At 39.9% G+C, this 133,241-nt stretch overlaps 8 protein-coding genes and 1 long non-coding RNA gene across 9 annotated transcripts; 5 read left to right on the top strand and 4 right to left on the bottom strand.

Moving 5' to 3' along the window:
• Window positions 1–17,719: 17,719 nt before the first annotated feature.
• Window positions 17,720–19,509, bottom strand: LOC144712861 (uncharacterized). Its single transcript, XM_078587227.1, has one exon. It carries the CDS (start codon window positions 18,917–18,919, stop codon window positions 17,828–17,830), a length of 1,092 nt encoding a protein of 363 aa, XP_078443353.1. The 5' UTR covers window positions 18,920–19,509; the 3' UTR covers window positions 17,720–17,827.
• A 233-nt stretch (window positions 19,510–19,742) lies between these two features.
• On the top strand, window positions 19,743–22,097 carry LOC144712860 (receptor protein kinase-like protein ZAR1). The gene is made up of 2 exons (XM_078587226.1): window positions 19,743–21,177; window positions 21,251–22,097. The coding sequence occupies exons 1-2, from the start codon at window positions 19,881–19,883 to the stop codon at window positions 21,874–21,876; spliced, it is 1,923 nt and encodes a 640-aa protein (XP_078443352.1). The 5' UTR covers window positions 19,743–19,880; the 3' UTR covers window positions 21,877–22,097.
• Window positions 22,098–27,288: 5,191 nt separating this feature from the next.
• Window positions 27,289–35,478, top strand: LOC144712954 (uncharacterized). Its single transcript, XR_013583912.1, has 3 exons — window positions 27,289–28,312; window positions 35,043–35,132; window positions 35,211–35,478. It is a non-coding gene; the product is annotated as an uncharacterized LOC144712954 (long non-coding RNA).
• A 20,200-nt stretch (window positions 35,479–55,678) lies between these two features.
• On the top strand, window positions 55,679–58,870 carry LOC144712615 (Pectin lyase-like superfamily protein). Its single transcript, XM_078586865.1, has 4 exons — window positions 55,679–56,286; window positions 56,378–56,709; window positions 56,777–57,144; window positions 57,222–58,870. The coding sequence occupies exons 1-4, from the start codon at window positions 55,697–55,699 to the stop codon at window positions 57,444–57,446; spliced, it is 1,515 nt and encodes a 504-aa protein (XP_078442991.1). The 5' UTR covers window positions 55,679–55,696; the 3' UTR covers window positions 57,447–58,870.
• On the bottom strand, window positions 57,406–62,100 carry LOC144712614 (uncharacterized). The gene is made up of 12 exons (XM_078586864.1): window positions 61,452–62,100; window positions 60,068–60,270; window positions 59,790–59,987; window positions 59,641–59,712; window positions 59,470–59,565; window positions 59,305–59,384; window positions 59,165–59,240; window positions 58,885–59,095; window positions 58,603–58,796; window positions 58,433–58,538; window positions 58,243–58,332; window positions 57,406–58,139 (listed from the first exon to the last, which is right to left on the bottom strand). Exons 1-12 carry the CDS (start codon window positions 62,017–62,019, stop codon window positions 57,433–57,435), a joined length of 2,601 nt encoding a protein of 866 aa, XP_078442990.1. The 5' UTR covers window positions 62,020–62,100; the 3' UTR covers window positions 57,406–57,432.
• Window positions 62,101–86,006: 23,906 nt separating this feature from the next.
• Window positions 86,007–86,705, bottom strand: SAP5 (A20/AN1-like zinc finger family protein). The gene has a single exon (XM_078587599.1). It carries the CDS (start codon window positions 86,611–86,613, stop codon window positions 86,158–86,160), a length of 456 nt encoding a protein of 151 aa, XP_078443725.1. The 5' UTR covers window positions 86,614–86,705; the 3' UTR covers window positions 86,007–86,157.
• A 6,979-nt stretch (window positions 86,706–93,684) lies between these two features.
• Window positions 93,685–94,614, bottom strand: LOC144713106 (MSF1-like family protein). Its single transcript, XM_078587598.1, has one exon. The coding sequence runs from the start codon at window positions 94,502–94,504 to the stop codon at window positions 93,929–93,931; it is 576 nt and encodes a 191-aa protein (XP_078443724.1). The 5' UTR covers window positions 94,505–94,614; the 3' UTR covers window positions 93,685–93,928.
• A 974-nt stretch (window positions 94,615–95,588) lies between these two features.
• LOC144713105 (chaperone protein dnaJ 6-like) lies at window positions 95,589–98,086 on the top strand. The gene is made up of 8 exons (XM_078587597.1): window positions 95,589–95,867; window positions 96,680–96,778; window positions 96,856–96,957; window positions 97,095–97,154; window positions 97,225–97,331; window positions 97,406–97,488; window positions 97,564–97,654; window positions 97,746–98,086. The coding sequence occupies exons 1-8, from the start codon at window positions 95,751–95,753 to the stop codon at window positions 97,942–97,944; spliced, it is 858 nt and encodes a 285-aa protein (XP_078443723.1). The 5' UTR covers window positions 95,589–95,750; the 3' UTR covers window positions 97,945–98,086.
• Window positions 98,087–116,593: 18,507 nt separating this feature from the next.
• On the top strand, window positions 116,594–118,474 carry LOC144712933 (ras-related protein RABA4d-like). The gene is made up of 2 exons (XM_078587352.1): window positions 116,594–117,355; window positions 117,902–118,474. The coding sequence occupies exons 1-2, from the start codon at window positions 117,132–117,134 to the stop codon at window positions 118,350–118,352; spliced, it is 675 nt and encodes a 224-aa protein (XP_078443478.1). The 5' UTR covers window positions 116,594–117,131; the 3' UTR covers window positions 118,353–118,474.
• Window positions 118,475–133,241: the final 14,767 nt, after the last annotated feature.

The following is a 133,241-nucleotide window of genomic DNA, read 5'->3' as shown; positions in this document are numbered from 1 at the left end:
CTTGGAATATCTTTAAATTAACTTTAATTTTTACATATATCTGAAATTTATATTCATCTATATTATTCCACAAATTATTTCAGCTTCCATGTCACTTTATTGATCTGTTTGACAGCCTGAATTCATCTCAGTACTATTTGATTACTTTAGAAATAAAATAAATTTTAGTATCTTCTTTATTTGTTATTTATATTCTTTATACTATATAAATGTGTATACCACATAATATAAATAAGGTATTATTAAGTTAAATTATTTATATTATATAGGGTATGAAGTTATGTTATGCAGATATCATTATCCTTTGAATTAAAGACATTAAGTTAATGACACTTGCCTATGGATCATAAAAATTTCCCATTCCCCGTATACAGGACCTCTTCGACATGATGGGAGGATCCATTATCTTCTCGAAGATAGATCTACGTAGTGGATACTATCAGGTTTGGATTCATCCCAGAGATGAATGGAAGATCGCCTTTAAGATTAAAGATGGGTTGTATGAGCGGAGAGTCATGCCCTTCGGCCTCTCCAACGTGCCAAGTACCTTCCAGCGGCTCATGAACGAAGTACTCCACGTGTTCATCAGAAATTTTGTCGTAGTCTTACTTCAACGACATTCTCATATATAGCCGCACACGAGACGATCATCTCGAGCATCTTCAACAGGTCTGCATAGTTCTCAAACAGGAACAATTATACGCCCACCCGAAGAAATGTAGCTTCCTTACCCCGGAAGTTACATTCCTAGGATTTATCGTATCAGCCTAAGGCATCGTTGATGACCTAGAGAAGGTCCGAGCTATCACGTTACGGCCTCCAACAGCTAACGTCCATGATGTACGGAGCTTTATCGGCCTCGCCACGTTCCACCGGCGATTTATACAGAACTTTGGTTCTGTAATGGCTCCCATCACTGACTGCCTTAAGGTAGAGCCGTTCACATGGACACAGGCAGCAGATCGAGCTTTCTAGAGAGTGAAGCTCATGATGACTCAGGCACCCGTCCTTTGCCTACTTGACTTTGGGAAGGTCTTCGAGGTTACATGTGACGCATCTTGCGTTGGAATCAGTGGTGTGCTCAGCCATGAAGGGCACCCTATGGAGTTCTTCAACGAGAAGCTGAACGACGTGAGACTTCGCTACTCAACCTACGACAAAGAGTTCTACACTATCGTCCAGGCATTGAAGCATTGGAGAAACTATCTCCTCTCAAAGGAGTTTGTACTTTTCTCGCATCATGAAGCACTCATGTACCTTCACTCACAACAGAATTTGAACGACCGCCACGCGAGGTGGATCGAGTACTTACAGCATTTTACTTCGTCATCAAGCACAAGAAGGGAAAAGATAATGTCATCGCCGACGCACTCGGCTGACGAGCACACGTGCTTAATGTCATGAGGGTAAAGATCATAGGGTTTGAACAGATTCAAGAAGGGTACACTAGCTGCCCTGACTTTGAGTCTATCATCTCAGAGATCTAGCGAGGACCGTCCCACGAGCTCAGGGACTACGTCATCACCGACGGATACCTGTTCTATCGAAACAGGCTGTGTGTGCCACGCACGTCACTACGTGACTTCCTGACTTGGGAATGTCATGCTGGAGGTATTAGTGACCACTTTGGCCGTGGCAAGACCATAGCCACAGTAGAATATCAATTCTACTGGCTGAGCTTGAAGCATGACGTTGGCAATATCGTCGCCCAATGCCGCGTATGTGCCTTGGCCAAACAGGTCAAGAAGAGCCCCGGATTATATACCCCGCTACCGGTGCCTAAGCGACCGTGGGACAATATTAGTATGGACTTCATCCTAGGGTTGCCCCAGACCGTACAACAACATGACTCTATCATGGTCGTCGTTGATAGCTTTTCAAAGATGGCACACGTCATGTCTTGCACGAAGACATCCGATGCAACTCAGGTTGCACAATTATTCTTCTGAGAAATTGTGCATCTACATAGCTTGCCCACTTTGATCGTCTTCGACCGAGATGTCCACTTCATGAGTTACTTTTGGAAGACCTTGTGGAGTCTCCTCGGGACAAAACTTAAGTTTTTGACGGCTTACCGCCCTCAGACCGATGGTCAGACGGAGGTAGTCAATCAGAGCTTAGGTAACCTACTTCGGTCCCTTGTAGGCAAGTACTTTACAATGTGGGACTTGATCATTCGGGCTAGATTAGGTGAGAGAATATTGGAAAAAAAACTACGAGTTGAGCATCTTCCTAGATACGGACCGAGCCCGTCTGTTACATGCGAACCCCTACGGAATTATTCCGTTCGGTGTTGTAGTCACCGTCGTCGCTCCAACGATTGTCAGAAGGTCATGGTTATCATCACCGGCCGATCACCCGGAGCGCAGAACTCGGTGAAATCCCACTCGTTGGGCCTGTGCGTACTCTTCACCTAGGTCATTTACATCCATGTAGTTACATTCACTTAGTGATTTTACCCATCGGACGAAGTCATTGACAACGTCCGACATAAAAAATATATGACCAGAGCTCACTGAACTGCAATCTTTGATCACAAGAAATGATCTAGCTTTTAGCCAACCTGGTCTAAACCCCACATCACCACATACCAACTTTAAAGTGCAGCAATATAATCTTGACCATGCTATTTTTTTGAGAGGGGATTAAAAGCTATGAGTAAAATACCTAATCAGTTCATTCTTTTATTTGAAAGATCATGATTCGAAGACATCCACTAATGAGGGAAGCAGGGCACACATGAATGATGAATCATAGACGCCGGCTGCTGGAAATGAAAATGGCTGATGAGGCATGGGGAGAATCGCTTAAAATTGAGTCTATAGCTGAAATTTAACTAGATCCTTTGGCCCTTCTAATAGAGAGATCATATAACCAAGGGCAGAGGCATCAATCTCCACCCTTAACCATCATCTTACTCTGACCAAAAGGTAGTTTTTGGCAGAAAGGATGGCCACTATGATGTTACTACCAAGATCCATATCTGATTTTTGTTATCAGATATCACGATATCAGTTATGGGGAAAAGTCCGAAAGTCCTTTAACGATAACAGATAACGATTTAGGGTAGAAAACGGAGAACGGTAATGGATATCGTTAAGCAGATAACAATATTGGATACCGATATCATTAAGTTAGATTACGATATCAATTACGAAATGATAAATTTTTGGACAGCGGATAATGTTAAGCCTCTCTCTCTCTCTCTCGGTATCTCTCCCTCTCTCTTAGTCTCTCACTCTCCTTCCAGCTCTCTCACTCACCCTCCTGCTCTCATTCTCTTGTACTCTCTCACATTCTCTCTCTCGCTATCGATCTCTCTCACTCTCTCTCTCCTCTCTCTCCCTTCCTCCCTCTCTCGTTCACCTGGACCCTCTCTCGCCATTGCTCTCTCTCTCTTGTTCTCCCTGTCTCTTTCTCCCACTCTCCCTCTCTCTCTCTCGCTCTCCCCACTCTCCCTCTCTCTCTCTCTCATTCTCCCCACTCTCCTTCTCTGTCTCTCTCTCATTCTTCCCCCCCCCCCCTTTCCCTCCCTCTCCCTTGTTCTCACGCACTCTCCTCTCTTGGTCCCTATCTCTTCCTCCAGTTAATGCACTGACAGGCACATAACTCAATGTGGAATGTTGCCTCCCTGTACGGACGCTGCCAAGCATGACTCCCAGGAAAACATGCACCACATGTCACCACCGCCAGGACTCATCAACTTCCAAGAAGCCGTCAGGACTTCTCGGCCTCTGTGCTGTTGCCACCGACTCTCTGAGGACACGTGGTTCTGTGCCACAAACATACCATTCCATTACTCAAATTGCACTGTCCCAAGGAGGAGCTCAACCGTCGTCAGGTGGCACCACGCTAACCGATGCGTGTCATCATGCCATTTGGCATGGTGGCATTAAGGCAGTTGAATACTGCCATAAATGGCCCGACTCCCCTCAAACGTCTATAAATAGATGAGCATTCCCTTCGTGAGCTTAATTGGACTTTATTTTCCCGTCCCAGTTTCTTCATCTTCTACTTCTCTCTCCTTTGCCATTACTCCGTTTCCTTACATCTCCATGTCTCTGACTCTCTCCTTCTGGCTCTCGCTCCCTCTCTTTGATCTCTCTTGCTCCCCCACTCTTTCTCTTTCTCTCCCTCCAGCGCTCTCTCTCTCCCCTTCCCGCTCTCTTTGCCTCTCCCTGGATCTAATCCCCCAATCTCTCTCTCTCCCTCCCTCTCACTTGGCCTCTCTCTCTGGCTATACGCCCCCAATATCTCTCTCTCCCTCCCTCTCACTTGGCCTCTCTCTCTGGCTATACGCCCCCAATATCTCTCTCTACACCCCCAATCTCTCTCTCTGTTTCTCTCTCACTCTACTCCTCCAATCTCTCCCTCTTTCTATCTCGCTGTACTCCCCCAATCTCTCTCATTCTATCTCTCTCTACTCCCAAAATCTATCTCTCTCTCTCTCCCGTTTGTCTGTTTGTCTCCAATTGTCACTCGTTATCCTGATCTCTTTCTCTCTCGCGATAGAGAGACATATACTCTTATTCGATATGTGAATATGTGTATTCTATAATAATGAATATTATTATGTTATATAAGTAATATTATTTGATATCCGATATCCGTTCAAGATATCGGATATCGAAACATAAGAATCTCCAAAATTGAGAAACGATCCTGGTTATCATATACGAGAATGGGTAACGTATGAAAAAACTCCTGTTATCCGTTATCGTATCCAAAAACAGAACAATATCGAATACAAAATTATCAATAATGAACAACAGCGAGACGAAACAACTTCCGATGTCATTATTTGACGTCCAATTTTGGATTCTTTATCTGAATGGTAGCACCCTAATGGCCACATCCAATCAAACGGTACTCCATTAATAGTACATATAGGATCCTCCTTGTTTATTTGAATGTTTTTCCATCATTTTTAAGGCTATCTTTGATTTAGGACTCCAAAGTTTGGTAAAGGTCCCTTCCAGTGAGTTTTTTTGAACTCCTGAACAGCTATACAACAGCTTGGACAATTCAGGAAGGTGCCAAAGGAGCTCCAAGAATACCTTGATTGTGCCAACTCGGAGAAAAATGATCCAAAAAGCACGCCAAAGTCAGAGGATGAAGATCAGCATCCCAATCCTTTTCTCTTTGGAGTCAAGACAATCAGGTATCTTATGAAATTCAGATGGTTGAATTATAATCTTTAGTCTAGTTGAGAGTATTTTTTAACTTTTTTTAATCCAAGTTTAATTGGATTTCTTATAACAGCCTCATTGTGGCATTTTATAGAACTCTATGTTAATGTAGTTTTTTTATTATTTGTTATTTTTAAAAAAATGATACTCGATCATCATACATATAATCTACCCATAATCTCTCTCTCTCTCTCTCTCTCTCTCTCTCTCTCTCTCTCTCTCTCTCTCTCTCTCTCTCTCTCTCTCTCTCTCTCTCTCTCTCTTATGAAACAATACCCATCTTTCATTGGATTATACACATTAGAATTAATCTCCTATTACGAGTCCTCTCATCCCTAACTCTTTTCTTATCTTTATAGTTTCTCTTAATTATAATTTAAAATAAAATATCCATATATCTCACAAAATATTTATCATCATTAAAATAATATTAGTTCTTATTTTAAAAATATCACCGATCGGCCCTTTAATAATACATAATAATCCATCTCTCTTTATCCTACGTATTATCATTCATTATAAATTATCTTAAAATCTATTTTAACTTGATTGCTCTTAAAATCACTACCATAATTATCTTATTTATGCTAAGTTATTTAATTAATAGTTCTTATCCTCGCACATACCATCTACTTATCTTATTAGTGTTTTCAACTCCTAACTGGATCCATCTCTAACTACCAGTCCCTATAGAGACAACCTCACTTCCCCCAAGACATTTCTAGTGGATTAAATAACTACGACACTAAATTAAATAACTCAATTTGTTTCCTTCTGTCCTCGCACATAATATGACAAAAAATGAATATGAACGCAACAATGGATGTATGATGTCGCAATACATCACCGCATGCTGTGTCAACACTTTTTATGTCTGATGTGGAAATATTTGATTAAAACTAGAATCAATTTTTTTAAGGCTGCCATGCATGCCTCCTTCATTGCAGTCACATTAATTGTGATTTTAGTCCAGCCTTTTTTCTATCAGCCCACGTAACCCTATGGATTAAAAAGAGAAAAAGATGTCAACTAATGGTTGGCCATTATGGCATGATATTCAATGCCATGACAACATCTTTTCACAATGATTTGACGTGATAACCATTCCCAAAAATTTTGATTGGTTATAACTTAAGCAAATCTAATGTGCCATGTGGGGATTTGAATAATAACACCAAAGCCCTTAAATGATTCCCAAAAAATAATTTATGATTCATAAATATAAAAAATATATATTAAGTTAAAAAAATAATATGTCTATAAATTTTATGAACAAGAACAGTTGTTCCAAAAAGAACATAAGAGCGAAGCAACACTATAGGCCTTCAGGCTGAGGGCACCTGGAGTTACAGTTTCAGAAAATTACTTGCTCTCAACAGGTCGCTCCGATGGCCGATTTGGAGTTTCGGTACTATGGAGTCTCGGAGTTTTGGTGCTTTGGAGTTCTGGAGTTCTGGAGTTTGTAGTTCCAACAAGAACAGTTGTCCTATAACCAACAAGAACAGCTGTCCAACAAGAATATAAGAGCAAAGCGACACTCAATGTCTTTAGGCCGAGGGAACTTGGTGTTTTAAATTTAAGAAAAATGCATGAACTTGGGAGTTCTGGAGTTTTCAAGTTTTGGTGTTTACAAGTTTCGCATGCTACCAAGCGGATATCAAGGTTACTAACCAGAAGAAGGGCTTATTCTGTTTGCTTCTCAAGAAATTCTGGAGTTTTGGATTTCCAAGTGTGACTTGATCTTCATAAAATTACTTGAGGCTCAGAAAATTGAGGATGGGATTTGTGTTTCAACAAAAACTGTAATTTCAGTTTGAGGTTTAAGCGTGATCTTGGTAAACTCGATTTGCGATTTATGAATTTTCTTGGATTGGAAGCTGGAAAACGAGAATATTTGAAAATGCATGCGCTTTGGAGGCTTGGTGTGAGAGGTTTCCTTTTATTTTATTTTTTTTACAGGGGTTTCCTTGCGACCTGAGATAGTAAATGTTTGGGGGCGAGCGTATAATTGAGCTGAAGTCGAGGTAACTTTGGGTTTTAAAGGGGGAGTGAGCCAAGGTCCCAAGTATATGAATGACAAGTTCGTGATAGCAAAACCGGCGTTTAGCCAGGGTTCGTGATAGCTAGTAAATGTTTACTCGCGCGCGCATGCGTAACACACGCAATAGTGAAATCGGCATTAAAACTGGAGTTTTCAACCTCAAACGATGTTTGTATCATTAAAGCCTAAAACTCTGGTTCAAACGATGTTTGTCTAAACAAAATTTAATGATGGTGACCGGATGAGACCCCAATTGGGGGGTGGAGGAACTGTTTGCATACAAGCATACTCACACTCGTATCACACACGCTAGTGCATGACGCACGCACACACATGCACGCTTGCTATCTAACACATGCGAGCACGCGCGCTCATGTGCGTGCAGGCGTGCACGTTTTATTGTTAATTAAGATAATTTAAAATTATATTAATTTGTTATTATACTCACAAGAAAAGCAGAGCTTTTCTCTATAACTGTAGTATAATTTTTGTACATAAAAATTATATTATATGCTGACGAGAAAAACAGCACTTTTCTCTATACTGTACAGTAAACTTTATTGTTTAAAATTTAATTACACGTGCATGAAGATCTCAACTACCTCTTTAATAATAGGATTTTGAAAAATTCCATTTTAATTATAAAAATACATAAAAAATCATAGTATCGCTCTTTAAATATTGTAATCATTTAGTCTTGATAAAAATGGGAAAATAATAATATAAATACAAATACACATATAACTTTTTTAATATTAACCAATTAGTATGTTATTTTTCACCTTGCCACAAGTCAACATTAGATTTGATTGAGTGATGACCAATCAATTTTTCTGAGAATGATTATGACCTCTAATCATTGTAAGAATAGGTCATCATGGCATTGAAAATCATGCAATAATGGCCAACCATGAGTTGAAGTCTTCTTATTTTTTTAATCCATAGGACGACGTGGGCTAATAGCAAAAATGCTGTATTAAAATCAAAATAGGTATACTTTTAACCAAAAGTTTTATCACTCAGGCTTGATTAAATTTTATGTGATCATTTAAATTAAAATACTCATAAATTTTATAATATCTACCAATTTGTATGTTATGAGTTATTATATATGTTTTGTCCTTCATATCACAAGACTCCTAAATAACTTAGGATGTTGTTAACTGTCAAGCCTAGTCTATCATTCTATTTAGTACTAATACAACATGGAGATCATTAGAAAAGTTCTTCTCCAATATCTCTACTACCCTAGCGACAAAATCTAATGCATCTTCTGTATTCATTCAATCTCCTATCAAGGGTGCATCTCATATCAAGGGTGGACGGTTCCATCTGGATCACTCAATCACTTTCATGTACTTATTTTTACATCCCAGCTAATTCTAGTTTTGATCAGATGATGAGGGGCTCGTAAATGGGTATCATAACATAGCCACATATGCTCAATATTTTATTGGTGTCTCAAGTGTATCTACCATGCACACTATTATGGCATGAATCAACATGATTGATGTTTAGATATAATAATAATCGTGGTTTCATATATATAAATTATGCAAAATCTTTCCCTATAGAGCACCCATAATCTTTCCTTAGCATCTCTGCACTAATGTTCACATGATCAGCCATACCTATCATATAATTAAAATTATATAGCCCTGTGAAGGGGGACCATCGTGACGACACCGCCGCGGGACGCGCTCGACCTCTCTGAGCTGCTCGTGCCGACACCCGCGACCCCGGCTTTAAGTACTCTTCGTAAGTTCTATTATTTTTCCTGTTTTGTTGTTTGTGATAAACATTCGGATCTGCCAATGTGTTAGGCCTCGTCCGCTATTTTCGCGTCTTGTTCCATTTTGTTACTTGTAACAAGGGGGGGCCACGTCATGCGACGGACCCCTCCTCACCCATGGTCTCTTGGCACCCTTCCCCCCTATATAAGGGGAAGGCATGCCCAAGGACCCTTTAAAGAGTTTTGTGAACCAACCAGTTATGATGCATCGTTCTTTTTTTCTAGCCTTTTTCATTTGAGATCAAAAATAGAAGGGTCGTCACCCTCTACCTCACGATCAACCAGCAGGAGGCCGTTCAGCTTCCCCCTGCCTCTTCTTCCTCACGACCTTGGCACCGCCACCGCCTTGAGGATCTCTGGCTTCACCGTACTCGCCGACCACATCCTCATCGCCGCCCAGAGATCATCGGCTGCCGCCTGTGGACTCCTTCCCGAACGCCTGTCCCGACCGGAACTCTATTTGCAACTTTGTCGGCGCCGCCGCCTTGAGGATCTCTGGTCTTCCCCGTGCTCGCCAGCCACATCTTCTTCACCGCCCAGGAACTGTCGGCCGCCGCCCGTGAATTTCTTCCCGAACGCCAGCCCGATCGGCCCCTCTGCTCGCAACTGCGCGCGCAGCGACCCCTCCCGCCGTGTCCTCCTGGACGACCGGTCCTAGGAGGTACTGCCGTGACGTTCGTTGCCGGACGACTGCCTTGCCAGAACTCGCCGAAATCGCCGTCCCACCTCCTCCCTGCGCGGTCGCACGCGGTCGTCGCCTACGCCCTCGGTCAACGGGGCCGACGGCCCGCCGAAGTCCTATTCTGACCGCGGGAGCTCTGCGGACCGCCATCCGGACGCCACTGTCCGCAACGACTTCCTCTCCTGTTCGTGCGCCGTATCCACATCGCGCGCACTCGCCGGCCCGCGGCCACCCTCCGACGTGCAACCACGCACCCCGCGGCGCCTCAGTACTCGCCACCGGTCACCCCGCGATCTCCATCGCCTACAGCGTGCCAAGCTGGTGGATGCGTCGTTCTCCACCCCTCTCCTCTTTGGTCGCTGGGTTGTCGACTCTTGCGGCCTGCACCGACTGACATCGACTCAAGAACGTTACTCCCCGCAATTGCTTCGCCCTGCCCTGAACTTAGGAGCGCTAAGACCAGGTCCAATTCTACTTCTTTCCCCTTTGAAATTTCCAGCAATATTACTACTTTCAGTGCTGTCTCTCCCTATCGTATTCCGCTGCCGCTTAGTTTGACGTCTAAATAGGCTAGCCACCCTCGTCCAGTGGTAGGATTTCTTTGAGATAGACGAACAGATCGTCGCCGTCGAAGGTAAACTCCTCCGGGCCGTCGCACGCCCCTCTCGTCGTGCTAGATCGGTAGATCTCGCGGGTCATTCGGAGTCGATCCGGACCTAGTCGTTCCCCTTGGCTATACTGAACCATCGCCCCTCCTTCGGTCCGCCCTTGTCGCTCTACGAGGAACCTTGAACGTGCATTCATCTTCTTAATTGTCACTCATCGTGCATCGCTGTGACGTAATACGAGCCGTCGATCCCGGCCGTCCCGTAGTACATCACCCTGTTCTTTACAGATATTTTGATATTCATCTCCAGATTCCTTTTAAAAGGAATATCTAACATACATGTTTGAAGACTGTTAATTATTGTATTATGATCTCATAATAACTCCCTCATTTTGTTTATTCAAGGACTTCATTATAAACATCACACGGGAGTAATAATGACAAAAAAAAATTTGGTACATTAAAATATGACATAGAAGTTTTATTTTATTTAAGGCCACATAGTATAATTAAAAAGGAAAATTAAATAGGGGTAAAATTACAATATCAAACAGGTATTGTATAAATTGTAATATCTCATTAAATGTACTTTATGGACTAGATTAGATATCACCTCCTTTTAGTTCTTAAATACGTATCCTGTCCTTATATATTTTATCTGTAGGGCCCAAAAAGTATACCTACTGGTAAAGAACTACAAAAGGTGGTTATTATCAAAATGAATAAAATATCTTTATGAGATCTTAAATCAATGATGAAGTGGTACGGTTGTTCTCTATTTTTAATTTATATTTATTTATAATCACTCATTTTTATACAATATGGAAGAAACTTTACTAAACATAACTAGAAAAGTGAAATAAAAAACAGAGTTATCATTGTGGGAATGATATTTTTGAGAGACATCTAACTTATTTATTCACCAAATCGGATGAGCCAGAATTATCTCTCATTTGGATGTAGAATTTTTATCTTGTTTTGACATATATTGAATTTCAAAAAGTGATCATTCACAGCATGTCAAGAGATTGTAACTTGCAGACAGAGAGGGAAAGATGGGATTTCAAAAAGGGAATTTATATCTTATCTGACTGGCCTGTCATATATAATTTCATACTTATAAGGAAATGGTTGAACATTAAAATTAAAAAAATTGATAAGAATAAAATTATTGGATTGACAGTCCTTTATCAAAATTAATATTGAAAACTGAATGATCATCAGAACCTTCTTGATGAGCTCTATATTTTTATTATTTTAGTAATTTTTGTTTATGTCCATGAATGCAAACAGATTAACATTTTTTCATATTAACTGCTATTTTTATATTTATTTTGGAATACAATTTCTGACCATAAATCGTATAATTTTTAAAATTTAACACAACGGCTCTGGGTATTTGACCCGAACTTCTGAAAAGTAGACATGATTTTATTTGAATTATATGATGCCTAATTTTCATCGTCTATAAAATATTTAACTAACTTTGTTAATATTGTACGTAGGGACCATGTCAACTGCCTAGTAAAATAAATTCATATTCATCTAAAGCACTTAGTAAGAAAAGAGAAAGTACTGGCTTTATCTTCAAAGTTTTATCAGCAAACTCCCACGCTTGGCATCTTGACCTTGATCTTAAAATCATTTGTATTCATAAAATATTTATTGATTTAACTTTATTGATTTAACTTCAAGTTGATTTATTGTGTCACTACACGAAATGACAGAACATTATTGACTCGTAAAATATTTATCATTCAAAAGGGATTGACCAAGGTTTAAACATCGAATGTAGGATTTAGGAAATAAACCTCACCTGTGAACATTGCATATATTTTTAATATAAAAATTTTAACTCTATCATTATTCATCAAAATTTCAAAGGTTAATAGCTGTATGATCCCTGACCAACAAGTAAATATTTATATATACAGGGAGATAAAGTGTCCTATCCCTCATTAAGGGTAGGATGTCGAGCATTTTTCTAGTTGATATTTGATATTTTTGAATTGTGGGGTCATGCATTTGATAAGAATCATACAGAAGGGGTGATCATAAACTTTAGTCCCTTTTTAAAGTAACTAAAAGAGCAATGAGACCAACTCCTTTCTCATTTTGATTGTAATAATCACTCTTTCAAATGGGCATGATTCTAAATGAGCATGAGTATTTTGATGGGAAACTTGGAACTTAACTATGCCTATCATTAGAGTTAATAAAAGCTACAGGGTCATACACACATGTAAGAACCTCATCTTCTATCACGAGACCGGAAATCTCATGTGTAGATATAATATATTGTTTTAATTGGTTCTCTCAGATAAAGAAAGGAATTGTGTTTGGGTTTACAAGAGTTCAGTTGCTTCATTGCTAATGATGGCAAGGGAAGGAACAGAGAGGAAGGCATATACGTTTTCACTTTGTTTCCATTTAGAGGACCATGACAGATAACTAAAATGGGTGGCGGCTCATACAAACATCAATGATTTAATATTGTCATATGTATAAGGAAATGGTTGAACATTAAAATTAAAATATTGATAATAATAAAAAATATTGGATTGACAGTCCTTTATCAAAATTAATATTAAAAAATAAATGATCATCATAACCTTCAAAATGAGCACTATGTTTTTATTATTTTTGTAATTTTGGTTCATATACATGAAAGTGAACAGATGAAAATTTGTTAATATTTACTTCCCTTGTTTTTATTTATTTTGGAATACAATTTCTGACCATAAATATTATAAATTTTGAAAATTTAACACAACAGCTTTGGGTATTTGACCCTAATGTCTGAAAAGTAGACATGATTTTATTTGAATTATATCATGCCTAATTTCATCATATATAAATATTTAAATAATTTTGTTAATATTTAAGACGTAGGGACCATGTCAATTTGATGTAACACGAAGGGCGCCAGGACCAAACGGCTCGTGTTACACCACAAAGAGGGCGGGGGCACTCAAGGATGCAATGGTAATAAGTGATTCGAGCGTAGAAAATCAATGAAATCATACATCAGAATGCCGCTGACCAAAAGCAAAGGATCCAATAGTCGACACGAGTGGGGTCTGGGAATGCATACAGGCTCCCAATGACATGATAAAACAGCTCGAAGGCCAACGGAGTGGGGGACAGCCACTGTCCACGAGCGTCCAGAACCGTCGACGAGGACAAGCATCATCTAACACCTGAAATGAAAATTCCTCTCTCTCAATTTTGGTGGCTCAACCCAATTCCAAATCCCTCACAGCGGAGCAAGCGACAAATGCACTGAAGGAAATAATAATACTCAAAAGGGGTAAAGGAGTGTGACCTGCAGGCCAGGGCTGGAGAGATCATGGTGCGACGCGGGTTCTTGTCTATGGATGGATTCCTTGAGGCCTGATTGGTTGTGGTGGTGTGTGCGCGATGAGTCAACGACTTCTCCAAGGGACACTCTTGACATTCACGGTAGTTGTAGGCAGAAACAACAGGGCGCTCAAAGCATGCCATCTAGGTCCGCATGCATGGAAGCCGAAAGGTCGAGGGGTGATTGGCAGCAGTGGGACAAACTGGATCTGCCGCAGGCGATCACGCACACAGGCGGCGGTTGTGAATAAACGGCGGTTGTGAACGGCATCGGCCACGCACGGGCTGCAGGAGCCGATCAATGGCAACCTTGGGTGGTTACGGATGTGGCAATGCAGTGGCGGCGTTGGTCTTGGGGACGAGGGCAGTCAAACGGAAGACAAACGGTCAGCAGCATGGATGGCAGTGGGATGAAATTTGCTGTCGAAGGTCGTCGGGACGTCGTCCTGTCGAGACCGAATATGATGTTTCGGTGCCGATAAGGGATGATGGTATCGAACGTCGACGGTGTCATCGCCCGACGGATAACCCTAATGGGTCGATGTAACTACGATGCAAGTATGAATGTCCTACGTGTCGTACGTGTAGGCCCCGACTCGAGGGAGACAGAGAGCTCCAAACTTGGACAGGGTCACTAGGTGACGGTAACGGTGGCCTCTCAAACCTCGTCGGAGTGACGAAGGCGTCTACAGCCGAACGGAATCTATATGTAGGGCTCGCACGTAACGGACGTACTCGTCTGTATCGCTAAGACACTCAATTGACCGTAGTTCTCTCAATTCGTCCTCTCTCACCTACCTAGCCCGAGCGCGGTGGAGTCAAGACGAGGATAGACGGTAAGAGGTAAATAAATGAGCGACGGGAGAGGACGGCGTACCTCGTTGGCGATGGCTAGTAGTGCAGTGTCGTCGACGATCAGCGGTGATTCCAAGCGGGTTGGGCGGAGCGTTGCTGGAGAGATCACGGCGGACTCGACAGGCGAAGTAGCGCTGGAGCTGTTCGTAAAGGTCAGCGGAAGATTCGTTGAGGACGTCCTGTGCTCAGGGCGAAGACCTCTTCGGGGCGGCGAAGAATGGCGTCCCCAGGTGTCGTCCGTCAAGGCGTCGCTGGTCGGCGATGATCGGCGGGGACGCAGCGCGTGGTGGAGATGTCCAGCGACGGCGCCTAGAGAGGTGGCGGTGCAGGGGGGCAACGGCATTGCCCGGCAGTGGCATCTGGCGTCAACAGTTGTAGCCGCCCTAGAGGCGGCAACTGCTCCAGTGGCTGCGGAAGCGCTCGGCGCCTACGGTCAGCTGGGACGGCTGCAGCCGCTGGTCACGGCGGCACCCGCTGGTCGCGACGACGCCTACTATTGGCGGCGATGCCCGCTGCTGGTGGCGACGCCCGCTGTTGGCGGCGGCGCCCGCTGTTGGGGGCGGTGCCCGTTGTTGGACCCGCCCGCTGCTGGCGGCTGTGCCCTCTACTGGCAGTGGCGCCCGCTGTTGGCGGCGACGCCCGCGGCTTGCGGCGACGCCCACTGCTGGCGGCGGCGCCTGCGGCTTGCGGCAACACCCGCTGCAGGGGGCGGCGTTTGTTGTTGGGGCGGCGCCTGCTGGTCGCGGCAGCGTAGGCGCTGCTTCAAGCAGTGCCCGTTGGCCTTGGGCAACCAAGCGGCAGCGCGATAGTGGCGCGCCCATGGCGGCGGCCGCCTAGGGCTCCAAACGGAGCCCTAGAACGGGCGCACGGGCGGGACGGAACAGGCGCAAACCCGACCCCATTCCGTTCCACCCATTCTCTCTCCTATTTTCCTTTCTTTTTTCTTCCTATCCCCTTTTTTTGTATTTTCTAAACGGTGAGACCAAGATAGACTAAAAAATTCACTTTCTCTTCCTGGTCTGCTTCTCTAGGGCGCTCTCTCTTCCCTTATAAAGGGGAAGGGATGGGCCCTTAAGTGGGCTAACAAAGAAAGGGGAAAAGGGTCCATTAAGGGGGCCCTTATAGTTTGCCCCCCCCCCATTACAAAGACAAAGGGGAGATTGACAAAAAATATAAAAAGAAAAGGGGAAGGGAAAGGACTAGGGGCCCCTTCCCATGATGACGAAGACAGACATACGACAAGAACGGGATGCGACGAAAACAAAACGTCGAACACGAACAAACACTAACTACTAGGAAACGACAAAAATCAAAAGGTGATAACGAGCATCTTTCACCCGGCTTTCGATGACGGTGGCCGGCGGCGCGGACGACGTCGTCGACAATCTTCGATGGCGTGCGCCATCAAAATTAGGACCCTCTACTAGTGCATGAGGAGAGAGGATCGTTGTGACAGTTGTTCTTCCGGCGGTGGCAACCGTTTCAACGGCAGTGAACTTGACGACATCTTGTCATCCGGCGATAATCTTCCTCGGACTAATCCAGAACATGAAAGGATAAATCTCCATGGCAATGGAGGAAGGTGGGAATCCCAAAGACGAAGAGACACACTTCAAACTCAAATTTCACAAAATGGGATTCCAAAGGTCTGATGGGGCACTACTTCCCTTATATAGGGTAGTGAAGGTTGCCCTGATGGGCCAAATCAAGGGAAAATGTCCAAAGTGGCATGGGTATCCCCCTAATGGCCCAAATCCATCCTAACTACACGTAAAAAAATGGGGGCCCTTCCTAAATCCATAAAACACAATCACATAAAAGAAAATAAACCATTGAGGCCCTCTATCAAGCCTGATACTTGAAGTCCAGGTGCTTTGCATCGGCTTGGGCTCCACGGTGTGGCTGCTCACGAACTCGGGGTTAGCCTTCAGGATGGTCCTCCATCATAATTTGACTAGTAAAATAAGTTCATATTCATCTAAAACACTGGGCAAGAAAAGAAAAATTACTGGCTTTATCCTTGAAGTTTCATCAGGAAAGTCCCACACTTGGCATCTTGACCTTGATCTTAAAAATCATTTTGTATTCATAAAATTATACAAAAATGGGTAATAACTTCATTTATTTAAATTCAAGTTGATTTATTTTGTCACTACATGATATGGCAGAATATTATTGACACATAAAATATTTACCATTCAAAATGCATTGACCACGGTTTGAACATCCAATGTAGGATTTAGGAATTAAACCTCACCTTTGAACATTGCATTAAATTCTAATCGATGAATTTTAACTGAATCATCATTCATCAAAATCTCAAGGTTAATAGCTGTGTGATCCCTGACCAACAAGTAAATTTTATCTATATGGGGAGATATAATGTCATGTATCCCTCACTAAGAAAAGGATGTCGAGTATTTTTCTAGTTGATATTAGATATTTTTGAATTATGGGGACATGCATTTGATAAGAATCACACAGAAGGGGTAGTCGTAAACTTTAATCCCTTTTTAAAGTAATTAAAAGAGCAATGAGACCAACTCGTTTCTCATTTTATTGTAATATTAACTCTTTCAAATGGGTACGATTTCAAATATGCATGATTATTTTGATGGGAAAGGTGGGATTTCACTATGCATAGCATTCGAGGTAATAAAAGTTACAGGGTCATACACACATGTAAGAACCTCATTTGCTATCAAGAGACCGGAAATCTCGTGTGTAGACCTAATGTATTATTTTCATTGGTTCTCTCAGATAAAGAAAGAATTAGTGTTTGAGTTTACAAGAGTTCAGTTACTTTTTGCTAGATTGATATCCAGATCCTATGACGGAAGGAACAGAGAGGAAGGCATATACGCTTTCACTTTGTTTCCATTTAGAGGACCATGACGGATAACTAATGATGGCAAGGGAAAAAAACGGATGGCGGATCATACAGACATAAATGATTTAATATCCGTCATCAGTCCTTGAGCCTTACAAAAATTAAATGATTTAACAATATACGATATCTTCCCCTTCCAGATGTTTTTGCTCCACATGATAACAGGCTCTCCCATCATCCACGACTCAGGTACTCCCGATAAAGTCGGATACTTTAAAATCGGTGATTTTCGTGTCACACCGTTAAATTGCTTTAGCCCGCGGAGATAACGGGACTGCGCATGCGCCTATTAACACACGAGGGTACGTTTCAAAAGGAGATTCTTTTTACGCATGCGACTTCTTTTCATGCAAACTCGTGAGTTCACAACCAAGCAGAGCAAATCGGAAGGAGGGGGGTGAAGAGCAACTGTCAACTGCACTGAGGCAAAGGGCCGCCGCAGAGGCAGTCGTTGCCGGCGAAGGAAGCGGCGGCGAGGTCGTCAAACGGCGGCCCCCCCGGAATCTGCCCGCAGAGCTGGTTCTGGCTAACATCGAAGTGGCCGACGAACTTCGCCGCGTTGAGCGTCTTCGGAACTTCCCCCTTGAGCCTATTGTGAGACAAATCCACCATTGTGAAGTAAGAACTCTCGCCAAACGAGTCCGGAATCGTCCCTTCAAGCGCGTTGTGGCTGAGGTTAAGGACGTTGAGCCGGTGGCTACGGAGCAAGCTCGGCGGAATCTCGCCGGAGAGCGCGTTATCCTCCAAGTTCAACGTCGACAGCACGGGCATCTCCCCCAGCTCGCCGGGAATCTCGCCGGAGAGTCTGTTCCCGGCGAGATCAAGGTCCGCAAGTCGGCCCATCCGCGATATCGACCGCGGAATCTTCCCCGAGAGCAGATTCCCGCGCAGAAGCGCCCTGCTGAGCATGCCCAGCTCGCCAAAGTCTTCGGGGATGTCGCCGGAGATGCTGTTTCCGGTGAGGTCGAGGAGCTTCAGCGAGGAGAGCTTGGTCAGAGACAATGGCAGCCGGCCCGTGAGCTTGTTCCCGGCGAGGTGGAGAACAGCGAGCCCGGAGAGCCGTCCGATCTCGGGGGGGATCTCGCCGGATAGGCGATTACCGGTGAGATCGACGACGTGGAGAATTCTCAGAGAGGAGATGCAGGCGGGGATTGGGCCGGAGATGTCGCGCCAGTCGGCGACGACGAGAGTGTTGAGATTGACGAGGCGGCAGAGAGCGGGAGATATCTCGCCGGCCATTATCCCCGGCGGATTATCGTCCTTGGAGCTTGGCGAGTCGCCGCGTAGAACGATATCGGTGACGTGACCGGAGTCCGGGTCGCAGCTTACACCGGCCCAGCCGTAGCAGCAGTCAGCGCCGGTCCACGAAGCGAGCGCCGCCGTGTTCAGTTCTCTGAGCGAGGACTTCACCGCCAGCAGCGCCGCCCGGTCCGCCGGCGCGCAGCCTTCTCCGGCGGCCGCGGCCGCGGAGAGAGTTACGACGAAGATCAAGGAGAGAAACATCCCTGGCTCACCTGCTGAGAGATTCAGAGAACGGGATTAGGATTTAGGATACGTAGAGAAGAGCTCTGGCATTTAAGGATGGCATGGGATGGTACTGTTAGAAGATGACAGTTGACAGCCGGCTGCTTTCTCTCTGTCTTTTTTTACCCTTTACACGGAAACCGACCAGTCCACCTACCAGACTCCAGGTTAAAGGGGATGGGCCGAGGAGTGATGTGGGTCCGTTTGAGAGATGGGCCTGGGCGTGAATTGATAGGCCCAATTGTGTCTGCCGTCCTCGGAGCCTAGCAGCAGTCGTAGCCTTTTTACTATCTTTGAAGTTTGAAGGGGTTTGGGGTGTAAGCTGAAGGTACAGGATGGGGTTTTGTAATCTGCTATTCCCAATAAGTCGCCGGCTTCCAGTTGTCCGGGACTGGCAGCTGCTCCTGCTATCGTCAGACTGTCTCAATCTCAGGCAAAAGAATACCCCTGACCGTCTTGTGGAATGACTCATGTACCCAAATAAACTTGAGAGCTGGTAGTGACTGACTCGATGGAATGAACGGCCATCTGAGTACTTGTTCTTCGTTAGTGAGATAAGATGGTTTTTAGTGTTTAAAGCCGTCGTCTTGGGCGGGTCTGCGAGTGGTTTATGAGAGTTTTTTTGTCTGGGATACAGCCGAGTGACCGTCGTCAGAGGTTAGAGACTGTCAGGCGAGGCAGAATCCAGATTCAAAATTAGGGTTCTTACAGTAACGACGGGAAGGAGCTCTCCACCGTCCGATCCGGTCGCTTTGATCTTTACCGCAGAACAAGGCCGATTTCACCCAGGACAGTAACCCTTCTTCCTGCTCGCCCCGCGTTTCTTCAGTTCAGACTTCATTGTTGCTCGCCTCCTACTCCGCCCATCTCTTTCGACAACTGGTCGATGCTCCGATGTTGTCTCGCTAGGTAGAAGGAGAAGAAGAAGTAGAAGAAGATAATGGCGGGGGCGCGTAGGCGATCTCTTCTCTTCCTGTCAGCTCTCTTCGTCTGCTTAGCCGCTCCGCTTCCGTCGTCCGGCCTCACCACCGACGGCCTCTCTCTCCTAGCGCTGAAGACCGCCATCTCAGCGGACCCAACGCAGTCTCTCTCCTCCTGGGCTGGCTCGGACCGCACCCCTTGCTACTGGGCCGGCGTGACCTGTCGGCGCGGCCGCGTCGTCGCCGTCTCCCTCTCCGGCCTTAGCCTCAGCGGCTATCTCCCCTCCGAGCTCGCCCTTCTCACTTCTCTCCAGAACCTCTCTCTCTCTCACAACAACCTCTCCGGCTTCATCCCAGCTCAGATCGGCGCGTTGACGGCTCTCGTCTCCCTCGACCTCTCCTTCAACAGCCTCTCCGGCGCCATCCCGTCGGAAGTCGGCTCTCTCCAAGAGCTCGTCCACCTCGACCTCTCCTCCAACTATCTCTCCGGCTCTCTCCCGCCGTCCATCGGCAATCTCCCCAACCTCGCCGGGGTACTTAACCTCTCCTGCAACCGCATCTCCGGCGGCATTCCGGCGGCCTACGGCAGCCTCCCCGTCGCCGTCAGCCTCGACCTCCAGCAGAACAATCTCTCCGGCGGGATCCCCCAAACTGGCTCTTTGCTGAACCAAGGCCCGACCGCCTTCTCCGGGAACCCTTTGCTCTGCGGCTTCCCGCTGAAGAACCCATGTCAAGTTTCCGACGGAACTCTCTCGGGCCCCGTTCAAAATCCGATATTGACGCCGTTTTCAGCCGAAACGGAGACGAAGAAGAAGTGGAGCCCCGCCGCGGTGCCGGTACTCGTGGGGGTGATCGCGGCGGCGGTGGTGTTTGTTGTTTTGCTTCACTGGCTCTGCCGCCGGCGGCGCGGCGGCGGGAAGGAGAAGCCGAGCAAAGAGAAGAAGGTAGAGGAGAAGCGGGAGGGGCAGAGCGGAGAGCTGTTCGTGCCCGTGGACGAGGGGTTCGGGCTCGAGTTGGAGGAGCTTCTGAGGGCGTCGGCGTACGTGGTGGGAAAGAGCCGGACCGGGATTGTGTACAAGGTGGTGGTGGGCCGCGGCTCCGTCGTGGCGGTGCGGAGGTTGAGCGAGGGCGACGACGGCGCCGCCGGGGGAGACGGCGGCTGGCGGCGGCGGCGCGATTTCGAGGCCGAAGTCGCCGGCATATCCCGCGTTAAGCACCCGAACGTGGTCGGCCTGCGCGCCTACTACTACGCTCCCGACGAGAAGCTCCTCGTCTACGACTACATCCCCAACGGGTCCCTCCACGGCGCCTTGCACGGTGAGAACTCTCGAAACTTGCGTATTCTCTGGAGATAGTTTTGCCGCGAGGACTTAGCTGGGTCTGCGCGCAGGCGGAGCGGCGAGCGCGCCGCTGCCGTGGGCGGCGCGGCTGAAGATCGTGCAGGGCGCGGCGCGGGGGCTGGCCTTCATCCACGAGTGCAGCAGCCCTCGGAGATTCGTCCACGGCAATATCAAGTCCTCGAAGATTCTTCTCGACGAAGATCTGAACGCGTTCGTCTCCGGGTTCGGGCTCGCCCGGCTGGCCTCCTCTCAGACTCGGAAGCTCAGCTCGAGCTCCGTCCAACTCGTCTCCTCCGGCGTCGCCCAGAAGCTGCCCGGCTCGCCGTCGTCGAGCTACCTCGCGCCGGAGGCGCGGGCCGGGGGGGGCGGGTCGACCCAGAAGGGCGACGTGTACGCCTTCGGCGTGGTTCTGATGGAAGCGCTGACCGGGCGGCCGCCGGGCGCGGCGGCGGAGCTCGACGGCGAGGAATTGGAGGTGTTCGTTCGGAGGGCGTTCAAGGAAGAGCGGGCGCTGTCCGAGATCGTTGACTCTGCCTTGCTTCACGAGGTGCACGCCAAGAAGCAGGTCCTTGCGGTCTTCCACGTCGCGCTTGGCTGCACCGAGCCGGACCCGGATTCGCGGCCCCGGATGCGGGCCGTCTCGCAGAGCCTCGATCGCCTCGGCGGACCTCCCTGAACCGGATTCTTCTACTTGGGCTAGTGTTGTTGTGCTTGTTGTTTGAGTGCGTCGGCGTGGGAGGGCAAGTTCCACGTAGATATTGCACCGCTTATCTGATGGATTAGAAAGCCGCCAACCAGGTCAGCGGAGTAACTCGTTCTGGTGCTGTTGATGTTTGTCGTATTGACCTCAATGCCTCTCTTTAGAAGATCTGATCTTTCGCTTGTCGTTCATTCATAGAGCGCACGTTATCAAGTTCCCCATTTACTGCCGAGTGGGGTTCTCTTTGGGAGTTTTTTTTTACTGGGTTTGGAGGTCCCGGTCCCTCTACTTCAGATCTGTTTTGAAGGTTGCTGCTCTCTTTCCCCCTAACCAACCATCCTCCCTCTCGCATAGACACACACACAGCTAACGTGCATCTTATCATGAACTGATACTAAATGTATCATCTTTTCATGCACTGAACCAAAATAAGCTATGGGTGCTAGCATGTAATTTCTACCAACTCAGGCAGAACCATACCGTCGTTCAGGACTCAGGGGCTTACTGAAAGTTCAGTACCGATTTCAGCACAAAGGCCAACCTGGACCTAAAACTGAACTGATGTATGAAGTTGGAAAAATAAAATTTTAATTATTTGTATCTGTCGATAATAAAACCTGGGATGGTTAAAAAGAAGAGAAAGTTCATTCCACTTCACATTTTTTTAAGAATAAGCAGACAATTTTACAGCTAGTGAAATAAATTTAAATACAATTAAAAAGTGAATCATAAGTATAAATGGAACTATGAACATGAATACCAATAGGAGTAGGAATAGGAATACGAATACGAATACAAATACAAATATGGATATGGATATGCATATATATCATCTTAAAAGCTACATACAAATATAATTGGAAATACAAATATAAACATGAAAACTTTAGAAAAGACTGCATCTTTATTTTGTTGTGAACCCATGATAAAAATAGTAACTTCACCTTCTAAATACTTTCTAAAATAATCTTTTGACCTAAATTTTGAAGTTTTATTTTCTCACTTTGAAAAGTTATAGGTTTTACCCAACTGAAACTGGTATTTCACGGACCCAAGACCATACCAAAGTTTAGGTGTAGATTTAAAGTTTTGCCAAAAATTGACACCGAGATTGAAATGGACACTCCATATATTTTTTCATATGATTTTGAAGATGATAATAATTCTGGGGAAACTATGCATGGATTAGAGTAAATAATATTTATAAATTTTCTATGGCTTCTCCTAATTTCAATAATTTATGACAGTTCTCCATAATTCTTTATACATGAATGAACGGGGAAAAATAAAATGCTTGCATTGGAACACCCCAAGTGCCATCACTTATGTTGCCTTTGAAAAAACCTACTGGGTCTCTACTCGATACACTTATATGTTTATATGTGCATCACAAGCCCACTGACCACAAACCAATATCCTGTCGATAGATATTACTGCCATCAAGCAAATGACATCTATCTCATGCTTATTTTCATTAAAATCAATTTTAATTCATTATTATTCTTGTGTGATATTTATAATGAAGTCCTTGAATACATGAAACGTCTTAGTTAATTATGATTAGAAAATAATAATGATTATTAGTACTCAAACACAAACCTTAAAAGTTCATATTCAAAGGATACTCAAGACAGACATTAAACTATTTGGAAATAAATGTATCATATGATCTTACTTACATGTATGCACACCTAAACATGAGGCCATTAGTGTAGAGACACTATGGATAGATGATGGCTGCTCTTTAGGATAAGAGTTCATTGAGCTCATGATATTATACGTAAAAATTAATCAGGTGGATTCATGGCTCTACCGTCTAAGTGGTCCTGAGACTTGAGACACCAAATATATCTTGGGCACGGATGGTTATGTCTTGAATTCGACTTATGGGTCCCTACTCAAGAAACTCATATTAGTCTTCTCTCAGATATAGTAAGAATTATATGAATATGATTGAATGATCAAGATGTGATTGCCTACCTCAATATAAGAGGAGATTGGCCCAAGGAAGAAGATACACGTAATCCCAAGAGAGTTAGTGAAGATATTGGAGAATATGATCTTTCTTCATAGTCATTATGTATGAGTACTAACTAAAATGATGGATCAGGGTTGGAATATTAACAATGCCATAAGTCATTCAAGAGTCTCACACGGAAGAAGGATTATACAACTATCGTTACTGATGATGGTAAAGGTTCCATTAGAGAGTTCATTTAACTTTATATATATTCTGGATCATGAGCTTTAGCGTGGCATCCCACTGGCTCAATTGGATTAAGTTGATATTATATTATTTAATCTATACGTTGATATACTTAATTAATAAGACTGGCAAATAAATTCTATTGGGCCCTAAAGTTATTAACTTGACTAATACATGAGCCTAGAGGGTCACATACACTATATATATTGATGTTGGTGGATGTACTTAAACTATAAGAACTTTTAACAAAATATCCAAAACGTCTATAGGCAGGACAAGCACCCATTTTAGGTGCCCATGACAACCAGATCTAGGGCCCCCTGTTGTTTCTCCCCTTCTCAAAAACTTCCTTCTCTAGTGTGACCTGATGGTGAGAATATCAACAAGATCTTCAAGGAGAGTTGAAGAAGCCCAAGAAGAGACCCATCGTCTCATCCACCTCATGGATATGTCTAGAGATTGGGTACATGAATGGCTTGAAGGAACTCCTCTGAAGAGCATAGTGAGAGTGGAATCAGTAGCACACAAGGTAATGAAATCATATTGGGTTTCAGAAAGAAATCCTGAATTTATTTCTTCGTCTCACTGCGTTAAACGTGATTTTACATAGTCAATCAAAACCCTAAAACCCAACACATGTGAAGTGCACAAAGGAAAACACTTCATAAATCTAATAACTCTTTCGTCCTTCCGAAATTGTTGGAATATTTTCTTTCTCCAATATGGGGTTAATGATTTTTTCATAAATTTGAGAATTGGTCAGATGGGCTGAGAAGGGTGATCTAGGTTAGCATATCAAGTGAGGTTGAGTTCATTGTATCTAGGGTTTGCCCAAGTAGCATGTCTAACTAGAGTCATCACAAAGTATAACAAACATGTTAGGCCTAAACTTTATAAAATTTTAATTAACTATAAATAACTATGTTCCTTTTTAATATTTAATTTGATTCATGATGATGAAAGAGAATCTTAGTTTTACTGGTACACAATTGGATTTTAAGAAATTTTCTGTATTTAAGTCTCTTTCTTAATGACACAACATAAAAATCCCAGATGGCATATTTTTTTGAAATAATATCCTCAGTAATGAGACATAAAAATCCGTTTATACTTTTATTTTATTTAAATTTCATTTAAAATACTGGGCACAACCTGAATGGAGTTAAGCGCAAAGGTGGAATTTAATAAAGAAATACATCATTCATGGATGGTTGATATGTATCAGGAAAATAATCCCTCCTTAAAATATCTTTAATTTTATGTTCCAAAGTTTTCTCCACATTCAGACAACTAATCTACATAAACTTGTGGTTTTAAGTCATGGGAAAGATGATTCATAAACATTTTGAGTCAATTTATAATCACATGAATCAGTATGTAGAAAATGGATTAATCATAGCTCGAATTATGGGTTGTGTGATTTTTAAAAATCATATAAATCCATTGTTCATTTGAATCATTTTCTATGAAATGCATGTTAGTGTGTCTATATCGTTTGCAATAAATTTTTAATGATAAATTTTGGAAAAAATGGTTTGAGAAGTGAAAATTATCTCATTTCTCTGTTTATGTTGTTTTTCCTTCCTGTTTTAGGTAATAAAAAGGCCATTAAATGCCAAAATTCTTCATTCATTTTTCCTCAATCATCACTTGAGATCATAAAATCCATTCTAAACACTATGTATTTTGGAAATGAATGAAAGAGCCCTACCCCTATGTGTACACCATGAAAACCAGTTTGGAGAAAATTCAAAGTTTTTTGGTTATTTTGGGTAAAGTAACTTACTTTCATCGATTTTTTGGAATTGAAATAATAATCCTAACCTGAAAATGATCTCTAAGGCAACAGACTTATTAGCTTTTAATATCATTGTTCTATTCAGTGAATATAGTTATATGAGATATGTACTCTTATTGACATGGGTATAGTTTAGTTTAGGTAGGGTCATCTTCTCTGGGATTTGTCTTAGATTAGGACCATAAAGAGAAAACTTAATAAATCTAGGTACAGATTTTTGGACGGACAAAGATCAAAATATAGGAATGAATATACATCTAAGGATAATATTGTATTTATATGAATATAATTAGGACATCCATTGATAGATAACTCACAAAAATGAGATAAATTAGACGTAAGACTTAAAAAAATTCATGCCATTCTTTCTATTTCGGATAATATTTTTCTCAAATAGTTTAATTCTCCCTCTTTAGGATGCCTATAATTTTTAATTTTGATTTTTGTTAAAAGGTGCGAACAAAGGATAGTTATGTATAAACATAGGAAATTTTGAAAAGCAAATTTGTATCTTCTAGTGATATGCGTGTGTGTGTCGACAAGTTACCATGAGATAGTTGACATGCTCCTTTGTATCTTATGATGGAAATATATGTGGCTGGCAAGCCAATCATACATTTCATATCTCATTCCATGTTCATAACTAAATCATACGCATTATAATGCACGTGTGATTCTTATATAATGAAGTCAATGAATACATGATCAGACTTAGTGAATTATGATGAGATCTTAATATGGAGATCACTAGTCTTTAAGCATATGTTCTAGATATTCCTATTCAAAGTTTACTTGAGAAGGACTTCGAAGCATTTGAATAGAATAGCACTATCTAGCCTCACTCATATGATGAGTATGGTCGGTCCCATAGCCATTAGTGAGGAGATAATTAGGATCGATATTGGGTGCTCTTTAGTGGAAAGAGTTCACTGAATTGATCCTAATGAATCGCTAAATGATATTATATCGAACACTCAATCAGGATGTGATGGAGGACCATCCAGTCGACGGCACCCCGACCTGTCGCCAGCCCCGTTGCGGAACTCGTGCCGACGTGAAGAATCCAGAATTCCATTATCAGGGTTGAGAAACGGCGTCGTCGTCTCGCTACATGTCAAATGTCCGTGTGTAATTTCCTGTTTTTTTCTGTTTTCATCATTGTTGGATTGTTGGGAGGCACCTTTTGCGCGAGTACCGGCCTCCTGAATTTTTTTGTTTATTTAATTTCTGACCAAGTGTCCTCTTTAGTGGAAGAAAACCTTGATGGGTTTCTCCTCTCCTAAAGAGTCCTCTTAAGGGAAGCCCAATTGGCTCTCCCTTAAGAGGGGGGCCCAATAGGGCCACCCCACCGCTCCACAACTGCCACTTCCCCATCATAAGAAGGGGAATAGTGGACGTGGAGAGGAGGTCATTACTGTTCAGAATCCAGATCTCGTTTTTTTTTCATCAATAACAGTTATTTCATGGTTTGATGGTTCTATCTTGTTTCCGAGAAAGAAGAGAGGAAACTTGCGTTGAAGTTACATTACTCCTTGTTGTACCTCCGATGGTTGATTGAGAAGCAAACAAGGCTTGAAGTCGAATCAACAGACCACCTGCCGTCAGAGTTTGTAACAGTGGAGTAGCGTGGTTCATTTGCCTCATTCCTCCGCTTTGTTGATTCAGCATTCGTTGGAATCACCGTAGCAGAAGGAGTCATTGTTGAAGAATACAGAATCCCCCGTTCATTGTTTGGCAGTTGTTTTCTTTCTCTTGTTCATCATTCTATCTTGTGGCATAAGGAGAAGAAGAAACTCGCCATAGAAGAAGGGGAAATTTTTTATTGTCCTCAAGAAGAAGATCGCGTAGAGAGAGGAGGTACCCTATTGTTGATTTCGCAGTTGAATTTCATCTTCATCACCGTCCTGGGCGATTCTTCAAGTTACGATCAATGAAGGGTGGTCGGTTAGAGATACATAGATCGTTATATCCATTGAGGAACTGAATCCGCCGCACTCTTCTCTCCAACTTCATCTACTTCGGTTGAGAAATTCGCACGACCGGTGTCGGTTTGTTCTTCCATTCTGTCTCGGTCACTGCCCGTGTTGACGGACGATGCCCAAAAATTTGGTACAAAATCATTGATGCCAGCTCGCCCATCAGATTCATTGATTTTGGGAACATTTCCACTTCGATCGTCAGTTCGATTGTCATTGGTGCTAACTCCCGCGGTTGATGAAATCATGTACCGTCGTCAGATATCTAGTTGCCACCACTTTCAGCTGAATCAACGTCAACGTCACCTTGCTTGCCAATTCTAGGCTGCAACGCATAGTGGCAATATTCCGTTTGGAGCTCATTCTTCAGCCGTCAGAACTTATCTCCTCTGGCCGACGATTCTCTTTGCCAGTCTCCACATTGAAACAGAGGTCAACTGTTCTTTATCGATTTCCCTCCCTTTTATTGTAGTTGATTACCTCTTTCAGTGTCGGTATATATTTTGCTCCTCTGCCTGATGAGGGTTGAATGTGAAATTTAGGTGATGTAATACGATGGCGTGCCGGGATCGGGCGGCTCGTATTACGTCACAGGATATAGTTGATTAGATTCGTCATTAAGTTGATATGAATGCACGTTGAGAAATTCCCACAATGAAACAAATAAGATGATTCCGAGAGAGGGATGATGATCAACGTCGTCCACTAAGAGGAGATATTGGTCTGATTAGAATCCCAATGACCCTTGGGACCAACTACGACGTCTAAGGAATGAGGGGCGTTTCACGGCCCTAAGATGTTCAACGGCCAACCTCTACCGCAAGAAAGCCCTATCTCTCGACAAAGGTGGCTATCCTATAGACGAGATCGTATGAAACCGACAGAGGAAGTGATAGTGGAGGATGGCACTGCAGTAAGTAATAATACTGGTAATTATGGAGAGGAGACGAATAGGTACCTGAGTGTCGGTAGCCCACGGCGCGGGAAGATGCTAGCTGGCCAATTGACAAAGGCTGATTCGTTGGCGGGGGGAAGTCGTGGAGCAGGGCATGCGCGACAGGATCAACGTGGGCAGCAATCAGACGGGCGGACCCGAGGCATGGGCCGAGCGCCGGGAGTGCCGGAGGGCAGGGGTGTGCGTGGGCGGGGCTTGTGCACGCGTCTGCGGGCGGGGGCTTGGCGTGCGTCTGCGGGCGGGCAGGCGGGCCAGGCACGGGCAGGGCTCGATGCACCGGCGGGGTCTGTGCGCAGGTAGGGGTGGCTGGGGCGGAGACAGCCCGGGCAGGGCTGACGCGCACCGGTAGGGGCCGGGGCGCGCGCGTGGCGGTGATTGGCGCATGCGGCCGTAGGCGGGCGGGTAGGACGCTCGAGCGCCCAGATGGCGGGGCGTGCAGGCGATGTCTGGCGTGCGGGGGCGAGGCCGTGTGCGCGTAGTCGAGAGCCGACGCACGACGGGGACGGGCTGGTGCACGCGGCAGATCTGGATGTGGCAGGGCGGGCGATGGAGACGACCGGGTGGAGGCGGGCAGGGGCGGCGGGCTGAGCGCGCGGGCTGGGGTGCCTATGCGCAGCCTGTGTAGGGCGATCGCCGATGGTGGCGATGGTCCAGACGGGGGCAATCCTCCAAGAAAGGAATTCTTGGAGAACAACCACTCTAGAATCCAGGGGGATGGCGAATTCTTGATTGATCGGAGGGTTCTTGATAGCGGTGAAGGGACCGTGATGGAGGATGATGGTGGCGCGTCTTGAACCTTTGAACACCTTCGGAGTAATCTCAACAAAGGAGTCTTCAGGCGTCAAGAGATGACGGTTTCTTGAATCTTTAGGCGTCCTCGGAGTGATCTTGACGGGGACGTTGAGACACATCATCATGGAGTGATCTCGACGTGATGGAGCGGGCTCTAACCACGGAGTGATCTTGACATGGGCGAGGCTAGCCACTCCTCTCTACACTCTAGCTCCTATCTACGATGAGGTGGAGACAAAGTTGGAAATTTTCTTCAACAAATGACTCAACCTTCACTTGGGCATGCTATCCCCTTATATAATGAGGATAGGTGCCAAGTGAGATCGTGGAGAGGACGAACCGTCGTGAGACTTGGTTCGGCCTCTCTTTAACGGTTACAATAAAAGGAAAACATAATGCGGACGAGGCCCAAAACACCGGCTCAGTCCGTAAAATCCAAGAACGAAAACAAAACAAAGACAAAACAAATAAAAGAAAAGATAAGATGATTACGCGGAGTACTTAAACCCCGGGTGGCGAGCATCGGCGTGAGCAGCTCGGCGTGGCTGGAGTCGTCCCATCTTGGCATCAGCTGGATGGTCCCCCATCATTAGGGTAGCCACCAACTTCCATGTTAGTTAATTTTCGTTGTGGTACTTGATTGGTTCCTAGTCGATGACGATGTGGACGTTCTCGGACAGCAACGTTTCCTACCTCGAATTGGTTATACAGATCATTGGGAGCGTGATCATGACAGGACCCGTCACGTGTCTCCCAATTGAGTTGCTACTTGCGTCACCTAACGATTGACGTACTTCTCGTTATTATTTTCACAAAAAATCCTCTTAATAATTTCACATCATTGAGATTGCATTTTGTGTTTATCATCTTGACGTAACACGAGGAATCAATTCCAATCGTCATGTTACATCAAATTGGTATCAGAGTCGATCGTGCTAACCTCCATGCTTAGCACCGTCAATCCTATATATATGTATATATCATTCTTGTACATCTTGCATGCATTCATTTCTCAAAATTCATTGCACGTGCATTCATACATCGCATATTACTCGTCATTGCATCATCGTAGATAGGAACCCTAGAGAACGAGATATCTGGTCATAGAATGGTTCAAACACGCGGCCAACTATGGTTCACCATGGATGGTGCATCACACGACGAGGATCCATTGTTCCATCCTGAATTCCCTAATCTTCTTACGGAAGACCCCATTTTAGCACTTCCTCAAGCTGCTTCACAGGACGTCATCGAGGCCGAGTCCTCTACTTGTGCCTGCAGGGAGTCTTCACCTAGGCACCCTACTCACACCAGCAAGCCGCCAATGACGACGGCTCCACCACGGTTTGGAGACCTCGGGCAAACGACAGTGCCCATGGCACCAACACCAGAGCCGAACCCTCACTACTTGCCATCACAATCTGGCGATGTCGTCCAGTGACCCAAGAGAGCTCAGAGTCCCAGCTGCCTTCCAACGTGCCACCTCAACCGTACGAGCCATCGACGCGCCCCTACCAGCCACGACAGACTCCACGGGGACAGTAGCAGCGATGACAACCTTTGACCGACCGATATCGTCCTCCGCGACGCAACGAGGACCGATACTACTACCAAGAGAGACCACATAACTATTTGGAGCGGCAATTCCCACCCCGACAAGAGGCATCCACCGCGACTGGATATCGTCTTGAAGGACAAGATCAGGATTATCAGGGCCCACCATACGAGCTGGCCCAGGCTCAGTACTTGACGCATGGACATCCTCCAGCACAAGAGGAACCATATTACTCGCCAGTGTCCCATGATTACCCCGTACTCTATGGATCCATGCCAACCCATGCGTCTACGTATGGCTCCCACAGTCACTACAAGGCACCTAGTGTGCCTGCGATGACGATATAGCCGAATTATGCCATGGCGCCGACCCACGCGCTGGCATCGACTTATGCCCCAGCATTGATTTATGCGCCGGCACCGACCTACATGCTGGTGCAAACCTACGCGCCCGTGTCAACCTATGCGCCGTCGCCAACCTATGTGCTGCGGGAGCACTTTGCTACCTCGGCACCACCGGCTGCACCGTTGGTTACTCCCGCAGCCTACGTATCGTACATGGCCCTCCCACACCTTGGCCAATATACGCAGCAGGCGCCACTGGCCCTAGGGACAGTCGACGCACCATCGAGACCTCCTGCACTGCAGGATTATCGTCCGGCCTATCATGCCTCGGCCCCTGCCCCAGAACCCTTAGATCGGTACAGACCACAGGACGTCCGACGACATCAGCCAGCCCATCGTCATCATGACGATGATGTTAGATATCATAGACGGGAGGCCCACTGAGCCATGATTCAGAAGAGTGTCCGAATCAAAGTTCCCGTCTATGAGGGCACGCGAAATCCAAAGGATTATACAGACTGGGAGTCCAATCTAGAGAGTTACTTCCAGTGGTATGATATGGATGAAGACCTTTGCGTCGCATATGTCGAGGCCAAACTTAGAGGCCAGGCCAAGATATTCTGGAAGAATGAGAAGGATGTCGCGAGATGACGAGGAGATCCACCTATCACTTGGGAAGTCATGTCAAGAAAGCTTAAGGATAAGTATGTCCCTAAGCTTTATATGACATGTCTCCTTCTCAAGTGGATGGATCTCAAGCATGGCAGGCAAAAGGTTAGTGACTACATCGAGGACTTCGAGGAGTACCGTATGCACTGTCGCTTCGTTGATAGCCCACATGTTCAAATTGCGCTCTTTGTGCACGGACTACGTCCCAAGCTAGGAGCTAAGGTGTTGGAACAGAACCCAACATGAGTAGATCAGGCGTATAGTATAGTGAAGAGCAGCGAGTTCTCCATCGACGCTACATCCACGGTGACGACTCATTGTACTCGCGCTCCGTCCACCGCCATAGCTCAGACTGCGAGGTCCACCTCGACTACCGGATTACCAAGAGGAGCTCCCCCTCTCGCTAGGAGCACTGCTCCTCCACCGACGACGGTTATTGCAGTCCCAGCTGCATCGTCCGTCGTCTCGACTGCTCATGCTCCGACAGCGAACCGCGAGCAATTACAATGCTTCAAGTGCAAAGGATTTGGGCATCGACGGACTGATTGTCCATCCCTACTTTTTATGGACGTCAGTGGGAACCCTATCGACCCACCACTTGAGGATGACATAGAGGTAGATGTCTATCCAGACGAGTGCCCCGAAGACGAGGCCTATGAGGAACCATTAGGGCATATCCAGATTACTCCCGCAATTTCAATGCCCGTTTCCCCGGTAGTCAACTTTGGAATTCAGCATAACACTACACGTCGTGACGTCTCTAGTTCACCAAGGGCTACTCCAGTCGAACTGGCCGCACCACCAGCTAGGACTCCGTCGATGTCCGCACCAACACAACGAGTATCCCAGACTCGGACCCCGACTCTGGCGGTCATCTTACCGCTTTTGTGTACACAATCAGCACCCAATCCTGGGGAACTTGTGCAGCGCACGTCAATCTTTTACATCTACGTACGGATCAATGGATGCCCATGCAAGTTGATTATAGATAGTGGGAGCTGCATCAATGCAGTTTCCGAAGATACCACGACCAAGCTAGGCCTTACTTTGACACCACACCCTACTCCTTATAGCGTATCATGGATTGATGCTTCAACCCTTCCGGTACGACCGCAGTGCTATGTGCCATTGAAGATGAGCACCTATGACGAAAGGGTGCTATCTGACGTCCTGCCTATGAAGATCGGCAGTATCATATTCGGACGTCCCTGGTTGTTCGACAACGATGTCCAACTATCGGGACAAGCGAACACATGTGCATTTATGTATGGTGGACGTAGACTATTATGGTACCCAACAGTACACGCACCTACTCAGCTAGCGCCAACCGTTGATCACCAACGGGTGTATATTCCGACGAGAGCTTGAACAGGAACGAGAAGACTTACCCGTATGTTTTGCTCTCGCACGAGATGTTCCTTCGGAGGATCCATCACGTACGCTTGACGTACCTGACGCGCTTGAGCTAACTGAGCTCATGGACGACTACGGGGATGTTTTTTCCCAAAGAACTCCCTGACGAGCTCCCACCTATGTGTAGCATACAACATGCTATCGATCTCATTCGTGGAGCTCCACTCCCGAACTTGGCGCATTATCGGATGGATACGGTAAAATACGAGGGATTGTATCACCAGGTAAAGGAACTCCTGGCTAAAGGTCTCATATGTGAAAGCCTCAGTCCGTGCACCGTTCCCACACTACTTGCGCCTAAGAAGGACGGGACTTGGCGTATGTGTAGCAATTCCCGCGCCATCAACAAGATGACAGTAAAGTACCATTTTCCAATTCCTCGAGTGCAGGATTTATTCGATCAGATGGCCAGAGTGACCATCTTTTCGAAAATCGATTTACGTAGTGGATATCACCAAGTCCGCATTCGACCAGGAGACGAATGGAAGACGGCCTTCAAGGTCAAAGATGGCCTTTTCAGGTGGAATGTTATGCCTTTTGGGCTCTCCAACGCCCCGAGTAGGTTCCAATGTTTGATGAACGAGATCTTACGTCCGTTCATTGATAGGTTTGTAGGCGTATATTTTGATGATATATTGATTTTTAGTGGGACCCGTGAGGACCACCTTTGACACCTCCACGAGGTGTGTACCGCGCTTCAGAAAGAGAAGCTCTATGCCCACTCGGAGAAATGTAGTTTCCTCATGGCCGAAGGTTTCCTTCCTTGGCTTCCTCATATCAGCTCACAGAGTTTCTGCAGATCCGGCCAAGATCGAGGCCATAACAACATGGCCCAAGCCCAAGGACGTTCATGACGTGCGCAGTTTCATGGGCTTAGCGACTTTATGCCAACGTTTTGTCCCAGGGATTAGCGGCATCACCGCCCCTATCACTGACCTTATCAGACGATAAGTTCGAATGGACGAAGGCGGCCGACAAGGCCTTCGAAATGATCAAGCGCCGCATGACCCACGCTTCCATCTTATGACTGCGTGACTTCAACAAGGTGTTTGAAGTTGCTTGCGATGCTTCAGGCGTAGGTATCGGTGGCGTTCTTAGCCAGGACGGACATTGGATTGAGTACTTCAGCAAAAAATTGAACAAAATGAAACGTCATTATGATAACTACGATCGGGAATTTTATGCCTTAGCCCAGTCGCTTTGACACTGGCGCCATTATCTTCTTCCAAACGAATTTGTGCTCTACTCGGACCATAGTCCCTCTAGCACTTGCATGACCAGAAGAAGGTCACTGATCGACACGCCCGGTGGCACTTTCATGATACGTCATATGATAATTTTTAAAAATTATCATATAATGATAAACATATGTTTATTATTATATAAATGTTTATTCTTTAAAAGCTTATTAAATTGTTTACTCGGTGGCCTCAGCAATTTCTTCTCTCCCTCGGCGACGCGGCGATTTGCTCTCTCCCTCGACGGCTCGATAGTTTCTTCTCTTCCTCAGTTCCTCCGTCCTCGGTGATTTCCTCTCTATCCCAGTTTCCTTGGCAATTTCCTCTCTCCCTTGGTGGCTCAGCAATTTCCTCTCTTCCTCAGTTCCTTGGAAATTTCCTCTCTCCCTCAGCGGCTCGGCGATTTCCTCTCTTCATTTTTCAAGAATCATCAGACCAAATTCCTTCAAGAATCACAGTAAGATATGAATCTTATTTAATTTATTTTTCAAAATTAAAAATAGATTACTCTTTATTTCTTATTCTTTTCTACCGATTCATTACCGTCGCTGTAATTTGTGCAAATTTGTAGCAGTTTGTGCAAATTATACAAATTGTGACAATTTTGTTTGAATTGTGCGAATTCTGTTTGAATTGTTCTAATTGTGCGAAAAGCTGTTCCAAATTTTGCACTAAAAAAGAACAGAACAAAGATTAAGGTCCTCTGTGCAGTTCTTTTGTGCAAATTTTTTGTTCGTTTCAAAAGAACCGAAGAGAAAAACCATGTCTACACACTAATGACTATAAGATCAGTCATACTTATCTTATAAGTAGGATCAGAGAGTGTTATTCTATCCCGATAATTCAATATCCCTCTTGATTATCTATTGAGTATGAATATCTATAACCGATGTTTAAAGACTAGTGATCAATGCATTATGATCTCATTATCATTCACTAGGTAATTACACATATTCAAGGACTTCATTATAAAATCAATCGGAAATAATAATGAACACGGTGTTGTGATTGGCTTGCAGCCACATAATATTCAATAGTTTTTTTTACATGTTTTGATGTGAATAAATCTTTTGCATTAATTTAAATTTTTAAAAATTATCATATGCTATGATATATGGTGCGTTAAACTTAAAAGAACATATATGAATCTAGTGTAGTTTCTCCTAAGTCTAAATGCCTACTAATATTGGATCTTGAGGTCTACTTTGTGAAGTGTATACGCTACAAATTTGTGATTATTTTGATGATCATATGTTAGGGTATGGTCACTATAATCTACATGTAAATTAGAAGCCAAAAAAATACTCTTTAAATCAGACTCTGAGTTGTAGCGTGAAGGTTCAAAACTCATAAGTGGTCCTTTTTTGTTATTGTGGTAGGATCTCAATTCCTTTTATTTGGGTTGGTGAAACAAACTCTAGGCCCACCTATTTGGATGAGGGACTAGGACCTAGTGTATGACATGGGGCCATGGTAAAGGAACCTTGAAGTTTGGTGAAGCAAACTCTAGGCCCACCTATTTGGGATGAGGGACTAGGAACTAGTGTATGACATGGGGCCATAGTAAAGGAACATTGGAGTTTGGTGAAGCAAACTTTAGGGCACATATATAACCATAAAAGTAATGAACATACCGCTCAAACCAAACTTTGTGGTTGGTGGAGCAAACTCCAGATTTCATGAATGTTGGGGATCAACGTACACTCAGATTTTATGAGAAGCTACATGTCCATTAAGATGGGTGACAAAAAATATAAAGGGACATTCTGACCCCCGTTAGAAGTATGTCAGTTTCTCCCTTTTCATGCATTTGAGGGTTTTTTAGAATGATCCATATTAATGGGAGAAAAGTTCTTGAATGAATAAAAATCATGTTAAATTTGTGATTAGTGATAAGCTTGAAAATGTGTGTGTATATGTCGTTATTCAGGGGCTTTTTCAGACGTAATCACTAAATTTATATATCCCTTAATGCTTTAGTAACGGGTCGAACCCTAGGGAGGAGATAGTGAAATTCAATTTTCCTTTATTTAGGGATTAGCACTCTGGATTCTGCCAACTTTATGCTTTGTTAGTAATTCTTTATAAGAATTACTAACTAATTTACTAACTAAGCTATTAGTGAGCGAATTTGATCTAGGACTTTTTGGGATGTGAGTGTGATCCAAATCTAATTTAGTAGTTTCTCATTAATCTTGCTCTGCTTGTTTATTTAACCCAAAAACCTAGTTCAGCCTGAATATTTTTTTTACTTTTTAGTAAATCAGAAATGACTTCAAGAAGAAAATTGATCTTAATTGTCACTACCAAACTTCTTATAGAGATTGATCAAAATTACTTATGACTAGAAACTACTAACTAAGAAACCCTCAGGTCATACTTTCTAATATATTTAATTTTCTTTCATTATATACATATATATTATTTATTCCTCACGTATTTAAAATGATAAGAGTATTTTTATTATATTTCTATTTTTTCCGAATTAGCTCGAAATTTTAAAATGTCCTGCGATAGCAAATCGTGACTGTGATTCATGATTTGCTGGTTTTCAGAAGCACGAGACTAAGTTTTTATGATTTTAAGGAATAAATATGATTCAAAATAGGAGATTGATAATTGATCTAGGCTAATTGATTTGAAAACAAACTAAAATTTACGAGTTAAGATTAGTGTTTGCCCGTCCCGATACCGGTACTGGATGCTGTACCGGATACCGGAAAGGCAATTTCCGGTATCTGGTTTTTTTGATATCCGGATATCGGATATCGGCTGCTACAATGTCGATATCCGATACCGATATCCATCCCGATTCGGCATCCATCTCCGTCTCAAGGGGACAGATGCCGGTAGCGGGTATCGGATGCGGATATCGGTTTTCAATATCTGCATCAAATTATTTATCTCTCTTTCACTCGTTCATTCTCTCTCTCTCTCGCACTCATTCTCTCTCTCTCTCTCTTTTGCACTCGTTCTCGCTCTCCCTCGCTCAATCTCGTTCTCGCTCTCCCTCTCTCTCTCTCTCTCGCACTCGCTCTCTCGCTCTCTCTCTCTCTCTCACTCGCTCTCTCTCTCTCTCTCACACTCGCTCTCTCTCTCTCTCTCGCACTTGTTCTCGCTCTATCTCTCTATCTCTTCTCTCTCCTCTCTCTCCCTCTCTCCCTTCCGCTCTAGCTTTTCATGCATGTCTCTCTAAAAATATGAGATGAATATTCAAGCCACGTTTCTCTCACCTAAAATTTTAGTCCGCTGGCCTGGCATCTCACATATCCCAGAGGCATAACTATTATTTTAATGATTAATATATGAAGACCTCATTTAATATATACTAGTAAAAGTTTCTAAAATCTCCCATGTGGGATAATTGGATTCAGAGTTTACGTTAACTTTGAATCCTGTTATCCCATATGGAAGAAAAAAAAAATTGCACACCATATAATAAGGGGCATTGACTATATATCAAAATAAATTATTGTGGTCGAAATCCGATATCCAATATTCGATATCGGTTTTTCGATATCCGGATATCGGTTTTCCGATATCAGGTATCCGATACCTTCTTTGTCCTCACCCCCCCCCCTTGATATCTGGTACCGATATCTGTCTACCCCAGCTAAACGGATATCGCCCGATATCCGATATCGGATATCCAGAACCGTCCCATTTTTTTCCGAATATCGGATATCGGTTGACCGATACCGGATATCGGACGGATATTCGGACGGCGAACACTAGTTAAGATGATTAAAATCGAAATATGGAAAAACGATGAACGTGAACAGAATTGCGAATCTGAGAACAAAAGAATGTAAAATGAGTTGTAAAATGTGTTTAAAGTGAACCTGGAAGTACCAGGGATGCTAGAGGATCAATCTGGGGCGACCTTGGAGCAACAAACACCGCAAAATTCTCAATTAAATTTTACTTGAAAGAGCTGAAAAATGCGGCGACGGATCTGCAAATTTCTTCCCCAACTTGAGCTCCAAATCCTTCCCGGTTGTTCCTTGAGTCTTCAAGAAGGCTAGGCGATCACTCCTCGAGCTTAAAAATCAAGAACAAACTTTAATCTTTCGATTTCTTCCTTGAAGAATCGGAAGAACATGTTCTTCCGATTCCGTTACTAATTTTGTCTTGTTTGCTTTTCACGCAGGTCGCACGGAGCGCGCCGATTGGTCCATGCCACGCGGTGGGCGTCGTGCATGCGGCGGTGCGTGCATATGAAACGCACAGAGGACGATTTCCCTATCATTTTTTATCTGCATTTCTATTGGTCCACGTCGCGCCACACTGATACAAATTAAGTCGGCTCTGATTCGTCCACGTCGCGGTGCATGTGTTGCGCACCGTGCTGTATGTGATGCGCGACACGCACGGCGCGCGTGCGTGCATGTCACGCACCAAAGGCGCAATCCTGCGTTCTGATTGGCTGGCTCCATTCCTCTGTGCTCTGCGCAACGCACCAGTGCCATTATCGCTTAAACTGGCCCAATGAGGGCCATTTTATAATAAAAGGATTTTTTTATTAAAAACAAAATGTAATAAATCCTAAAAACCATTTATTAATATGTAAAAAATATTCTATTGATTCTGAAATAAGTTTTATATTTTAATTTATTTTTATTAATAGAAATAGGTCAATAAAAATATTTAGCTCATTTTAAAATTCATTTTTAAAATGTTTAAAATGTATAAATTGACCTAGTTATTTATAAAAAGTCTAAAATCATCTTTTAGGGAAATTCATCTTTTAACCTAAAATCATGATAACATGCATTAACAATTAATGTTTTTAAGCATTAAAAGCACAAAAATATGATGAAATAAACAATTTATCAGCTCTTATTTTCATGTTATCAATTAGTTATATATCTCGTCCAAGAGAAGATATTTTCAAATAGCTAAATTCAAAGCGTTATAGATGATAACATTTTGACATGCCCAAAATTTACTTATTGGCTTAAAAAATTATAAAGATTATTCTTAATGCCCTAGAGAATGATGGTCCTATTGAGCTCACATCTTATGCAACTAAAGGTGAGATATAAGTGGAAGGATGGTTCCACCATGTTCGTGTGGTACATAGCTTCTATGGGAAACAATTTTGAGGCATCTTGAGGATATGGACCAACATACCATGCTGATTCATCTAAGGTATATGTTTTTTGGGGAGAATAGAGTTAAAAAATATGAGACATCAAAGAGTTCATTTTGAGCTTGCATGGTAGGGTCATCATCGATACACACTATTGTTAGTCTTCCTACCTCCCATTTGGCTAGCTGTGGACCTGGAACTAGCTAGGGTTTTTTGAGAAGAAAAAAAATGACATACTTACCTATGTTGTCTTTCCCAATTTATGGGCTTGCAACTGAGCCCTGATGTAATTGGGCCTGTTGTGATAGAAAGTAAAAGAGAAAGAGAAATAAGGAAAGCACAAATAAGGAGAGATAAAAATAGATAAGGACGTCAGAAATGTCTAGTGCTTTCACATACCCATGAACGAAAGGTGATTATGTGGATTGAAGGGTTGGGTATGTTGGGAGTTGAGCTTCCCTTAGCGCACTTGATTTTTTTCGTAGAGAAGTAGACATCATCCTCCAATCCTTGTACGAATCATTCTTTTAGTTTGTCCTTAAATTTAATATGAATAAACTTTAGACCACTCTACCGGGGCTAGAGAACATGCTTACCACTACTGAGGAGAAATTTCAAAAGATCAAGCCCCAGGAACTGTTCTTTGGTAAGACCAAAAAGAAAGGGAAGACAATGTCTGCTTCTAAAGGAGTAAGGGGAAGAAGAATATACAAAAATCTCTAGAAAAGGATGGAACAGGAAGGGAACATGTTTCCACTATGGCATGAAAGGACACTAGAAGAGGAACTACAAGATGTACCTCAGTGAGATGACTCAAAAGAAGAATGGTGATAGTTCAGGGTATCTATGTGATAGATACTTATCTTTTTGGGACTCTACGTCTTGGTAATTGGATACTGGATATGTTTTATACAACCATAATTATTTATAGGTACAAAAAAGTAGGCAGAAGCTAAAAAATGGTGTGGTGGAGCTTAGGGAAATCTATGACATCCACATCATACAAAAAATTCCAGATCTATGAGGACAAATATCTTATACAGGAAGATTGTGGAAGTAAAGTAGGTACATAGGAAATTCCAGATCCAAACACAAAAAAATCTACCTCATTAATGCAGAAATCTTGGATATTTTTAGGCTCACAAAGTAAATACACACGAGTCTAGCTGAGTAACAATACAATCTATGTGGTATGTTGGACATATCAGTAAAAAGGAAACTAAGACATAACATCTAAAGGGTAATGCACCTTTGACTTATCATGAGCCAGTTCAAGATTCCAATTCTCAAAGTGAGAAAGAAGAAATGAATGTACCAAAACTAAATATACTAATTTATGGATTGATGAAATAAAGGAATTAAGGTTTAATCAATAAATTTTATAAAAGACTTTCATCAATGATAATTTGGTTTGTGATGAGTAAGGATGGTCTAGATAGGGAATTGTGATTAAGATGCAATACAGTTTATGTGGTATTCAAAAGGCAAGGTGGGATATACATAATATTTATATTAATATTGATATGATAAATCTTATTATCAGAGATAAAAGTTAAAAGACATGGACATAGAGAGGGAGTGAGAAATAGGTACAAGAGGGATAGAGGATGTTGATGCAGCCTAAGTACACAAACGATGTAGGAACATTACTTGAATCTTCAAGCCTTGCTCTGATGAAGCAGCAAAGTCCTGAATCCTTAGAACTAGTTTCTCCAACCCTTGAATCCACAGGGGGGTTGTACTTAGAATCCACAAGCATTGAAGTACTCTCCAGCAAAGAGAACACTCAAAGGGGAGATACATGCGTTTTAACTAAACAATACACTTTAATAATATCCTTCAAGTGTACATGACAGCCTTATCTAGGCCACAACAAGTGCAGGGTCGTCCACAATGACAGTAACCATGAAAAAACAACTCAAAACATTGAGAAAAACAGCATAACAAGCTAAAATAGAGGATAAGCAGCCTGACAAGCCTATGTAAAGACATTATGCAGATTCTGCGGCCTGTAGGATTTTTCGGAAGATATTTGCGTGGCTCAAGAAGATACTGATAAGACAAAACAAAAGAGCTGCAGCTCTAACAAGATGGAGTAGACAAGTTATGCAGATTGTGGCAGAAGAAGAATCTGTTAGAGGATTTTGTCAGAGAAGATTATGTTAGAGAAAAATCTGTCAGAGGATTTTGTGGGGCTCTAGGTAATTTTCTGCATATGTTTTCAGCATCTAGAGTGATCTCTTTCTTTGTTCTCTAGTTGCTAATGGGCCTTAAAAAATGGGCTTCTTGTCTACATCAGATGTGAAGACGATGAGACTACAAGATGGATAGAGAGTAAGAAGAGAGATGAGCATATATGATATTAATATATTTTTAGTGGGGATAATGGCAGGATGAGAAAATAAAGTGTTATGAAGGGTATGAGATAGTAGATAGTGATAATAGGGAGACATTTGGAGAGAGATAGAGGATGAAGTGAAGTGACGATGATGAGAGGATTTAAGAGGCGATGGAGATAGTGTAAGTATTATTATCAAAGTCGAAATAGCTAACCGGAAAAAAATTTAGAGAGAGATGGATCAAACCAAATAAGGATGATGAAAATGGAACAATGAAAGGCAAAATGGCTCACCTTGATCCTTTTATCATATTAAAGGACTTGTGTGATTTTCAGCTTTAGGTAAGCTTCTCCACTTCTTTGTTGCTCTTCCTCAATCACCCAAGACACCAAAAATCACTTGATGGGTCTCTTGGACTACTCTCTTTCAAAATGCCTAAAAATGTTTAAAGCAAGCGTAAGGGAAAATTTTTCATTGATTGTTGCGTAAATTTATAATCTGATGGTACGAGTAGAAAGCAAACAGAAATGCAAGGCGACCCCCAATTTTCAGCTTGATCATTCTTTATGGACCATTCAATATCAAAGTTTGAAGTTGGTGGTATCTTGGACACTTTTTGATTGAATAATATATATCTTTTTCAGTGATTTTGTTGCTTAAACTTTCATGGTTTGATTATTTTCCTTCCTTAAATTTTCTAAAAATTCTTCACAATAATTTGTCTTGAATGAATAGTCCTTGACCTATAGTTTTTGTAGTAACATGTGTCCTTGGGCAGAAAAAGACATAATGGAGAATATAAAAATGATTAACAATGTCACTTGTAATTTGTCTTCACAAGCCACGACAACACATTTAGAATTTTGACAATTGTCTTGTGGTTGTGTGTCAATGTTGGTAAATAAATAAGCATTATAACGGCAAGGAAATTAAATATGTGATGTGGCGGCACACTTATCCCATGCCACATCAGGTGATTTCCCCATTTCAGAAAATTCTCTTATGACAAGAAGGCACATAAATTTTGGATTTTTTGGCATTTAATGCATATTAAAACATTCCTTTTAATTGAAGGGCAACACATGAGCAGAAAAAATAAAAATATATTAGGTCATGATTGTCCATTATGGCATTATAAATTATGATGACATAATGACATTTTAAATATTGATTAGTCCTGCTAACTATTATGTAAAAATGTCATTAATTATTTGATTAAATTACAGGGCAACACATGGTAGGGTTGAAATAACGATCAAAATCGTTAAATTTTCATTAAGTAAATTCAATGTCATAAAATATTATAGATATATATTGTGACTTGGAGCAATAATAACTATATGGCTTTAATGCCATAAAATTGTAGAAAAATGCCTCGTGACTATGAAAATTTTCTTTTCAATAATATAATGTCAGAAAATCATTCTAAAATACCAAAAAAAACATAAAATTAATTGATAAGCCAAAAATGGGGGTGAATTTTGCAATTTTGAATCCCTTGTCGTTGTTGATTTTAGCTTGTACAATAAAATTTATAAAACCTTAGCTTAAGATGTATAATGATAAGTAGAGGTATCGTCCAAGGGAAGCTAGTAAGGAATTCAATTAGTGATCTACTTGAATAATTGGACCTTAATTAGAGTTAATTCAATCTTCAATGAAGATCAAATCACCCTAATTAGATGAAGAATTTAGAAAGGGGGGTAGAAGAGATGGGAAGAATAGAAGAAATAGAGAGCTCTAAATTGAATTCTTCGATCCAATTATGAGGATCAAAGGAGTCAAGTAGAGGGATTAAGAAGGAAATTTGATTTGGTTTTAGTTGGTTTTAGGGATTTGGTAATTCAAAATTTACTAACTATTAGATCATAAAGGGGAATTTAATATCCCCTAGAAATTAAAAAATTTTATAATTTTTTCATAATGTGCAAATGGAATAGCTAGATCAATTTGATAATTTCTACTCTCAATCCTAGAATGGGCTTGTACATTCCGCTCAAGCCAAGCGATTTAGAAATGCAGACCAAGATCAAGAAGAACAACCACAAAATTTAATAACACATAATTCAAATCACACTAAAAATCAAATAAAATGAAATAGAAAGCACCTAATATAGTTGATCCAAGATGCAGCTCCTCTGTCTTGCAGCTATGATAGAGCCCCCCTCCTCTCGAAATTTGGCTTTTATACTTTGGTGACATGGTGAAAATTACCATTTTACCCTCATTTAGTAATTATTTTTTATCCATTAATGTAGGCTTGATCTGAATGATCAACCATACAGATAGAAAGAGGAGGTTAAGATGAGCAAATTCATAAAGATATCATCTTAATCGGACATTAGGATCAAAAGTTATTAATAAATGAATTTTGACCAATCCTAGCCGTTGGATCAAATTTCATTTATTTAATTATTCATTTATTTAATTCTCCAGCCAATCCAACAGCGGATTGGCTGGAGAATTTTGAACTTAAAATGGCGGGTTGATTCTCGGCGTGCCACGTACCCCTTGTCCTGAAATCAAAATAAAGAAAAAACAATAAAAATAGAAATAATATAAAGTGATTTGCACTTACTTGTGCGCCTTCAAAGTTTAACCCAATCACATGCCACATCACTTCCCGTGCATGCGCTTTGTATGCACAGCACGGGAGATGAACTTACCTCCCGGAGAGAGAATGACCTAGAATTTTACAAAAAAATCCATAATTAAATACACACGCGCAAACCGACGCCGCCCGAAAAATATTTATGTATCTATCCTTTTTGCTCTCTCTCCTTAATTTTTTTCTGAGAACATTAAATAAAAAAAACATTATTATTTAGTTGTAAATAATAGTCATTTACAATTAAATGACTGATTAATTGTAATAAAACCCTGTAACTATTTTAATTGCTTACAACCACAACTGAGAGATGTTTTAAGGCCATAATTGCAACAAAAATTTAAGAAAAAACCCTTTGAGTTTATAAATTGCTTAAAAACTCGTATTTTCCTTAGAAATATATCCTTTTCCTATTTAAAAATTCATCTCTTCCTCGAATAAATTCCCCAAAAAATCCCTGCAACTATTAACACGTAATATATGATAACACCCCATTTTAAACTCTTTATTTGCATCAAAATTTTGCTAATTGCTTGAAATAAATACCGAATTTAGGGTATTATAATTAATATAAATACATTGATTCATATAAATATTGAATCATTTTGAGCTTGATGACACCCATATAAATATTCTAATATAGAAAAATATGTAAATTTCATGATATTAGCCTAATAGTTAGCATGTTATCATAGTTGGTGAGAAGCAATGGATTCTGAAATGCAGTTTATTTACCAAAACAAATTATGATACTTGACAGACCTAAGGCTTTGTTTCTTTGGTCTTGAGAACTTATTTCCTTGTCCATATGTACTTGAGACAAAAAAGATATTTCGTGATGGATATTTTTATTTTGACGGTGACCTACAAGTTCCTGTACTTGGAATTACAGAATTTCTTAGCTCAAATACATCAAGTAATTTATAAATATGATTGAGTGGTCAAGATGGGATTTTTTTCCCCTTGATATAAGAGGGGATTGACTCAACTAATAAGATAGTTATATTAAATATGCCACAAACATTAGAATATCAGAAAACGTACTTTTTGATGATTTACATCATGTGACAATATTAACAATAATGATTGATTAGGTTTTGATGGTTAACCATATCCTAAGTCATTCAAGAGTCTCACAAGGGTAAATGGTAATACATACACAACAACCGATGCGATAAAGGTTGCAGGAGGGTGTTGTTTACTCCTTAACATTTTCTAGAGAAAAAGGTGTAGCTTGGTAGATGATGGGTTGACGACTTAGCCAACTGGTTATGGTAAATTGATGATTAGTGAATTAGTCTATACGTTCATATATTTAATTAATTAAATTAGTGACTAAATGTTATTAGACCATTAGAATTAACTAGACTAATACATGAGCCTAAAGGATTACCCACAATTTTCTTTTTGATGTTGTTGAAAATACTCCATTGTTTTTTAAACTTTATGAAAGTTCTGCCAGTAAAAAAAGAGGAGGCTCCCATTTTTTAGGGCTCATAAAAGCTTGTTCTTCCCTCGGACTCTATCTTATCCTGCTCTATCCAATGCTTCCATTATGGCGATACTAGATGATGAGGGGACCCTATTAGATTTCAAGGAGTATTGTTTGAGGGAACGATGAGATCCTACAGTTTAAGGATTGGATGTATACATATAGAGGCTACACATATGAATGGCACAAAGAAACTCATCCGCGGAACCCAATGTTAAAAGAATATGCTCTGTGCGAAGTAATATGATCATATATTGATTGGGTTTTAATAAATGCATGTTATGAATTATTAAAATGATTTTTTGCACTTTGGGAATAATTATTACTTTTCCTAAAAATAGCGTGACTTTCATGATTATTGAATGAGTGTATTTAAGGTTTAATTTCATTTTTTTGTTTTTAATATTTATTTTAGTAGTTTAACATAAATAACTAAAATAAAAATTGCAAAATTAATCCAAAATAATTCTAAAATTATTATAAAATATTTTCCTAATTAACCTAATTTATTCAAAACATAAGAAATAATATAAAGAGTTTTAATATATCTTATAGTTGAAAATAACTAATTATTTATAAATAAATACCTTCGCTGATGCTTTGGCTATGTCAGGTGACGATCGATGGCGGTTGGTGATTGTGATGGTGATAATGGCATACATGTCTATGATTGGAAAAGCTGGGGGCTTATACACCTCAACAATCTGAAAAGTTGGAGGAGGTGTGTGTGATAGTGGAAAAGTAGGCTATCGGTGATGATAACCTTGGAAAAAGGATGAAGACATGACTTACAAAAAGATTAAGATCACACTAACCTCATCGTTAAATACTTAACATGCCAAGTGGTGCTTTTACTTCATGTATCCTGATCAAAATGTCAGTCCAATCCTCAGATATTGTGGTACAAGAATGGACCCAATCGAGACTTTTGAACAAGTGAATCACTTCACTAATTGTAATTATGAACAAAATCCAAGGGATGCCTTTTTTACACGGATGGGGATTTTATTTGTAGATTAAAAATAATGGATGGATACAAGAGGGAAATATGGAGCTACCCTCAAAGTTTCAGCCCGAAACTCATTCTGGGTTGGTAGATATCATTGTGTAAATTGGTAGCAATCGGAGCCATTCAATCTTCTCTCTCCTCTCATGCGTGTGTATAACTACCAACGTGGCATACAAGTCTAGGAATAGAAAATCCAATATTTTATTTAAAATATTTGAAAAAATGCAAAATTATATTTCCTGACTTAAATTATTTCCTTAATGAATTTAACGTTATAAAGTCCACAAAAATGATAAAAATTAGACAAATGAATATCATTTAAAAATACAATAAAGCCCATAAAAAATTAGAATAAATCTAAAGGAATATTTTTTTACTTTTAAAATTATTTTATTCATGAAATTAACGTCACAAAAATGTGCTAAAATAAACCATTCTCAAAGTGCAACAAACCATTTTAACCATTAATAACATGCATTTGTGATCATTAAAATGAAAATAAGCACATAAAATGCATGAAAGTATTACTAAAAATAGCATGATATTTATGATTATTAGAGGGCAGACATCGGATCCTTAATCTATACTGAAAAAACAAACATGGAGACCGTAGATATGGTTTCAAATAACCCAAGTGTAGGTTTACATTGTGAAAAAATGACTGTAAGTTTCACTTACTGATTTGAAGTGTACTTTATTGAATTGATACTTGCTTTCTATCTTTAAGTTGTAGAATGAGTCTTTTTGTCTTGTTTTCTTTACCTTAGGTCCTTAGATGACCTTTTTTCTCTTGTTGTTCCCTTGTAATTTGATCAATCTATTTATGAGTTGAATGTTTAAGCAATCTTAGGAAATAATCAATTTTAAAAGGTTCCTAAAACTTTTTAGTTTTTATTCATTTACTCATTAACAATCAATTATCCTTCTCCACTTCTTATCATCTCAACTACTCACTTTAATTTCACAGAGGATTGTAATCACTTGAATCCTTATTCCATTGGGAGACTTCTCTTTCATCAATGGCAGTTTAGGATTTTCTCTAAATATTACTCATTAAATTTTCGGGGATTTGCAACGACTAAACCTTACCCATAACCGAGTTTCTCACTAGGTAAACTACTTTGTTACTTTACCTGAGTAAAGAAGGAATAATCAAACATTTTCAGTCATTGAAAAAAATAAATGGAAAATGTTAGAAACAAACGGTGTAAAATCCCTTCAGACAAGTTATTCATTTTTTTTAATGAAATCTCTATAGCTTTGGTGTGCATAGAGGCTACAACCTTTTGTATCCAAATATGGTCTTCTATCTGTCGATTTGATTGACAAAAAAATAAAATTAAAGGACCTTGCTAGGAAAAAGAATAAACATACACAAAAATAGACCGCACGATGTTCCATCTTTACGAAAGTTACGGAATCACCCAGTGGATAAATCATGATGGGTTAAAACTGATCGTCAATCCCTTAAGGAAGGTCCAAATGTGTGAGCAAAATTTTTTGGTGTGGTTGTACGGTGCGGTGCAAATTTCACACATCGCACCGCACGCAATAATCGCACACCGCATTGCACACTGCACACGGGTATGTGCGGTGCAGTTATGTGCGACTGTGCAAATTTTTTGTGACCCCCCCCCATCCCACGCCCCCCCACACTCCCCCCCTGCTTCTCTCTTCTGAGTGCTGACCATTTTCCCCCTCACCTTAATCTCTCCAAATACGTCTTCTTCCCCCACACTCTCTCCATGTGGCGTGCTTTCCAACGGCAGATGGCTCCCACAGAATCTCCTTTTCTTCTTCTTCTTCTTCCATCTGGGTCACTTTGGAGGGGCTGAGATCTATTATTCTTCGTTGTGCTTCTGATTTTGACTGGTTCTACGATCCTCTTCAGGTACCTTCTTCGAATTTAGTTGTAATTTTCTGCCGATTTATCCTTCAGTTCTTGTTTAATTTTCTGCCTCTTTTTTCTCTTCTTCTTCTTCTTCTCTATTCTTCTTCTTCTTGTGGTCTTCTCTTACCGCTATTAATTTTATTCTTCTTGTCTTCTTTATCTTCTTCCTCTTCTTTTTTCTTACATTTTTGTTCCTTATTTTCTTCTCTCCTTCATTCCTTTTTTCTTAAATTTTTGTTTTTTGATCTGAGGAATTCGGATAGTCTTAGAGGGTTTAATTTATCCGTCCATTCTAGTTCAGTGATTTTGCCTATTACTCCAAAGAATGTGATTCAGAGAATCTTTGATTCCATTAGCTTGAATCCGTGCATATTGCTTTGGTATTTTGCTTCCTGGTGTTAAAATTTTCATTTATATGTTCAAATATTTTGTTTTTTGATCTGAGGAATTCTGATAGTCTTAGAGGGTTTAATTTATCCGTCCATTCTAGTTCAGTGATTTCGCCTATTACTCCGAAGAATGTGATTCAGAGAATCTTTGATTCCATTAGCTTGAATCCGTGCAGATTGCTTTGGTATCTTGCTTCCTGGTGTTAATTTTTCATTTATATCTTCAAATATTTTGTTTTAGAGGGTTTAATTTATTTTGTTCCTCTTCTTTTTCTTATTTTCTTCTTCTCTATTCTCTACTTCTACCTTTTTTTGTATCTCCTTCATTCCTTTTTCTGTTCCCATTATTATTTCTTGTGCGGCCAGAAATTTTGCAGTTATTCTTTCTATTTTCTTATCTCCTTCATTCTTCTTTATTTTCTTCCTCTACCATTTTCTTCGCTTATTTTTTCTCTTCTTCTTTTTTCTCGTCTTTTTCTTTATTTTCTCCCTCTACCATTTTATTCCCTTCTTTTTTCTCTTCTTCTTTTTCTCTCTATTCTTCTTCTTCTTGTTTCTTCTCTTATGCCTATTAATTTTATCCTTCTTGTATACTTTATCTTCTTCCTCTTCTTTTTTCTTACATTTCTCTTCCTTCTTTTCTTCTTCTTTTTTTTCTTCTCTCATTCTTCTGCCATTTTATTTTCTTATCTTCTTCTTCTAATTTCCTTCATTTCATTTCATTTTTCTTCTTATTCTTTTTTTCTTCTTCAGCCATTTTATTTTTGTCTACCTGTTTCTTCTCTTCTTTTTCTCCCATTCATTCCTTTTTTATGCCCCTATCATTTTTGCTTGTATGGCTATTAATTCTGCAGTCCTTTGTTCATTTTTATTCTTTTTCATTTCATTTATTTTCTGAAGATTGACATTTTCAGCAGTTTATAATTTAGATTGACAGTTTAAGATTGACATTTTCAGTAGTTTATAATTTAGATTGACATTTTAAGATTGACATTTTCAGCAGTTAATAATTTAGATTTGAAATTGGATTGGATCATGCGTACCAGTGCCTTAGAGTCAAATTAGTTTTTTTGATCATGTCATGCGAAATCCGCATGAAATGAGTACTATTGTTTCTTGTCCACATTATGAAACTACAACTATAGGATGGAAGATGGTACGCCCCCGCAGAAAGCGACCGCTACAGAAATGTCTGCAGAAGAAGAAGCTCACAATAGCCCAACCACGAGAAAGTAAAAGCCTCGCCTTAATGTATGTGATGCATTAAGGTACATCACAGATATAGGTGGAAAATAAATTAAATGCAATTTGTGTGGTACCACTATAGACCGCGACAAGTACCATTGCAGTACGCCTCTGTTGAGGCACTAGGAAAGGTTCCATCGCAAATTATTCCGGCCTTTGAAAGCAAAGACAAGTCAAGTTGTACAGGAGCAATCAGTTCTAGAGATTTTTGCCTGTGGAGATACGAAGAAATAATACTACACTGGACGTACTGTGGAGAAGGCCAAAGAAGAACTGGTGCAGTTCATATGTCTGTCTGACTCACTGTGGGCCATTGTTAGGAAGCAATACTTCATACGACTTCATCGTTACATTACGCAAGAAGAAATACTAGCCCCCTCAGTGAAGGCTATCAAGGCGAAAGCCTTATCACTATACCAAGATATGAAGAAATTTGTTCGAAAAAAAATAGCATCTGTTTCTCCAGTGTCGTTGACACTTGACGCTTGGACGTTTAAAAACAACATTGCTTTCCTCGGTGTGACAATGCATTGGGTGGACTTTGAGTGGACATTGTGCAAGCGTGTTCTAGGAATACGCCAACTGACTGGCTCCCACACTGACGAAAACATGAGTGCACGCGTCCTTGAACTATTGGAAGAGTTTGATCTGAAGAAGAAGGTACGGGTTATGACATAAAAATTTTGAATGACTGTTATTTTTTACATTGATGAATCCAAAATACGCAGGTGTGTGCAATTACTACAGACAACACATCGAACAACAGAAAGATGATGACCATTCTAGAGGAGCATTTGAAGTTAGAAAATCGTCATTTTAGTGCAAGCCGACACGTGCTTTGCGTAGCCCATGTTCTAAACCTTGTGGTCCAGGCTAGGATGAGCTCACTATGTTTGACAGAGGCGTCATCAGAGTCATTGATTATAGACGAGGACAATATGGACGGTATGAACGATGTAGTGCAAGGCAGCATACTTGTTGCGTTCTCTGCATCTAATCTAGGTGATGTCATGCACCGGCTCTACAAGATAGTCGTAGGAATACGTGGCTCAAGCAATTTGGCTGAAGAACACTATGTAGCATTATGCAAGCAATTTGGCTGCCTGATCATAAAAAATACCATTGGACTGCCCAACAAGATGGAATTCTACGTACGCCATGTTAGTGGCTGTTGTCGAGAAAAGGGATGTTGTAGATATCATAGCATTAAACGTCTTACGGAAACAAGTCCTGTGTGACGAGGAATGGGCAATGATCAAGGAGTTCGCAGGTATATTGCAACCCCTTCAGTTGGTTGTTACAGTAGCATGCCGTTCAAAAGCACCCATAGCAAATGAGGCAATTGTTATCATTAGAGCAGTGATGAGACACTTAAACAGTGTAATGGCTGGTCTTAGAGAGGGAAAGATGTTACGAGTGAACAGTGTTATGTCCATCGAGCAACTGACATTAGTGTACAAGGCTTGTGAGGCAATGAAGAGTAAGATGAGCAGACATGCATCACTCCTCACTCGTAACCCAGCCTTCACTGTTGCTGCCCTTGTTGATCCCTCCATGAAGTTACGGTTAATGGATTGCGACCAACGGGACGAAACAGTCGCGTATGTACAATGCTTAATGTAGTCCCCTTATATCACTGATGAGGGCAACATCGTGTATTCAGATTCCTCGGCCAGCTTTCGACCGGAGTGGACGTCTAAAACATTCTTCAGTGAAGCAAGGGACGAGTTGTTATCGGACAATGAGCAGACGCCAACCATTACCTCAGGACACGAGCTAGATGTGTGCATGAGCTTGCCTCCTCTCAAGGGGACCAAACCATTGCACTGGTGGAAAATAACAAGAGAACATTCATATCCAAGACTGGTAATGGTTGCAAAGGAATTCCTATCGGTCTGCGTGACGAGTGCTCTGTCAGAAAGATTCTTCTCTGCTTGTCGTGCAGTCATCAACTACAAATGTTCAAGATTGACGGCAGAGAGCGTTGAATTACTTATGACACTAAAGTGTTGGTTGCGAGCCAAAGAGGGTGACGATAACTATATGAAGCAATCATACGTAGATAGTGACGAAGATCCCATGGTATGCTTTAGTAGTTGTTATTTTATTATTTGCCATTTAGCGGTTAATTTCATATCTAGCGATTAATTTCGTATTTGCTATTTAGCATTGGTTTAACTCTTATGATGATAATTGCATCTGCCACAGTGTTGATCTCTTCCTCTTGGTCTGAAAAGAGGAAAATTGCTTTTGAAGGGGAGGAGTACGATTCTTCCTCTACGTGTTTCCAGAAAAGGTTGCAGGTTCTTCCCTCTGTATTACCATAATTGTGCTTTCTATCTTTATGTTTTTTTTTTGTTTTTCTAATATATGTATCGGTCTTCTGCTCTTAAGTCAGAATTCTATTCCTTCACCATTTTTACTCCGAATATCACCTACAGCTTAGAACAAAATTCCCACAACGCAAACAAAAGAACCGCACACGGGTCTGTGTGATGTTCTGTTCGAATTCATTTTTGTTGTGTTGGGAAAACTGAACAGAACGAACGATTCACAGAAATTCGCACAAAAAGAACCGAACAACCATGTCTACGTTTAATCTATCTCTTCTTACTGCATTCATTTTGTGATGAGGAAACAAATCTTATTAATCCATATCTTCTTAATGCTGGCAGCAGTAGCTCCCCAAAATCTAGTTCTTAATCACAAACAACTTTTCTTTTGTGTCATTTTTCTTCTTCACTCTTTTATTCTTACAACTGGTTGGTTGCAGGAAAATGGAAATAGAGAGGTCATGGCCTTGTCAGACATTACAAAATGTCTTTATGATGCTATATCAAGGATGGAAAGGCGGGAGCAAGGAGGTGCCATTGTTGCAGCGATAGAAGGCATTGAATGTCCAAGTCCTTTTTCAAGTCATTTTTCAAGTCCTTGAGCTGAAAATCCAGTTATAGTAAATCAAGATGTAGACAAAAAATTTGTGAAATTTGCGTCTCCGCTTAACTGTGGATGATTTTTGGTCTGCGGGCAATATTTTGAGAGTCATATTCTATGACTTAAGACCCCAATGAAGTCCTTCCATCTTAAACTCATATTTGCATGGTCAGTTTTTCCTGCTAATTTCATAGCTTTTGTTTCCTGTTTTGGGATGTGTGATTGAGTTAAGTGTCTCCAAGCTTGTTCTGTGGTGCTTTTTGGTATTCAAGTAAGAACAATCTATGCTTTCACAGTTTATGGAAATTTAGAGTTCAATGCTTTCACAGTTTATGGAAATTGATGTGGCACTCATGTTGATCCTCATTTTCTTCAGAGTTTCTCACTCTATATTGAAAATGAGAGGGGCTGTGGGGGGCTGGGCGCTACGGAGGTGCGATAATGGTGGTGCACGAGATAGAGGAGGGGTTGATCTTCGACACGTGGGAGTGGGTCGGCGCAGACTCGGTGCAGACTCCTCTGCAAGTGTACTAGCGGCTGGAGGCAAAGGGCCTCCCCATCCAGTACACGCGGGTGCCCATCGCCGACAACAAGGCTCCCAAGAGCTCCGACTTCGATGCCATCGCGCTCAACTTGGCCGCGGCGCCCGCCGACGCCGCCTTGGTCGTCAATTGCCAGATGGGGAGGGGGAGGACGACGACATGCACGGTGATCCCCTGCCTGCTGGTGCTCCGGATCTGGTACGGGCGGCCGTTGAGGATGCCGGCGGACGCGCAGAAGAGCCTAGAGAGGCTCTCCGACTGGGGTTTGTCCTCGGGCAGAGAGGAGGCGCCGGAGGAGGGCGGCGGAGGTGGTGGAGGCGTCGGCAGGGGGGAGCAGGCCGGTCGACATCGGCGATGCTTCGTGATCGACGACATCCAGCTGATAAAGAAGTTGACGAGGCTGTTCGACAACGGTGTGGCGTGCAGGGAGGTGCTAGATGCGGTCATCGACCGGTGCTCGGTGCTTCAGAACATCCGGCAGGGCGGTGTTGCAGTACCGGCAGGTGTTCAATCAGCAGCGCGTGGAGCCGAGGGTGCGGCGCGTCGCCCTCTACCGCGGCAAAATATTATCGACTACTATTGATAATATTATGAATTTAATCGTTATATTATTTTTTGCCTTAGAAATGAATTTAAAAATTAATTTAAAATTTTGTATAAGTTTTACGACTACTGTTGATTATATTATGATTTTAACGGTTTATTTTTTATTACGTTTTACCTTTGAAATGATTTTTAAAATAAATTAAGACTTTTTTGGTATTCTATCGATTATATTATGAATTTAACGGTTATTGTTTTACAAATTATAAATGATTTTTAAAAAACCTACGAATTTACAACATTTTAAAAAAAATTTATCGATTATATTATGAATTTAACGGTTTATTTTTTATTGTTTTACAAATTACAAATGATTTTTAAAATTAAGTAAGAAATCAATACAATTTCAAAGAATTTTATCCATTATATGAAGAAGTTAACGGTAACTTTTACATTTTTTTTTCGGTATAACTGATTTCCAAGAATTTTTACGATTTTCTGTGAATTCTAACGACTTCCTTCAATCATCTATTTAATTTAGCTGGTAATTTTATATTTTTTATCGCATTAAAATTTTTTTGTAAAAAATCAACTGAGAATTGTGCGAATGTGTGCGCTGTGCAGTGCGAACATTCGCTGTGCAGTGCCAACATTCGCACAGCTGGTGCGAAAATTCGCACCGCACCACACGCGCTAGGTCGCAATCCAAATAGTAGTATCCAACATCACAGACTGGACAAAAGACCAATCAAATCCGAGACGGGGGATGAGAGTGGAGATGGCGACGTTGGATCGTCTATCCTCTTTCCTCGCTCTTTCGCTCCTTCTCTTGTCCCAGGCTCAGCTCGATTCCTCGCCGCCAAGCCATCTCCTTCAACTCTGTTCGGCATCCGTCTCTGACTACGGCGCCGCCGGCGACGGCGAAAGTTATGACACGGCGGCGATTCAGGCCGCGGTGGACGAGGTGGCCGCTTGCGGCGGCGGTCGCGTGTTCTTTCCTCCCGGCGATTACCTGACTGCGATGATCCAGCTCAAGTCCGGTGTGGTCATGGACGTGGCGGAAGGGGCGCGCGTACTGGGTGGAACGAGGCAGGAAGATTACCCCTCCGAGAGCCAGCGCTGGTACGTTATCGTGGCGGAGGACGCCGTCGACGTCGGAATTACCGGCGGCGGAGAGATCTCCGGCCAGGGCTGGGCCTTCGTGCAGCGGCGCGATTCGAGGAAGAACGTGATGATCAGCTGGAATTCGACGGGGGACTGCCTTGGCGATGAGTGCCGTCCCCGTCTCATCGGCTTCCTCCGCTGCCGCAACGTCCACGTTTTGAATATTCATCTGACCGACCCCGCCTACTGGTGGTGCGTTCCACTCTCTCGAAACCCTTTCTTCATTGAACCCCTACCGACGACGACGACTTCCCCTCAGAAACCCTAACCCTAATCCTCACAGCTTGCATCTGGTGGGCTGCGACAACTCCTCTGTTACAGACGTGACGATCCTCGGAGACTTCGACTCCCCCAACAACGACGGGATAGACGTGGAGGACTCCAACAACACGGCGATCAACAGATGCCATATCGATACGGGGGACGACGCCATCTGCCCTAAATCCTCCGCCGGTCCGGTCATCAACCTCACCGTCACGGACTGCTGGATCCGCACCAAGTCCAGCGCCGTCAAGCTCGGCAGCGCCAGCTCGCACGACTTTCGGAGCTTCCTCTTCGACCGAATCACCATCGTCGACTCTCACCGCGGACTCTCCATGCAGATCCGCGACGGAGGTACGTAAACATACCACTCGTAATCATACTTTCATGCAAGAAAAACCGCGTTAAACGTTGGTTTCAGGGCGCGTGAGCGACGTGACCTTCTCCAACATCGAGCTCAGGACGAGGTACTACGATCCGTCGTGGTGGGGGAGGGCGGAGCCCATCTACGTCACCGCCTGCCCGAGAGAGGCGAGTTCGAGAGCGGGGCTCGTCTCTGGCGTGCGCTTCGTCAACATATCAGGCGAAGCGGAGAACGGAATCGTCTTATCTGGATCCGGCGGTGGTCGGCTCCGCGATCTGAGCTTCGTCAACGTTAATCTGACTTTCAGACGGTGGACGGACTACTCGGACGGCTTGATCGATTATCGGCCTGGCTGTCAAGGGTTGGTGCCCCACGCGACGGCAGGCGTAACGGTGGAGCACGTCTCCGGCATGGAAATGGACGGGGTGAGGATGACTTGGCATAGAAGTAGCTTTAATGGCTGGAACAACCCAATTCAGTTCTCCCCTTCAACTGTCGACAGGATCACCTTCCGAGACTGGTCCTCCCAAAACCTCGAAACTCCAAGCTCTACCGTCTACTGATCCCTACTCTAACACAATTTCCTCAACGTTATTCTCAACTAGACCGGTCGATGTTAACGAAGATGTTAATGGGTTTGACGCTTTTTAACTCCAATTTTGCGGCGGCGATGGCTGAAGATGATGTAAGCAGGGAGAGAAGCTTTCCATGGGTCAAGCAGCAGTGACATTGAAGTACACGGTGTAAGTCTCGTCTCGCAGATTTGCTAGAGGCTCCAAGAGGAACTGCCTCCTGGTCCCTCTGGCAACGAAGCTGATGGGATCGTAAGCCCTGCTACCGCTGTAGAGAGAGAAGCGAGCTTCTTTCGCCGTCGCCGCCGGCGGGCCGCAGACGAGCCGGACCTTCTCGCCGGCGGCGCGGCGCGGCGGCCCATGAAGGAAGCAACCAGGATGGTGCATAGACTCCAGGAGCACCGCATTTTGTTCACCCTTTGGCAGCGCCACCAGCCTGAAGACGGATTCTTTTCCTGGGCTTAGCGAGATAGCGAGGCTCTGGTCGGCGTCCAGCGGCGCCACCGCCATTCCAGGCAAGTCAAAAGGCTCGAGCATGATCAGACTCTCGGATGACGAGTTAAGCGGGACGGCCCGGAAGCTGGCGAGGACGGCGGCGTTCGAGCCCTCGACCGGCGCTTCTTCCATGGTGATGGAAGAGTTCGTCCGTGAGAAAACCAGCACTCCGTTCTTGAACTGCTGGACCAGAGTTACGAGCTGATTCTGGTGCTCCTGAGGGACCGGTCTGATCCAGTCGGAGAGCTCGGTGAAATTGCCGGGGCTCAGCTCCCAGTCGTCTGAAGCCAGACCTGCGAGGAGGTACGGCCCGAAGAGCACCGCCTGGACGGATCCAAGCGGCACCCTATCGTCTGCGAAAAAATGAGCCCTGGTCAGGTCTGGAGACGAAACTGTCTTTACCACTCCAAAACATCAACGAGAGTTGATGTTGTTAAGGGAGGGGTTTAGTGAAACCTTTAATGGCCTCCGTCCTCAAGCTGATGGGAAACTGCAGAGAAAGAACATCCGAAGAAGTCCAGTTGCGCTTAACCGACAGAAAACTCTCTGCAAGGAATCCAAACTCAAGAATCAAACGAAGAAAATAAGGCAAATGTTGCCTTGGCGTGGACTCCAGTTCCCAGATTTTTCGCGGTGTTCGTCTCACCGGGGGGAGGAACGTCGAGAGATGCGTTGTTCAACGTTGCCTTGGCGTTTCTGGAGCTCGTCCAAAATGGAATCCGCATGTTCAGCTCAAATGGCCGAGCAGTTGACTGCAGGAACAAAGTCTCAGAAGAGGAGTAACTGAAGAAACAGTAGCAGAAGTCTACCACTTGCCTGGTTCGAAGAAAAAGTAAACTCCACCCTGAGGAAAGCGTCCTGGGAAGTGACCTCCTGGACCCTCTGGCTGACCGTGAGCTCAGTGGTTTTCCAGTTCAGAGAGCTTGATATATACTGAGTTACGTACAGGCTCGGCGCAATTCTGTCTTCGAAGTAGATAGAATCCCCCAGCTTCGAAAATGACTCGATTCCTTGATAGTTTAATCGCAAAGAAATTTTGTAAGGTTTCGTCGTCCCAGGCAAAATGAAAATTTCTTCTTTCTTCTGTTGGAGTTAAACCTGTTCCGTAGCAGCACCAGAAAGAGTCAAACTTGGTGCCCCAGCCGTGGTAACTCCTCGCCTTTGAGACCCCAACACCAAGAGGAAGCATGTAGATCATGACTCCCGGGTCAGTCCCTCTCTGAACGCTCAGCACTCCGTTGGTCAGCGCTCTCTCGTAGTAATCCGCGTAACTCGCCTTCCTCGTCCATCTGAAGAGATTCCTCGAAACCTAGAATACCATAACCTTGTGAATGAATTGACGTAAACAAAATCATGCTATCAGCTGCTCTCCCTCTACCTTTAGCATGTTATGTGTGGTGCATGATTCTTCATTCTCCGTCTGGAGCGTATCCACCAAACGATCAGGATCAGACCTGCGATAAAATAACTAAGAGAAGACTAACGGAAGATGTCGCGGAATAGTTTTATTTTTGTTACCAGAATTCGTTGACGCTGGTTCCTCCTGTTGCGTAGGTGTGAGAGGAGTTGACGACCTCCATGAAGTACGTCCCAATATCCTGCCATGGATAATGCCAGCAAGTCGTTTGCTCAGACAGGGTTCGACAGCGTCCAGATAATCACCCATTATCCAATCCAGATTACCTTGAAAAGAGGGTCGCCGGTGATCTCGTACCGTCTCTGGGCCCCGACCACGATCGGAATGTGGGAGTTAGCGTGGAAACCGGATATTCCGTCATCCTGTAGCCAGCGAGGAACACATGATTAAAATTTTTATTTACTTTCAAACCAAGGGTGATGTATTTAAGATTGCACCTGAATCGCAAGGAGACCTAGGAAACACGGTTTATCGAAGAGATGGGCGAGGATTAAATGCTTCCTTTCTCCCTGCATTCATGTCCACCGTCCAACCCAAAAATACTGAGCAATGTCCAAAAAATAAGAATAATGAGGTATATTGTTACCGTGATACTATAGAGATTGTACAGGACGTCGTTCATGCCCCCGGTTTCCTCGTTCATGATATTCCAGTGACGCTCGATGCTGTACGTCTGGATGACGTTCTTAACGCGGTTGCCGAAGTAGTCTGCCATCCGGATCGCCATCTGCAGAGCTCTGGAGTTGCCGGCGAGGGAGTACTGGTCAAGAAGACCAGCCATGATCTGATGCTAGAAATTCCCGTTAGTCCAATTCCGTCGTCCGTCCATGAGCCTAACAGTGATGACGTTCTTAAGGTTGTGACCTTGTGGATTGTGTAGTATGGCGCCCAGACGTAGACGTCGGCCTCCAAACGATCGAAAAACTCGGACGGGAAGGCGGAGAGATAACCGCTGCCCATTTTCTTCTGGCACTCGTACAACGCGTCCACCACTTCCGTCATCCTCTTGTAGATTGTCTCGTTGTGCGTGGATGCCCACATATTTGCAGTTGCGCTCATGTAATGACCTGCGAACTCACTCATCAGGGGCGTCAGAGATATAAATATTACTAAATAGCGAGATAGGGCGGGAGAGATATATGGAAAGATGGGTAGATGGAGCGAGATAGGGATACATAGCTAGAGACATGTACATAAAGAGATAGCTAGAGAGTTACAGAGAGAGAGACATAGACAGATGGATAGACAGGTAGAAAGAGAATTACATGGATTGAAAGATAGAAAGCTAGAGATTTATTGATCGATGGAAACAGATTTAGAGATTTATAGATTTGTAGATAGAGAGTTATGGAGAGAGAAAGATGGATAGAGAGATAGATAGATGCAAAGAGAGAGAGAGAGAGAGAGAGAGAGAGAGAGAAAGGGAGAGAGAGAGAGAAATAGAGGGAGAGAGAGAGACAGAGACAATAATGATCGAGACAGGAACAGAGACGGGAACAGAGAGAGAGATGGAGACAGAGGGACGGCGAGAGAGATGGCGACAGAGAGGAGGAAACAGACAGAGACAGAGAAAGAGAGACAGACACAGAGAGAAAGAGAGACAGAGGCAGACGGGGAGAGAGAGAAAGACGGAGACAGAGAGAGAAAGAGACAGACGGGGAGAGAGAGAGAGAAAGACGGAGACAGACAGAAACGGAGACAGACAGAACGAGAGATGGAGAGAGAGAGAGAGAAAGACGGAGACAGAGAAAGAGAGAGAGATAGACGGAGAAGGACAGAGACAGGGAGAGAGAGAGAGACGGAGAAAGTCAGACAGAGAAAGAGAGAGAGGGAGAGACCTATAAGGACAGAGACAGAGAAAGAGAGAGAGGGAGAGACCTATAAGGACAGAGACAGAGAAAGAGAGAGAGGGAGAGACCTATAAGGACAGAGACAGAGAAAGAGAGAGAGGGAGAGAGAGAGAACAAGAAAGAGGGAGAAATACGGAGACAGAGAAGAGAGAGAGAGAGACGGATAGAGACAGAAAGAGAGAGAGGGAGAGATAGGGAGACAGAAAGAGAGAGAGAGAGAGAGAGAGAGACGGAGACGGACAGAGACAGAGAAGGAGAGAGAGGAAGAGAGAGAGAGAGAGACGGAGACGGACAGAGACAGAGAAGGAGAGAGAGGAAGAGAGAGAGAGAGAGAGGGAGACAGAGAGAGAGAGAGAGAGAGAGAGAGAGAGAGAGAGAGAGTCAGAGAGAGAGAATACCGACAAAGTGACCCCGGAGCTCCAAATTCGGAGCTTCCCAGCCACCATAGGGGGTGCCGGGGTTGGGAAGACCGGCCTGCTTCCTGAAACTCCAGACCAGGCGATCCACATCGAGCATGAGCAAATACTCGAGATTTGTCAACTGCGCCCGCCCATGCTTCGTGTTCGGATCCAACCTCACGTCATGAAGCGATACTTCTTTCAAGAAACTACCTTCCTCAGTAGCGTATCCATCCGATCGCCTTATACTACGGTAAAACACTTTCCAGTCAAACTCCTCTCTCGCCACTTCTTCAGCACCGAGGTTCTTGGACAGCAGCCCAAGCCACGTAGTCTCTTCGGTAGGATTCAAGTGATCGTGGTCGTGATGGTTGTTCATCTTTCCCAGCCATTCACCCTTCTCCGCTTTCCACATCTGGTAACGGAGTGTGTGAGACTGCACGATCGCGTTTGTGCATTCTTTCCCTTGAACAATGGGAGAAAAGATGGAGGTCAGCAGCGTTAGCCCGAGTAGCAACTTCAACTCCATTGTCCCTGCAAGTCGGGGAAGAACTCTGGATAATACCATGGAAGAAGAGCCAGCGCTATATGTAGAACAAACATACTGAGGTCTGAAGGACCATTCACGAGATGAAGTTCCCCAGTAACAGAGCTATAGAAGCCGCCGTGAATCGGTAAAAAGAGTCAAATTTGACTGGATCTCGGGAGAATGGGAGACGCTTGATGACCCGTATTGGCGACAACAGAGAATCACGGGAAATAAAGGCAGCAGAGAATCAACCCAGCTCGGCTAATTCGGAGGTCTGAATAAAACCCTCGACTAAGTCATAAGTCTCTCTTATTTTTCTATATCATTCTCTGTTTATCCTTTCTCGTTACATACCTAGGATAAAGGTTAAACAGATAGGTTTTGTTTCCATCCGGAATATATTACTGAAAGTGGTTGTAGGTTAACCTTCTCTTCCATGATTGTCGACTAAATCACGAAGCATCTGCATTATTCAAAAATATAAACTACTGGTATAAACACGAACAAACAGTAAAAATTACGTAGTCGTAGAATTCGAGTATTTCGGTAACTGAGTCCGCGGGGTAGATTTCTACTAGAGGTTTTACCATCGTGGCTTTAATGGCCTTCTGTCATAAATGGAAGAGAGGTTGTTGCGTCGATATAATGAAGGCCGTAAACTTGGGAGATTCACCTCACCATGAAGTCGTTCGGTCTTCGAGGCATGCCCCGCAAATCATTCAATCTTCAATCCTGATGGGTAACTCATTCTCGGAGACGACGGAATAGATAGATGGAACGGCATTTCGGTCAGTCATCCACCGAAGAGTACGCAGTTTCATTCACATTTACGGCTTTTACTTTGGCCATTACATCGTCTCTCTATATGTTCCTTCTCCACGTTGAAGTCCTTCAACGGGGTTCCGTCCACTAACCAGGTAACTGTATAACGGGAGGGCTATAAATGTGTCGGGTGGGTAGTGGGCTGCTAGTTCTGGAGCCCTTTATAAATTTTACTCTTCATCTACCTAAGAATTACCCTTGTAACTACACCGATGAGTTAGTTAGTAGGGGTTCAACCCCATATGGGGCCTTTCAATGGGTTTTGGGACCACAAGACCTGTCTAGTTTTGCACCAGTGTACACCTCAGTCCTGGAAGGATACTGAAGTTTGCTGCACTTATTTTAGACCTGAATAGGTCTGGCCAAAAACTAGTCTAATTCAAAAACGATAATCGCGCCACCGAGGATTCCCGGGGATAGAGATAGATACATAGATAGAAAGAGAGATAAATAGATAGAAAGATGGATAGAGATATATAGATAGATAGATAGAGCGGGGGGGGGGAAGAGGATATGCTTTATGGTAGGTCTACAACCAATCAATTAATACACATCAAAAGTAGACTGATGAAAGAGGTAGTACCGTTTTTGTATTGCCCTACTAATTATTTTTATTACGGGCTTTTGAAATCAATCGATTCTTAACAACGGCATTGTTTTGCCGTATCTGTCTCAATTATCAGAAAACCATAATGAATTTTCATCATCACAACTTAATCGCCATTTGATTCATAGTTTGAAAATGTCCATACTGATATTCAAAACGTTTTTGTTGATTACGGAGGCAAGTCCCATTTATGTTAGTATGGATTGCTTTCACTAAGAAAAAAGGATGATTATAATTTATCATTAGTTATGTCTACTTTAAAACTTTTATAATGGATTATGTGAAAGCAATTAATGCATTTTTGCGGTGATTACAGTTAAAAAACCACACAACTAGCATTATAGTTAATTACGAGATGCAAATGAGTTTGCCTTCTCTAATGAAATAAACGCTCCACACATAACATGTTTCGAGGCCATATTTGAGGTACTATGAACTTAATTTAACTATTTACTTATTTATTGGAGTTTTTCAATGTGTCTCAATCCAGGAGTGGTCCTACAGAAGTGGGTACATATTTTATTATTCTTTATTCTTTAACTTTAATTTGATAATGGAGGAGCTAATCTAGAGTGTGAAGTATTTATAAGTACAAATTTGGAGTTTCAGTGATTTTACTTTAGACTTTGCGAGCAAATTTTATATGACTTTCTCATTTCAATACTCTATGATAAATATTAGAGAAATAAGGGGTCAATTAGAAGTATGTAGAAATTTGTATTTAAATTTCTCTAGGCCCAGAAATTTTAGAAGTGAGTTTAAAAAATATATATATATTAGGATCTTCTAGTATTTCATAGATTTTTTATAGAACTTTCTAGGATTTATTTCAGATCAAATTTGTCACAAATATGATTGATTCTAATTTGTCATATATCCCCTTTTTTCTGTATTGAAAAGTGTAAAATAACAAAATTACCTCACCACAGGTTGGCTATGGTTACATGTGCATGTGCATAGGTGGTAGGGTGTGGTTTGATTTTCAGCGGAAAGCAGACTTAGTGCTGGCTGAGCAGGGTTGGGGGCAGACCAGTCCCTCTTAACCTCTCCCACACTTAGCCAGAATGGCTGAATTTTGAGCTAAGTTCATCGAGATCACTCTGTCTGAGCTGTTAGCAGGCAGCTACATTTGAGTGGGCTAGTGACATACATATTGAGGCATGCGGTTTACGCTTTGACATGCAGCCATGCATCGGTCGCAGGGAGAAAAAGGGTGGGGGGGGACAGTGAAAATCAAAATTTCAGGGGTAAATGAAATAATTTTAATGAAACTTTAAAGGGCCGAAATAGAAATATAAATGGAACTTTTGAGAGAGATGACGGTATAGTTTAAAGAGAATATAGAAATGTACAGATTGAGAGAGAAAGAGAAGGAAAATGGGGGAAATATATGACAATAATGGGAATGGTCATTTACACCTCCTACAATATTTATGTTCATGTACTGAGTCTTGAATGCCTCTCCCTTAACTCAGATCCTTATATTTTCCAAGGTTCATGCATTTTTCACTGTAAGAAGAGGAAAAACAATGAATGAACAATTCAAAACACTTACATCTACCAGTTTGAAAAACCCAGATCTTAGAGAGCCTTGTCCACTGGCTTGCCATTTTCTCCTCTTGGCACATTAGTTGAGGGCTCCCTTACTTGAATTTGGTGCTTATAGTTTTGGAGGGAGATGTGAGGGGTTATTGGATAGAGTAAGGTTGCGGCCCAAACCCACCATAAAGTATATATTCTATCCAAAACTATAAGCACTCACACCTCTTATTGACATCACAAATCATCTGACTTCAATACTCTATCCAATAATACCATAAAGCAGACATCATAAATCATCTAACTCTGATACCATTTTCTCAGTCCATTCATCAGTCCCCCCTTTATGGTATTATAGTTTTGGAGGGAGATGGAGGGATGATTTATGATGTCGCCTCACATCCTCCACCTCTTGTTGACGACTAAAACTGGAATTTCTCTGCTTCAGCTTGATAACACACATAATTGGCATTAATGTCCCACGGAGTGCTCCCACTCGATGATAATCATCACATTTCATTCAGCATACCTCAGCACACATGGATAAAACTTAAAGATATACATCTATAGTAAAATTTCTTAACGTCAAATAAGACAAGAAAGGTTAGCTATAAATGTCCACAATATTCATATGATGACCTTTATATGAAATTAATTAATATTCAAACACATGGGAAATAAGCACATTTATCTTTTATGAAATATCCCATTGTCATGTGCTATGAATGGAGGAGAATATAGAAGTGGCTTAAGGATTATATTTATATGGTGCAATCGGACATTATATTTATAAGTTGAAATTTAAGGAATTTTAATCATTGTATCCAATTATGAATGAAGAGGTGAGTGCGCAAGAGCTGATGGAGGGATGAAGATAGAGAAAATGAATGTGAAAAAGAAATTTGCGAGAAAAATGAAAATCAATAAGAGGTAATCCCATAATCCCTAGATTAATCCCAAACTGAATTCAAATATTTGCCTTTGTCTCTTAACTATGGATTCTTAGGGGCTAGGGAAACCCTACCAATCTTTATATCTTCCCAATTAATAATTCCTAAAATAAATATATTTTTATTTAAGTTCATAAATCCATAAAAATATGCCATATTGTGGATGTTTGATGACATTATGAGTAGGTATCCATATGTAAATAGGACTCATATAGAAAAGGCTTCTAGCCCAAAAAATAGAAGTTTTGAAGAAAGATATATTGAAGGGTTTGAAATATGTTTATCTATGTAAAACATATGGGTGAGTATAATGGGAGAAAATCGTGCAATAGTTTTAACGCACAATCTGTCAATAAAAATAAAATTCTGAATTCACTCAAATGTATAAACTTGATTACTATAATGAGAATGGGCCAATCCACATAGATGTTTAAATTTTAAGATAGTTGACTCGGTCAAACTAAATGAAACTGGACAAAGAGAAATGTAAGAATCAATATAATATTTTTTATATAATTAAATATAATAAATATTCCAATCCAATTAAACTGAAATATATCAAATTCAAATTAACAGCTAGATGAAAAGTAATGAGCAAGTGAACTCATGCATGTGCATTGCCAGGACAACTCATCAATTTTTTTATTCAAATTTAATTTAATTTTTTAAAATATAGTAATTATATATTATGAAAATATAAAAATAAACTATAGTTATCATACAAAGATCAGAAATTTTCTATAATTTATGAAGTATCATTTTTCAAAGTCAGTTATTTCGTAATGGCTTGATTTATGATGTCTGCTTAAGGTCAATGAATGGACTAAGAAAATGGTATCAGAGTCAGATGATTGAGATATAAACGGAAATCATGGGAATATAAGGTTATAAAAGGCATCATAATCTTGGAATTTGGAGGTTTAAGTACCAAGATATGCCTCTCGAAGGCCAACACCTGAAAATCACAATTTACATGAGGGTGAACTTGTTAAACAATGACTAGAGAGGAGCTTGTTAAACAAAATTCTGTTGATATTTGTCCCCTCAAAATCATTGTTTAAATTGAAAGAAACATGTAGATTTAATACATATAAATTGAAATAAACATGTAGATTTACTAGATATCAATTGAAAGAAGACTCAGAATCACATTTATTAATACCCAAATTTCAAGTTTTTGTTGAAAACAAGCAACAAATCAGTGGATGAAAAAGGCATCATAAAACAATTGCTGCAAATTGGAGGGGAAATAATGAGGATGTGATCCAAGTATCTACCAATTTCTAATATGATTATGAAATAAGATCATATTAAATCAAAATCGTATATATTTCCTGCCAAGAAACCCTAAAAATGATGCATCAAATCAAATTCAAACTTCATTAATATCACTCTTCACTTTCAGATTCTCCATCATTGTTTTATGGATTTGCTTGATATTTTCGTGAGATGACTGGCACCAAGTCAAAAATGCAGATCAATCTATGTATGGTCAAAGAAAAATGACGACATACTCAATGTACTTAAAATTTATAAGGTATTTCTGCTATGAAAAGAGAAAAAGTGTGTGTGCGAGTAACTTCATTCCCTTGTTGCTAGCTGTCGGAGTCTGGATTCCCTTGTTGCTCACAGTCGTGTTTCGAGCCCTGTGTTGCTAGCTGCCGAAGTCTTGCTGCTGTTAGGGGGCCCCAAAGGCTCGCTCTAGAAAACCCTCGACTTTGCTGTTTCTTATCGCTTGAAGTATCCGCTCGCTACCACATATTCGCTTCCACGTATCCGCTCGCTAACACATCTTAAATTGATTGATATTTTTCATCTGATGTCTCAGACTCTTCCACATGTGCCTCCACAGAACTTCAAAGCAATAATCCCAAATGAAAAGATTAGTTTTTTGAAGATTATATAATGAATTTTATGAATCTTGGTTTGAATCATTAGTATTCATTGGACCATTGCGAGCCATTAATGGACCATGCTTATGCCACATCAGTTGACTCAGCAGGCCCATGCCTACAGTTTTTTTTTACTTTGCAGTCCTTAAATACAAACAAATCATTCAAAAACCAGATTTGTGGCATCACATATGTATAAACTAAGATCTGGCATCCAATCCACTATTTTTAGGATATTTTTAGGATACTAAATTTTTGTCAATCTTTCCCTAGTGGGACCATTACTCCTCTAAGTTCACGGCCGAAAAAGGTATTACAAAGTATATTTTAGTGTAAAATAATATTTCAGGATTCCCATTGTTTTTATACCACACGTCTTCCATTTAAATCATCCACAAGTCTGAAAGAGAAACATAGCATGCATTTGAAGCCTATTCTTGAGGTGTAATTTTTTTGTTATGGGGAATTGATTTTATTAGTCCATTTATTGTGGCTGTGGATTAAATTTTTATATGAGTATGGGGAATGCCTACCAGATATGGTGATGAAAAAATAATGATTAAATCGATGAAGGAGAACATTTTTCCTGATATGGATTCCCTAGAGTCATTTTATGAGATGGTGGATTAGACTTCACTAGTCATCAGTTACGATTATTTATGAAGATATATGGGGTACATCATAGAATTCTTAATCTTATCAGCCACAACCAAATGGTCATGCCAAACGAAGCAATAGTTTAATCATAAAACTCTTTACAAGTTGGTCAAGTGGGGTGGATAAGATTGGTCTAGAAAAATGGATAGATGATTTATGGGAATGCATAAATCCAGACAATACACCTTTAAGTATCCCACGTGCTTAAGGCTTATACAACAAAAATTTTATATTCCATTTCATTTTTTACTTTATTTTCTATTTCTGTATTACAGAATACAAGGACTAGTCAGAACATAAAAACAAAATTTCTACATCAATTTATTCATTTCTTGAAAGATATGGCTTCCTGAAGGATCTTGCCTTCCAAGTAGGATGATGTGTTAAAGTACATTGAGTTTATATTATTTCTTAATCTTTACATCTTGAATTACAGTTCCCTACTTATAAAAATGTGTCAGTCATCAAACTTGAATAAATTTTATGTTTAGGGTAGGACAAGGGATGACATTTTCCATGTTCCTGATCCCCACCAAGATCCTTGAATTCCCCAGGTAAATGTTCATGGTGCCCATGGATTACCCATCAGCATGAATAGGAGTCAATTTCACTACCAACATCATCTGTCTACAGAATCCCAAGTGATATCCATTGAAGATGTCAAACAGGCTGGAGATCGTCATAGATCATAGGCCGACAATGTCGACAGACGGTGACTGCCAACCCCTAATGGGTACAGGCCCATCCCCACAAAAAATGTATTTTTAAGAAATCAAAATGAAGGGAGAACTCAATTAGACGTGCCCCACTTCGTTTGCACTTTTCCACTCCTTTTTTCGTGATCACCTTCACCATCCACTACCTATTTCATCTTCTTGAGGCAATGCATCATCTGAAATTGTTCTTTGTCTCAACCTCCAGAAGGCATGCATTAAATATTGGGTCAAAGTCATGCACCACGAGCAATCCATCGCATATGTTAGAAATAATAAGATTTAGGGCTATTTACACATATATTTGAGCTGACTCATAAGTTTCACTATCAGGCAGATAAAAGATTCCAAATTGTACATTCATGTATTTTATCTTTACAATATGATAATTATAGAGATCTATGGTTGTCGGGGAAGACAAGAAGATTGACCCTCAATATTTGAGTCATGAGACCATACTATTTATGTCATTGGCCCTTAAAAATAATGCTCCTTTTTAATCATATATTGCAATTAAGACTGTTAGCTTCTTTAAGATGTGGCAAAATTCAAATGATTATTCTGAAGAGCAGGAATGAAGTGTTTAAGTAAAAAATAGTACCTTAACCTGTATGATATTAGAAGAGACACTTGAGGGAAAAGGTGTAAACTTATCGTTTGGAAGGGTAACATAAAGAAAAAGTGCAAGTTCCAGAAGTACTAGAATCAAATCGAAAAAACTGTATGCATCCCATACTGTTTCCTAGTTCCTCAAAATTTTATTTCCCAAAGATATCTATATACTTGATATATTTTTAGGAATTATGTAAATATTGGCAAAGAAAAAAGATTGTCCAATTGTTTATTCCAAGAAAAAAAAGAGGCCTAGTTTCCCCAGAAATAAGATATGAAAAAAGTGGTATATTTTTTAATACTTCTCTTAAGGATTATGGAGCAAGTGTAAATATTATGCCAAAATCCCATAATGACAAGCTCAAATTTGTAAATTAGATCTAATAGTCTTAGAGGTACAACTATCGGATGTATCTATTGGAACTTTATGAAAAATAAGAGGATGTGATAGTGAAATAAGGAAACTGCCATATAACAGTAGATTCTACAGTGGCTGGTATGAAAATTAGTGGGAATCTCAGACACACCAACAATATTAGAAAGATCCCTTTTATCATGGCTAAGGCTACTGCATATTATAAAGGGAATTCTTGAATTGAACTATCTATACGTGAATTGATAATATTGAATCCGAGACTGGTTGCATATGACTTGTAAGATCTCAAAAGTGATGATATAATGGATAAGTAATTAGTATTCCCCTTTATTGACTTCAATCTCTTAGAAAATGAGCTCAAGATGTTTCTATCCACACAGATGTATGCATTTTTAGGACATAACAATAAACATCATGTGATCATATATTATCATCAATTTATAGAAAAATGATCACATTCATAAGGTCTTGAAATTTCATAAAATTTCTTGAGGTTTGTTATTTGATGATGTTTAATCCATAAACCCAAATATTTCTAAGCCCAAACATTATTAAAACAAACATGATTTAGGTGTCCAAAATAGAATCACCAAGCTTTTTTATCTATTTTATGATGCATCAGATTTTTAGTTGTAGATGTTGCATGAAAATGATACAAAATAGTCAGATGGACACATAATAAAACCCAAAGAGAATCTCAATCTATATATTCCACAAAGAAAAAGTAGCTGAAAGATATTACTTTGCTTAGTTTTCTTGTTATTTATTAGGTCATAAGTTAGTCATTTACTCTAATGATGCCGCGTAACTTAATGAAAAATGAATTAACCCTAATCTTGAATTTTTTTTTAATAATGATTTTAAAACTAAAGATAGAAGTGGGCATGCAAAATAGTGGTAGATCACCAATCTAGGTTATCCATTGAGTCACCAATGTCAATCCAAATTAGTCATTGTTATGGGTAGAGATGATAATGAGACTTAAGTATATCGTTACAAGTCGGTTACTAAATAATGTTGGGTTCTATAGGCCTAGATTTGGATGAACAAATTAAAACGATTCGCAGTGGACGACTTGAACAAATCGAATGACATCAACAAAACCATTAAAATAAGTACCTTTACATGGATTGCATCCGTGATTTCTTGGATCTCGGAGTGAGATGAGTTGAGCTGCTAATGTGTGCAGCCTTTAGACGTATCCACTCGATCCTTGGCACATCGAATCTCCTCCTCCTTGACGAGCCCCGTTCTACTTCCACAATCGTCGTTACGCCGTTCCGATCGCATCGGGCATGGAGAGGGGTGTGGGGAGAGTGGATTTCGTTCAGGGCATTCCCCTATTTATACTAAGTGACTATTTTCATAAAATCCCCAAAACTTAAGTATATCTTTCAATGTCCAAAAGACCATTTGCGTGTAACCCTCTAGGCCCATGTATCAGTCTAGTTAATGACTCTAGCGGCCCAATAACCTTTATTGGCCTTCCAAATTAATTAACTATATCATCATATAGATTAATTAATGATGGATCAATTTAACCCAATCGTTAGGTCGATACAAATGAGTCTCCAACATGTGGGGTGCCAAGCTACACCTCGTGTTCTAGAAGATACAAATGAGTGTGTATCAACTCACTCGTGGAACCTGTTCATTATTGGTTATCGTGTATGTATAATCCTTCATCCACTTGACGCTCCTTGGACGACTTAGGGTATGGTCAACTGTCAAACCGTAATCAGTCATCCGAGTTAGTACTGATGCATTCGAAAATCATCAGAGAACTCTTCTTCGATATTTCACTGCCTTGGCTAAGGACTTCATCGCATCATCTTCCTTGAGTTGTCACCTCTTATACCGAAGGTGGATGATTCCATCTTGACCACTCAATCGTCTTCGTGAACTTCTTGATGTACCTGAACTAAGACCATTTGGAATCCCATGATTAGAGACTCGTTGGCTATAGCCAAAGTACAGTTATCCGTCCACAAGACGTCTTTAGTGTCTCGGGTCTAAGGATCACTTACACAACCGTGACGTGAATCAACCTGATTGACAATTTGTTATAATACCATTCAGGGATTTGTACGTATCAATTTAGTGAACTCTTTCCACTAAAGAGCACCCACTATCTATCCTTAGTGTCTCCACACTAATGGCTACTGGAATGGCCATACTCATCATATGAGTGAGGCTAGATAGTGTTATTCTATCAAGATACTTCGATGTCCTTCTCGCGTATCCTTCGAATAAGAATGTTGGTAACACATGCTTAAAGACTAGTGATCTGCGTATTACAATCTCATCATAATTCACTAAGTCTGATCTTGTATTCATCAACTTCATTATAAGCATCACACGTGCACTATAATGAATATGTTATACCAATGAACATGGGTGATTGGCTAGCCTGCCACATATATTTCCATCAAATAATAGGGACTTTAAAGATTGGAATACATTATTCTAGGATATTCAATATCATTGCATGAAATGTAACAATCAGCTCAAATACGCATGCGTCATCCTTGATCAATGGCTCCCCCGTCATGCCACATGTCACTTTGTGGAAGAAGATAAAATAACAGTATAATGGTATAATAATATAATAATATCAAATTAAAGGGCAAGTGACGTGGTGGCGCATTGGCATGTGAGACGTCAGAATGCTTCCTTCAGATTCCTAATTAATGAGTGACATGTCACAGACATGTGTACATGGGGCGCCATGTGTCCCATGACATGTCCTCAAGCGCGGCCATTGCTTACTAGTTAAAGGAGAATAGTATTAGAATAATGCATATTTAATTTTATGCTTCCTCAGTCTCTACATCATATTTATTGCAAACAAAATATCTCCTTTTTGTAGTGGGCCACCTAATTGTCTGTAGTAAGAAAATAATAATAACATCATAGCATGGTTAATCAAGATGCTATTAAGATTTTTCTATTATGGTTTGTTAATGTCAATCATGAATAATGTTTAATGATTAGTTTTTTCCAATCATTAACAGTAATCATTTGTTGGTCAACGTTTGACGACTGAACAATGACCAATGGCAGAATGGAAATTACATTAATGATTCATATACAATTAAAGCTAAAGCCAACATTATAAGTAAATATTTATTTTGGCTTACAAAAAATCATGTTTTACGAATATAGTGTCGATAAATTCAGGAAAAATTATATTTTGACTAAAAAATTGTTTTCTTTCAGAATGGTGTCATAAAAATCCCTAAAAATACTTAAAAATTCAGAAAAATCAAAATATCATTCTAAAAATAGATTTAATAGTTTTAGGTTTGATAACAAATCGTCTGTGCTATAATCTACTCCTAGTTATATCTAATGGGAAGGTTTCATTAAAATCATTAAATGGTATATACTGCTTTTGAAATCAAAGAGACAATTTACTGGTGACAATATAGGCCCATTTATTAGTCTATTTAATGACTCCAATGGCACAATAACATTTATTAGCCAATCCAATTAATAATATGTCTTAATATATGCATTAATAAATCATGGATTTAGTTCTCCAAATCGATGGGTTGACATTCTAGCCAATGGGGTGTCAAGCTGCACCTCGTGCTCTAGAATATACAAAAGTTAAGTACTAACTTGATCTAAGTTAGTGAACTTCAGAGCACCAACAATATATCATTACTGTGTCCACATTAGTGGCTTTGGGATTGGTCCTACTCATCTTGTGGGCAAGATTAGATATTGCTATTATATCTAGATATTCCAAGGTCCTTCCTCAATATCTTTAGAATAGGAAAATTTAGAATATATGGTAAGAGAATAAGGATCACAATATTATGATCTTATCATAATTAAGTTTATAATACATGATTCATGTATTTATGTACTTCAACATAAGTGTCACGTGTGCATTAAAATGAAAATTTTGCATTAATGAATGTTAAGCCAGATATCTAATGAGTGATTCATCATCTTTCTTTAATGTGCCCACATAAATAGTAATGGGATGAACCTTCTTCATCAAAAGAGTAGGAGTAGTGTTTTTCTGTCCATATCTTTTCATCTATTCCCAAATACCTTATGAATATGAATCTTTGTAATACATGTCTACAGATAAGTAATCAATGTTAAATGAACTCGTCATAACTGATTTACCATTGCATACATTCATGAATGTTATTATAATCATTTCCATAAATAATAATGGTTATGATTTGTATGAATAAATCCAAGAAAGATAGATAAATCGAAGGTGAAACCATGATTATGGTTCATCAGCTCCTAGAGCTAATGATGTGGCATATAAGAACTCTATTTATAAAGCCAAGGTGAAAACCTTCCATGATAGGAATTTGAGCATGGATTTTTTAAAATAAAATGAAAAGGTGTGGATTTGTATATCATGATTAAAATACTTTATTAGGAATTTAAAATCTGGATGATGTGGTGCATATGATGTGGTGCCATTTTAATATTAGATAAAAAACAAACTTATGTAAAAGCGGACCCTTCCACCTTCCCACATCAATTCATTTTGAGGGTATTTACATAAAAAACCATATTTATTTGAAGGTTCTTTACACCCAGAATTTCAATCGCATGCTTTTGAGTTTCCACAAGTGGATATATAGTTAACTTCAATAAATTCCAGGCATTGTGAGGGAAACTATCACAACCATGACGTGATTTATTGTGCATTTCATTACCATGTGAGTGGAAAAATTTTGAGCAAGGGGTTATATCAAAACCCATTTCCATATCACCTCTTTACATCATAAAATGTAAATGAAGAAACTTTTTTGCTTTAATATGTGTATTACCATGGTTTCAAGCATTTATCATGTATCATCCTATTTTGGCCCAAGTCTTGATTATTATAGAATGATTATGATTATTGAATATATTTTTATAACACCAGTTATCTTCATAGAAATAAAGTGATTCTTAAATTTTGGTGTTCAAATGATGTGAAGGTTTTATTTATGGTATTAAAAATCTACAGGTCATTGATAAAATGCAATTAATGTGGTGATTTCTATGAAATTTACACATGTTTATCCAATAAAATAAAATTAAAAGTGTGTTATCAACCTTTAAAATTTCTGTAAATATAATATTTAGAATGAAATTATAATTTATGTATATTTAATGGGATTTAAAAGGAATTTTCCAATATCACATTCTTATAGAAACAAAATTTCTGATTGAAATATATTTTTTATAAAGATTTTAATCTTCTTGAAGATTAAGCTTTCAGGGCATTTTTAGCACAATGCTGTAATGTGTGTTTTGATGAATATTCAAAGTGATGCATGCCTCAATAAGGGTTGTGATCAAAGCATGATAGGCCCTTAGTCAAGTAGTTGACTGATTGTATGTGAAGATAAAATAGGAGTATTAAATATATTAAAAGGCTAATTAGTTTGACCATATGCTGAACAAGTCGAATCATGTATTTAGGACTTGTATTTTTTATGGCATGAATATAAACATAGTTTTTAACACTGTTAAGATATTTGTGTGAATTTGTCATCATTTGATTTGTTGAATAACTTATTCAAAATCCTATTTACTACCTTAGAGTATTTAAGGATGAATTTACTGATGATTTAATAAAAATTAATAACATGAAGATGTTATTATCCAATGGTGATATCTTTATTTAAATGTTGTGGTAGACATACCGAAAAGTTTACGACTATTTAAAAACTCAAATCATTTGCATAACGGCTATTTTTTGCTCTTAACTCTTGAAATGTATTTTGAACTGATGGCAAAATTATAAATATAACAAAATCGAAGTTAAAATGAATTTTATTTTATATTGCTTAATCATAATAAATGCATATCACAGCTGGACTTTTGAAAGATTGCCATTATAATTTTTAGATTTCTAAGTCCATATATACAGTTTTGACCCCTAATTTTAAACTATCTTCCCCTTGCCCTTTGAAAATTGCAATTGAAAAGCTAGAGAGATCTCTCAATTCGTGGAGCAATTTTCAAGCAGTTTTTGAGAATCTTTGAAGAGATCATTTGTTTCTAACATCAATCCAAGTCCATAGAACTCAGAATTGTGTTTTTTCGTGTAGGGGATTTCAAGATTTGAAGGAAAGAAGGCCAGCATCCGAACTTCGCACGTCCTCGACCTGATGATAAGTTTACAATATTTACAATAACTTTCATACTGATTTCGAGCTTGTGTTAAGCATATAAATTGTTTCTAACATCCATAAAAAACTAGAAAACTTGGAATCGCATCATTTGGTTGATCTTGGAAAGAGTTACAAGGTTTTAAAGTCAGACATGGAGGGATCGGACGGTAAGCTAAGGACGTGGAAAGATTGATCTCTAGATATTGATGTGATTTGTTTTTGAACACTTTGTGTGAGACAATAGTTGTGTGAAATTGTGTTATGGATCCGTTCCAGGTAGAATCATTACATTTGATTTAGGATTGGGATTGAAAAACATATTTGAGTTAGAAGCTTCGAAGGTCAAACGCGAATCAAGAATTTCATCCAAAGAAAAACATGGAGGAGAAGAGAACTGAAGAAAGAACTACTACAAATGAGGAGGTATTACTGAATGGAAGTCATAGTTATATTTATGAATCTTTATCTCTGAATTAATAAAACTTTGATATAAAAGTATTATTATTGAGATACATAAAATTGGTCATTGTCTTGAATACTATTTTAAGTAGCCATCAATACTAAGTGCCGTTGAGGAGAGGACATTATTCAGAAATATACTAGATCTTTGTAATCTTTGTTATTATTCATAAATGTACTGTTATAGCTAGATCTTTGTGATCACTCAGGTTAAGGCTTTAGGTGCCATAAGAAGAAGGCTTTGGAGGCCAAGTTAAAGTAGATCAAGCAATGTCATTCCGTGGATGCCTTTGAGGGTTGACGACGACAAAGCTTCATTAATTTTTTCTTTTTTTTGGTATCCTTGTTCAGCCCTATTTCTAGGTGATTTTCTTGGGGGGCATTCACACAAACTCGATTAGGGCACATCGTCACCTCGAGACGGATGCCCCCGAACAGCATAAAGGATTAGCCCAAGCTGTCTAAAAAATAAATGGTGTCTCCAATTTCACCTGCCTCATTTCTTAGGTAGAAAATCCTAGGCTAATTAAAAATAAAAATATAATATAAATAGAGAACCTAATTCATCCCCCTTCTTAGGTTATTCCTTGGCCACCTAAAGTAACACTTCTAATTAGGGAGATATAAATTTACTAATTCAAAACATATTTATTTAGTTATATGTGTATGACTTAAAAAAAATTTATAATTAATTATTAATGTATTTGTTCTTCAAAAATGTGCCCCGCCATGTGTCCCCATTCAATTCAGCAAATGGCGAAGAATCAAAAGCATCCGCAATGATTAGCTATACTAATCATTGGAAAAGATACAATTATGTCATTGTTAATCGTAGTGCCATGATGTTCTAATCATTAACTCATGGTTTGATTTTTTTCGCAGGGACGACCTAGACCAATTGAAAAAATGAAGGATTAAAATCACAATAAATGTGATTTGTGGATCAAGAAGAAAAATAATAAAAAAGTAGAATGAAAGTGAAAAATTTGATAGTACACATGGCAGGCACGTGTACAACTGCAATGGATTAGAAATAGATAAAAATGCTGACATGGCATGTAAAAACACGTGCGATGTCAAGCAACCATTGGGGTATCTTTCCCTTTTTCTGGCTTTTTCCGACATGCATCAGTTCGTTATTCACTAGTAATCAGTGAAAAAAGGAATATCTTGATGTTGCTCATGGCGATGCCTCGCCACGTCACTAGAAGTGAATAATTATGATACAGTTTTTTCTCCTTTTCTTATGCAGGTACATATGGCATCCTTGGAGTTGAAGTTTACAGAAGACGTGAAATTCTGCCAATGGAAAATGAGGAATATTTTGGGATTTTAAGCGCCAAAGGAAAATAAGGAAGCATCACCGGCAATGACGAGGAGAGAGAAAAAATAGATGTCTATGATTGCTCTAAATTCAAAGCTTGATACCTGTTGATCTAGAGGTTCGATTGAGCTGAAAATTTCAGGGATGTTTTTTCTTCACCTCCTATTGCATACATACCCTCCGATCTATAAATAGAGGCATGGATTCCAGTCAAGTTCATACTTAAACTTTCTTTCTACTCATGTGAGCTGATTGAAAGATAGTGAGTTTCTGAGATTCTCACTTCATTCTCGCACGCATTCGGTCTTTTCGAATCATAATTTTTACAACCTACAAAATAATATCATCATCTTGATTATAGTATAATTAATTTATTATAGTACTACTATCTCGCCTTGCATTTTCTTCTTAATCGATCCATATTTATATGTATCTCATCTCACCAAAAAATCTTTATTTTAAAAATATTGAATCATTGATCTCTGCTCCCTGTGGAGACGGTATGTACCCATTACTAGATAACATTGCTAAGTGAGTATGGATTTGTATTATTTTATGAAACAATCTCAAAATACCAATCAGAAACTAAAACCCTATTTTTTTTATTCAGTGATGAAGGAGATGTGTATGGGCATATGTTGGCCCAAATCAGAGCTAGTCCATAATGATAATGGCCATTAGAGGACCAGCTGGTCCTATATCATGTGAAGGCCTATGTGGTCCTTACCATAGTAGCCCATATCAGACCCCACATAACTTCCTTTCAGTCATGATTCATCATCTCCCTTGATCTTAGATCAGAGAATGATCCTAGAATCCAAAAAGTACATCAAGATCATCCACCTACGAAAACAAAAAATAATTGTTAGAGTGCAATAAATGTAGATCTATTTGAATGAAAGGAAGCATAAAAGTTGGGCTAATGGATAACGTAGGTGGTTTTTATGGGGCCAATGGCACTTATCATAACTTATGAGAATGATATGGATCTTAGGTACCTAAATCTTTAAAAATAAAAGATCATAATCTTTCCCGCTCTCTTTCTCGTCTCCATTTGGATCTGACTCAGCTAGTTCCCGATGAAAGAGAAAGGCACTCCACAGGTCAGGAGGTGTTAGAGATATTTTATGATGAGATTTCTATTTGAAATATAATTCTCAGTTATTAAGCAAATTTACAGATCTGGGAAATATATACGAGCCTCATTAAGTGTCATTTGCGCAAGAGAATCACAACATAGTCCTTAAAATACTCAAAATACTATAAATAATCAAACATGCTCTCCTACTCTATATTTTCTCCTCAATTTTGTTCCTCATGATCTCTCCACTTACAACTCTTTCTCACTCGCATCTGATATTTAGAGCTTTGAGAAAAACAATTACTACCACCAAGAGTCTGAATAAGTCTGATTAATCTAGTTCAATTTAGCATCATTAAAAATTTTATGTTGGTTTATCATTTATAACACACAAATTATTAGGTTATTTCTGTGAAATTTATATATTTTTATTTAATAAAAAGAATTGTAAATGCGTGCGATACACCCTTAAATATTTAAATATATTTTTTAGAGTGATATTAGCTTTTTGTGGATTTAATGGTATTTTAAAGAATTTTATAAAATAATACCCTTAAATAACTTAATTATCTGATTCAGAATATTTTTTCATGAAAATTTGACCTTATATTCATGGTGATATCAATTTTCTACGTCAATTTATATATTTACTATATTTTATGACTTAATGTTTACTTTATAATGATCTATTAACTTATTATTACCCTAAATATGGATTCAATTGAATGGTGACCAATAAAAAGCATTCATAATGATTGGCACACTAATCATTGCAAAAGACAAAACTATGGCATCACGAATTGTGAAATTTTTTTAGTTGCATGACTTATATGGACCAATAGGAAAAAGGCAAGAAATCACAATAAATGTGATTTATAGATTGTAGAGAAAACATAATAAAAAATAAATCATTGCAACTGGTTAAAAAGAGAGATGTGATGATGTAGCATGCGGAAGCGGGCATTACGTTAGGAAATCAATGGGTAATTTTCCACATTTTCTGATGTGAATGACACACATCAGCGTGTCATTCGCTAGAAAATGTCAGTAGGGAGGAATCTTGTGGCGTGGATACGGTGTCACAACATCTCGGCACCACATCACACAATGATTGATTAAACATGCATTTTTGTCTTTTCCTGTAGGTGATTGCAGAATCTGTGATTGCGGACAACAAGGTGATCACGCCAACCATTTCTAGCTGATGATTTGACATCTCAACTACCAATCTAACAGAGGAAGCATCAGCGTTGATGATGAGGAGAAAAAAAATGGATTACTACGGGTGCTCCAACTTCAAAGTTTAATATCTGATGATTCAAAAGCCTAATTTGAGCTGAAATTTTAAGGGATTCTTCATCTTCACCCCTGATTTCCATCTATACCCAACGATCTATAACCATAGATGTGGATCCTTGTCAAATTCATCATGTAACTTGTATCCTACTCATGTGGGCTGATTGAAAGCTAGTGACTTACGAAGAGACAACATATAAGAGGGGGAGCTCACTTGCACTCGCGAATTGCTGTGATCCTGGCAGAACATAAGGATCCCCGATAAGTATCCTCACTTAATATTTTTCACCCTTGGCATCACTATTAACATCGATCGATTTCAATGTCATATCCTGCCATTGCATCGCATCCGTACACGCAATAATTAAGTCTTACACCATTGTGTCATTAACTAACTTGCCATTTACCTTATACGACTGATTCTTTACCTTGCTCCTGAGCATTATTCACATTATCATCATTTCATCCTCACTATCGCCCAATCTTCTCAAATCATAATTATTACTATCTACTATCATCATCTTAATTATAATACTAATTATCATTATCTCGCCTTGGATTTTTCTCGTCACTCAATTCTGTATTTTATAATTATCTTATCTGATCACAATAATCACTATTTTAAAAATACTGCATTTTTAATGGGGATGATCTGTATTCATCACTAGCTAAATTAGCAAGAGATTTCAGGTTCGTATTCATTAATCTAAAAAATAACAACAACAAATTAAAATCCTAATTTTTGAGGTTATCAATCATCATTTGAAAATAACTGTGGCCCACATAAATTATGTAATATCTATTTTCTTATGTTCACAAAACGATATCAAAGGCAATGTTGTGGATCTCAAGGGACAGTAAATGACATCCTAAAGATGAAAAGTATTTGGTGTTCAAAAACATGAGGATGTCATGAGAGCATTGAGAATCAAATTGGTGTGGAGATATGTCATACACAAATGGTGGAATAATCACATACAAAGAACACCACTATGTAGAATTAGAAACATTGGAAATGCATTGATTGTTATGAAAGACATTATCCAATGGAGGCTAGGGAAATGGCACATCGACTTGTCGGGTCATTGAATATTAAGATATAGGCCAGAAGGTAGATGCATAATCCCTATTTACAAGGTTTCCAATTATTAGGGCTTATATGTGAGGAAGTATTGAGTTTGTGTGGGTTGTCACTGAAAGTGATACAATAGATAAATACTCAGAAGGTAGTTATAAGATAAGAAGAGAGCACATGCATAATGACACTATCAGAACAAGAAAATGTTTCCTCAGAACTAGAATCGTATTTTTTTCCCAGCATTTAAAAAATGTAACTATGGAGCCATTTGGAACAATGTATTCCATAAAAGAAGAGCTTTTTGAAAACTTCTGCATAATAGATTATCACTACCTATAAACGTTCAAAGGATGGGTAATCGAATAGTCTCAGAAGGTCTTTGTTGTAGCCATTCACCAGCAGTTAAAAAGAAGGATGATATTTTCTAACATCATGAACAGGAGTAACATAAATGGAAAAAAAATTCTTGAAAAATATTAACCATGAGAATAGTCTACAAAAGAATATTTGGGTGGCTCAAATATTTTTTCCTCTAAAAACTTTGAATAAAAATTATTAACTCATTAATGAATATATATATTGCATGTTTGCAATGGGAAATAAAGAATAAAGAAATGAAATAAGTAGGATAATGGTTTTTAAAAGCTCATAATAATGTAATTAGAAATAAAAATGATCAAATGATCAATTAAGATAAAATTTTCACATATAATCAGTTAAATATAACACTCCAAACTAATCCTTGTAAAACGAAAAATTAATGGGCGTCAAAAGGTACCTAAAAAAAGAAACAAATACAGGGATACCACATAGAATTTGGTCATGGATTTCTCAAAAAATATAATAAGGCCACTAATATGGAAGCTGAATGCTATGATTAGAGCCTCATATATGGAAGCTGAATTTGTGATACATGGTTAGCCCACAAGATGTGCGCGATGAAAATTACAAGAACGATGGAAAGAAATATGATAATTTATAGAAAAAATTATACACATTAGCCAATTTTTTATACACAGGAGGCTTTAACTGACTCATTGTTGAATTTTGGCATTTTTAGGATATAAACATGGATAGTCAGGCATGTGCACATTGGAGAAGATGGGCCTACTATGGTGGAAATATATATTTGGTATCCAAGCCAATCACACACTTCATATCTTGTTTAACATTCACCAATACAATTTATTCATTATAATACACAAGTGATGCTAATGAAGTCCATGAATACATGTGATGACTAAGTGAATTGTGATGATATCATAATATTGAGCCTTTGGAGTCACTATAGAGACGGATACTTGGGCCTAGAGAGTTCAACGCAAATGGGCTTTTTGAGTTCAATAGATAAAATTTATGTTTAAGGTATTTTATGAAAAGGTCCTATTAAGTATAAATAGGAGAAAGCACTGAAATAAATTAACCAAGGCAAGAATTCTTCAGATGAAATTATAGCACTGAAATAAAAAGGTCCTATTAAGAACTCTTCTGTCCATGGATCCCCTCCCATCCAAACAAAATCATGACTTCAAAAAGATAGTAGTAGATTGATAGTGGAGATATTATCGATGAACAAGGAGATTTGACATGTCGAAGATTGTGTGGATATATCTAGAGGTTGCAAATTTGAGAAGTTCAACACTTCTCACTTGAAGAATAGAGAAATTAAATATCTGATCCATGCCAAGGTGATTTGATCATCAGTTTTCAAAGGTATGTTATGATTCTGTTATTAGTATTCCACTAGATCAATCATTAAGGTTAATCAAAATCATGCCCTATAACTAACATATCATACTTGAGGATTTTAAAAGATCAATGTACACAAAGTATTTCTAGAAAGTCTCAACAACCTATAAGTCTTGGGAGTTATCTAATATTTGATAATCTTTACTTAGTACGGAATACTAGATAAAGATCTCTAATGGAGCGGCCTAGTATTCAAATGGACAAAGAACAGCAAATCTTAAGTTATAAGACATAGACTTGTGTATGTTTTAAACAGATGGAGAATGATCACCCTTTTGTTGTGCTAGATAAATTCTGGAATGATGATCCCATGCCTAAATTATTAATATTATGTATATGTATATCATCAAATATAATATATATTATTATTTATAAATGAAAATATGTAGAGGTAAATCCAAATCAAACTTGGGGATCCATGAGCCCGCAAGATCGGTATCTGGCTGAAGCTGTGCACAAAACTTCATTATGAGTTCACGGAAAGGTTATGAATGAAGATAAGATAGTGGCATGAGCATCAAGTATGCATGATGAGAAAATAAATCTAATGGAGCCTTTTTTTTTGAGGTTGTGCCAAGGATAAAAAAGAGATAAGCTCTCAACGAAAGAACACAGAAAATAGAACCTCAAGCAATAGTGATCCCATGTACACAAATGGCACAAATAAATGAATGTGAAGCTAATGAGTGAAAATGATATCAAGAAACCACATTATCCTCCTGTATTTAAGGGGGTCGATGCTTAGTCATTCGATATGAACTGTCTGAAAATCCACTACCATGGAATTAAATATACATAGTTTCTATAGAAAATAAATAGAGGAATATTATTGATGATCCATGCTTAAATCTTCAGTCCTAGAAAGAACTTTTGTGTCTCTGGGTGATTGTCCTCCAAATACTTGACAACTATGTGATAATATAATACATTTATATACTTATAAAATTTGGGTCATATGCAGACAAGATAATGTTTCTCTAAGTTCCATACCATTTAAATAATTCACATCATTTTTTAATTTCTTAGCGCCGAACAATTTGAATTTTATAATAAACTCCATGGCACTCCTTTGAATTTTATTTCTGGAGATGAAGCAGAATCAGATACATAAGTTTGGGACAAAACCCTATAACAGAATAAAATATAAGCAATATTTAGTAAAGCCAAGAGAAATAAAAATACAAGAGGAGAAGCAAAAATAAGTTCATAGCTGGAGTAAACGACAATAGAAGGTACTCATGCACAGAAGAAAGAGTCTCATTAGGATACTTGAGGAAGAAGTGGATGACATGAACGTGATGAATATTTTGGTAGCCACTTCATGTTGCAATCAATTGGCCTTATATGGACCATGTAATACATATAACATGTGACGATCCCTATCCATACAACCCAAAATGAAGAGAGAAGATTTACCATTGGTGCCACACAATAAGAATATTTTCTGCATAGTTGGGCGGTGATACGACAATTATATAGCCTATCATGCTAACCTTCATATACTTAACAAAATTTTTTGTTTATATAATTTATTGGAAAAACATGGGAATATGATACCCGAAATAAATAAATACCATCCTTTCTTTTGAAAGTTCAACTCAGAACTTTGAATAAAAAACAACATACAAAAAAATGGAAGGAAGAAACAAAAAATATCCACCTGCTGCCAACAGCCTGCCTTTGAATTATACTGAACAGCTCCCTCAGTTTGTTTTAGCAACTTGTCCTATGTTATTCTTGACAAACCGTCGACAACCAAGGAACGAACCTGCCTGCAATGGCGGGGCGACTTTTTGTTTCAGAATAAGACCTGGACCATTATCCTTACCATCAGTATCTTACGAGTTTACGTGCATCCCAGGTCAGTCCAATTTATCCTAAAGATGGAAATTTAGATGACTATCAAAATAGAAAAGGTATTATATACTCACCTGCACATGATCAGAGAGGGAACAAGAGAATCCGCATAGAAGAAAAAATATGACTAGAAGAAAGAAACTCATATAATTGGAAAGATAAACCCATTGTAAAGCTGAAAAGTTTCTGAGCGCCCTTTGTTTTAATTCAGTACAAAATCCTTGCTAGAAGTCCAAATCCCCCGATTACAAGATAGGTTGGGGTTTGTGTGCATATAGATAATGCACAAAGAATCATACTACATTCAACAAGCATAAAGCCAAATATGTCAAAGCTGACAACAATACATGATACTAAAAATCACCTTATTAAGATCAAGCAAAGACTCATCTACCAGTGAGGAGACAAATATGGACTGGCTAGTAAATTTTGATAAAATAGGGGGAAAAATGCGCACAGATAAGAACTCTGCCTTAGGGGGGAGGCATCTTTCATGTCTCATGAGTCCATAATTACCACATGCATGGATAATAGGCTTTATAGATCAAGCGGTCATGTGGAATAAATACATAAGATTCTTCCTAAAAAAGGTAGATAGATAAGGAATTATACTCTTAACAATCAAAGTGGGGCCGACCTAAGGCGTGACACGTCCATTAAAAATGGTCAAACACAGTTGTGGGCCCAACTGAGAACTTGGAGTCAAGCCCATCGCCCAATTCCTCCGTGCATACGTGGCAGGCAATCGTAGAGGGACACGACTCCTACGTGGCAATATCGCCGCCGTACGATCTCGATCCGCCAATTTTTGCGAAAAACCCCCGGGGGCGGCCGACGAAATTGCATTTTGGTCAATTCGGAGGGGAGAGGATGGAGCAATAGAATTTCAAAGTATGCAGGGACTTCTACATAATTTCGACGGAAAACAACAAGACGGACGATGTGAAAGGCCCCGTTCAGAGCTCTGGCAGCCGTCCGGCCGTTCCTTGGTAATCGTTCCGCGCAGGGATACGGTCACCGCCTCAGATTTTCAAGATCTTCGCGGCCTTCACGACGGGATTCCCCTTCTCGATTGCTTCCCGGCCGGCGGCCTTGTAATCGAAGCTGCAATCGTGGCGGTCCGAGTACCGGTGCTCGGCGCAGAACAGATCTCCGCACCGGCAGCGGAATCCGGTGAGGCCGACCTTTCGCCGGCAGCCGGAGCAGCGGTTGACGGCGGAGGAAGCGGCGGCTGAGGCCGGCGGGGCGGCGGCGGCGCCGCCGCAGGCGGAATCAGGCTCTTTGGGAGCTGCCGGCCGCTGGATCTTGCGGAAACAGGCGGATCTCGGCTGCTCGTGCGCGGAGCAGAACGGGGAATTGAGGAAGCAGCTCCGGCAGAGGTTCTTGGTCGCCGGATTGGCTTGCCGGCCGCAGTTGTTGGCGCAGAGATTGACGCTCTCCGGCACCTTCAGCTCCGTCTCCTCCTCTCGTTGCGCCATCGCCGCTTGCTCTTCGGGGCGGACGATCTTCTCTTTGGCCGTAAAAAGATGGGATAGCTTTCGATCGCCAGAGAAAGAGGGGCGACGCGGATATAAATACCGCCAAACGGGGTGCGGGAAAGGTCGGTAATGGCGTTCCGTCCGTGTGGAGCCCACAATTCTCCTCGTTGCCCCCAGGATAACCCAAATATTACGAAAAGCCCATCCAAATCTGAGGATTGATCCCGACCCTCGGATCAAGAGAGGGAGAATACGGCGGCGTAGTTTGCAGCTTTAGAGCGGTTTTGAGTCTGCCGCCAAGTCTGACCGAGGTTTGCCAGCGTGGCCGCGTGAGCGCGTGCCATCTGTCACGGTCGGTGTCGAAAACACCCGGCGGCGGCGCCGTCGTCACGCCTACTTCAGATGATAGATGATAGATGTGGTGCGGAGCGCCGCTTTAAACGGTGACAGCGCGTTAGCGTTTACGTGGCTCAGATATGTCCATTGACTTTTCCTTGGACTTGAAATTGACTGGTCAACTACTGCACAGTTGACCGCCAGCGGTACAAGTCAGAATCACATCCCTGTCTCTGTATGGACGAGACGCGTCATCCGCCCCTGCCAAAAGAAGAGTCGAGACGCGCGACTTTGATAAACTAAAATAACATTATCTATTCAAGGCATTTTCTTTCATCTGGGTAATTTCTTTTTTGGGCCGGTCAGGGAATTGGGCGTCCTTTTGTCGTCGTCACCGTCATCGTTGATAGATGATAGATGGATGACGGATGACGACTGCCTATGCTGGTCTTAAGGAGACGTTTTTATTCCACCTTTGGAATTACCAGTACATCGAAAAGGACGCTGATATTTAGAAGTACGGTGAAAATGCCATTTTTAGAATAACACATTCAAGTCGTATAAAAACAATAATGGAATCTACTATTTGAGATTTCTTTATTTTAGGATCTGATAGAGCTCTCTGAGGGCACTTGGGTGATTTCGAGACAATTGGTGTCTTTGTCCTTGCACTTTCTCCTTAAGTAATCAGTCTTCTGATTAGGGATGGGAAGTTTTGTTTTCATGGTGGAGCGAAAGCTGGAAGTTGATGAACGAACAGCCAAAAAATTCCATGCTCAGTTCATTCTCGAAGATTTGTGAACGAACTGCTGTTTTAATGAGAGATTTCGACTGAACCTGATTTAAGCCGATCTTCATGTTCGCGAGCTGGAAAGTTTTTTTTAATGATCATGAAAGAAACGTCGAGCTCGAGTTGATATTTCATTTCTCCTACTCTTCATTCTTGAGTGTAACATCATTGAATGCGAGAGTCAGAGAGATGTGCGCTTTGGGAGAGAGATTCAGACACAGATGACTGAAAGAAAGGCATGGAAAAATTATATTAAAAAGAAGGCATAGAAAATTATAAAGTTGTGGACTGCCTTCGACCAGCGATTTGGCTTAAGAGAAGCAAACGATAAATATATATTTTTTTTGAATTAAGAAGCAATCCATGAACTTTCCACCTCATCCAACCCTCTATATTCTCTATATTCATTACACATAGACACACAAAACCATCTTCCTTGTTCGGCATGTTTTTACTTGAATCTTCTTCTTTGGAGGGTCCCAAGCCAGAGCCCAATTTACTTCGCCATCAAAACATGGAATTATCATCAGTATTTCTGCCTTATAGTTCCTGCGAGAAATTCCCACCTCCTGTCATCGAACAGTTTGTCTATTTGCCAACTGCTCGCAAACAGTTTTCACATCTATTTTCTGTTGTTTGTGTTCGTGTTTGTTCGCGAAGGTTAACAGGCTTGTGGACAAACAAATTTTTTCCCCTTCCCTTCTTCTGATCCTCTTGGATTGTTCCCGTCTCCCGTTGGTATCAGAGCCAATCCTATCCCAGCAGGAAGATCTCCTCCCGCTTAAGTTGCCAATGCAGAAGAAGACTTTGATCAATTAAGACAACAACAACGCTGTACCAACAAAATTAATGACCGGATGTCTGATCAGGAGCTAATTTGCAAATACCATCACACTTTTCGGGCCAAAACTAATGGACTGTATGAAAGGCAGACAATTATGGCCCAAATGATGTAATTGATCCATTCAGCCCCTCCGGCACTACGGCAGAGTCGACAACTGGGTTATTAGAATCACCACTTCCCCTGAGATTGAAGGCAAGCTCTTCAGCTTTCAGGATGCTTCAGACACGCTGCTTCTGCATGGGGCAACTTCACCAACCACCCCTGCTCCTGCGAGACGAGCCCTTAATCCAGTAGGGTCCTTGTCCAAAAACACAGACCCACCATGCAGAGGTTATCCTTCAAAGGCGAGGGTCTACAGGGCCCACCTGGGCTTCACCCTGGGAAAGAGAAGTGTTCACCCAGGGATTATGCTGAGGGGGGTTAGAAACTACTCTAAGATATTTCAGTTTTACTTCTTTGCTGCCCTCCTAAAGTGAGGGATGTGCTTTATTGAAGGGAAAAACAAGAATAGGCGCAAATGATCAAAATGCACTTACTGGGCTGAAGGGGGTACATGTTTGTATCAGTGCCACCGCTATGATATCAGACAGTTCAACTCCTCCTTATAGAACCTCCTTGCAAAAAATCCAATGCCAAATCCAGTAGAGTTCTTGAATTCAGAGCACAGAACAACGGATAAGAACGGTCGAGGGAGACAAGAAACAAGGACTGCAAGTATTCTTGCGATGGTTCTGAAGATCCTGCCCTCTGGATTCATTCCTCTCCTGCTTTCCATCCTCTGCCCATTGACTTCTTGAAAAAAGCCTTCCTGTCTTCCAGCTGGCTTACCTTCATTGAATTCCATGCTTCTTTCTTTACTCACCACGCGCTGACGTGGCACGCCCCTATTCTTGGCTCACCACCCGTTCATTCTTGAAAAGAACATATCAATCAGTAAAGGCCTCCCAGGCCCCCCCCTCTCCACAGGCCTAGCCAAGACGGGGTAGGGTTGAACTGGTGTGGGCCCATGGACCATCCTACTTCACCGGCCAAGCTTGGATGGGCTTTATGGAACCAGCTTGACTCGGGCAGGTGAACCATTTCACCGTTATGGAACCAGCCTAGATGAACCCAATCTAGAAAACACACAAACCCCAGTCTGAGGAACAAATATCCACCCAGACTTTTGGTGGGCCCTGATACTATCCTGTACCCCCAAGGGTATCTTAGGCATTTTAACCCACTAAGGCACTTTAGTCATCTCATGTTTAGGGTAGGTTGCTTCCTTTTCTTATAAATATGTGTAGCCCACCCTTGAGGAGGGCAGTCAAGAATTAAGGTAAGATCGGCCTCTTGGCTCACTATCTTGATCCTCCCTGTCTCGGTCCTGTCCCCTTGATCGTCCAGCGATCCCCTATCCCCGTGATCGTCTCACCAGATCTTCAGCCGGCTCCCCTCCAATCCGATCCCTACCCTTGCCGTTCGGTTCTCTTCTAGTCTCTGATGACCCCCGTCCCGCGATCGTCAACCCTTCTCCGCGTCATCAGGCGGCTCATCTCTGGTTGATCCCTGCCCCATCTGTTTGACCCCTCCTATCATTCCCGTTTCGACTCTTCTACCCCAGGAACGTCTACCTCGCCCCGCCCTCTACTCTCCTTCCGATAAGAACGTAGACTGAGGTTCTTATCAGGCCCCTCTTACATGGCTTTGCTTTTCCTGGGCCAGCCGCCAGACCGAGAACCACCCAGACTCTTGAAGATGGCTAATATTCCAAATTTTCCAGAGCAGGATCAAACAACACTGGGATCCAAACACAGGAGAGACCCTGGAAGTGGAATAATACTTTCAGTTGCACCCAGCTGGGGATGAGAACCAGTTTCTCTGACTGACAATATTTCAGCAAATACTTCATAAAATGGTTCAGATCCCCCAGCAAGGTAGTTCATCACCACCTCTACGAGTTAAACCAGGGGGTAACCATGTATGAGCTCATTGCCGCCTTCAAGAGCATTGTGAGTTCTCTCCACATAATTTCCTAGACCACTCTGATGTTTGCATTTAAGTGAAAACTCCATTGCAACAACTGGCTGCCTGCATGTCGGCGCCTCTGAGAAGCTGAGAAACAAGAGACTCAGTCCACTGCTTTCAGAGGTCACCATGATGACTCATTGGGATCTATCTCCGAGGTAGCTTGGCTCTAGCTGATCCCCCAACAAGCATGACCCATACAACGCCCAGGGCTTTGCCATTTATCCAATGAATTTTACTTCTGCGGACACTACTGTAAGAAAACCTTGTCCATCAACATCATTGCATGCCGAGAGGATGAACAGATTTGGCGCCAAGGAGACCTCCGACACTCACAGGTAGAAGCCTCAGGCCTATATCAGTTTCAAGAACAATATTGTTTTTGAATCGGATTAAAAACTACCTCATTGGATAGTGCCAATTACTTGAACAAAATAATGCTGAGAGACCACAGCGAACTCGTATTCTTCAAGCTGCAGTTCTAAAACTGGATCAACCGCCGGAACCCTGAAATTGTTTTTGTCGCAAGGCATAGACGAGGAACATGTAAAATAAAAATATAGTAAGTGCAGATAATAAAAATAAAGGCTAGAAACGTGCACCTTCACCAAACTCCCCATTCGGGGGATGAAATAAGAATCCACTTCAAAAGATTTTTTGGTCTGAATTTCCAGAACCTCAAGAAACATTAAGTGCTCCTTATAGATTATAGCCAATAGATAAATTTATGACAACAATTCTTTCCATGCCCACATTTGATGTGCATCAAAGGATAGCATTAAGATGTAAAAGGCCTCTCTCAGGTTGAAATATTCAGCAGAGAGGATGAGTGGGGAACACTACTCGCTATGAGCGGCCACCTGGCTGCATCATAATGTCATTGTTTTCAAGGGGAGTATAGCATCGACGGACATGAAGTGTAGGATCCTGTTTTGTGCTCGTTTTGAAGGACATGGATGGTGAGGAGGAATAGTTTGGTCCTTGTAACTCACCAATACAGGAAACAAGGGAATGCATAACCATATCTGCATTTGCGCCATGACAATCTCACTCAAATTACAGGGACCTACACATATTAGTACAGTATACCGGGTCCCCGGCCAGAACCACACGTGCAAGTTTCCCCGCATGTGGCTCGTCCGTGCTTTTTTCCGGGGTGCTACATGTGACTCTGCATGGGAGAAGGGCGCTGAACTTCAAACTGGAGTGTTCAGAGCATTGCATTGTCTGAGGGAGTGGGGTGAGTAGGCAGCGCCTACCAAGCAAAGCTTTCGTTGAAAAGGTGGAGTGCTTTCATCAATCAAGTGATGCATGTGGGCTGAGACATTCCCATCCCAGCCCGCTGGCCTGGTCGGGAAGAGATTCTAAATGTGTTTACATGTATATGGTATCTAGTTGACCACTGATTTTGGGTGATCTTCCTTTTTGCTTCCGAAAAAGGAAAATCTTAAAATAAACAAATACTAGAGTTTTAGGGACAGCCATAACATGGCAAAAAAACTGCTACTGGAAGTCCTATTTTGGTCATTTTGTCCTACTAGAGGTGCTTTGATCTACTCTCACCCAGTAACCAAAGCAACAGGTCCTTATTTGTCTTTCTTAAGCCTCTGCAGAAGATCTCCACAGCAACAGACTCAATCTCCCTTTGTGAGGTTCGCTGCTCTTTCTTCTCTCTAGTCAATGTACAATCTGCTGGGATCTCCACCACATTCTAAATTCAGTCACAGTGATGAACTTACAATGGTATCAGCTGTGGCAGAGGCTGCACTTGTGGCTGCAGTGGCAGAAGCTGCGGCCAGGTCACCAGCACGTCCGCTAGTTGTATGGCAGATCCTGTGGCTGCGGAGACGGGCAGCAGCAATGTTGATGATTTTGCTGCAGCAGCTTGTTATGATCTACTAAGCCCACTAGGGGCATTATTGTCGTTTTGAAATCCCTTTTGCAGTTCCCTTTAAATATGTAACCCTCCTTGATGGAGGGCAGGACATGAGTTTACAAGTAATTGTTTCTTCTTGGTAGCTTCTATCTCCCTCGACAATGCCCACTCTGTCGAGTCCCATCCCTCAGCAACGTCCACTCCACCGTTCCTCCGTCCATACTCGTCCCCTCGGCGACATCCACTCCGTCAGGGTCAACCCCTTCACAATACGATCCCAGTCTGGATCTTATCACAGCTCGGGCAGCTGATTGACGTTGAGAATGTGGAGGATGGTGATTTTGTCAACTGCTAACATGCCCAGTATTCTGGCACTGGCAATTGGCTCTCAGAGTTTCCCCATCGTCTCCCAGAGCTTTGCAATTTGCTCCTATTAGAGAACCATGGTAGCAGAGCTCGCTAGCTCTGTCCATTGATAAGAAACCCATGTGTTCTTATCGAGAAGGAGGGAGAGCGAGGGGAGGAGAGCAATGTCCTGGGAGAGAAGTGAAGATTTTCAGCAGATGTTTGAGAGAGAGGATAGAGGAGCAGTAGCTTCAATATTCAACTTGGCTGCCCAATTAAAGTGAGAACTGATTATTAAAGGAAAAACACCAAAAAGCCTCAAGTGGACAGAAATGATAGACCATCATCAAATTTTCATCGCAAAAGCAATAAGAGTATTCATCCCATAGCATATGAATGGACAGTCAATTCAAGTAGTGGTGATTTTTTATCACTGATAATCGATTCAGCATTCAGGATAAAACAGATGAATTTGACAAGTCCTCATCACAAAATTGATTTCTTGCGTTAAATTGGATTGTGCTGTGCATTTGTCAAGTGTATGGCAAATGGATTATGTTAACAGAAAAAACAAGGCGCACAATTGTTATTCCTCATCGGGAAGTATATTCTGATTTTGGGGGGGACAAACAGAATGCGACAAACGATTATTCCCAATTGTGAACGAGGTTGTAACATGAAAAATATCAGTATATACACAGGTCTCTCTTACCCTCAGCTTTCTCCGATACTTCTCCCGAGCAAGAGGAACAACCACATTGCCAATTACTTAAAGAAAAACGGCGAAATGGGACACGGGTCTCTTTAAGTTTTCCATGGATAACGCAACCCAGCTTTATCTCAGCGGAAAAAGGTACAGACTCCTTGAACATATTATTCCCAGGGGGAAAAGGACTTCCCACCATTTCTTCAAAAGCAGAACAGTCAGTTTTGATGATCACAAAATGAGATAAAAACAGTGGGAAATCAGTGACCGTACAAGGTGCTCCTCCATCTCCAATTCCACCCATCCCTTGATCAGGACAGGATAACCAAGCCCAAGTTCAGCCCCAAATAAAGTTGAATGAAAAATGGGGAGAAACGATTTCAGTCCCAAGACCAAGATTCCCACACGAACTCAGATCCCAACAGCCGCAGAAGAAGCGGAAGAAGACTCGGCCTCGAGATACTTACAAATGTTTTCCATAACCTCCCGGCCCTTGGCGCTGTTCTGGAGAAACCTCTCTGCGCAGCGCTGTTCCACTTTCTCCGCAACGGCAGCAAGAGCGCTCAGCGGCTTGCACTTGATGCTAGTCTCCTGCTTGAAAACGGTCCATCGATCGGGATGAACAGGGTGAGGAGAGTACAAGGACCGTTCTTCGACCTCGAGGAGATTCCGAAGGCTGACATTCCTCACCACGATCTCCATCGATCGGTTGGGGGAATCAACAACGGTAGACTCGACGCAGTGACAGACGACGGAGTCATGGCCGAGGATCCGGCGAAGGATGAATGGAAGCTGGGGCGATCTTACGGTGACGGATCGGGTGGTTCGGAGGATGCCCTCTTCTGGATCGAGGCGGCGAGATAGAGTGTGAACGTCGGTGACATGGGAGAGGACGGTCGGCGAGTCTGTGAACTTCCGCCATGAGGCCGTCGTCACCCTGTCCCATGGATGCCGGTAGACGTGCTCCTGAGTGTAAGCTCGCACCATGGCGATCGATCTCCCTCCCCCGCCAGGCTAGGGTTTTAGCGCCGGGCACCTCGTCGACGGAACGATCGCGAATTGAAGACGACCGCTTCCTCTTTCTCTCTCTCTCTCTCTCCTAGAGGAAGATGACAGGTGCCACTCGCTGGCGAGGGGGCTATTATGTCATTTCCTTTAAACCGTCGTCCAAGAGTCGGTACGTCCCGTCAAGGACGATGACGCGTGAAGATGATGTTGCCGTTGACGGACGACGGGCTCTGTCGACATCTTCAGTCCCTGCCATTGTCCATCCTGAAGGTAAATTATGGAAGTTGCCACTAAACTCTGGCCGGAGAGACCGCCGCCCACCTCCTGACGTTGGTATTGACCGTCGCTATTTCTCTCTTCCTCGTCGGAGCAATAACCGGCGTCAATTGGCTTTGCCGAGAGCTAAGTCTCCACTCGCCTCTTGGCACCGATTCTAGTGCAGGGACGCGGACGGGACGGCTTTTTTGCGCCAGGACAAAAAAGTTGTCCCGTCCACAAGGTTGGAGGACAACTGGGATGGAAATTTGTCCCGAGACAAACGACGGGACGGTTTTTGTCCACTTGGACGAAGAAACCGTCCAGTCTGGAGGTCTTGGAAGAAAACACCGTCCTGTCCGGAGGTCTCGGAAGAAAAAACTGTCCTATCTGGAGGTCTCGGACAAAAAAAAATGTCCCGTCCGTGTCCCTGCACTGATTCCAGATGTCGGACGGGACTATCTTCGTCACGTCCAGTCCATCGTCCACGTCCCTGACGATCTGGAACTATAGCACCGATATTGGCTGTCTCGCCAGTTGCCTCTTGGCACTGGTATTGGCTGTCACTATTTCTCTCTTCCTTGCCGGAGCAATGTAGCCCCCCACTTTACACTTTCTCTACCTGCTGGTTGATATTTTTCCTCAAATCTCATGGCTTTTTTAAACAAAATTGACCAATAAAATACGCAATATAGTCTTATTGGATCCGTCGTCTTGGGCCGATGACGTTAACGGAGGACGGACGGATGATATCTCGTCATCGTCCCTCTTCATCTGAGACGGTCAAAAGAGGGTAAATGAATCGTGCGGTTCTGCGCGTTTCTTTTCTGGTCTCGGTTCCGATCCCGGTCGAGAGCGAAGGGGGAAGAACAGGCGGTGGCGGGAAAGTTGGGGATTTCCCTCCAAAATTGTTTTGAGTAAATAAACTGATAAATCAGAGCTTTCGACGAGGGTGTCTTGGTGGAGGACGATGGGAAAGAGGAAGAAATCGAGGGCTCGCCCTACTCTGGATGAAGAAGAAATCGATGATGAGCAGGAAACAGTTGCCGAGGATGAATTCCACAGCGGCGAGAAGAGTTTATACGAGGTACCGCTTTGGAATTCTTTTGATCGACGATCATCCACTTTCTTTTTTAAATGAAGCATCTGTTCTCATAATCATTGATTACACGGTTCAGTAACCTTTCATTCTGTCGTTTTATTTGAATCCGGCCCGCTTCAGTGTTTTCTCCGGCCCCTTCGATCGTGCCCTTGGGAAAAAAAATTCCTCCACGGCTACTGTTTGTCGCTTTCGCAATGAACATGATCCGAAAATTGTTGCCTATGATTTCATTGGTTGATCCTCGTGATCGTCTGGTTTTATATCATTGGGACCAATTCCTTGACGGTTGAATTCGAGTTTTTTGTTTTCTAAATTGGACGTGTAAGTCATGCATCATTTTTACGTGTCGATGCTAATCTTCGCACATGATCATGAATAGTGATATCTTAACTTTGTGACTAAAGTTCAAATCCAGCGGGGGTTGTTTTCTATGCTGTCTCCCCTTGCATTATATCTGTAGTTTGTAGTGGACATATGATTATCGTCCAGAATCTGTCTCCACAGTTCCAAAAGTTGATGCGAACACTGACAATGTTCTCCCGTTGACGGTTCCCGTCTGTTAGTATTCGTTCAATCTTTCATTGATTCATCAAGAATCATGATTTGCATACTTCTCGATCTAAATAACTCCTACTATGCTTAAAGCATTCTGCGGGCTTTGGATTTGGGCCTGTTAATTCGTCGGAATTATACGATAATAGCCTCCTGAGCAATTTTGAATGATATTATCACTTTTGTGTCTTGATAATTAATGTATTTAGCTATCTTTAAATCTCCCTTACGACATTTCTTTTCAGATCCTTGGAGTGGAGAAATCGGCTTCACAACAGGAAATAAAGAAGGCCTATTACAAATTGGCCCTCAAGCTCCATCCAGACAAGAATCCTGGAAATGACGTAAAACTTATTTTCTATCATGAAATTGTTTCTGGCGATTCCTGCGACCCTCTAGAATCATGTTAATGCCATTTCAGGAGGCCAAGGAAAAATTTCAGCTCCTTCAGAAGGTCATATCAATCCTTGGGGATGAAGAGAAGAGGGCTCTTTATGATCAGACGGGCATTGTTGACGACAATGTGATTTCCTGAAATTTCTTTTATTTTTTTTCATGTTACTCTTTATGATCGGAGGGCTCCATCAAATTTCTTGTATTTCTTTTCGCAAGAACGTGATAAGCTTATACGGAATACTTGCCTTTTTAATGGTTAACCAGGATCTTGTGGGGGCTGGAGCCGATGACCTGCAAGAGTTCTTCCGTGCAACCTATAAGAAGGTAAAAGGGTTTATTTTCTCCCTCCATTGGCGAATCAGCCTTCTCAACTAACGTCGGTTTACTTATCTAGGTGACGGTGGCTGATATTGAAGAATTTGAAGCCAACTATCGAGGATCCGCTTCTGAGGAGAAGGATTTGAAAGACTTGTATAGAAAACTGAAGGGTAACATGAACAGGTACTTCATATGAAGGTTTAACTGTCCCATTTTCTTCCACAGCTTGCGTTTTCTGACAAATCGACTGGCTGTAGGCTCTTCTGTTGCATGCTCTGCTCAGAGCCGAAGCTTGACTCCCACCGTTTCAAGGACATACTTGACCGAGCAATAGCCGAAGGTAATCGTCTAGTAAATGCGTTCTGGGTTTCTAAGATTTTTTTCTTAAGCTGTTCCCATTTATTGAATTCCGCAGGAGAGCTAAAATCGACAAAAGTATACGAAAAATGGGCCAAAACAGTGTCTGAAATTAAGCCACCGACGGATCCCTTGGGCCAGAGGAAGAAGTGAGTTAATCAAATCAAAACATCATCTCCACTCTTTTCACCTTGTTCCTGACCTGCACTCATTTGAACCTTCTTGATCTGCCTTCTTCAGGGCCAAGAAAGCGCCAAACACGGATCTGTACGATATTATTGCTCAGCGGCGGGGGGAGAGAAAGTCACAGTTTAACTCGTTCCTCTCTTCTGTTATTGAGAAATGCAATGGGAGCAACGATTCTGAACCCTCGGAAGAAGACTTTCTGAAGGCGAGGAAGAGGCTCGAAAAGAAGCAGAACTCCAGGAAAAGGAAATAATGTAAACGATAGAAGGAATTAGTTTTAAGGTACGTGTCAATCCCCTGAGCTCGTTTTGAAATTATTCATATGTACCTTGAATCGTCAGCGCTTGATGGTGGCGATTAGAAATGAAGTTCTCTTTTCTTCTGTTTCCATTAAAGAGTTCCAAGTTGACAACGTGGAAGATAAATAAAAGTTAAAATATCCAAGAACTTTATGCGATGAAAAGGGTTGAGGTATGTTTTCATAATTGGATACATAGTATGTACTGCCACATTAATGGGAATTCGACAACATCTCATTGTAAAGAGCTTGGTTGTCTCATTATATATTGCTATTAATATTTGTTAGGTTACTGAAATATCTTATGTCTCCATGTAATAAGCATATAAAACACGTCATCAAAAGTTTTTTCTTATGTACCTCTATCTAGAGTCAATTAAAAACTGTGTAAAGATCTAATGTCACAGAAAGTCCAATTCAGGTTCATTACTGATGCTAACTTCTAGAGACTTGCCAAAGGATATCTAAGCCAGATCCTCCTAGTGATAATGCAATAGTTTACATAGTTCCTCTAGTTGAATCAGATCTGCCATATGGTGATGAAGTTGAGTGAAATGGATGGATCAAGCACCAAGGTGAGTAAATAGTAAGTAAAAATGAGTCCCAAGTGTACAAAAAATATCACCATAGAAATTTCTTTTGAAAGAGATGAGGGAAGATCACCTAAACTCAGTGATCAACCGAAGATTATAATTGATATATATATACATATAATCGTGAAAAAAAAAAAGCCCAGCCAATAGGATATACAATTCGTTTCCCTCTTTTATTTCCTGCTGAACCAATATGATATACAATTCTCCAAATCATGTATCACAGACTACAGTGCAACATCTTTCCCTTAAATACGGCGAGGATCCTTCCCATCTCGAATTTCCTCTATCTGCATTCCCTCTAAGTGAACTCCAGCATGACACGACTGGTGTCACATCCACCCTGTCTAGCATCTGTGATCTACAAATTGCTTGCACAAAAGGACACTCAAAAAACAGGTGAGAACAGTCTTCCTCGCCTAAGCTGCACATGGGACCTGTTGTTGATATGTTTGGGATCACGTGCCTTCGGAGAGTAAGTAGCATAACACACCTCTTAATAAGCAAACAACCAAAAATCTGCAGTTTTAACAGGACTTTCTACTTCTATAGGTGCCTACACATATAGATAATGTTTGGATCTTCTATCGCACTCCCTTGAATCTTCCTGTAAACCTCGCAAATTGAAAGTGGTATGCCCCTTTATACCCAACAATCCCGTATACTGTTGACAAGTTGTAGATGCACTATGGTCTGTTGCTTGTTTAAGAGGTATTCTAATCTGTGCTCAGATGGTGCACCCTGCATAATTGAATTCCATGCGTACCGTTGCTTACCAAAGCTATCGAAGCGTGAGGACTACTTGCCATAGCGAGTAGGCGGGGGAAAACTTCCTGCATCGGGCATTAGGCTGACCAGCCAACTATCCAAATCACGCTCCGTCCCCTAATTTGGGCCCAAAAAACCATGAATTTTCTGGAAAAACACAGAAAATATTTAATCAATCACTTTATTTTTCATTGTATTAGGATTCTTTAACTGAATACATAGTTCTACTAAAAATCTGGTTATGCTATGAAGCCCGTGAAAATTGGATTTAGCTTGCAAAAAGGACAACAAAGGGTTTTGGATGACATGTATGATACCACATTCTTTTTATTTTGTTACCATTTGAAGATGGCCCCTCATTCTCACTCGGCACCAATTGGCGCTACCAGAGTGCTACATAAATATTAAATTATATGAATACCAATTTATGTTTAATAAATTTTAAATTAGAAGAATATTATAAATTCTTTAATCTCTACCCATATACCTAATCTATATAACTAAAATATATTTGAAAAAACAAAAAATTGTATAGTCTAAACATATTCTCTGATATTCAAACCTAAACAAATTTGTGGGAATCAAGGTTATCCTCTAAAAATTTTACTTGTAGTGACCCATTCGAGAAAATTACATTCAGAAAATCTCCTCAACCTTTTTTATTGGGTATTTTTTAAACTTATTGCTCCCATGGGAAATCACAATCCGTAGGAACCAGACTTGTATTTTTTGGTGCATTTTGGTTAGCCATGGAGGTGTACTATCTCTTGTAAGAAAAAGGTTTGTCACTTTAACTACATCATTTGTCTTTTTTCATGATATGAGATGTGTTATCTTCAAACACTGTCAACTACAACAAAAATAGAGTCATCGTTTTAATACATCCAGGATACTCCCAAGATAAAGTCCATCAATCTATCCATCCATAGATGTCCAGGGATAGCCAATTGTGTATACAAGCCAATGTCCTAAGATCAGCCCCTGCTGCTCTAGCAAATGCTGCATCACCAGACCATGTTGTCTATATTCTTCTTCCGCTGCAGCCAACAAAATCATGCCTTAATTAAATGCAGCATCTTGTCTCACCCAAAATTCTCACAAGTCCCTCAATATAGAGGTCTCGTAATATTGCTTCCCTCAATGAAGTATGCAGAGTACATGGTTGACCTCCAAAAAATAACCCATGATAGAATAAAAACCTTTACTTCAAGTTACTTTCCTTGAAGGTCCTCCCTTTTATGGGAAAATATTAGTCATATGCATTTACGATCTATTTTGGTTTTCACAAGGCAAATACTTTGGTGCAAAGTATTGCCAAACAAGCATTCTTGTCGCTCAATGCATTGACAACTTGATTGGATATCTAACCTTGTGCTTTAGAAGAAAGGAAAATCACTATAGGAAGAAAATTCAATATGTATGGATGTGTTCCTTATGCTCAAGCTGTTTAAGTCTAAACTCAAGTACATAGGTTGTCCACCTCCTTCTAATGTTACATAGATTTTCATTATGGAAGGCAAATGACGACCTTATTATGATACAATTCAGTGACAACTCCAAAAACTTAAGCCTCACAATCAACTTACAAAATTTTCTAAAAATTAAGCAAAGATAAAAGGACCGTATTAGAATTTACACTTTCCATGAACTCCACGATTGGAGGCATGATAGAGCTCCAACTTTTAATGAATATTCAATATAAAAGACGTTAGTCTACCGAAACTTCATACATGAAAGATGTATGTCGGAGAAGACCAGTCTTCAATGCCATTAATATTATTTTAATCAATTTTTATACCATATGCATTAAAAACATATCCAAGAAAGACTACATCTCTGGCCATGAAACAAAACTTCTTTAACTTAACATACCACTTGTTTACTACAACACATTAAAAGTTTCTTGCAGATACACTAAGTATAAACTCTCGTTACTATCATAAAATAATAGTTCATCAAATAAACAAGCACAAATATTCCAATAAAGGGTTTCAGTACATGGTTCTTGATGGGAATATACATGGCCGGAAAGCCAATCACACATTCCATATCTCGTTCCATATTGATAAATAGACCTTATTCATTATAGTGCACGTGTGACACTTATAATGAAGTCCATGAATACATGATCAGACTTAGTGAATTATGATGAGATCATAATACGGAGATCACTAGTCTTTAAGCATGTGTTCTAAATATCCCTATTCAAAGGATACTTGAGAAGGAAATCAAAATATTCAGATTGAATCACACTATCTAGGCTCACTTATAGGATGAGTATGGCCGATCCCGTAGCCATTAGTGTGGAGTGATAACGTCAAGATTAGGGTAAATTTACATCGTTTGAGAATTTGAGTTTATAAATAAAATTTATAAACATATACTCGTAAATAATTGATTAGCTAGTGACGAGTAAGGGTCATCTCCACAGGGAATGGATATTAGGGAAAGTATGTTCTCAATTGAGTGAAGTACAATGATGAGAAGAGTTATGTATACACTAGTGAATGCTTGATGAGAGTGAACTATAAGATGACAGATGGCTAATTAGGGATTTAGATGGACGAATATGGGAAGCGAGATGGGATCATGGCAACATCATGGTAGGTGGTGTAAATGAGAGTGGGTATGGTGATAGAGATAGCGAGAATGAGGAAGAATGATGATAGAAATGAGAGACATAGTGATATGTGTCTGTTTGAATAATAAGGAAAGGGGTGTGTGACGAGATCGTCACCGTGTAGGGTGAAGGTGAAATAAAGGTTAAGGTGAGGATGGATAGGGAAGATGACGGGTGCCTATGAATGTAGTTGAGTGATAGATGAAGGATGGGATGATGGTTGATAAAGATGAATGCATTAACTAAGTGTGTTGGAGACGATTCAATGTAAGGGGAAAGGCTAATCTTAGATCCTTATATTCCGCCAGGATCACGACATCTTCCTGCTGTAGATCAACATTCCTACTTCTCTATTGAACTTCCTCAAGTATTCGAGACACCAAGGAACACTTGATAGACCTTCAAAACTTCACTTCTTTCCATCAGCCTCTCTAGGAGGAAGTGAGCTTAAAGATATTTTTTACAAAGATTGGGAGTTCAATTTATAGATCTAATCATACAATGGATAGAGGACAAAAAGACAAAACTGCTCTTAAAATTTTAGCTCGATCCAAGTTTTGGATTGTTGGATATCCAGCCTGGAAGTTGGATGATTTCCACCACTTGATTTAATTCAAATATTTCTCTCTCTTTATCATCGTCAATGTCGTCCCTTCATTCAGTTAGGCTTTGTGTCATTAGGGCATTAAATAGAATGATTGGCTGAGATTCCTCCTCGTCATCCACGATCGGCTGCTCTCATTGTGCCACATGTCGGCCTAAAGAAAAAGACAAAAAAATACAAAAGGAATAAAACAGGTTTAAATGATTAAAAGTGTGTGATGTGGCGGTGTGTTATCGCATGCCACATCATCGCCCTTTTTGTTTAAGCAAATGAGGTATGACACATGTGCAGCATGTGTATGCATGGCGCGCACACATACACGTGGCGCCATGTGTCGCATGACATGTCGGCGCCATGCGTAATATTTGACCAGTCGATCAAATAAACAAATCACAATTCTAAAAGTCGCCTCTCATTTGTCTTGCATCATTTATTATGAAAAAAGAGCTCCTCTTTTATTAGTCCACAGCACCCAGTACCTGAAAAAGTGAAAAAGTGATTTCATTATTAATTAAATTCAATTATGGCATCGCTTATTATGATGCCATAATTGCTTAGCTAAATGATTGGCTGTCGTCAATCAAAATCGCTAGCTATGATTCGTCGCAATTCAACGAATCAAACAACAACACGTGGTAACGCAAAATAAGATATTCAAAATAACATCTAAAATCTATGTGTAATAAAATAAAGGTAAAAAAATACAAATAAAAATATATTTCGACATAGAAAAATCATATCTTTCTGAATTTAGTGGGTGCTCTTTAGTGGAAAGAGTTTGTTGTATTGACCTGTACAAATCCGTGAATGGTATTATACCAATATGTTAGTCAGGTTGATTCACATTATAATTATGTAAGTGGTCCTTAGACTTTAGACACCAGAGACATCTTGTGGGTAGACAATTGTACTCTGACTATATACGAGTCTTTAATCATGAGATTCTAAATAGTCTTAGTTCGGGTGCATCAAGAAGTTCACAAATATGGTTGAGTGGACAAGATGGGATCATCCACCCTCGATATAATAGGTGACAGCTCAAGGAAGATGATGCGAGGACTTCCTTGGCCAAGGCACAGAAATATTGGTGGTGTCATTTGATGATTTTTGAACGCTTTAGTACTAACTCATATGATCAATTAGGGTTTGACAGTTCACCATACCCTAAGTCATCCTAGGAAAGTCAAGTGGATGAGGGACTGTACATGCACGATAACTGACGGAGGCAAATTGCATAATTAATTTATAATGGTCGTTGTAACTTTAATTTGCCTTCAATCAAATAATTCCAACATCTCTTTTCCATTTCCATTTACCCAGTTCATATCTTTGTTTCGTGTGTTCCTGGGAATAATTCGATCTCTTCAATCTCGGGATACTAAAATAAGGTTCTGAAAGGTTACGAAGTCAAGTTAAGTCAAATAGGTCGGGAAGAAAGAGTAAGAGGTCAGGAATTTGTAAAATAGTAACTTACTCAAAGATGTATAAATGAGAGTAAGGTCGTCTCCACAAGGACTGGCCTTTAGGTCTAGATTTGATAGTTGAGTTATTAGTTAATAAGATCTAGGAATAACACTGAAGATAATGGAACTAAGAAGAGATAACCAATTAATAAGTAGAGGGGATAATACTTTAATAAGAGAGGTATAGAAAGGTGAATATTAGATAAATGGTTATATCTTTTATATCTACTATGAATAAGGAGGAATTATGATACTAGGTAGCTAGTGGAGAAATATAAAGTACTTAAGAAGAGTAATTAGTAATGAGAGAATAGAAGAAAGAAGAGAAGTTATTTAGATGAGTATATATATATATATATATATATATATATATTAAGAGATAACAGAGGAACTAGAGCAGAATATATATATTGATATGATAGATAGGGAGAGAATAAGTGAGTATCTGACTATAATATGCTAAGTAAGAATTTAGGTGTGGGGAGCTATTGGGGAGGAATAAAAGGATAACAATAGTAGTAAGAAGTAGTTATAGAACTATAAAATAGGTTAGACTTATAGCGTACTACTTATATAAGTAAGATCTTTATCACAAAATTAATATAAGTGGTTTTAGAGGTTTTTATATGATTCATATAGTTTTTATAGAGTTTTTATAGTTGATTTAATGAAATACAGGTAGATTTAGTCGAACGCCCGAGAGGCGTTCAACCAAATGCCCCTGAGGAGGGGTAGAAGAGAAGCTATTTATATGATATTTACATAATAGTACATTTTTTTAATATGTTATATAAAGATCTTATAAAGAGAAAAGGGTGTTTCTGTTGAACGCCCGTGAGGTGTTCGACAGAATGCCCGATAGACTTCGAGTAGTGATTAAGAGAAGATAGAGTTGATTCTGTCGAATGCCCGTGAGGTGTTCGACAGAATGCTCAAAAGAAGACGGGATATATTTTTGATGTTTTATAAGGTTGAGTGGGATACAAACTTAGTTAAATCGAAGAATGTTGATCGAACATACTAGGTGTTCGATGAAATGCCCCTAAGGAATCTGCGGATCAAAATGAATCGTAAACGCAATTATATGGTGAAATGTTGAATAAAAAATCACGTTAGGATGAAAAAGGATGTATAGGGATAATCTATTAAGTTCAAATCTCACCAAACGCCCTAATTCGAAGAACCGGGATAGCGGCACTGGTCGTCGTCGTCAAGCTTCTGTTTGGTCGTTCACCTGCTCTCCTCCTCCGTCCAGGTGCGACTTGGTGATGCTCTGACCTTCGAGATCTTCTCGAGAGTCCTTCAAGCCCTTTGAGGCATGTCACGGCACCTCACTAGGCCCTAGGTCACCTGCGAGAGTCCTCCGCCGTCCCTCTTGTCCTGCGGCCGGAGATGCTGAAAGTGGGGTTCTTGGCTCCTTTTTAATGGCCTGGGAGGGACCCCAAAGGCCGTCCGATGGTGGGGACAGTTCTAGGGGGTCTTCCCCCACCGTTGGATCCCTTATGGTCCCTCTTGCCGGCCAAAAACGGCCTCCGGCCGGCGACGTCGACGGCCAAGGGCAAGGGTTGACCAAAATGCCCCTGGCCATTAGATATCCACCATATGGTTCCGCTCACATGTCAGCATGCCCCGTCAGCTGCCCCGTCATCGCTCCATCTTCTTATTCGTCCACGCCGGGTCCTGCGATCTGCATCAGCCTGAGAAGAGTAGAAAATATATATGTTTTATGGGACGGAATGGATCCCCACCGTCCGATCTTCTTTAAGAAGATCGGACGGATGGGATCGTATCCGTCCACTTAAAACGGTCCAAAAAGACGGGCTTTGGGCCAGTCTGGCCCGAAGCCCGGTCTTAATTCCCTTTTAATTTTCTGGCTCGGTGGCCCAGCCCAATGCAGTATCGAAATAGACTAGGGATTTTAATCCCATATTGACAACTTCTAAAAATTACATCAGTATATATTCATTTGCGGGATTTTATTATCGAATTGAAATTCATACCTCCCTGTGTGACCTCCTTGGGCTTGAGCTGGACGCGAGTTGAGCCTGCACTCTGGGCTCCTCATGCATGGGCCTCGCCAGCAACTGGCTGGCTTGAGTGCTCTGCACTCGCTGGGGTGGCTACTGGGTTGAGGCCTATTCATTGGTTTGCTCCTGAGCCGGCCCAATAAAATCCTCTTTTTATCTTTATTATTTTTTCTTTCTCATTAATATTTCCATATTTCTTTCTTCAAATTAAATACAGATTTCACCCCTGCAATTTCATAGACAAGATACTAAATAGAACAGGAAAAAATTAAATAGGTATTAAATGTCTATTTCAACTAGAAAAAATATTTAAATTGTATAACATTCATAAAATGACATTAAAATGCATCATTTTTATCATTTGTTCTATTTAGTGCATGACATGCAATATTTCATAAAATAGGGTGAAATACACATGAATTGATTCCAAAATGCCTTTAAAATATGTATAATTATATGACTCACGTTGGACTTATCAATAATCGATGAGGAACAGGTTCCATGAGTGAGGCGATGCACACTCCTTTTTATCTTGTAGAGCACGAAGCATAGCTTAGCACCCCACGTAATGGAGACTCAACATATCGATTGGGCTAAATTTGTACAAAATTAATTAATCTATATGATGATATAGTTAATTAATTTGGAAAACTAATAATAGTTATTAGGCCATTGGAATCGTTAACTGGACTAATACATGGGCATAGAGGGTCACACACAAACTGCTTTTTGGACATCGGAAGATATACTTAAATTGGAGAAGGCCTTGAACAAAATTCACCAGGCCAGAATTGCTCAGGGGCCTTCCCCTTCTTGTCCCTTCGCCACACACCTTTTCTCCACTCTCGATGTAATTGGGATGACATAACGACGACAAGAGAGGGTAAACAGAGTTTGAAAGGGTGAAAGAGGAGATTTAACATGCAGAGGATTGTGTGGGTACATCTAGAGGCTGCACGCTTGAGCAGCTCGACTCGTCTTGCTCCAAGATCCAAGAAAATCATGGATGCAATCCATGCACACATTCTTCGTTTAATGATTTTAATGATGCCATTAAGATTCTGTATGAGTCTTCCACTGCATGGAATCCTCATCCTCATCTAGATCAAGAATTTTAGAACCCAAAAGTTCTGTATTCTCGTAAAAAATGATTGGGATAATTGATAGCCAAAAGGCACAACCAGCCATTCATCCCCTTTGGCAATGTGAGTATAATGATACATGCTATTCAAGTCAATCTTCAAGAACATCGTTGAACTAAATCACCTAGTCACAAAATAGGAAATTCATATATTATCATAATATTGTTGATGACCAGACTAGGGAAGGTCCAAATGTACGAGCGATAATTTTTTGTGCATTTGTGCTGTGCGAATTTCGCACATTGCACCGCACAGAATATTTGCACACCGCACCGCACACCGCACACGGGTTTGTGCAGTGCGGTTATCTGCGATTGTGCGAATTATTTGAAGGTTCCCCCCCCTCCCCTGATAACATGATAACTTAATGCATATTTAGATACATTTTAAATGATTGTGGTATTATTAATTCAGAATTTATCATGTTATTATTTTAATCAACTAAATATTTATGCATAAGCTATAAATTCTAATTTTTGCACATTATGGTTATTTTTTACTAAACTCCTTGACTTCTTTAAAGTTAAGTAGTTTTAGTACTGATGAGTATTATATAGTTACAAGTGCAGAAATTCACAAGAATAAGAAGATACAATTCTTCAAGAGTTGGAGAATTTTTGAGAGTTTAGTGATTCTCAAAAGGGGGCTTGAAAGGAGAAAAAGGGTGTTTGGGGCCCTCAAATGAATCAGAGGAAGATGGGCCACTACCTGACCTGTCCATTGGGCTCTCAAAAGCCTTCCAAAGAAAGAATTTGAAGACTACAAGGAGAAACTCTCAATCCATGGAGAAAAATAGGGAAAAATGGCAAGAAAAGAAAATAAAAAATACCCAAAGGGGTATTTTAGTAATTCTTCCAATCTATAAATAATCTTTTCTCCCTTATTTCCCCTCATGCTGGACATGCTCTAGAAATTGGCTGGCCAGCCTGACAAGACATATTTCAGAATCCAGGTTGTTCAACCTGCTTAATGTAAGTTTGTTGAAGTTTTCATTCAATCTCGTCTCTTGTTTGCATTGAAAAACGCCTGATCCTGACAAAATATAAGGATACAGACTTGAAAGGAAGCATTGAGGGCTCAAAAGGCTTGCATTGAGGTTTTAGGAACCTAGATTTCCATATTCACATCATCATCCATCCATTTACCATTAAAATCCATCATTTTCTCACTCTAAATAAGAATTGCTCCAGAGATTGAAAGATCTCTCTAGCTTTTGGACTGCAATGAGAAGGGAGCATAAAATTAGGGCTCAAAACTGTATATATGGACATAGAAATATGAAAGGGCATAATGATAATTTTTCAGAATTCCAACATCCTTATGTATTGATTTTGATTAAGCAATATCAAATAATAATTATTTTAATTACAAATTTTTATATTTACACTTTTGCCATAAGTTCAAAATGCCTTTCAAGAGTTGAGAATGAAAAACTAATCGTTATGCCAAGGATTTCAACTTTAAAATAATCTTAAACTTTTAGGTATGTTTACCACACAATTTTAACCAAGATATCACCATTGGGTATCAATATCTTCATGTAATTCATTTTCATTAAATCATTATTAAATTCAGCCTTAAATACTCAAAGGCAGTAATTAGGAATTTTAATAAATTATTAAACAATTGAATGGAGTTAAATTCAGACAATTTTATACCATATGTTTATCTTCATGACTTATAAAATAAAAGTCCTAAATACATGATTTGACTTGTTCACCATATTGTCAAATTAAGGACCCTTTTAATATAACTAAGGCTCCTATTTTATCTTCACTTACAATCAGTTAACTAGTTAACTTAAGACCTATTGTGCTTTGATCACAACTCTTTTTACTATATGCATTACTTTGAACATTTATAAAAACACACATTAAAGCATTGTGATAAAATGCCATCAAATCTTAATCTTTAAATATAAATACATAATTATTGGACTTATATATTCTACGGGTGAATAATGTTGTTACCTTAAAAATAATTTTTTCTTTGGGTCACAAAAGTTTGAAATAATTAGAGGAGCGCCGAAAGGCAGAAGCCATATACTAATGGTCAAAGTAAATAGGGAAACTTACTAACTTGGCTAGGACCAAAATCAGTTCATGTTTACAACCTTATAGTCAAATTAACTTGTCAATTTTCCATGATAAGAGACACATTAAGAGAAAAAAATTCTGCCATTTGGTTCTTATAATCCCATATATGGGCTGAGCTGTCTATGTGATCTGGAAGCTAACATTTGGATCTGTGTGTTTATGAAGGAGAAGATTCAGATTTGGCCTTCAAAGGAGTAATTATTGGGTTGTAAGCCATTGCTGTATGAATTCACTAATTCCAAAACTTACGTCCTAAAGGTGAAGCATGAATTAAATGACAGATCTGGAAAGGTATTCTTTATGAAATTAGGTCATTGTGAGTGTTTCAAAGTGGTTCTTCTATATTTAACCCTCAACTGGCAGAAAAAAATGCCTGATCTGAGAAACGTTGCAGATCCTTGTTTATCGAGAGACATTTAGGGCTCAGGACATGAGCAGAAAAACCAAAGGAAATCAGAATTACATTTATATGCTTTGTCTCCTTCATATTTGTCATTATTTTCTCATATTAAAATTTATCCCTCTACTTTTCCTACTTTCTTTCTCTTCCATGGAGAAATTTCTCTTTCTAGAAATCTCAATAAATGAACTTATTTCTGGCCCAAAATAATCTAAAATTCATCGTCCCCCTTATTGCAGTTGGAGCGTACTGCATGTGCTGTGATGGGTAGAAACACATCATTGCCCTGTAACTTGCATGCCACACTGATCAACAAAATATGCGCATTTGTGTGGCCAAGAACTACAAAATCCTGAATACTACCACACATATGCACAGGCTGGCCCACGATTGAGCACAACCACGTAATGACGACAGCCACCCAAGGTATTTACATACCTTTTCCTTGAATAAAAAACATAGTATCATGTAAAATTAACTATTATCTTAAATAATTATTAAATTAAAAACATAAAATACATATTAATATTTTTTGATTTCCAGAGTTTCTTCTCTTGATTAAATTAATAAATCAAATTCTTAGCTTCTTTTGGATCAACCCATTTTTTGCCCTATGTTTAGGGAAAGAAAATCACATAAGCTTTTTTCTTGATATCTGAACTAAACAATTAATAACAAGTTGAATTCGGATTTATCAATCGTGTTGACATCTCTTTTTTTCCCAAATCTAAGTCTAAGTGAAATCATGAAAAATACACCCTATTGTGGAATTATATTACTTCGTCCTTGATCAAAGCTTCAACCACCTTGGGTAGATTTTCCTTAGCTCCGTTGGCCTACCTGGCTGATTTGTTTTACCTTTCTGAATTATCTAAGGCTAGAACTTAAGAAAACACCATGAACATAGTAATATTTCATTTCAATTTTAGGAAGTCAAATGGGTTGGTTCAGAAATTCATACCATCTCATTAAAAGCTGCACGATTAGAATCAGGTAAAAATACTATGAAATGTCTGAAAAGTAAGAATTCCTTGTAAATGCCTACAAACTTATGTATATGAGAATTAAAAGTACGATGTATGTATTAATTCATTTAAAGTCCATGTTGAACATGGGGGACGTGATCCGCTTTGGATCACGAGCTTATCTTGCTTTGGCTGACCCATCTTCATGTGCCTGGCCCAGCATGTCTCGGTTTGCTCAAATCAGCCCCCTCAGGGAACAAAAGGAAGACATTTAACCTCATATTTTTTTGGACAGCAATGTATGCGCATGCACGCATTCTTTCTCTGGGTTTGCTATCCTGGGATATAGTAGTGATCTTTGGTTCTCGGTGCTACTCACTATGCTTGTTGAATGGCTGTCTTGGGCTATCCCATAGCAGTGTGTGGGCTTTCATTTGGCACAATTTTCACTTGAGATGGAAAAGATTGCGGGAACCTTATGTCCTCCTTGGATGAGTTCTGAGATAAAAACAATCGCTGTAAACTTTTTGGTATCTTCCTCTTTTACGTTTCGTCTTTTCAATTTTAGAAAATAGAAAATAGAAAGTAGAAAATAGAAAGTAGAAAATAGAAAATAGATATAGCATAATTTTGAATGCGTCTTAATGACAGACATCATTCTTAGGACGCAAAGACCACCCTATAACTGAGCAATGAACGCCCGGTTCTGCTCTTGTCAAGCAATCTATCAGAAGCTATCCCACACCATAGAAAACATATATTGTCACACTGTTACACACTCATGTTTGAGAAGGATCAGAGATGCCAAGGACGCCATCACATGCTAATCCATTATCCACTGATCCATATGCTGGATTATTCTTGTATCATGGGTTGATTTTTATATTATTCCCGACAATGAAGTGATAGTTTGCAGCAAAGACTTATGGATCTTGTTTTGCTTCATTTCACGATCGTTTTCTTTTGAGAAGAGTTGCTCGTTTCCCATTTCAAGTTATCCAAAACAGATTTGCATTTTTTGCGAGCTGGTGATATTGGAGTGGTGAGTGTGGAAGCAAGCCGAAGCTTTCACACCTTCCAAAAAGGGTGTTGACGATGGAGAAAAAAGGATGTCGATCGAGAGAGAATACAGAAGTGGAAAAGAAACTTTTCAACTTGACATTTCAGAAGAAAACATAGATATTTATAGATCAGAAGAAAGAAGAAAAAATTTAACTGCTAGCGGGATCTACTTTACCACGTAGCTTACAACGGACAGACTAAAAGAAGAGGAAGAATAAGTCATCAGAGAGTGGGGATAATGGCAGAAGTAACTGCCTATAACGGTAACAAAATTTACGTATTGGCCTTATTGTCTTCAATCTCCCCTCTAAGCCCAACGCTCTTGCCATCTTCATTGATGCTCAGCTTGTGACGAAGCTTGTAAAAACATATTCTTCCCAAAACCTTTGTGAGAATGTCTGCGAGCTGATCATTTGTAGCTACGTAATCCACTTCAATTTTCTTTTCGTCAAGACACAATCATATGAAATGGTACTTTGTATCGATGTGCTTTGATCGATTGTGGAATACAGGATTCTTTAACACGGTGATGGCTGATTGTTGTCTATCAGGAGCTTCATGGGAAAAAACTGTTTTTGTCGTCAGTTCTTCAATGAGTCTTGCTAATCAAATCCCCAGACAAGCTGAAGCATTGGCGGCTACATATTCAGCTTCACACAAAGATAAGGCCACTATTTTCTGTTTTTGTGAAGTCCATGTTATCAAGCTTGATCCGAGGAAAAACAATACTCCAATCATGCTCTTTCGATCAATAGGATCTCCTGGATGATCGCTTCACAATATCCACAGAGAGAGACTTCTTCCTTTTTTCTGTAGATTAACCCCAGGTTCACAGTCCCTTTGACATATCTGCGGATCCTTTTAACTACTGCCATGTGTTCTGATGTAGGATTCTCCATATGCCTAACAAGATAGCCAACAGAAAACATAAGATCAGGTCATGTGTGAGTCAAGTACCTCAGACTCCCAATTATGCTTTTGAAAGCTGTAGGATCAGATGGAGGAGTTGCATCTTCTTGGTTGAATTTGAAACGTGCTTCAAGAGGTGTTGAGATTGAGTTACAATCACTCATTCCACTTTGTTATAGTAGCTTTTGAGCATAACTCTTTTGACTTACTCTGATGTGATTCTTCTGCTGATCAACTTCAATACCCAAATAAGAAGTAAGCAATCCGAGAACAATCATTTCAAAGTAGCTTTAGATCTGAGTCTTGAATTTCTGAATATTCTTGTCACTTGATCCTGTGACTATGATACCATCCACATAAACTCCAATGATTACCCATAAAATCTGAGATATCTTGAAATAAACAACATGTTCCAAGGAGCTTCTGATGAAACCAAGAGTACTTAAGCATTTATCAAGCTTTGTGTACCATGCTCATGGTTCTTGCTTCAACCCATAAAGGGCCTTCAATTTTAGGACATAATTTTCTTTCTCCCTCTTGATGAAACCTTCAGGCTGCTTTACATATACAACCTCTTCTATTTCACCATTTAGAAAAGCTGATTTCACATCTAAATGATGCATTTCCCAATCCTCCATGAGCTGCAATTGTAAATAAAATTTTTATAGTTTCCATTCTAGCTATGAGAGCAAATACCTCTTCATAGTTGATTCCCCATTTCTGCACATAACCCTTGGCCACCAGTCTAGCCTTGTGTTAGATTATTTCTCCTTCGGAGTTTTTTTTACCTTGTAGACCCATTTAAGACCAATAGGCTTGCATTCTTTTGGTGGTAAGACAATACTCCATGTATCATTTATTTCAATAGCATCAATCTCCTCTTTCATGGCATTTTTTCAAACTTCATGCTTTGTTGCTTCTGAATATGAAGTGGGTTCTTCATACATAAAGTGACACTCTTCAGTATCCATATAAATTTGATCTATATATTTGTACCTTGCATGAGCTTGTTCTTCAGAAGCTGCTTGTGGAGTGTCTTCGTAATTTGGAATTTCATCTGCATGCTCACTTGATTCTTGACTCGAAATTGGCTGATCAACCTCTTCCTCTGCATGAGGAGGTTGAGGGAAGGTTGGAATGCAAAGTGTACCTTGTTTGTTGAGATGAGCTCCAATTCCATTTGTTGTTTTCTTCAAAAATCACATCTCTACTGATGTGCACTTTGCTGGTCTTCAGATCATAGAATTTGTATCCTTTTATACCAACTTCATAACCTATGAAAATCATAGGTTTGCTCCTGTCTTGAAGCGTTGACAGTTTTTGTTCGAGTTATTTCACATGAATTAGAGAGCAAAAAGCTCTAAAATGAGAAACATTTGGCTTGAGATCGGTCTAGGCTTCATATAGAGTTCTTCCTTCCAAGCTTCTTGTAGGTGATCGATTCAAGATGTAGACATTGGTATTGACAGCTTCTCCCCATAATTCATGTGGTAAATTCTTTTCTTTCAGCATGCATCTCGCCATATTTATAACTGTTCTGTTTCTTCTTTCAACAACTCCACTTTGTTGAGGCAAGTATGGAGCTGTTAGCTGCCTCTTTATGCCATGCTTAGAACAATAAGAGGAGAATTCTGAGGAATTGAACTCTCCTCCTTGATCAGTGTGAAAAATTCCCAACTTTACTCCCTTTTCAGCTTCAGCCATTGTTTTGAACTTTACAGAAGCCTAGAACGCCTCGCTCTTTTGCTTCAACATAACAACCCACATTAATCGTGAGTAATCATCCACTAGAAGGAAAAAATACTTGTTTCCTCCATAAGTGGTTGGTGCGATAGGACCACATATATCTCCATGGATGAGCTCAAGTACTCTGCTTGCTCTGAATGTTGAAAAAGGGGGAAATGAACTCCTCTGTTGCTTGCGGGCAACACATTCTTGACAGAGATTCTTAGGAGAGTCAAGGGATGGAATTCCCCTTACTAACCCCTGAGAGGAGAGTTTGTGCAGAAATTAGAAATTCAAATGACCATACCTTCTATGCCACAACCACCCGTCTTCTTGATTTCTTTTTGATAGAAAGCACTTCTCCTCAATTGATAGTTTAAGAAGATATAGTCTTCCAATTGTCTTCTTCACTGTTGCCAAGAGTCTTCGGTTTTTTGTCATAAATGATAAGCGAGCCCCATTCCAATACCATTCTGCATCCAAGATCATCCAGCTGACCCAGACTTAGAATGTTTGACTTGAGCTTAGGTACATAAAGTACATTGCTTAGTTTCAGTCTTCCCCCGCCTTGACCATTGGCAATGATGCTCCCCTTTCCTTCAATTTTGATGCTTGAGTGGTCTCCAAATCTAACTTTTCCTTGATGTGATACTATATCACAAAATAGCTCGCGCCTCCCGGTCATACATTTGTAGCTCCAGTGTCGAGGTACCACACCCCTTCCTCTCTTTCTTTCGTCTCTTCTTGGAGTAGTAGCTGGCTTTCTTCTTGCGTAATCATCATGAGGAGTGTCGTTGGTGGTTGCTCCTCTGATTCAGCAAATTTTACCTTCTCTTCTCTTGGTTCTTTGTAGCATTCTGATGCATAATGCCCAAACTTTTCACAATTGAAGCATTGTACCTTGGATCTGTCACGAGGCTTCTCATCTCCAGCTCCCCTTCCTCCGGAGCTTCTGCCTCTTCCACGGCGACGGCCATAGCTACGACCACAACCTCGGCCTCTACCATGAAACCTGTCTCTAGGTTTTTCAATGCTACGAGATAGAAGAGCTCGCTCTTCCTTCTTCGACTGGCGATCCTAAAGTTTCTCTTCATAAATCTTCAGAGTTCGCACCACTTCTTCAAGTGACTTTGGTTCAACATCACCAAATTGTTCCAGAGTAAAAGTAATGGGATCAAACTTCTATGGAGCAGCACGAAGAAGCTTTGCCACAATGATTCCTTCGTCAACTTGTTCTCCAAGATTCCTCATTTGAGTGATGATTTGTGAAAATTTTCCAGAGAAATCCGTCACCGACTCTTCATCACTCATGACCAGCATCTCAAATTCACGCTTGAGAGCTTGAAGTCTGGATTTCTTGAGCCGAGCAGCGCCGATGTTCATCGACTTGAGAATCTCCCATGTCTCCTTTGCTGTTTTCGTAATGTCGAGCTGAGTTTGAATGTCTTCGCTCAAAGGTCAAATCATCACGGACAAGGCTTGCGGGTCCTTCTTCCTCGCCACATTTTCTCCATCAATGGCTTCCCACAAATTATGAGCTTCCAAGTGGAACTGCATACGCATAGCCCACAATGCATAATTCGACTTTGACGAGACTGGGAACATACCAAGGTTCCCAGCATCGCCGAGTCCCTTTGTAGCTCCAACAAGGACGAGATCCTTCTCGCCTTCAGCAGCAGCAGCGGCCGCGTCTCCGCGGCGTGGCATCTTCCCTCAGAACTGGAGCTCTGATACCAAATGTTGGAAGCAAGCTGAAGCTTTCACACCTTCCAAAAAGGGTGTTGAAGATGGAGAAAAAAAGATGTCGGTCGGGAGAGAATACAGAAGTGAAAAAGAAACTTTTCAACTTGACATTTCAGAAGAAAACATGTAACTGCTTGCCGGATCTACTTTCCCACGTAGCTTACAACGGACGGACTAAAAGAAGAGGAAGAATAAGTCGTCGGAGAGTGGGGATAGTGGCAGAAATAACTGCATATAACGGCAACGAAATTTACGTATTGGGCTTATTGTTTTCAGTGAGATCTTACCGTATCGTTCCGCCAGATATTGTGTTCTGCAGAAAGGTTTTACCTTAGTTAATCTGGGGAAATGTTCGCTGGGTTCCCTGAAAACCGGTTTTTTGTAGTAGACGTTTAATTATTCTCCTTGCGGCAATAATGTTGTATTGTTCGGCAAGTATTTAGAGCGATAGATATTGACGTGATGCTCGTATGATATCTTGCGAGAGGAGAGGGAAACTAACAAATTGGGACGCGTACGCCAGCAGAGGCAAAGAGAAGGCAGTACAACCGCTATGGCAGGGTGGGCTTGCTTGACGTCGTCAAGCGAAGAGCATCTCTCTGGCGCATTATTTTCTACACGGAACCTCCAGTTCTTACGTATCCGTCCCACCCCACCCTAAATCCTAGAGAGAGAGAGAGAGAGAGAGAGAGAGAGAGAGAGAGATGGAATACAAGAGAGACAGACAGACGGATTGGAGAGATAGGACCATAACCTGGGACGCCCGGTAATCTCGGATGAGATGGCAGAAATCGGGAAATTCCCCGGCGACAAGACTTGGCCTTTGATCTTGAAAGTTGGCCGGCCATATCGCCGCGACATTACCGGCGAGCTCCTCCTCTCATGCCACCTTCAGGGTCTCTCTTCTCTTTGGGACGCTTCTTCTATACAGGGAGATAAAGCCTTTTGACCATTACATCTGATAGCTTAACATCCTTATTAGAGGGAATTCGGGTTGAGCTCGACAGGCACCGGTAGTCTAGACGATGAACTTGCATGGGGAGTTTAACCAGAAGATTGACTACGTATTCAAAGTGGTCCTTATCGGGGATTCCGCCGTGGGAAAGTCTCAGCTTCTGGCTCGGTTCTCAAGGAACGAGTTCAGCCTGGATTCCAAGGCCACGATCGGAGTGGAATTCCAGACGCGGACTGTCGTCATCGACCAGAAGACCATCAAGGCCCAAATATGGGATACGGCAGGGCAGGAAAGGTAGTCCCTTCGCTTTCTCTCTCTTTCTATCAATCTCTATCAATTATATTCCAATCCGCGGAGCTAGGTGGCCACAGAATGGGTTGCTTGACGCCAATCTGATGGGGAGAGTCGTATATCACACTGGTGAAAGAGAGAGACATTCCTTCTTTTCACGCTCAGATTATGCGTTGTGAAACAAAAGTCCAAGTTCTGTCTAAAACAATATATAACAGTAAGATGATTATTACACATTTTAACAAGCGTTCGGAATTTCAAGTCTTAAACTGTTTTCATGGTCTGCCGCTGCGAGAGCACAATCTTGATTCCTTTATTGGGGTTCAATGTAAATGACAACCCAACAACCCACTGAACGCAAAAATTTCCAAATCTGGATTTCTCGGCCTGGACGTGGGGATGGGATTATTACGCAATTCTCATCCAAGCCCCGTCGGAAAAGGATTGAGGATTCGCTATTCTCTCCCATCAACGTCCTTTTTTTTCCTATCATTTTCTTTCATATGATGATAACCGCTATCTGATTTGTGGTTTCTTTCATTGTTCCAGGTACCGGGCCGTGACGAGCGCGTACTATCGAGGAGCCGTAGGGGCGATGCTCGTCTACGACATGACCAAGCGACAGTCATTCGATCACCTAAGGAGATGGCTTGAAGAGCTACGTGGGCATGCCGACAAGAACATTATAATCATGGTGGTGGGCAACAAGTCAGATCTGACGACCCTCCGGACCGTGCCAACAGAGGACGCGAAGGAGTTTGCCGAGCGTGAGGGACTGTTCTTCATGGAGACCTCGGCCCTTGATGCAACCAACGTTGATCAGGCGTTCATGACTGCCCTCACCGAGATTCATCGAGTGATCAGCAAAAAGAGTTTGAGCAATGATGGCCGAGGACCCGCGGTTGGGTCCAGCCTCGTCAACGGGACGAAGATCGTCGTCCCACCCCATGAACCTGCTCAGGGCTCGGGGGCTTCTACCGGTTGTTGCCTGTCGTCGTAGGTGGCCGATCCTGATGCCGCCAAGAACGAAGGGAATTCCTGAGTTTCAGAAATACTCCTATTGCATTACTATTTCCTTTTTCGCTGTTGAAACTATATCTTACAGGGTAACTTTTTTATCCGAGGCAACTCTGCGTTTTTGTGCAAGTATTCTCAAGTAGAACCATTGGGTGGCATCAGACCCACTTAGTGATAGCGTACTGGGCCTGACCTACCAGAACGTTAATCATACTCTACTTTGGAATACTAAGGGTGTCAGACCCTTTATCTTTTGCTCAAAGTCAAGCAGCCTTCACCAGTTTAAGAAGTTTGAGTATATAGGAAGAAGAAATAGTGGGGTCAGTCACTGAGAGAGAACACTTGGTAGCATATTGCCAATATAATTTAAAAAGGCAGCCACATGATGTCGTGGCCTTGATGCAGGGCCTTGGCCTTACATCAGAGTTGATGGGAATGCACCGAGCCTCAACCCCATCATGTCGCCTCTCTCGACCCGGAGCTGGAATATGAACTCCTCTATTCCTTTCACGTAGCTCCTATATGCCTGCAGTCAATCCCTCCTTGCGCACCGCGTTCCTGCGAGTCTTTGACACAAGATGCACTCCTATGCTCCTCCAGATCTGCCACCTTATTCACCATCCAGACGTTATGGTACCGACGCTGTCTGTGCACCATCCACTGTATCGGAACCACCTATGTTTAACATGTGTTTCACCCAAAACAAACGTCGACTCTCCGTTAGTCATTGCCTAATACCAATACAGGCATCACCATCCAAGCATTGTGCACGTAGTGATGTTTTACTCCATTGGTATTAGGCAACAGATATAATGTTTTACTCCATTGATATCCTTAAAATATTGGTGTCGGCAATCAGTTTTTTATATCTGATTAATGAACATAAATATATTTTGAATAAATATCAAATGTGTAACTAAGTTATAAGGTGCTATATAGAATATGTTCTAGCAGTTATTTATTTTCTCGAAGTTTTTCAATTTTGCTTGATATTGCATACTTAATCTAGCCTAGTATAAAATGGCCTCAATTACAAGAACCTCAGGGCCCAACATGGGTCCATCATAAATCTAGTAGACACAAAGGATAGAGTGTAGGGTTTTTTACAACTAAATTTCATTTAGAAGTATTTATACTAATGTAAAGTTATTTTTATTTTAGTTAGTTTAGGTGGCCGAGGAATAACCTCAAAGGGGGGGGGGGGGGAATTAGGTTCTCTATTTATATCTTATTTTTATTTAAATTAGTCGAGGATTTTTCTACTTAAGAAATGAGGTAGGGGAAATGGGAGAGTCAGTTATTTTTTAGACAGCTTAGGCTAATCCTTAATGCTGTTCGGAGGTATCCGTCCCGAGGTGATGATGTGCCCTAAACAAGTTTGTGTGAATGCCCCCAAGCAAATCACTTAGAAATAGGGCTGAACAAGGATACCAAGAAAAAAGAAAAATTCGGAATGGCATTGCTTAATCTACTTCAACTTAGCCCCCAAAGCCTTATTCTTATGTCCCCCGAAGCCTTAAATTTAGTGATCACAAAGATCTAGCAATAACATTATATTTCTGAATAATGTATTCTCCTCAACATCACTTAGTATTGATGGCTACTCAAAATAGTATTCAAGACAATGATCAATTTTAAGTATTTCAACAAGAAAACTTTTATGTAAAATTTTTATTAATTTAGTGATAAAGATTCATAAATATATATGAATTCCCTTAATTAATACCTCCTTGTTTGTGGTCGTCCTTTCTTCAGTCTTTTTTCTCCTCCACGTTTTTCTTTGGCTAAAATTCTCGATTTGCGTTTGACCTTTGATGCTTAAAATTCTAATATCCTTTTCAATCCTGAATCAAATGTAATGATTTTACTTGGAAAGGATTCGTAACACAATTTTTCACAACTGTTATCTCACACAAAGTATTCAAAACCAAATAAGAAAAATCTCCAGAGATCAAACTTTCAACATCCTTTGTTTACCACTCGATTCCTCTGTGCCAAACTTTAAACCCCTGTAACTCTTTCCAAACACAACCAAATGATGCAATTCGAATTTATTTGGTTTTTTATGGATGTTAGAAACAATTCATATGTTGAACAAAAGCTCATAGTCAGTATAAAAAATATGCTACAAATTATAACCTTATCACAGGGTGGAGGATGTACTAAGTTCAGATCCCATCCTTCTTTTCTTTGAATCTTGAAATACCCTGACCAAAAACCACAACTCCAAGTTCTATGGACTTGTATTGATGTTAGCAACGAATGATATCTCCAAAGGATACTAAAGGCTTCTTAAAAATTTCTCCAAGAATTGAGATCTCTCTCTATCTTTTGGACTGCGATTTTCAAAGGGCAAGGAGACCAGAGTTTGAAATAACGACTCAAAACTACATGTATGGAATTGGAAATCTGAAAGGGAATAATGGTAATATTTCAAAACTCCAAGTTCTATGGACTTGGATTGATGTTAGCAACGAATGATATCTTCAAAGGATACTAAAGGCTTCTTAAAAATTACTCCAGGAATTGAGAGATCTCTCCATCTTTTAGACTGCAATTTTCAAAGAGCAAGGAGCCCGGAGTTTGAAATAAGGGCTCAAAACTACATGTATGGACTTGGAAATCTGAAAGGGAATAATGGTAATATTTCAAAATTCCAACAGTCATATTCATTGATTATGATTAAGAAATATAAAATAATAATAATTGTAAATTTATTTTTTTATATTTGCAATTTTGCCATCAATTCAAAATACATCTCAAGAGTTAAGAGAAAAAACTAACCGTTATGCCGAGGACTTGAGATTTAAAATAATATTTAAATTTTAGATATGTTTAACACATCATTTAAATAAAGATTGCACTGTTGGATAATAACATCTTCATGTAATCACTTTTCATTAAATTATCAATAAATTCAGCCTTAAATACTAAAAGGTAGTAATTAAGATTTTGAACAAGTTATTCAACAAATCAAATGAAGAAAAATTCACACAAATACCTGAAAAGTGGTAAAAACTATATCTATCTTCATGTCATAAAATTACAAGTCCTAAATATATGTCACCAACCCTTGTTCAGTGTATGGTCAAACTAAGTAGCCTTTTAATATATCAAGGCTCTTACTTTATCTTCACATACACTCAGTCAACTACTTGATTGAGGGCCTATTGTGCTTTGATCACAACCCATATTGAGGCATGCATCACTTTGAGCATTCATCGAAACACACATTAAAGTATTACGCTAAAAATGCCCTTAAAGCTTAATTTTCAATTTCCATATGGCATATTATTTCCAAATATCATATATATATGTGCATACCAATTTCCATACAGATTTCGATACCAGACATCAAATTTGATATCTGGTACTGACATCCACTGCATGCGAATGCCTAGGGTATCTGTCCTGATATCCAACGGATATTCAATATTCATTCTAATATCCAGCATTGGATGGATATTTCATATTTATCTGAAATCTTATATTAGATGGATATTAGATATATGTTTGATAACTAAAACTACGCAGGTTTTATCCGGATATCCAAAATCTATTGTCCGATATCAGATATCAGATGGCCAAAACACTAGGACCTATCATATCTTATACCTAATCTAAATATCAATTAAAATAAATAATAGAATTAAAAATATCTTCCACTTAGAATACTGTCTTAATTAATAAATTCCTAGATTTTTTTTAATATCTTATTAGAAATTAATCCTTCTACTGCATATCATAACATCTTGCTTCATTATAATCATATAAACAACTTTCATTCTCCCATTTATCCCCTGCCTACAATATCTATAAAATATTAATTTTAATAATAATAATATAAATTGTATGTTTTCTTCTAAATATATTACCTATCCTTTTCCAAACTTCTCTCTAACACATCTTATTTTTACTTTTTAATACAAATCACCCTAATTTTTTCCTTACCCTTACTACTTATGTCTAATTACAGACTTTCTACCTTTTTCATATCTACCTAAAATCACTTTATCAGTTCTATTATTCTACTATACAGTTAGTTTATATTATTTCTCATATAATTTTTCTTAAGCTTAACCTAAGCATAAGATTAACGTGCAAACGCTTTGTCCCTATGGAGGGAACCTCCCTCCCAGTATGCATATTTGAGGGAGTTTCAATAATAAACATATTTATTTCATTAAGGTGAATTAATTTTACAACACATTAAAATAACACCCTATTTTTCCTCATAAACATCACACAAGAATCCCTTTGGAGAGGTCATATAATATCCATTAGTATCCTGCGTAAACTAAAGAATTTCATCTTGTGCAATAATCCCATAATCTAGATGTTGCTAAAAATATCTTGAGTTGGGGACTTCGTTAGTGGATCTACTATATTTTGGTATTGGAACCATGTCCATCACAATATCATTATGTAAAATGATATAAATAATCGAGTAATGGAGACTGAGATTTTTTATCAATATTGATGAAACTGTTTTTTCCGTGTGATGTTGCACCATTTTTGTCCACATCGAGGTAATGAGTTCCGAGAATGAAAAAATACTGCCAATTTTAGTGAGTAATTTCTTCAGCCATATTACTGCCTTTGCGTCATTATTATAATGCGATAAGATCGATTAAAGAATAACTTCATGATTTAGAAAATTTTAAAAGGATCACCCGTGTGAATTTTCCTGTTTTGCTCTAATTATTTTCCTTGGTCCCCCAAAAAAACTAAAATCGTGCTTCAAATGGAAATTATATATATACTATTATAATCAAAGTGTTTTTTTGACATTTTGTATTTTTTAATTTAGACCTCAAATTTGATTTTTTTTATTGTATGGATGTGGTGTTCATTTTGTAAGGGATTAATCACAAAAATACTATTGCTATATGGTTTTTATTGGTCATATTTCTTCAAAGATTCCGCCCCCCTCATATTTTCCACCAATGAGGTAAACTTCAAACCTTGATTGACAAGAAAGAGGGTAAGTTTCCATAACGCCTATATTTTTTGTGAAATATTTTATTGTATATGCTTTGAGTTCATCGGCCGACTTCATCATTCTTACAGTTATGAGTATATGGATGGAACCTATACAATCTCACAAAAATCCATGACTTGGACCAGAGGAGGAAGTCCAGTCATTAGACCTGAAAAGAGGACTGATTCATGATAAATGGAATTTCATTGGTAAAATATAACATTTTAGAATTTTTATATGCATCCTTGTATTAATTTTATTAATTTTTTATTTACTTTACTATAATTTTTTCATCCATGAATTAATTCTTAAAAATCTTCAACACGACCAGTTTTTATTTCTAAAATCCTATCTAGTGCTTGAAGGCCATTCTTCATCTCATTCGAAAAATGTTTTGGAATTATTATGGCATTAAGCTTTAAGTGCAAAAGAAAAAAGATCAAACAAAAAGTGTTAGTGGCCAGTTGAAGGAAGGAACATGACAGCGCTCAAGCCAGCCACCTTCCAGCGAGCGCACAATGCTCAAGATAGCCAACAGCTAGCGAGCACTGCCACACAAGGAGCCTAACTGCTGGCACACTAGCGCACAGAGAGACCCACACAAAGGGGCCACATAAAGGCGCAACAGCAGGCTCACAAAGGCCCATAGAGATCAGCACGCGCTAGAGGGAAGTCTTTTATTTTTTATAAATAATATTCTGCCAAATTTCTATAGCATCACTTTTCGTATAATTTTACGGTATGGGATTCAATTGGCCTTTTTAAGTTTTAAATATGTATCGAGATGGGATAAGAAGCAACAAAGCAATCGTGGCCCAACGGGCTGTGATCTTAAGGAATAAAAGAAAAAAGTATGACTGGGCTTCAAGCCAACCCGGACCGAAGCTTGTGTCGTTTCGGGCCACATTATGTAGATGGACATGATCTAAATCGTTAAATCTTCTTAAGGAAGAGTGGGCGGTGAAATCTGTCCGTAATTTTTCTAGTCATTTTTCTATTTATTTTTCAGGCTCTCTGATTGGTTCCGTAGAGTAACAAGGAAGGCATGACCCATCTATTGGTGAATCACAAAGAAGGATGCTGATAGGGCAGACTGACGATGCAGTTGAATGGGTGCTGATGTGGGAAAGACAAGGGGTACACCCTAGGAATGGGTCCACAACTACAATTTAATCCCACCCGATGAACCCATCCAAACAGGGGATCAGACGACCGGGGGACAATCTTGTCATACTTCAACCCCGGCCACCATCCTAGCTGGCCGGCCAATAGAGGCCACCAACAAGGGGACCACAAGCTGATCCAGCGACCCCTCGAGAGCTGTTGGATCAAGCCTGATCCCTTAGAGGGTCGAGAGAACCTTTGTGGACACCTTAAAGGGAGAACTTGAGGGCTGAAATCTCATCTTGATTTCAGGAAACAGGGGAGATGGTGAGGACTCTTGAAGATGGCCTAGGAGCTTGAAGAGTGTTGTGACATGCCTATACCAGCTTGAAGCACATTCAAGAAGGTCAAGAAGGATAAGGGCTCATAGAATTGTGCCAGGACGGAGGAGAAATGCAAGCGAAAGCACACCGAAGTTTGGGGGGGTGACGGACGTCTCCCTCCATTGCTGCCTTTCGAATCAGGGTATTCAGTGAGTTCTAATTTCCATTGATCAATCTCCCAGAGTATCATCTACACGATTAGCAAACAATCACTGTGATTGCTGTAGGAATCAGAATCTCTTTGCCATTTTCGAACTTGCACTTGCTGAGGCATTATGTCAAACACCTACAAGATGCCGCAAGAAATACTAGTATTTTCTGAAATTTTCCTATATTAAAAAATAATAAATATACATTTCTCTAATTATTGAAAATACATATTACATCATCCCCATATTTTGGCCTCTTTGGGGCGTTCCGTCGAACACCTCCAAGGTGTTGACAGAACTACCCTCATTTCTCTCGATTTCCAGCATTACAAAGTAAATAAAAGTATATAAAAATGTATATACATATATATAATATAGTAACTGCAACATCTATATAAGCCATTCTTAATCATGCTTAATAGTGCCTTTATCCCCTTTTAATCTCTCTCTCTCTCTATCTCTATCTCTCTACCTAGTTACACAATCATATTACACACTAGATAACCCCTATTCTCTTAACAAGTTCATTTGAGCTTAAACTCTTAGGATATATCTGAGTATTTTTCTCTCCATCTAATCTGCATCTTAATAAATACATAATTTCTTATTTCTCATATCTTTTTTGGTTCTTCTCCTATCTCTTTATTCTTCTTCCTACCTCTCACTAAACTAAATACCTCTATAAACTAACTATTTACCTTTTCTTACTATGAAATCTTATTCCCTATCTAATGAAAATCTTAATTTCATTATCCTGATATCCACTTCCTATTTTCATATAGCTGAGTACTAATTAATTAAATAACCTCTTAGTCCCTAGTCATACAATTTTATTATTGTATATATCTTATTAGTCTTCTCTACTTCTTCCACTGCCTATTCTAATATCACCTTTAACGATAAAATCATTTTTTCATTTCATATCCCACTTTCATATTATCTTTCATATCTATTAGAAATATAATTAATATCTGATGATCTATTTCTTATATCTAGGTTTCTTATCGATTTAAAATCTCCTCCACTTACTAACTACTTACTTATTACATCCATTATATGTAAAATTATTGACCCCAACAAGTGATCTGGTTAACATCCTACTTATTACTATGTCGCTTCGTCCTTTTAGTGCTACTTTATTTCACTACTTAGTATTACTTATTATCATATATAAGCCTAACCTCTTCACTTCCCAGCCTACTTATATTTATTTACAATTCTTCACCTTTCACTATTTTTATTCCTATTATGACCTCCTCTTCACTGTAACTCAGTCATTAAATTCACATCTAAAGGCCAGTCCCCGTGGAGACAACCACTCCCATTATAAATTTGACTGAGTATCTATTTTATCAAATTTATTTGGTTTTAGCAAAATTAAAATTATAATGACATTAAAAATTAACGCCTAATTTGCCTTCTTCCATTCACAAGAAGACCAGTTTTTAGCCCAATTAAGTTGTTTTTAGAGTTGGGTCAAATATTGGCTAGATTTGGGGGTATTATTTGAATTTCTAAATAAATGACTTTGGATGACATAACTACTCAGGGAAAGTGTAACATTGGCTCATCATAATAATAAGGGTTAGGGAACTTATTTCCAAATCTAGAAAAATAAGGGAGAAGGATCCACTCTGGAGATCAAGTCATGATGACTTTTTCCAACCCTGTAATTGAATCCTAGGGCTAGAAGAGATAGGCCATTTCTATTCACTATCTTTCCTGTTATCTTTGTAAAAAATATTTCATATTTCTCTAGGGAAATTTCCAATGGATAGTCAGATGAAAAGCTTATAGATATATCAAAACACATTGAAAAGGCCATCTTGTAGCAAAAAATGTATCATATTGTGTCATCCTCACACCAGCACCCACAATTTCCTCCCTTGTCAGTGTGTGCTCATAGAATGTGCCTGCAGAGAACCAGTCGAGGGTATTATAACTAATTTAATTTCTTCAAGTTATCAAATGTCCACGAAATTTTTTGAGTCATATAAAATTAAGATAAATTATAAATATAAATAATATATATATATATCATTTATTTTCTAATAATTTTCCTAAAAGTTGCTTTTTGTCACTATTTCGTCATTAAATTCTAAAAAAACATCCAAAAATCATAAAACATTTCAAATACAATTAAATTATGATTGAAATTTAATATTTTACCAGATCCTTTTGGATTCAGTTTTTACTTTGTACAAAGATTTTTGAGAATATTATTGATTAGTTTTGATGATATTATTTGGTTGATTACATTCATTATTTTGAGTTCTTCATTGACTCTATTATTTTGATTTTATAAGTAAGCAAGGTGTTTAATTTGATTTTTAAATATTATTTAAGATTAAAATAATTAGAAAGCTTTTTAAGTTGATTTTTAAAGAAAAATTAAAAAGAAATTAATTAACAAGGTAGTGATCAATTTTATGGTTCTTTAACCATTTGAATATATAGTTCAAATGCTGATTTTCAAAGTGAGACACCATTATTTCCTTTTGATGAGCTGGATTACCAATATGTGGTAAGGCCTCTTCAAATAAATAAAGTTAATTAACACAACTAACTGTGGGCGTTTTTTCTCTCAACCCATTGGCGTTCCCTATAGTTCACTCTCTTTGTCCAATGATTTTTCTCTCTGTCTCATGATTTGGCTCTCTATAGGTCTCATGATTTGATTCTCGCCATCTCAAAGTTGAATTTATTCTCTATCTTACTTTATTACATTCTCTATATGGCTCTCTCTCTTGCTCTGTAGTGCTCTCTCTTTCATTAAAGAATTTACAGATGTCTGCCTTATTACAGTTTCAAGATTACTTACTGATACACCCAAAATGTGGCATGCAATCATACATATTTTAAAGTCAGTTTCAGATGATTTCATGTGTATAACTTCAAATTTACAAGAATTTACATCTCATGTATTAAATAACAGCAAGTGATAAAACAATGCATTTTTAGTGTAATTTTTACATAATCTAAAGTCCAAGAATTTATTAGTAAAAATATGTTTAAAACATTATAAGAGTAATAATCTTTTTAGTATGTCTGTTATGTCGTTGAAAAGGTGAAATCAAGGTTGAGGAAAAGGAAGTAAAAGGGAGTAGGAGACAGAGGAAGAAAGTTAACATATATATAAATCAAAATAATAACAAGTTCATTTTATTGGGCCAGCTAGGGACCGAGCCAGGGAACATCAGCACCCAAGCCAGCCATAGGCGAGCGAACACAGGCGCTCAAACCCATCCGCAGCCAACCAAGGGCACCCGCACTCGGTAGAAGCCATAACTAGCCCACCATTGGCTTAGAGGCCCCACATCAGGCCCATATAGAAGCGTCGGAGCATGCGGATGAGAGGGAAGTCTTAAGTATTGCAATTTATAGTTTCAGTTGTGATTTGTATAACATTGGATGTTTTAAAATTTTCTGATATGGGAACTTCTTTGATTATTTCTCTCAACTTCGCATCGGGCCGACTCAGCCTGAAATCCGTGTAATATCACGCCGTTTCAAGTAAATGGATATGATCCCAGCCATGCGATCTTTTTGAAGAAGATCGGACGGTGAGATCTGCCATGTTTCTTTATCATGTTTTCTTCTCTTTTCTAGGCTTGTGATTGACCACGGTGGCTGACTCGGACGAGGGTCCACTTGGACGGGCGCATCACAGGGAGAACAGCGACAAGGCAGGGTGATGAAGCAGATGACATGGCCAGAGGGGGTAAACTGGATGAGAATGGGTCCATGGCTGCAATTGGATTGCAGCCGTTGTACCATTTAATTGAAAATCAAACAATCAGGGGAAATATTCTCTTCTTCACCCCCTAGCTGCCGTCTTCGTTGGCTGGTAAGTGAAGGCTGCTAACAAGGAGATCACGGGCTGATCCAAAGGCCCCTAAAGGGACATTGGATCAAGCCTGACCCCATGAGTCGAGAGCCATTTTTTGTCGAATTACGGCGATTCAGATGTGTTTACAACTTTCTGAGGTTGAGTTCTATGTGTTACTATACTCTGGATGCATTATTTTAAATTCAATCTAGATAGTGAACGAGTTTTCTCTGAAATTTGGTATCGCAGCCTCTTTGAGGCATTTCATCAAACATGCTATGTATTTTGGGATTTTCCTAATTTTTTTAAGTTTTTATTGATTTCACTTTATAAAACCATACAAAAAAAATAATTTTATCTTGTATTTTGGTTTTTGTCGGGCAGTATGTTGAACACTTCGAGGCTGTTCAACAGAACTACCCTCTTCATTTTCTACTATAAAAATATATGCAAATTATAAAAACATATTAATATATATATATATATATATCTATTAACTATATAATATATAATATAACTATATAAGCCATATTGTGCAACTATAAGTGACCCTATATTAGTATATGTACTCTTAAGTACTCTTAATAATGCCCTTAGCTAATCCTTTTTTCTCATATTTCTATAACATTTCTTCTCTCTCTTTTATTCTTCCTCTAACTTCTTATTATAATAACTATTTTCATTAATTAACTCTTTACATCTTACTAAGAATAAGATTACTCTTCACTAACTACTTCAAGTTTAATAATCATTTTGATTATCCATCTCTTCTATCTAGAACATAACTTACTATTAGGTAAATAAATATCCTCTCATCAGTATCAATAGTATATTACTAACATATCTATCTTATTAGTCTTATCTACCTCTTCACTACCTATATTAATAGCATCCTTAACTATAATATCTAATAACTTACGTCTTTATTATTTCAAGTATTTATAAAGATATAGATTTATATATATATATATAATATCAGATATTCTGTCCTATATAGTTCTCTTATTAACCTAATATTCCCCCTACTTATTAAATACTTATTTCTTCTTATACTTGTTATCTTTAGTACTGTTATTATTGCTTATTAACTAATAACTCAAATATTAGATACATCTCTAAAGACCAGTCCCTGTGGAGACGACCGTACTCTTACTATACGTTTGAGTGAGTTTATATCTTTTATCAAATTTATTTGACTTTAGGCAAATTAAAAATACAACAAAATTCTATCATATTCAGTTGAAGCATTGAAGTTGGGAAGACCTATCTAAGAGAGTCTCAGATAGTCAGTGGAGATGTAGGCAAAGTAAAAATACATCAAAATTCTATCATATTCGGTTGAAGCATTGAAGTTGGGAAGACCTATCTAAAAGAGTCTTAGATAGTCAGTGGAGATGTAGGATCTTCAGTAACCTGTTAACATTTTGAGGAAGAAAATATCAGTTAAAGGTGATTTTGGAGAAGACTCAAAAGGGAAAACTTGAAGACATACTCCATTTTAGAGATTTTCAGATAGCGTTGTTAGATAAGGGTGCAAAGAGTACATTGAATAATTAACTTAAACAATCTATTGAATCCTTTTAACTGGATCATATAATCAAGTAGGTCGGTTCTTGAACCCGGGCTAAAACTTTGTCTCAGAGTTAGAAGAGTTGTGGGTATTAATATAATCATATAACAATGCAAATTTAACAGATTAAATTTTAAAACACCACTTTAAACCCATTTCTTAATATTTCCCTGATCACCTTTTCCAACAAACCTAATTTTTATTAATATTGTTTCACTAATCAGAGCGTTAACCCATGTTTTTTTCTATCACCTGACTATGCTATCAGGGAAGCAAACCTCTCTTTTTTCCGTAGATTTCATAAATTACAAATTTCAAAATAGTCAGAAACATGAGCATTTTTAATCATTCATGCCTCTCATAACTCCACATTTGAAGTATTTTTAGTAGCTGTTTCATTCATACTTGAGCAACAATAATAAAATAATTCTTTGATAAACTTTAAATTTCCATATCAATATTGCACATATTACATAAATATATACATTAAAATGCCAATATTTGCATGCCATCAAAAGCCTTTAGTGTGATTTATGATTAACTAATTAATCATTAATGTGTTCATACAATAATGATGGAGGTCAGGAAATATATTTTAGAGTCATTAAATTCATTTAATATTATTTCTTTTTTTTAATGACTGTGCGGTATGTTTCATCTTTTTTATCAATGCCATAATGATTTATCTTATTTAAAATATAAGCCTGCTCATTATTTCATTCTGATACCTGATGTAGTAATTATGTAATTATTTGGCTTCTAAACTCAAAATGAGAGGTGGAAAAATTTTAAAATGTCTCTTAATATATATATACCAATGAATGTGAATGACGATTGTCTAGAACTGACCAATGATAGCTCCAGACTACTTTTGGGCATTTATTGCAGGTAGACATCTGAGCAGAGAAAACGAGAAGGAAAAAGGGACATCTCAAAGTTCAGACTACAAGAAATCTGGCACATGCATGGATGAGAGATTAAGGAGGACCTAGCCCTATCCATCCATATGGTTTAATTCATTAAAACTGGCCATGAAGAGAAAGAAACAATTGAAGAAGTTTGGCCCAACCCTGCGTGGCCAGGAAGGACAAAACAGCTGCTTCAATCAAAAGTTTACTTGCATTTTGAATTCAAACTTAAAGTTTATTCTGGTTCTCTTGATTTTCTTCTTGATTGTTTTCAAAACACTGAGACATGGATGCCATATACATGCTCTTGGATGGTTTTTGAGGAAAAAGAGCACCGATTGCATTTAAGATCAAGATTCAAAGGCATCAAATTTTATCTCTGATGTTTTTCATCTCATTACTATCATAGATTCATAGATCTCTTTCAATTTTATTTTTATGGAAATATTTAGCAGGTTTATCTTTAGAATCAGACTTTCATTTTTCAACAAATTTAATACGAAACTACCTTATCTTGCCCTAAATTTTGACCAAAAAATCATTTATCTCCCTAGAATTGGACTTTTTAATGAAATTTTCAAATAACATACAAACCTGTTAATTTTCATTGAAAATATTATTAAAATTTTATTCAATTCAGTGACTTTAATTCTTCTCTTCTCTATAGTATGTTAGTCTATATTTTGTAGGGATGAAGTTGATTTTGAAGAAAGAAATAAAAAGACAGAGATGAAAATATGTATAGGGTTTTAACTTAGGCACCTGTGGTTGAGGCTGGGTGCACCAGCACTTCAGATATCCATAGGAGAGCGAGCATAGTAGCTCAAGCTTAACCCACAGCTCTCAAGCAATTTCACCCAGCGGCAGTGTGATTATACACATTTTTAATAGTTTAATATGACCATATTTACATGTTTATTTGCATTACATTGATTATATATGTGTGTTATCAAGCGTAAGATGATTAAATTTATTTTTTAGAATGATATTTGAATTGTATACATTTTACGTATTTTTACTTGTTCTGAGCATTTTCATAAACACCTACTGGGCATCAAGCATTTTCCGCAAAAATTATCCTATTTTTCTTTCGATTAATTTTACAAAAGGTATGTATTAAAGATATCTACAGATATGAATCATATTTCTATTATTCTAATATACCCACATACATAAAATAATAAAAATACATAATTACATTCCTTTTAATTTGTCTTGTTAATCCTTCCATGTTTTCTCAACCTTTGTCTCACGCTAATTAAACTATTTTAATATTAGAATATATTTTCTCCAGCTATGTATTTAGTTCATCTAAAATTAGATAATACCTATTTTATCATCTATCTCTCTTAAGCTATTATGATTTATAAATATGTCTTACCTGATTAATCTATGTCTAAGTATATAATATCTTCCTTATTGTGATTAATATTCTTATCCTTCTTATCATACCTTACTAAATAAATATTCATATTGACTAACTTCATACATAATCATCCTTCTTCACTATAACCTAAAACTCATTAAAAAAATCATACTAAGAATATCACCTGGTAATTATAATATCTATATTAATCCCTCTTTGCCTTATTTCCCCTACTTCTTAATTAAAAACCCATACATATATCTTCCACTAGCTATCTTACTATCTTGATTCCCCATAATAATAAAAATAAACTTGATTCTCCATTTATTACTTATTCTCTTCATCTTCATTTTCTTCTCAGTCTATCACCAAATCAATTTTTTCACTCAGTTATATATCTGATTTCTTCATTATCCTTTCTTTTATTGGCAAAATGTCTTCATTATCATTATTATCATAGTATTTTTCCAAACCCTAACTCAACTATATATCCATATTTAAAGGCCAGACTCTGTGGAGGTCACCTCACTCCTACTATACATATATTTGAGTGATTTTATATAATTAAAATTTTTATTTGAT

This window comes from Wolffia australiana, chromosome 15, assembly GCF_029677425.1.
Source record: "Wolffia australiana isolate 7733 chromosome 15, ASM2967742v1".
Taxonomy (NCBI): domain Eukaryota; kingdom Viridiplantae; phylum Streptophyta; class Magnoliopsida; order Alismatales; family Araceae; genus Wolffia; species Wolffia australiana.
Note: the sequence above shows the minus strand (reverse complement) of the source record. Positions and strands in the feature narration are given on the sequence as shown.

Coding starts and splice junctions, on each gene's coding strand:
- LOC144712860 (XM_078587226.1), top strand. CDS start 19,881: ATGGCGGGGGCGCGTAGGCGATCTCTTCTCTTCCTGTCAGCTCTCTTC. Junction 21,178..21,250: donor CCTCCACGGCGCCTTGCACG/GTGAGAACTCTC, acceptor GTCTGCGCGCAG/GCGGAGCGGCGAGCGCGCCG.
- LOC144713105 (XM_078587597.1), top strand. CDS start 95,751: ATGGGAAAGAGGAAGAAATCGAGGGCTCGCCCTACTCTGGATGAAGAA. Junction 97,155..97,224: donor TCCGTGCAACCTATAAGAAG/GTAAAAGGGTTT, acceptor TTACTTATCTAG/GTGACGGTGGCTGATATTGA. Junction 97,489..97,563: donor TGACCGAGCAATAGCCGAAG/GTAATCGTCTAG, acceptor TGAATTCCGCAG/GAGAGCTAAAATCGACAAAA.
- LOC144713106 (XM_078587598.1), bottom strand. CDS start 94,504: ATGGTGCGAGCTTACACTCAGGAGCACGTCTACCGGCATCCATGGGAC.
- SAP5 (XM_078587599.1), bottom strand. CDS start 86,613: ATGGCGCAACGAGAGGAGGAGACGGAGCTGAAGGTGCCGGAGAGCGTC.
- LOC144712861 (XM_078587227.1), bottom strand. CDS start 18,919: ATGTTTCTCTCCTTGATCTTCGTCGTAACTCTCTCCGCGGCCGCGGCC.
- LOC144712614 (XM_078586864.1), bottom strand. CDS start 62,019: ATGGTATTATCCAGAGTTCTTCCCCGACTTGCAGGGACAATGGAGTTG. Junction 60,271..61,451: donor GCTCCGGGGTCACTTTGTCG/GTATTCTCTCTC, acceptor GTGAGTTCGCAG/GTCATTACATGAGCGCAACT. Junction 59,385..59,469: donor CCGGCGACCCTCTTTTCAAG/GTAATCTGGATT, acceptor TATCCATGGCAG/GATATTGGGACGTACTTCAT.
- LOC144712933 (XM_078587352.1), top strand. CDS start 117,132: ATGAACTTGCATGGGGAGTTTAACCAGAAGATTGACTACGTATTCAAA. Junction 117,356..117,901: donor GATACGGCAGGGCAGGAAAG/GTAGTCCCTTCG, acceptor TCATTGTTCCAG/GTACCGGGCCGTGACGAGCG.
- LOC144712615 (XM_078586865.1), top strand. CDS start 55,697: ATGAGAGTGGAGATGGCGACGTTGGATCGTCTATCCTCTTTCCTCGCT. Junction 56,287..56,377: donor ACCGACCCCGCCTACTGGTG/GTGCGTTCCACT, acceptor TAATCCTCACAG/CTTGCATCTGGTGGGCTGCG. Junction 56,710..56,776: donor CATGCAGATCCGCGACGGAG/GTACGTAAACAT, acceptor CGTTGGTTTCAG/GGCGCGTGAGCGACGTGACC.